This window comes from Myotis yumanensis, unplaced genomic scaffold (assembly GCF_028538775.1).
Source record: "Myotis yumanensis isolate MYYU_CA2020_CCGP unplaced genomic scaffold, mMyoYum1.0.hap1 SCAF_3, whole genome shotgun sequence".
Lineage (NCBI taxonomy): Eukaryota > Metazoa > Chordata > Mammalia > Chiroptera > Vespertilionidae > Myotis > Myotis yumanensis.
Genome location: NW_027223754.1, coordinates 152,112,541 through 152,223,562, shown reverse-complemented (window position 1 = coordinate 152,223,562; position 111,022 = coordinate 152,112,541). Strand labels below are relative to the sequence as shown.

Genomic DNA, 111,022 nt, shown 5'->3' with positions numbered 1-111,022 from the left:
GAGTCTGGGTTTTACCATGTTTAATCCCCAAGACAGAAAACACTAATTGAGGACCCTTATATTGAATCGGTTTTGATTTTCTTTGCAACTCAGCTCTTCGATTTGGAGCTGGATTCCAAGTCAGCTCGCTCTCTCTCTCTCTCTCTCTTTTAATTCTCAACCCGAGGATATTTTCCCAGTGATTTTAGAGAGTGTGGAAGAGATTGGGAAAGACAGAAAGAAAAAAATCGATGTGAGAAAAACACATAGATTGGTTGCCACCTGCACGTGGGGGAGAGCCTGCAACGGAAGTGCATGCCCTTGACCAGAATGGACTCTGAAACCCTTCCCTCCCTAGGCCAAGGCTCTATCCCCTGAGCCAAACCGGCTAGGGATCCAAGTCAGCTCTCTTAATTCCAAGCCTGGTTATATATTACTCCTCCGCCGTTAATAGTGGTTTCAAACCAACCAACAATTGAGTGTATCCTGGCAGTCTAATGTGTCTTGATGAGTTTTCAAATATTTACCCTAATATTTATTGGTGAATTTTCTGTTTAATTTTCACCCGTGGATATGTTGATTGATTGTAGAGAGAGGGTGGGAGAGAGAGAGAAACATCCATGTGAGAGAGAAACATAAATCCATTGCCTCTTGTTAGTGCCCAGGTCCTACAACCTAGGCATGTGCCCTGACCAGGAATGAAGCCAGGACCTCTTCCCGACCTTATGTGGGATGTTGCTCCAATCAACGGAGCCACACTGGCCAGGGCATCTTGGTGAATGTTTGAAAGCCCTCTTAGAAGATGTTGGAGGATGTGTACATTGAATAAAAACAAAACCTGTGAAACATGACCATCCAACCACATTAAGTAATCTGTAGAAAGTTCCATAAAACCAGAGCTCCGAAAATGTCTGTGGTGGCTCTAGACCTGCTCTACCATGCCCCTCTGCTGAAATATAGGAAAAAACAGAAACTTTCCTGACAAGGTGAGTGGCCGAGCCTTATTCCCAACTCAGAACAATAGGCTGTACCTCCTGGCTCCTAACAACGTGCATACTAGTATTCTCTAAGCTGGATCATCCAACACAAAAAGTCTTTTAAGCCTTGTGAAAGCACTGTACCATAAGGTAAAAATAATTGTGAAAGTACTTCAAAATGTCATATATACAACTACAGGTGTTAGGCAAAAGAAGTATTGTGCCAGTTTTCTGTTAGGTCGGAGAGAAGTCCAGGAGCCATGCATGCACAAGGCAGATGGTGACGCAGATACTAGACCAGGGGTCCTCAAACTACGGGCTCGCGGGCCACATGCAAATACAAATATTGTATTTGTTCCCGTTTTGTTTTTTTACTTCAAAATAAGATATGTGCAGTGTGCATAGGAATTTGTTCATAGTTTTTTTTAAACTATAGTCCGGCCCTCCAACGGTCTGAGGGACAGTGAACTGGCCCCCTGTTTAAAAAGTTTGAGGACCCCTGTACTAGACCCTCCCTGGAATTCCTAACAGGTCAGCGCACCAGACAGATGGTGACACAGATACTGGCCCCTTCCTGGAACCTGTGTCAGACCTGCCCTCGGCGGGAACTCCCACAGCTCATGTCCCCCCCACCCACCCCTACCCCCCCACTGAACAGCTATATTAAAACAGTGCCTCCGCTCCCTGTTGGTGCGACTTCACTGGCCCCGCCTTTGGAACCCGTGGATCTCGCGCTGGGATGCAGATTAAAGCTTCTCCTTTCCTCCTTTCTGACTTGCTTGGCTCTCTGACTTTGTCTCCTGCGCCGCGGACCTTACATTCTCTACTGGTGGCACCTTCTGAATCGGCACCAAAAAGAGGACCCCATGTAGAACAAAGTTGAGTTGAGGGCACGGAGATTAAGTTTAGGGTGGCTGAGGCAGCTGGAAGTTGGGCGGCAAAGTTAGAAAGAGGAGGAAGCTTTGTAGATGAAAAGCTCCATAAATCTGCACAGATATCCTTTTGAGACTTCGTTGAACACTAAGGTGTGTTTTATTGGATAAAGGCACCAGAAGGTAAGACCATGAATAACTAAGGAGATGTAATAATTCTTAAAGGAGGTGGAGATGTTTGAGAACCAGCCAGAAGGGAAAGTCTTCCTTAATCACAAGGGACATTCAGTTGAGAACCCAGAAAGGTTATACCTTAGTAGTCGAGCTAAACTATCACAAATGAAAAGTACTGTACACCTATGATAACAAAAGTTCAATACAAGTCTCAAAAATATCAAGCTGACCTGCAAGAAACATAACTTGCCTGTCAAAACAACGTCTCCACTCTTTAAGGGAAGACGAGAAAATCTAAATACTAAACAACATAAAATTGACAATAGAAGTTCCTGCATCCAATAGAAAAATACGCAGGCCGCCACACAGGAAAATACGACCAGTAACCAGGAGAAAAATCAGTAATAAATGACAGAGATGAGGGAATTAAATCAAGGTGATAAAACACCTACTATAACTATGTGTCATAATATAGTTTAAACCATCGGTCACCAACCTATGGTCCGTGAGGTCCAAAAGGTTGGCGACCATTGGCTTAAGCAGATCTAGACTGCCTGGGCATCCTGCAGAACATCCTATCCATCCATCACATTGATGACATCTGCTGATTGGGCAGGATGAACAAGAGGCATGCTGGAATCTTATGATACATGTGCTCCGGAGCTTGGGAGATAGACCTTATGAAAATTCAGGGACTTGGCACTTCAGTAAAGGATTTTAGGGGCCCAGGGATGTGCCAGGACATGGCCTCCAGAGTAAAAACAAACTGGTACATGTTGCATCTCTTATTACAGAGAAGAAGCAGTGTTTGGTAGACTTCTTTTGTCTTTTGTATGTAACCCATCCTACCTAGGAATTCCGCCCCAGCCCATAATAGACTAGTTCCCCCTTTACTGCAGTTTTACTTTCTGCCGTTCCAGTTACCCACTGTCAACCATGGTCAGGAAATATTAAATGGAGAATTCCAGAAATAGACAATTCGTAAGTTTTAAATTGTGCGCCATTCTGAGTAGCTCGATGAAATCTTGCACCAGTTCCTCTCTCCCCCACACGAGTGGGCATCCCTTTGTCCAGCACACCCACCAGTTCGTCACTTGGTAGCCGTCTAGGTCCGTGGTCGGCAAACTGCGGCTCACGAGCCACATGTGGCTCTTTGGCCCCTTGAGTGTGGCTCTCCCTAAGCCTTAGGAGCGCCCTAATTAAGTTAATAACAATGTACCTACCTATATAGTTTAAGTTTAAAAAATTTGGCTCTCAAAAGAAATTTCAATCGTTGTACTGTTGATATTTGGCTCTGTTGACTAATGAGTTTGCCGACCACTGACCTAGACCAGTGGTCTAGGAAGCGCCACACTGAAGGGGCCAAAGAGCCGCATGTGGCTCGCGAGCCAAAGTTTGCCGACCACGGGTCTAGGTGATCAGGTTTAGGTTTCGCAGTGCTTGTGTTCAAGTAACCCTTATTTTACTTAATAATGACTCTAAAGCACAAGAGTAGTGATGCTGGCAATTTGGACATGCCAAAGAGAAACCGTAAAGTGCCTCCTTTAAGTGAAAAGATATGTATCTATAAGAAAAAAACATAGTATATATAGGGCTCAGTATTATCCTCAGTGTCAGACATCCACTGGGGGTCTTGGAACATGTCTCCCACCCCCTTATAAGGGGGGACTATTGTACAGAGTGTCAGCTTTGAGTGGTGCCTGGAGGTGAAAAGTGCTCAGTAGCAGGCAGGGCTGGCTACATAATCTGCAGGGCCCTTTGTGAAGATCTTTGTATGACATATTTATACTCAGCAGAAATCACTCACCATGGAAGTGGCACTAAACAACGAATTAGACAAAATAGCTTAGTCAGTTGTTAGCCAGCCTTTGTCAGTGGCTACCTAAGTGCTGGCATAAAGGCACCTCACTTCCTCTCAAAAAATGTCACTGAGTACAGGTGAGAGGTCAGAATTTTGGTTCCCAGCTGGTATACATTCAGTAATCACAACTTAAATTTTTTTTTTCATTTATTGATTTTATAGAGAGAGAGAGAGAGAGAGGAAGGGAAAAAGAAACATTGATTTGTTTTTCCACTTATTTATGCACTCATTGGTTGCTTGTATGTTCCCTAACCAGAGTTCAAACCCGCAACCTTGGTGTATCAGGACGATGCTCTAACCAGTTCAGCCACCAGGCCAGGGTCAAGCAATCACAACATTTTATTATTGCAAAGGAAAGGCTGTTCTGTTATTTTGAAATCTAGTGTGATATTTAAATATGAATTAAGCATCAGTCAGATTAGGTCTCCAAAGTTCCTCTAAGCACTCAAATGTTATGACTTAAATATCATTCAACATTAATAGTTCTTACTTATTGACCATCTATTATGTATTACTATGCATTTCCTAAGGTCTGTCTAAAGCTTGATAGCTTTTACAAATACTAAAATCCTGTTTTTCCTTCTTGTTCCAACTTTTTGAATGGAAAAAATAGGAGTCTTGTTCATGTATAGCTATTAAACTAAAAATAGGTTTCATTGTATTCCAAGCATGTACAAAATTGTAATCAGCAGACTTAAAGAGCAAAAGTGAGTTTCCATGTGGAGAAGCTGAAACACAGCAATGACCTTTTGCATTTCTCATGTGACTCCGGAATGAGTAATCCCTGAAGGATTAAAGTAAAAGGTTAACTGCCAGATTTTACAAATCAGCCATTCCAAGAATAATCAAAGCTTTCATTATAGCAATTTAGTCTTTGTGAGTGTCTGCACATGCTGAAAAAAAATTATCAAATTACCAAAAATGTTGAATCTTGTTAAGGTAGTTTCAAATAATAGGTGTCAGAAGGTTATTGACAAGACCCTGATACAGGCTTGGAAATCATTTAAATGTTCACCCTCATTTAGCTTGTACACTAGATTTATATAGATTGCACTTGATAGACTATATTAAATTGTACTTGACTTTGAGATAGTTGCTTCTTAGCTCCTTGTAAATATAATGCAATGTCGGACCTTATATTTGGTATAAAATAAGTAGTATAATTATTTAAATATTAAAACTAAAGTTTCAAACAAATTGAAACACTAATTATTGTCAGTAGCATAACTAACCATAGTAAATTTAATTTTAGCTATTTTCTTTAGTCATGATCAGTTCAAAATCATAATTGTTAGACCAATAGTTCTCTCTCTCTTTGTTTAAAATATAATTTTATTGATTTCAGAGAGGAAGGGAGAAGAAGAGAGAGATAGAAACATCAATGATGAGAGAGAATCATTGACTGGCTGCATCCTGCACTCCCTCTACTGGGGATTGAGCTCACAACCCAGGCATGTGCCCTGACCAGGAATCAAACCATGACTTCCTGGTTCATAGGTTGATGCTCAACCGTTGAGCAACTCTGGGTGGGCCAATGGTTCTCTCTTAGATCCTTCCAGGCACCACGCAGTAGTAATGTAATGTACAAAAATGGGCTTCTCTTTGCTACCTCCAGGATTCTATTTAATGGAACTCACTTTTCTTAAGAAGGTTGGTTGGTCTTATCTCTAGTTTTCATTTAATTAATTCAGTTAATTAATTCAACAAATATTTATTGAGTACCTATAATGTGATAGGGACTGTTCTAGGTGGTGGGCAAACATCAGTGAACAAAACAGACAAAAATTCCTGCCTTCAGGAGTATACTTTACTAGTGTGAAAGTCCATCTAGTTGTGGTAAGTCCTCCTAGACTTGAACCACCTGCTTGGTTGAAGTTCAGTTTCTGTTTGGGTGTCCTCTGTTGCTGGCTTTTTATCTATGGCACTTAAAACACCTGTCTGGTGAAAAATTACTCTTGAAAAATGAGAAGTTCACTTTCTAAGGGAATAGCTTAGAAAGAGCCACCTGCTAGAATTCCAGCTATATGTATATACCAAAATTATGAGCCCCTATCTTGCAAATTTCTGTTTTGCTGGACCATAATTATCCAGGACTATCTACAGTTAAACTGGCCAACTTGGGGCTCTTTTTAAATCTGCACAGTCAATTAGAAAAAAAACTACAAAACTAAGCAATGACCCAAACTCAGCCCCCAATGAAAGCACCTAAGCTACCAGCTGAAGCAATTGGAGATGTAAAAGATAACATTATGGAAGCATAGCATTTAGCTGTTTGACAAAATAGAAAGAAATGGTTAGAACAAGGCTGTAAATTTGACTCTCAAAGAAACTTATGGGTAGGTCCAAATGAACGACCACTCCTCCCTAATTGCATACAACATCACAGATTACAATATGTACATGACTTAACTCACTGCAATGCTGAGAAAATGATTTTGTGAGGAAAACAATACTATTGGAAGCCATTTCCATAGATAGCTTTCTAGGCAGACCAAATATACCAAATCTTCCCAAAGGGCAGCCCTGGAGAGCCCATTCATACCTCTAGGGGGCATTTTCCCTTGCCTTTAGGACCCTTTGAGGCCTGGCAAATGCACTGTATTCAGTTGCCCCCTTCTCAAGGATACAAATACATGTTAGTAATGATTTATATATTTTCTCTTTGCGTGGAAACATTCTCATGCTGCAAAGCCACAGCCTCAGCAGTAAATGAATTACTCCTAGAAATTATCTTCCCCACTTAGGGAATCCCCTCAGAGCTCCACAGTGACCAGGGAACTCATTTCACAGGACAAATTATTCAATCTGTCTGTAAGATCTGGCCGACTTCACATATCTGTTGTGCTTATCATCCCAAGTTCTCTGATCTTGTAGAACAGACTAAAGAGTAATCAAAACTTAATTGGCAAAACTCATAGGGTCCTTTAATCTGCCTCGGTCTAAGGCTCTCCCCTTGGTATTGCTCAACCTAGGATCTGCTCCCTTTGGCAAGCATAGTTTGTCTCCTTTTGAAATTATTACTTGGAGACCTATGAGATTAGATCAAGGAATGTATGAGTCTGCACTGCTGAAGAAGACCTGTTGTTTATTGTAAAGAATGTATAAGGGCCCTTACGACTCACACTGCTAGAGCAATCTTTCCATGGCTTGCTCCCGGGAGGCAAAGATCTACAATCCACAATCTCCAACCTGGAAATTGTATCGACAGTGGGGCCTTGACTTACGAGTTTAATTCGTTCCATGACGGAGCTTGTAACTCAAATTACTCGTATGTCAAATCTTAAAGTGAACGAGTGAGACACGTGATGCTGGGCTGATGTTGTGGCGGCGTTCACTGTGACGTTTGCTGCGCCAACTAGCGGTGGGGTATCTGAAGCTGGCTCGTAACCCGAATTTTAGCTCGCAACTCAAAGCAAAAATCGGCTGAGAGAGATGGCTCGTATCTCGAAAAACTCGTTAGTTGGGACACTCGTAAGTCAAGGCCCCACTATATTGGAAATACCATCTCTATAAAGATGACTTTCAGCCCCGATGGAAAGGGCCATATGAGATATTATTAACTAACCCATGTGCTGCTAAACTTAGAGGTATTGACTCACAGATTCATGTTTCTCATTTAAAAAATACCCATACCTGAGTGGTCATCTCAGCCTACTGAAGATCTTAAGCTGAAAATCTCTGAACAACCCAAGACGACCACTAGAATTTTCATTCTGGATGGGAGCAGATGGTACCTAATGCAAGGGCTCTCCCAAGACCTCGGACCAGGCCAGTCAATCATACATGATTCCACACAGCAACCCTTGCGCTTGTTCTTCCCTTTGAGCACCTTTGTTTCATTTACTGATCATATTGCTACCACAACTGTGTTTTTTTCCCTGAACAAAACTCTTTTTGTTTGGTAATCCTCACCTGAGGATATTTTTTTTCATTGATTTTTAGAGAGTGAAAGAGAGGGAGGGAATAGGGAGAGAAATATCAGTGTAAGAGAGACACATCAATTGGTTGCCTCCCACACTCACTCCCACCAGTGCTGCGTATGGAACCTGCAACCCAGTTATGTGCCTTTGACCAGGAATCCAAACTGAGACCTTTCAGTCCAAGGGTCGACGCTCTAACTATTGAGCTACACTGGCCAGGGTTTGCCGGAACAAAACTCTTAAGAAAACATTCTTCCTTTTCCTAGCTCGTTAGTCTGATTTCATTGTGAACACACTCAGATTCTTATGTCTGCTTACTACAATGACTACCCTATTCGCCATTCAACACCCTTTTGCTCCCACTATCCAGTGATTACCCAACAGTACTAATTTAACTGACTGTTGGATATGCAACTGAGCTAACCATACTCATGATGAACCAGAATTAGTGGCTTGGTCCTTGAACCTTGAAAGCTTACAAAACCTAATTGGACATAACTCCAGATTTAAAGTTCTTCTTTATTCTCAAACCTCAGAAAATATTGATGGAACAAATGACCTTCCTGTGTCCAAATCCATTCATAAGCTCCCCCAACCCAGAAAGAAATACCCATAAATACAGTCTGGACTCTTACCAATAACTTGCCTATCTGTTTTGAAAATATAAACAGTTCAGGCATACTTTCAGGTTTTGTCCCTTTAAAAATGTATGACTACACTCTTGTATGATGCAAACGACCATGAGTTCACAACTCAGTGGGCCTTAAGTGACTACAATATTACTTCTTATGTTACCTCTCTAATGTTGGGAAATTCAAGGAATAATGCCACTCAGTCCTGCAAATGTCCTGCTCCCATATATTACTAGGGGTCTAGATAAAAAATCTGGTATTTGATGTAAAATGGATAAAAATCTATCTCTTAGGGAATTCCAGCCTGCAAACTTGAAACAAACTCTTTTAATCCTAACCCAAATATATAGAAACCTCAGGTGCTCTTTTAATCATTCTCACGATAAGTTGAATGACTTCTGTGTTGACAACTATTGTGATCATCCAGCATATGAAGGCTACGAAGTCCCTCCTTCATAAGTAGGACATACTACTTCCCTCAAAGTCTGTGTTGAACGACCTAATTACACAATTTCACTTGAAGGTACTGGCTGTTTCTTCTTGTGTGGGATGCAAATATATCACCTTGTCAACCTCATGGTGAGGCAGATATGGTATTGTGATATCAGCACCCAATACTGTCACCAGAAAGATTCTCCCTTCCTCTGCCATTTCCACAATCTATAAACTTTGACCAAAACAGATCAAATGGAATTGGTATTTTGGGCATGGTCTTTTCGGTCCTCTTTCCACCTGATACCCCATAATAAATGAAGCTTTGGGTAGGCCTTCACTAGAGCTTCCTTTCAGGCATGGAGTATCTGAATTAGAAGACTATCAGAAATCTTACTATTTTTGTAGCACAAACATTGAATGTTACTACAACTTGAAGGACAAGTAATAATTGACAGTCTGGCTGGAAGTGTACTTCACAACTGTAGGGCTCTAGATGGGATAGGTGTCCAGCAAGGCGATACTTATGCCCTTTAGGAAGAATGTTTTCTATGTTAACAAATTAGATAAAGTGGTACAATAGTTTGAGGTTCTAAAACAAAATGTTAAGGTCCTTGAACAGACAGAACAGTACCCTATAAGTTAAGAATGGATAGACTTATTTAGCTGGCTGCCTAGAGGAATAGGGTTTCAGTCTACATTACAGGACTTAATCATATTGGTTTTTATGATTATACTGTTCACTGCCTTAATTAGGTGTCTGACCAGGTGCATCAAACAACACCTAACAGCCACTACCACAATAATGGTAGCCCAATGCCTAGAGGTGTTAAAATGAATAAATTCGACTGAGACCACCTCTACAAAGGAGCTTTTGATTATAGGAATGTGACATAGCCCTACTTCTGACAAACCTCCTTGTTGCTCAGAGGTGGCCATAAACTCTCTTACTGGACACTCAGGAGACTACTCTCTCTTCTACATGGAAAATGACATATCAGGAATGAATATTCCTGGAGACGAGGGATCGATGTTGTTCTTCCAATGACATACCAATGATACTTCCCAATGGTTGATCATCAATGCTTTCTCAGGAAAGATCTCAATCCAAAGAGGTAAACATGAAAGAAAAACAGCAAAATGGAGTTGATGTTGTCAAGAGAGCACTGTAAAATAGAGCTGGGCAGTCTCTGGGAAGCTGAGCTAACTCACTTCCTTCCATGTGCAACTGAACTTTTGAACTGGGCTAAACCAAAGGGCTACATCCTGATACGGTTTCTGGAACTGGTTCTGCATCACGAAACTCTCTATTAAATAATAAAATTTCCCCCTAGAAATGGTCATAAGCAATCAATCATGGATAGCATAGTGTAAATTGGCTTGCCAGCCCCAATCACAGCTCCTTCAAAGCAATTTATGTAATCCTTTTGAAAGCCTCCCCTTTTCAGTCTTTATAAACTCTACCTCTTTCTTTCCCCCTCAGAACACATTGGGTTCCTACTTAAATCTGTGACTTCTAGATTTGCAATTCCTAAGGCCTCCAAATAAATCTTTTGTTTGCCTTTCAGTTCTTGGTAAAATTGATTGACACTGGCAGAAAAAGATAACAAAATAAATCAGTAGGTGATATGGTATATTGGGAAGTGGTAAGTATAATGGGAGGAAAAAAGAGAACAAAGAGGAGGAAGAAGGGAATTCTGAGAGGGAGGAGAGGGAGCTGTGATTTCACACAGAGTGGTTAGGAAAATCCAGTGAGAAGGCATTTAAGCAGAGATCTAACTCAAGTGAGAGAAGAGTCATATGGCTATTTGGGGGGAAATCATTCCAACAAGTGCAAAGACCTTAACTTTGCTTCCTTATTAGTTTTTTGTTTGTTTGTTTGTTTTTTTATAGTAAAGGTGGAGATTTATTGAAGAACAAGTACAGACTCCCACGTGGGGAGAGAAAGAATCCCACAGAACTGACTCCCATGTAGGGAGGGGGAAGAGTCCCCTCCTTATGAGTTCTTACTTTGCCCATTTCCTCTCCTCAGGTAATTTGGTAATGATGGGGAATGGTAAATAACTTTGAAGTTCTGATTAATTGAAAAATGTTGACCTGCTGTTTTTTTCCTGGCCTTTGTTACCATCTCCTTTAGCTCATGATGAGTTTCTTTACCCATAGGTCCTGAGAGAGAAACCCTGGATGAGAACAGTGTTGAAGACTAGCAATTATCACATCTCTAACTGGGTTGAGATAGAGAGAAAGGGCTGGGAAATCAACTAAGAAAAGAAATCCAATTTCAGTGTTTCCCTTGATAAAAGTCCTTCTTTTTACAAAGTTCGGCATATGAAGGAAGGCTCTCAGGACTCTATTCAATGCCAGAGACAATAGAAAAAAAGAAAAAAAAACACTCAAAAAACAAAACAAAATCTCTCTATATAAAAGGCTAATATGCTATGTCCGACCCTCCAGGTAATGACGTCACATAGCAATGCCCGGCTTCTTCTCTCTAGCAACAACTAGCCTCCTTGCAGTTTCTTTAGCCCAGGAACACTACTTGCTTTATAGCCAGGTGGAAACACTTTACACTGTAATCAATTGTCTGTGAAGTGTTTTCCCGTGCCTCATCTCATTTGATCCTCACAGAAGTCATGGAGTAGGTAGATAGGAGACTCGGTAGAATCCTATTTTCTCTTCATTAGCCAGAAAAACAAAGATTTAGAAAGCTTAGAAACTTGACCCGACTGAAAAGAAGAAATTGTGGACCTTGACAATGACTTCAGGTTTTCTCACTGCATAGAAGAGCGGTTCTCAACCTATGGGTCATGACCCTTTGAGGGTCGAATGACCCTATCATAGGGGTCACCTAAGACCATTGGAAAACACATATAATTACATATTGTTTTTGTGATTAATCACTATGCTTTAATTATGTTCAATTTGTAACAATGAAAATACATCCTGCATATCAGATATTTACATTATGATTCATAACAGTAGCAAAATTACAGTTATGAAGTAGCAACGAAAATAATTTTATGGTTGAGGGTCACTACAACATGAGGAACTGTTTTAAAGGGTCGGGGCATTAGGAAGGTTGAGAACCACTGGTATAGAATATAGTCAAACACTGCTGCAGTTAAATATTTTACCCTTTGTTCTCCCTGCATGATCGACAATAATAATCTGCTTTGTATTGATATTTACTACTGTGTTGCTGACAATTACCTGAGAGAGAAGTTGGGGTGTTTCACTGGGCTGGGAAAAGTTTAGCTAAATCAGAAAGCAGGTGTAATTAAGCAAGTTTATTCTATATCTATAAAAGGCTAAGTTGACTCCCGCATGCTCAATACATAAAAACTCTCACTGGCGCCAATTGCACACATGCATTTCCTTCTGTCATTGTCGATCGTGAATTTAGTCGACATTTCTATTATAGAGAAAGGGCGAATAGTGATAATAAAATATTTCTTCTAATTAATTTCCTTTCAATGTGCATGAATTCGTGCACCAGGCCACTAGTTATAAATAAATAATCCCATTCTATTTCATACATTTTAAAATTAAATAGATAACATAGTAGTTGATACAATTTAACATAAAGTAATATTTCTAGTATAATTTTTAAAAATATATTTTAAAAGATTTCAGTGAGGAAGGGAGATGGAGAGAGGTAGAAACATCAATGATGAGAGAGAACCATTGATTGGCTGCCTTCTGCATGCCCTGCACTGGGGATTGAGCCTGCAACTTAGGCATATGCCCTGTGACCTTGATCCCTCATAGGTGGTTTATAGGTGGATGCTCAACCACTGAGCCATGACAGCCAGGTTCTAGTATAATTTTAAATTATGGATACCTAAGGGAAAAGTTATAAAATTTCTACTTTCCTTCTATTAACTCCAATTTCAAAAAGGGTCCTATTGTTCTCACTCTATGTTTACATGTATTGTGGTGGTAGTGCCAAGGGACCTGTAGGACAAAGCTCTACTATGAAAGTGCCTTGAAAAGTAAAAAGTGTGTTGATCAAACATCAAGCATTACCACTATTCACTAGGTGCACTGTTGCTTCTTTTAGAAACATGGCAACAATTTAATAGCATTAGGAGATGGACATATATTCATCCATAAAGAAATATGTGTTCATCCATAATGAAAGCCAGACTTTGGCTTTAAGAAAAGTTCACTTTATTCTTTGTGAATGGGCAGTTATTTAGACGCTCCATGCCTCAGTTCACTCATCTGAAAAGTGAGGATAAAATAGTACTTACCTTTGTAGCTATGCATAATGTTTATTTTGATGATGATTATTTCACAATATATACAAATATTGAATTTCTAGAGACTCCGTGCACGAAATTGTGCACTGGTAGGGTCCTTAGTGGCTGCTGGCTGGGTACTCCCTCCCTTCCCCCAGTTGCCTGCTGCTGCCACCAGCTGGGGCCTCCCTCCCTTCCCCCAGCCAGCCCTGCCCCCTGGTCGAACTCCCAGACAAACTCCTGGTGGAGAGGACAATTTGCATACTATGCTTTTATTCTACAGGAGGAGGAGGATTGTTATACACTTGAAACTAATATAATGTTATGTGGTCAGTTGTACTCAAATAGTACTTACCTGCTTTATGGTATTAAAGTGAGATAGTGCCTGGGACTCCATTTAAAAACAAAACAAAACAGTGCCTGGCACAAATAAAGCACTCAAAGAAGCTGAAAATTATTAACTAGAGGCCCAGTCCATGGATTCGTGCACTGGTGGGGTCCCTCAGCCTGGCCTGCGGGGATCGGGCCGAAACTGGCTCTCCAACATCCCCCGAGGGGGCCCAGATTGCAAGAGGGCACAGGCCAGGTTGAGGGACTCTACTGGTGCATCTGTGCACCAGGCCTCTAGTATGCATATAAGACCATTGGTTAATTTCTTCCCATCCGCCCCCTTCCCTCTGAGATTCATCATTCTGTTCCATGTTTCCATGCCTGTGGTTTCCCCTCCTGCATTGAGAGTCTGCCCCCAGGTGGTCAGTGTGCGTCATAGTTACTGGATGGTCGGCCAGTCGCTTAGGCTTTTATATACTACTAGAGGCCCGGTGCACAACAATTTGTGCACTTGGGGAAGGGGGGGGGGTCCCTCAGGCCGGCCTGTGCCCTCTCGTAGTCTGGGACCCCACAGGGGAAGTCCGGCTTGTTTTGTTCCGCCTCCCTCAGCCCGGGCCCAGGTTGATCATTCCCGCCTCCCTCAGCCGCCCGGCCCAGGTTGTTCGTTCCCGCCTCCCTCAGCCGCCCGGCTGGCTTGTTTTGCTCCCACCTCCGCCACCCAGCTTGTTTTCGGCCGCCTGGCTTGCTCCCAGCAGATATATGCAAATTAATCACCATCTTGGCTGACAGTTAATTTGCATATACTCACTGATTAGCCAATGAAAAGGGTAGGGGTCGTATGCTAATTACCATGTTTCTCTTTTATTAGTGTAGATACTAGAGGCCCGGTGCACAAAAATTTGTGCACTTGGGGGGGGGGGGGTCCCTCAGCCTGGCCTGTGCCCTATCACAGTCTGGGACCTCTTGGGGGATGACCACCTGCTGGCTTAGGCCTGCTCCCTAGGGAATTGGGCCTAAGCTGGCAGTCAGACATCACTCTGGCAGCCCGGGAGCCCTTGGGGGATGTCCACTTGCCAGCAGGGAGCAGGCCTAAGCTGCAGTCAGACATCCTTAGCGCTGCTGAGGAGGTGGGAGAGGCTCCTACCACCACCACTGTACTGGCAGCCATCAGCCTGGCTTGTGGCTGAGCAGAGCTCCCCCATGTGGGAGTGCACTGACCACCAGGTGGCAGCTCCTGCATTGAGCGTCTGCCCAATGGTGGTCAGTGTGTGTCATAGTGACCAGTCATTCCCAGTCGTTCTGCTGTTAGGGTCAGTTTGCATATTACCCTTTTATTATATAGGATAGAGACCTGGTGCACGGGTGGGGGCCAGCTGGTTTGCCCTGAAGGGTGTCCTGGGTCAGGGTGGGGGTCCCGCTTGGGTGCCTGGCCAGCCTGGGTGAGGGGCTGATGGCTGTTTGCAGGCTGGTCACACCCCCTTCAGGGTGGGGGTCCCCACTGGGGTGCCTGGCCAGTCTGGGTGAGGGGCTGAGGGCCGTTTTCAGGCTGGCCAATCTCCCCAGCGATGGAAGCTCCCAGCCTCTTCTTTTTTTCTTTTTTTTTTATTCTGGGATTTAATTGAAACTTCTATAATTGAAACTTTGTTGTCTTCAGTGGAGCTCAGAGCCGACTGGGAAGCTTGGCTTCCTCCATCACTGGAGAAACTAAGCCTCCTGCTTGCTTCAGCTCCATGGCTGCTGGCCACCATCTTGGTTGGGTTAATTTGCATATAGTTGCTCTGATTGGCTGGTGGATGTGGCTTAAGGCGTAGCAAAAGTACAGTCAATTTGCATGTTTGTCTTTTATTAGATTAGATAGATTTGTGAAAATATCTACAGTGGAAGGGTACCTCAGCGTTCTATTGAGGCCTACCATAAACATACATCTCTCAGGATATCATGTAAACGTTTGTTTACTGTCAAAATCAGCGACATCAATTTATTATTAGTGTGGTTATCTCTTGGGCATTAAATCCTCATTCTGTTAGGTCTGGTGCCAGGGAATTAGTTGTCCTTAACCCAGTACTTTATCGCTGGAGGAAGGAGTTCACAGCGCTATTAAATCTGAAGTATATGTCAGCGCTTCAGGAAGGTTATCAGAATCTAGCTAAGAACACCTTGAAAGGCACCCAAGTCTGGCGGGAAGGTGAGAAGGGCTGGGCACTGTGCCCCGGGATGTGGAGAAGGGAGCTCCCCGCCTCTGCCTACTGGTTGGCGTTGAGAACGCTGCCGGCATTATTTCCAATTGGATGTAGGAGTTGCTCCCCGTTGGAGTTAAGTCACGTGCTTGAAGGTGAAGGTGGCAGCGCCAGAGCGCCCTGCCCCCGCGGGCCGGAGCCGGGCCTCACCTGCTGCAGGTGTCCCCAGGTAGCCCAACGGCGTGGCCGCCGGCTCTCCTCCCGCTCCGAGCCCAGGGCCGGCGACTCGGATGCCAGCCCGGAGAGGGGAGGGAAGCAGTGGGGGGAGGTTAGCCGCCTTGGGGATCCGGAGCTCGCCGGCTTGGCGCCCGGCCGAGGGCACCCCGCGGGCGAGAGGCCGCGCCTCCTCCCGGAACTGGCAGGCGGCCGGCGGGGAGCGGCGGGAGCGGCGGGAGCCGGGCGCCGCGCACCACGCCGCGGGCTATGGAGGTCCTTCCCACGGGCGGGGGCCCGACCCGGCGCCCGGAGCCTGAGGCCAGGCCGGAGGACGTCGTGGAGGAAGCGGTTCCTGCCGGGCCCCCGGCTCCACCCCTGCGGGGCGCGCCCGCCGCGGGGCTGCCGCCGGACCCCCAGGATCCCTGGGAGGGCGAGGAGGACGCGGAGCCCGGCGAGCGGCGGGGCGGGCGGACCAGCCGCACGGCGTCCCTGGTGAGCGGGCTGCTCACCGAGCTGTACAGCTGCACCGAGGAGGAGGAGGCGGCCGGCGGGGGCCGCGGGCCCGGGGGCCTCCAGCGGCGCCGGGACAGCCTCGACAGCTCCACCGAGGCCTCGGGCTCCGACGTGGTCCTGGGCGGGCGCGGCGACTCCCGGGAGCTGCAGGAGCTGCGGGAGCGGCCGAGCCAGCAGCACCAGCGCCTGTACCTGCGGCAGAAAGGTGAGGGGACGGGGGGCTGCCGGAGGGGGTTCCTGCCGAGGGGCGGGCCTGCCGGAGGGGGAGCGGCCGCAGCCCCCAGCCCTGCGCGCCCGCCTGTGCGCACCCGGACTGAGCCGTCTAGCGCACAGATGTTAAGTTCGGGGTGTCTCCATTGATGGGTCGCTGGCGTCCACAGTGTCACGGAACACGACTAGACGTATTTCTTATCGCCTCCCCGACCCGCATCCCCTTCGAGCCGTGGAGTGGAGCCTCCGTTGTTGGCGTGGCAGCAGCGGTCTCCACCCCGCCCCATGTGTTTGTGGAGGCTCCAAGGGGAGGGGCAGTCCAGGGTCTAATGTCGCCAGAACAGCTGTTAGGACAGGTTTGGAGTTTCTGATAAGTACACGTGAAGTGACTTAGGGCGCTGGGGGCAGTGAGGCATCTGGGGGCTTTTTTAATTTTTTAATTTTTTATTTTAAATTAGCGGTTCTCAACCTGTAGGTCGCGACCCCTTTGGGGGTCGAATGACCCTTTCAGAGGGGTCGCCTAAGACCATCGGAAAACACATATTGTTTTTGTGATTAATCACTATGCTTTAACAGTAGCAAAATTACAGTTATGAAGTAGCAACGAAAATAATTTTATGGTTGGGGGTCACCACAACATGAGGAACTGTATTAAAGGGTCGCGGCATTAGGAAGGTTGAGAACCACTGGTTTAAATAATGCGCCTCCCTGGCCACACTACTGGGATAGTGTTTAACTAGCGAGGCAGAATAATTCCATAATTCGGTTTCTAAGCAGAACGTGTGAATTCCATTTCTGCCGGAACGTCTGGTTTCAAGAAGCTCACTAGGTGGACTTTTCATTAGTGGAGGGCCCTAGGGTGTTGGCATTAGCACTTGGAGAATGTTGACATTATCAGTTGGAGAGGCCATCTGAAAATGGCCTTGGTTTTCAGGGGGAGAGGAGAATTTGTTGTTTCTTTTGTTATCAGACTCTGATGCTATGTCCTAATTGAGATCCCCCCTCAACCGCTAATAAGTAGTTTGCCCTTCAGGCACTAACACAATTATTACAGTTGTCTTTTTTTAAATAGGTATGTCATGACTTCAATTTACAAAATGAAGTGAGGTGTGGAAAACATGCTAAACCACAACAGTTCTTGAATTCATGTCCTTGTGCTAAACTACCAGGAGAGAGGGGAAAGAGAGGATGCCTACGATAATAACATCCTGTCTCCTCTAATTGAAAAATCAGACTAGCTGTTGCTAGAAAACAAAAGAAAAGAAAAAAAAAAAAACTAACCAGAAAAGGAATAAATCTGTCTGCTTTCTCAAATCTATGTAAACAGCTTTCAGCTTCCTCTTTTGGCTTCCCAGTGAAGATTTTTTCCCAGCTGATTGTTACAAACGACTTCCACCTTCCTCCCCCTGCCTGGGACTTGGCTGGAGTTGTGCCATTACATTTGATACAATTATTTGGCTGTTCACCCAGCGAGTGTCTGTTTATGCCTAGAGTTCCGCAGGGCAATCGTTCTTTTAGAATCCAACAAAATCAATTTTGAAGAATTATGATTTGGCTTTTCATTACCGAGCAGATTTGGAGGATTAGTAATTTCCTTTTGGAGGAGGAAATATGGCAAGCTAATTTTTAAAGAAGTAACAGTACAGCTTTGCAAGTGGATTTCAAACAAGTGACCACTGTAGTAATCATTCTTTTTTCTTAAAATTTAAATTCTTTATTGTTTAAAGTATTACATAAGTCTCCTTTTTCCCTCATTGACCACTCCCTGGCCGCCCCCACCCCCCAGCACATGCCCTCACCCCTCAACCCCCTGTCTGTGTCCATTGGTTATGCTCATATGCATGCATGCAAGTCCTTTGGTTGATTTCTTACCCCCTCACCCCCTGCCTTCCCTCATAGGCTGGACAGTCTGTTCAATGCTTCTATGACTCTGGTTCTATTTTTGTTCATCAGTTTATGTTGTTCATTATATTCCACAAATGAGTGAGATCATGTGATATTTATCTTTCTCTGACTGGTTTATTTCACTTAGCACGGTGGTTCTCAACCTGTGGGTCGCGACCCCTTTGAGGGTCAAATGACCCTTTCACAGGGGTCGCCTAAGACCATCGAAAAACACATATTGAATATATAATTGCATATTGTTTTTGTGATTAATTACTATGCTTTAATTATGTTCAATTTGTAACAATGAAAATACATCCTGCATATCAGATATTTACATTACGATTCATAACAGTAGCAAAATTACAGTTATGAAGTAGCAACGAAAATAATTTTATGGTTGGGGGTCACCACAACATGAGGAACTGTATTAAAGGGTCGAGGTATTAGGAAGGTTGAGAACCACTGACTTAGCATAATGCTCTCCAGTTCCATCCATGCTGTTGCAAATGTTAAGAGTTCTTCTCTTTTACAGCAGCGTAGTATTCCATTGTGTAGATGTACCACAGTTTTCTATAGTAATCATTCTTAAGATATATAAGAGTCGCTTTGCCCAGGTCTCAGGCTTAGTGCATGGTTAGTTGCTTGTTAATCTTTTCTTGCAGTCACCCCTGTTAGGATGAACAAGATATCATATTCTAGCCCTGACCGGTTTGGCTCAGTGGATAGAGCGTTGGCCTGAGGACTCAAGGGTCTCAGGTTCAATTCCGGTCAAGGGCATGTACCTTGGTTGCGGGCACATACCCAGTAGGGAGTGTGCAGGAGGCAGCTGGTCGATGTTTCTCTCTCATCGATGTTTCTAACTCTCTATCCCTCTCCCTTCCTCTCTGTAAAAAATCAATAAAATATATATTAAAAAAAGATACCATATTCTAATAGCCATGCCCCTTCCACCTTTATCAATAAACATCATTAGAGTACTAAGAAAAAAATAATCAGGTGATGGAAACAGCTATCTGCTTAATTTTACAGCTTATTAGGTTACCTGGTTTGTTTTTTTTTCAGGGTAAAAAAAAAAAATCAACATAGTACCTAGTAGGAGTCTCATATAATGCAGATAAACTGTGTATTAACTCTCCCTTTTTTTCTGTTAGAGATTTTGCTGTAGCATCGATGTAGCACCTATTTTTACATATTTTGCATGTGTGGGTCCTTTATTTTTTGAGGCACCAAAATGGTTTCTCAGGAAATCTACACTCTTCTCAGTGTTTTCATTAAGGGATGAACTTTGGAGTCAAATGCTTAAGCTGATATCCTGCTACTGTTCCTTACTAACAGTGGGACCTCAGGCAAGCTATTTAACCTCTCTGTCTCATTTCTCTCACTTATAAGTAGGGATAATAATAATACCTACTTCACAGGACTGTACTGAGAATTATATAAGTTAATGTGTATAGCGTGCTCAATAAGTGTTAGATATAATAATAATATTTATTATATACATTGGGATTCCTTAGAAAGAAAATTGTCCATTGTTTGTCACTTGATGATCTCATTTTTCCTATTTATTTAAAACTGTGGTAGGAGCTGTAGCTGATGCCGTGGGGCATACAAAGTTGTAAAGAAGACTTTATTCCTGTCTTTGGGATGCTTGTATACCAGCAAATCATGCTGTAGGTTTCCAAACTGAACTCAGAAGATTTTCCCATATTGGACAACACCTATAATTCAGAGACCCACAGAGCTGTAGGTACCTTAAGAGTCGCTGAAAAATGACTGTTTTGTGGGAAGAAAGTATAATTTAAATGCAAGATGATAGTCCTACCCCCTAGAACAGTGGTTCTCAACCTTCTGGCCCTTTAAATACAGTTCCTTATGTTGTGACCCCCAGCCATAAAATTTTCTTTTCTACTTCATAACTGTAATGTTGCTACTGTTATGAATCGTAAGGTAAATATCTGATATGCAGGATGGTCTTAGGCGACCCCTGTGAAAGGGTCCTTCGACCCCAAAGGGGTCGCGACCCACAGGTTGAGAACCGCTGCCCTAGAAGGAAAAATTTTAAACATTCAAAGAAAGGCTACCTGCTCTCTCTGAAGGAATCTAAGAATGAAGAGCCTCTGATCTCCTCTGGTAGCTGGTTCTCATAGTTGACCATTCTTAGAAGCTTCATTTAACCTAAGTGAGCTCTGATTTCCCATGACATGCCACCGTGTTTGAACTCAGGGTGAGAGAAATAACTGGTCTGTGTTCTCTTCTTCATAGACATTCCTTCTTCTTATTTTAGTGCTATTTACGTTAATGTTTATAGAGAGTATTCACATTTGTTTCTCAGAATAATCTAGTTTTCTAAGCATAATTTGAGTCTTTGAGCACGACCTTGCCTAAGATCACACAGATAGTTGGTTGGTCCAAAGGAAGTTCTTGTTCACTCAAGGTCAATTAGCATTTTCCAAATGACGTGGTCAGCTATGACAGAGGTTAAAGCAACGCCCTGCACTTCTCTTATACTGACTCAAAAAGTTCACTTCCTCTGACCTCCGAAGTACTTTTCTTACTTTTGTTCTCTTCTGATCCTGCCTAGTTTCTCCAAATCATTTTCAACTTGAGTAGATCCAACCCCCACACAGGACCTCTGCTGAGGGCCTAGCCAGTGCCAAGCTGAGCAGAAGGCTTTCCTGCCTGGCTGTTCACACTGTAATGACTGACGGTAATGTCAGGAGTGGCAAACAACACTCCCAAATTGTAATGGTCACTCACATAAAGACTGTTGACATCTCTGATTCCCAAGTCTTTTTTTCACTTGCAGAAAACTGCTGTTGAGAATATTAGCTTTATGAATATAGAATTATTTTTAATTTATTCATTTAAAGGAAATTTACTTTCTGCACATTTGAAAAATTACTGAGTTTCGAAGATGAGATATTGTACCTAATATTCAAGCTATTGGAAAACTGTATATTTAAAACGAAAACAGTATTTTCACATATATCTGCATTAGAAAATGTGGTAGTAGTATTTACTTTTGACTGATTATTTACAAACAAAGGTGAATACTTTAAAAAATACTTATCAGGCCCTAACTGGTTTGGCTCAGTGGGATAGAGCAGACTGAAGGGTCATGGGTTCAATTCTGGGCAAGGGCAGGCGCCTCAGTTGCAGGCTTGATCCCAGGTCGTGGTTGGGGCCCGTGCGGGGGGTAAACAATCAATGTCTCTCTCTCACATTGATGTTTCTCTCTCTCTGTCTCTCCCCAAACTCCCTCCCTCCCACTCTCTTTAAAAATCAATGGAAAAATATCCTTCAGTGAGGACTAACAACAACAACAAAATATTTATCAAGTCTATCTTTGATGCAACAGACTCGAAAAGATTATTTTCTTGCAGCTTGGTCTCTAAGTACATTGATGATACCAAATATAGCCAGTTTTCAAGCTATGAAAGGCAAATTTGCAACCAGAGCTAAATATGGTAAAAGTTAAGAGTCTTGCTTATATATTACAGGTGGATAAAATTTATTTTACGGTATTTGTCTCATTGACAGGGCAAGAAATGGATGAGTGACTTATTTGATCAGAATATCTTAACTGAATACTGAGTGAGAACCCAGAATTACCTGCATGGATGTTCTAGATTCTAGATAATTATCTTACGATTAGTATCATGTCGGCATTTTCATTCCTCTCAGGGTGTTTATTGTTCTATTTTAAATCTTCTTTTCTAATAGACACTAATGAACTGAAGACGATTCTCCGAGAGCTTAAGTACAGAATTGGCATTCAGTCGGCGAAGTTACTGCGGCAGCTGAAGCAGAAAGATCGGCTTCTGCATAAAGTCCAGAAGAACTGCGATATTGTGACGGCGTGCTTGCAGGCCGTGTCACAGAAGAGAAGTAAGTGCTGGAGTGGGGTTAGCCCTTTTGCCACATGCGACTGGAATGGTAGTGAGCTGAGTCAATAGTCGTTGTGTTTTTGAATCTGTTGAAAAGTTTTAAATGGAAATTTATCCCCTCGGAACTAAGAACTACCAACAACTCGTACAGCTTCCTGGTTTTTTTCAGTTAAAATGTATTTTGCATGTCTGAGGTTACAAACTTAGTTTTTTTTTTCAAACTTAGTTTTCTTATTCTCTATTTGCAGCAGCACTTCACTGTGACATTGGTTATTTTTACATGATGCTACACAATGACAAAAATCTTTATTCTAAAAACAGTACCCAATAGATACAACCTAAAAGGCATATCTTTGTTTTCGTATTCTCTTTGTGCTTAATAAGTGAATTAAAAACTGATTTAAAAGGAAACTCCTGTAACAGGACCTTACAACTTGCTCTGAGTCCTGAAAAGGACAAAATATTTTAACAAACCCATCTAGTAGGTAAGCTGGTTATAACTAAGAGATGCATGGTTTGTTAATTGAGTTAAAAAATGTTAAATTGCTAATGCATGTCAAATACCAGATAAAAGCTTGTGAATTAATTTTGTAATTCTCCATGCAGTCATTTTATGTTTTATTCTGCTAACATTTCCCTATTTTTGTTTTGTATTCTTTATTAACATGCAGCATGGCAGAACAGTATGTTCAGGTATGGTAAATATAGGCACCAACAAAGTGTTTTGCTAAAACACCTGTGGCAACTTTATAGGTGCATGTGAAAGTTGCCTCTTCCTGTTCCTTTACTCTGTCACATTTTACATGTAAAGTGACACTTCCTAGAGTCACTTTAATTTTAATTCCAAACTAAGATGTGTTTCTTTCCATAAAACAATTTTCAGGGCGTGGTTAGTTTTAGATTACATTAATGGTTACATTCTATTCTTATGTTTATTATTAAAAGACAGTTCTAAGTTTTCTTCCTCCTTTTTTATTATATCACTGTTTGTTATCCCTAAATTATTCTTCTTGCTGTTTACTAAAGAAGGTTTCAACCTAATGTGTATTAATACAATGCTGCTTGATTATCGTAATGACATAATGGTCCATATGAGAAACAGGAATGTAGTTGAGTAGACTTTTTTTTAAAGGTATATATATTTTAATTGATTTCAGAGAGAGGAAGGGCGAGGGAGAGAGAGAGATAGATACATCAATGATGAGAGAGAATCATCGGCTTGGCTGCCTCCTGCACAACCCCTACTGGGGGTGGAGCCCACAACCCAGGCATGTGCCCTGCCTGGGAATTGAAGCGTGACCTCCTGGTTCGTGGGTCAGTGCTCAACCACTGAGCCACATGGGCTGGGTGTTGAGTAGACTGTTTTTGAATAGAGTTTTCTCCAAAGCCAGGCACTTGTCTGAAATAGCTAGCGAAGGAGGACGGTATAGATATATAGATGTGTTTATATCTATGTCTATCTATAAAACATTGGCATGCATTATCGGTATCTGCTATTTTTCCATGGATTCTGATTGATTCACAAATAACAGTAAATATGTTATTATTTTCCTCTTTTATTTTAAGATGAAAGTTTTGATTCTGATATTTCTCTTTTCACAATTGTGTTTTCACCTACCCCTTATTGTTGCTTGTATCAGAAGTTAAAAGCACTAAGTGGTAAGTGCTCTTTGTGGTAAGCAGAGTGTGGATGTGTGGGAAAGCATCGGGGAGATGGAGCCAGTGTCAGGAGACCGAGAGGAATGTCAGGCTGGCACAGGACCGTGGGCTGATGATTACCAGGGACTGAGTCATTTAGGATTTGAAGCTACTTGCCTGATGAAAGGACCAGCATTTATGTCTTGTAGAAAAATGTGTCCATAAGCATCAGTTTAACTTGTAAATTGGGGAATGCACTCTTCTCATGTACTTTAGGGTTTGTCTCTTTAATTCTAGACATGGTTTTGCATTTCAGACAATATAGGGTTAATGGCTCTTTTCCTTGGGAGTTCAAGTCTCACCTTGGTAATAAGACTCTGTTAAATCGAACAGAATAGTTTTTGTTGACTTAAGGAATAACGGTGCATCAAAATGATCATTTTCATCATATGATACTGTTTTATGATGTAGATAGACGGTGTTAGAAATTTGATTAGGCGGTTCTTTTAAGTCCCTTTTAGATCTCCAGAGGTTAGATGTTTTGTGAGTAAATGTCTGCTTCTAGTAGTTGCACTTTTTGCCTCTTTCCTCAAGGTCCAATAATAACAATTAGAGTTCTGAAGAATTGAGATTTAACTGTCACACTGAGCTTTCATTTTAGTAGTGATTGGCAATGATGCATTCAAATACCGCATACATGTTGACTCATTTACATTTAACATGCAAAAATCCAGATGACCTTTTTCTCCCCACATGGATTCAGTGCTTATAGTTCTTTCCATGAGTGACTTTCCTCCTTCCATAACTTGCTGAGGAATAAAACTATTTTAATGTTTATTAAAATGGGTTATTTCCTGTTGATAAATTAAAGGGGTATAGTAATTTTGAAATAAGAATCATAAGTAAGTGTGGATTATGAACCAAAATGACTAGGTCATTTTTATTTCTAACACAGATGATATAACTATGTAGACTTTATAGTTTCCTACACTAAGCCTTATGGTAGAAAACATTTATTTTAAAACAGGTGGGAATAAGAAAAGCAGGATCAAAACTTGCCTCATAGAAGAGCAGAATGTTTATCCATTCATCTAAGGATAATCATGGTATAACCAGTTTAATATTAATAATAAAATCAATGCCCTAGCTGGTTTGGCTCAGTAAATAGAGCGTCGGCCTGTGGACTGAAAGGTCCTCGGTTCTGTTCCGGTCAGGGGCACATGCCCGAGTTGCGGGCTCAGCCCCCAGTAGGGAGCATGCAGGATGCAGCCAATCAATGATTCTCTCTCACCATTGATATTTCTATCTCTCTCTCCCTCTCTCTTCCTCTCTGAAATCAATAAAAATATTTAAAAAAATAAAGTTAATAAGAATGGCAGCAGCTGTAACCATTCATTATATACCTGCTTTCTGCCAAAATGTTGGTTTTGTCTCTCATAGCAATTCAAATAAAGTATGTATCTTTAGGCACATTGTGTTAGGAAACTGAGAATCAGAAAGTTTAATTTGCTAAAGTCTCATAGATAAGTGGTTGAGATGGAATTTGAAGATAGCTATCTCAAAAGTCCACTCTTTCTACCATAAATTGTGACAAGAGGGTTCTATTTCTTAGCCATTAATTGATACATCTGTAATATTATTAGAATACTAGAGGCCTGGTGCACGGATTCATGCACCAGTAGGGTCCCTCGGCCTGGCCTGTGGGATCGGGCTGAAACTGGCTCTCTGACATCCCCGGAGGGGTCTCGGATTGTGAGAGGGCACAGGCCAGGCCGAGGGACCCCACCAGTGCATGTTCGAGGCCGGGGAGGGATGTGGGAGGTTGGCCAACCAGGGAGGGATCTCGGGAGGGCTCCAGGGCATGTCTGGTCCCGTCTCACTCAGTCCGGATCAGCCGGACCCCAGCAGCAAGCTAACCTACCAGTTAGTGTCTGCCCCCTGGTGGTCAGTGCATGCCATAGCAAGTGGTTGAGCGGCCTTAGCATATCATTAGCATATTATGCTTTGATTGGTTGAACGGATGACCAGACAACTGGACACTTAGCATATTAGGCTTGTATTATTTAGGACTAGAGGCCCAAGCATGAAATTCATGCAAGAGTAGGCCTTCCTTCCCCCGGCTGCCAGCACTGGCTTCCTTCTGGCACCTGAGACCCGGGCTTCCCTCCAGCCGCCGGCACATGGGACCCAGGCTTCCCTCGCAGCCCAGGCTTTGTCTGGAAGGACGTCCAGTCTAATTAGCATATTACACTTTTATTATTATAGATGGCTGGAACAATAAGAAATTTGTAACATGCATAGGACATAATACAATTTTCAGGTTTATGTATTCTGAATATGAGTCTTTGTCAGATATATGTGCTGCAAATACCTTTTCCATTGATTTTTTTTTTTTTAGAGAGAGTGGTAGAGAGAGGTAAAGACAGAGAGAAATATCAATGTGAGAGAAACACATCGATTGGTAGCCTCCTGCATCCCCTGACCAGGGCCCAGGCTGGGGATGAGCCTGCAACCAAGGTACATGCCCTTGACCAGAATTGAACCTGGGACCCTTTGGTCTGCAGGCCGATGCTCTATCCATTGGCCAAACTGGCTAGGACTCTGCTGTTGCTTTCTCAAATTTCTTAATAATTTTTGAACAAGGGGTCCACAAATTATGTAACCAGTTTTGCCTTTATGGCTGGTACTTTTTCTATCCTGTTTAAGAAATCTTTCAATAGCAAACTCATGAAGAATTTCTCCCACATTATTTCCTAGAAGCTTTATTATTTTGTTTTCATATCTAGATCTAGATCCACCTGGAATTGATTCATTATGCTGTGTAACATGAAATAGGAGTCCTATTTCATTTTGTCCACATGGATATCTAATTGACTCAGCCCTGTTTATTGAAGAGACCATCCTTTTATCATTGCTCTGGGGAGCCATCTACACTAATAAAAGACAAAGATGCTAATTGACCATAACTTCGCTATGCCCAACCCACGCCCACCAGCCAATCAGAGCGACTATATGCAAATTAACCCAACCAAGATGGTGGCCGGCAGCCACGGAGCTGGAGCAAGCAGGAGGCTTGGTTGCCCTGGCAATGGGCAAACATATACGCCTGACCAGGATCAAACTCCAGACTTCCCGCCTGCTCTGGCTGGCTGTGGCCTCCGCAAAAGGCAACAAAGTTTCAATTATAGAAGCTAAATAAATCCCAGATACCTGCTTCCAGCCAGCCTCCACTGGGATCTTGGGTGGCTGAGGGCTGTGGCCAGCCTGCAAACAGCCATCAGCCCCTCACCCAGGCTGGCCAGGCACCCCAGCGGGGACCCCTACCCTGAAGGGGCTGTGGCCAGCCCCTCGCCCAAGCCACACCCACCGGCCAATCAGATCGACTATATGCAAATTAACCCAACCAAGATGGCGGCCGGAAGCCACCGAGCTGGAGCAAGCAGGAGGCTTGGTTGCCCTGGCGATGGAGGAAGCCAAGCTTCCCCCTGCCCTGGCTGGCTGTGGCCAGCCTGCAAACAGCCATCAGCCCCTCACCCAGGCTGGCCAGGCACCCAAGCGGGACCCCCACCCTGATCTGGGACACCCTTCAGGGCAAACCAGCCGGCCCCACCCATGCACCAGGCCTCTATCCTATATAATAAAAGGGTAATATGCAAATTGACCCTAACAGCAGAGCGAATGGGAATTACTGGTCACTATGACACACACTGACCACCAGGGGGCAGACGCTCAATGCAGGAGATGCCCCTGGTGGTCAGTGTGCTCCCACAGGGGGAGCTCTGCTCAGCCACAAGCCAGGTTGACGGCTGCCAGCATAGTGGTGGTGGCGGGAGCCTCTCCCACCTCCTCAGCAGCGCTAAGGATGTCCGACTGCAGCTTAGGCCTGCTCCCTGCTGGCAAGTGGACATCCCACGAGGGCTCCTGGGCTGCCAGAGGGATTTCTGACTGCCAGCTTAGGCCCAATCCCCAGGGGGAAAGGGCCTAAGCCAGCAGGTGGTCATTCCCCGAGGGGTCCCTGACTGCAAGAGGGCACAGGCTGGGCTGAGGGACCCTCCCGAGTGCACAAATTTTTGTGCACTGGGCCTCTAGTCTATATATATAAAAGCCTAAGCAACCGTTATGACCTGTTGACTGAACATCTGGTCAACCGGTCGCTGTCACGCACACTGACCACCAGGGGGCAGACGCTCAATGCAGGAGCTGCCCCCTGGTGGTCAGTGTGCTCCCACAGCCAAACTCACGCGGTCCCTCCCCCCGGCCAGCCAGCCCCAACCGGCCCCAATCATCAGCCAGGCTGAGAGACCCCACCTGTGCACGAATTCATGCATCGGGCTTCTACTTGTATAAAATCAGGTGTCCAGTGCATCTGAGTCTCTTTTTGCGCTCTTATTCTGTCTTGCCTTATTTGTTTATCCTGGGCCAATACAACACTGTCTTGCTTACTGCACTTTCTGTTAACTCCTATTATCTGATAGTATAGGGTCTTACCTCTTGTTCTTCAAGATTCTTTTGGTTATGATTGGCTCATTGGAGGGTGAATTGACATCTTTACAATGTGGAGTCTTCCAATTTATAAATATGGTGTTTTAAAATTTATTTGAATGTTTTACAGTTTTCTATGTAGAGGTCTTTCGTATAGGTTTTACTAGATTTATTCTTAAGTAGCTCAGATTTCTTGATGCTCTTTTAAATTGGTATCTTTTTAAAAATTAATGTTCTTTTTGTTTCTAGTACATTTAAATATGGTTGTTTTTACACATTGACCTTATATCTAGTAATCCTACTTTTTCTCTTTTTTTATTCTAATTATCCGTAAATTAGTTTGTTTCTAAGTATATAATCTTTAGCATCTGTGAGTACTGTTAGTTTTATGGATTTACAGATTAATTTTAATTGACTTCAGAGAGGAAGGAAAGGAGAAAGAACAAGCGAGAGATAGAGATAGTGATGAGAGAGAGAGAGAGAGAGAGAGAGAGAGAGAGAGAGAAACATATACGCCTGACCAGGATCAAACTCCAAACCTAGGTATGTGCTCTGACCAGGAACCAACCCTTGACTTTCCGGTGCACGGGATGGCGCTCTAACTAACTGAGCCACACAGACCAGGGCTGGATTTCTTTATCATTCTTTAATGTCTTTTTCTCAGTCTGGGCACTGGCTAGGATCTCTAGAATAATGTTGAATAGGAGTAGAGACAATGAGATGAAAATTTTTGTTTATGTTCAACCTAAGAGGGAAAGTTTTCTTTTCATGTTTCACCATTAAATACAATGCTTCCTAAAAGTTTTCTGTAGGAATCCTGTAATAAATTAAGGAGTTTTGCCCTGGCCTGTGTGGTTCAGGGGTTGAGCATAGACCTAGGAACCAGGAGGTTCGATTCCTGGTCAGGGCACATGCAGGCTCAATCCCCAGTGTGGGGCATGCAGGTGGCAGCCAATCAATGATTCTTTCTCATCATTGATGTTTCTATCTCTCTCTCCCTCTCCCTTCCTCTCTGAAATCAATAAAAATATATTTAAAAAAAAAATTAAGGAATCTCCTTGTCCAATTTGCTAAGATGATGAATTTTTATCATATACTTTATTGCTGTAGTGAGATAATATGATGAATTTTTTATATTTTGTTGAATGTTAAAACCTCTCTGCATTCTTGGAAAATCCTAAACAACATATATATTTATATAATCTGGATTTGGTTGCTAATATTTTGTTTATGATTTTTATGGCTATGTTATGAGTGAGATTAACCTATAATTTTCCTTTCTTGTAATGCTCTTTTCAGGGCTTGGGAGCCTCATAAAGAAGTTACAAAGTGTGCCCTCCTTTCCCATTCTTTGGAAGACATTGTGCTAGACTGGGTTATTATTTCCTTCATGTTTGCTAGAATTCACTAGCGAAACATTTGGTCTGATGTTTTCTTTGTAGGAAGGGCTGAAATTATGGATTCAACTTTAAACAAAAATAATGATAGGATCATTTGTATTTTCTATTTCTTCTTGTATTAGTTTTGGGAAATTATATAGAATTTGCCCATGTCACATAATTTTTCACGTTTATGGGCATAATATTCTTGGGATCCTTTAGTGTTTTAAGATACTAAAACAATTTCACTGATTTAAACAGGAATTCACTTACTACTTAAAATATTTTTATCATTGAGTGTATCCTCATAAAGAATATTCTAATACATGCATATCTATTTTAAAAGTAATTGAACAAAGATCTATGTATGTGGATATCTACTTATCAAGATTGAATAATAGATATTACTGCCATGTTAGAAGTCCCCGTGTGTGCCTTCCTGGTTGAAATCTCCTCTCTCTCACATTTATGTTAATTACTAGAGGCCCGGTGCACGAAATTTGTGCATGGGTACATTCTCTAGGCCTGGCCGGCGATCGAAGTGCGAGTGTCTGGTGTGGAAGGGCAGGTCCCAGCTGACCTCTGAGCCCTGGACAGCACCTGGGCCCCAAGGCCCCCACGCGCCCCCGTCCGCCTGAGTCACAGCACCCGAGTCCCCACGCAGAGATGCGGTGAGCGCAGCCAGACACCATGGGCCGGGGCACCGTGTGGGCCACTGGGCCACCCAGCGGCGCTGCATGGAAGCTGGGTGGGCAGCATGCTCTCTCCCTACTGGCCTTGCAAACCAGCTCCTGTGCAAACCCACAGGGAACCCGACTGGCCCCTGCGGTCCCAGTGGCTGTGGCCCGGCTCACCGGGAAAAGGCCATGTGGGTGTGGGGCGGGCTCCTCACGGGTGCCTGGCACCTGAGCCCGGGGGTTGGGCTGGGGGGTAGGAGGGCGCTTCCCTCGTGTGCTAGCCCTGGCATCCCGATGGAGTGTAGCAGGGGGGAGTGAGAGCGAGCTCGGTGGACACCCGCATTCTCACCGCATCTCCGTCCCTGTCAGCCCCGTCCCAGGTAGCTGCTGAGAGGTCGTAGAGGGTCGCTGATGCCTGGCATGTTCCATGCCCCTGCCCTGGTGGTCAGCACATGTCATAGCAAGCGATTGACCTCCTGGTCTCCTGGTCGAACTCCCATTGGGGGGACAATTTGCATATTAGGCTTTTATTTATAGGATTCCCCTGCTCTTCTCTATCGTTCTTCCATCTCCTGTGTGTATTCCTAAGCAACATAAAATTTGGAAAAACTGAGTAGCAAGCCCAAGCCTAGTTTGTAGGGGAAGGATAATGTTACCTCTGTTTAATAAAAGCTCTCAAAAGATAAACAGTCTCGGGTCACACAGTCTGAGGTTGGGTTCCCCCGAGACTGCACAGAGACCCCCTTCTGGGAGAGCCAGGGGCAAGGTTATAAATGAATCCTGTGGCATCTGCCAGGGCTAGTTGCTGAATGAGCAGCTAGGCTGGGGGAGTGGCCTGCTTTTTATTTTTGATTCAAAGCTCACCATGACCTTGCTGTTGCTCTCAAAAGTAGGTCAGAGCCGAACACTTCTGTGGACATGGAGGGGTAGGGAGAGCAGGCACTTCATCAGCATGCCATGAGATGAACACAGATGAGAGCCCTGGGCATTGTGTCCTCATGTGAGAAAGATGGTGCAATAGCAGGAAGCACCTCAGGGTGACTGTTCTCAGTACAAGTGTCGCTTGAGCCACTCTGCTCCGTCTGGGCTGGCCGTGCTGTGTCTGGGATCTCCCTTCCCTCTCCTGGAGGCTGTCTTTGTCACTCTCCTCTGTTGGATCTCTTGCTTCCTGTCTTCTCGCATTTTCTTCTTTCTTGATTATTGTTTTTATATTGTTGCCCATCACAAGTTTTTAGGGCTTGTGTAGGAATGAAAATGTCTTTATTAGGTCCTCACTTTGATTGACAATAACTGTGCTATTGACTTCTTGCTTCCACTCTTACTTGGGAGAAGTCAGAAGCCATTCTGATTCGTCATCCTTTGTCCTGAACTGTTTGTTTTTCCTCTTTGAAAGCTTATGGAATCTCTTTTCTTGGTGTCCTAAAATTCACGATCACCTTGCTTGGTATGGGTGTGTTTTCACCCATTGTGCTGGGGCCTAAACAGGCTCTTTTAATCAGACAACTTATGTCCTTCAGTTCTGCAAAATGTACGTGAATTATTTCTTAGATACTCTCCTTCCTCTCCCTGCCCCCATTGCTGTGATTCTTTTGTTTGGCTGTCAGAACTTGTGGACTAGTTCAGTAATATTATTGTTTCTTATTTTCTACCCCCTCTTTTCCTCTTCTCTTTACTTTTTCAGAGATTATCTCAACTTTATTTTTCAATCCTGTTATTAAGACCATTTGGCGGATTGTTATTTGGATTTTTGTTAATCCTCATCCGAGGATATTTTTTCCATTGATTTTTAGAGAGAATGGAAGGGAGGGGAAGAGAAAGAGAGAGAAACATCGATGTGAGAGAGACATATCGATTGGTTGCCTCCAGCACATGTCCCCCCAGGGCCAGGGATCGAATCTGCAAGAATGAAGTACGTGCCCTTGACTGGAATCAAACCCTGGCTAACGCTCTAACCACTGAGAAAAACTGGCCAGGGCTGGATGTTTTTCTTTATACAGTTGTATCCTCTTCTTGTTTCAAAGATGCAATATATATTTTTTTGCGCTAAGGATAATTAATGATAGAGACTAAGACAAACAGAACAAAACAATTTAGAGGAAATAGATTACACAGGGAGGGAAGAAACTTTCAAAACTGCTCTTATTCTTGTCTGGTATTTCTTCTGGGACTGGTCTGATTCCTCAGGGAAGGGTCTTCTCACCTGCTTGAATGGTGAAGGTCTGCGGTAAGACCTGGGGTCTCAGAATACGGTATGCATATGGTCACTGAATCCTTCTGTTTTAGGTAAGCTTTTTTTTCAGCAACTCTCTGTTTCAACCCTCTTCAAAAATGAAACCTTCAGCCCTGGCTGGGTAGCTCATTTGGTTGGAGCATCGTCCCGATATACCAAGGTTGCGAGTTCGCTCTCCAGTCAGGACACATACAAGAAGCAACCAATGAATGCATAAATAAGTGGAACAACAAATTGTTGTTCCACTTTCTCTCTCTCTCTCTCTCTCTCTCTCTCTCTCTCTCTCTCTCTCTCTGTCTCTCATCAATAAATTAAAAATGAAACCTTCAAACTTTTTCAGGGATGGGAGAGGAGTATATAATTGCTCAGCCTCATGAAGTTGAGGAGGGGACCGAGGGAGCCAACTGCTTTCAACAGTTATCTCTGAGTCTCCTTATTAAGCCTCTTCAAGCCTCGCTGCCTGTTCTGAGTCTTTTGTGGACTGTGTGGTATAATAGAGGTTGGGTTTTAGCTTTCCCATGCCAATTGGGATTTAGCTTTCTAGGGTCTGCTAAGTCAGTTTCTACTTGTCCGTAGGTTTTTCAGCTTCAAAATTCTGTTGCTGGTGTCTCTGCTTCTTCCTTTTTTCCCCCTGGTCGTTGTGGGTGATGATAAACAAAAACATCTTCCCTGTATTTTTTGTGGTTTTGGCGGGGAACCAAAATTAGATGCATTTTTTTTTTCATTTTTCCTTTTACCTCAGATGTGCATGTTCCTTTTACATAAATTCATTTGTTTTGATAGATATTTGCATTTTCCAGCTTTATTGAGATACTTGATATATAAAGTAGTTAGCATTTAGATTAAGGTAGATTTGCCTTAAAATTGGATTTTGGTGAATTTGTGAATTTTGGGCACAAATTTGTTATTGTTGATAAACAGATTTAGGTATGTTTTTCATATATAGCAGCTTGGTGTGCCCTGAAGTAACTTAGTAAGAATATGACTAGATAAAAGAAACTGAATTATAATTGCTTACAATACATTTTAGTAACAGTTTCCTCTCATACTCTCAAAATTCTTAAGTGTCTTGTCACTGGGTCATTTTTCCATTTTGTCATAATTTGCTTATTCTTATATGTACTGTAAGTTTGTGTAATATTTGAAAGTACAGTAATAGTTTTTGAACCTCCAACTTCTGAGAAATTGGTGTGGCTTTGAAATAAACAGATGTTTCTTTGTGATTGCAAAGAAAACTATTTTTTAGGGGGGAAATCTGAATCTCAAAGTCATAATAGTTTAGAGCTAGAAGAGAACTTACACCTGATTTCTGTTTTCTCCGAACCTATGCCTGAGCAGAGTGACACGTGGAAGAGTAAATAGTGCGGCTGAAACTCACTCAGCCGGTTGGTGACTCAGACAAGGCTCCCCTGGTTGGTAGGTGCTCATGCTATCAGTTGTGACAAAAGAAAATTCAATCTATAGCCAGTAGGGGGAGCTCTTTTCCTCTTTTATGCTTTCCCAAGAACTGTATTTTTATGTTCTCTGTGTTGTCAGAGCTTGAATCCTGGTTCATCCACTTTCTAGATGTGCCATTTCGTGCAAGTTCCTTAACACCTCTGAGCTTCAGTTTTCTCGTCAGTAAAAAGGGGACGATGATGATGATAGTAACCGCTTCATAGGGTCACTGTGAGAACGGAGTGAGTTGAAGTGTATAAAATGCTTAGAACCGTGTCTGGCTCTATTATTTACTGTTATTGCCATTATCCCTGCAGCGGGGAGGTTAGAGGCTGCCTTTCCCACCAGCATGTGCATCCTTGCCTGTTTAAGGCAACTGTGAAGGTTGCTGGGGCTCCTCACAGTAAAAGAAATCAGTGGGATGGGGTTATTTGAGGAGGAGATAGTGAATAATCATAAGTAGGGATTTTATAATTAGCTCTTTGGGAAAGGATGGCTCACTTTTCTTCAATAACATACAAGGAGATTGCTGCTCCTTTCTGTGTTTCTTTTGAGATGATAATATGTAAACATGTTTTTCAGACACTTGTTATATATTATAGTAGGCAACTGCCTATATGTGCACAGGGCAATAGGAGCAAAGGTAAGAACTAGCCAAATCCTCCTTGAAGCACCTGGAGGCATTTAAAAGAAGAACTAGGGTTAGAAGAATGATTGAAATGTGCCATGGGGATGAGGGTAGGAGGGCTGGAGAGACCTTCCAGGCCGAAATAATGGTGCAGAGGCTGTGAGAGGGTCGGGTGTGTCAGGTACTTGTCTAGCATTGTTGGATATAACTTTGGAGGCCTGAGGGAAGTGGAAGAAGTTGAGGCTGGAGTTTATGTTGTGTCTTGTAGCACCATTACTGAGCACAAGAGTGGCACAATTGGATTTGCATGTTTCACTGGTCATTTTGGCAGCAGGCTGGAGGGTGAGTGGATGTGAGGAGTATCGGGAAGAGGCTGATGCAGTAAATCAGTAGAATCGATGGGCCCTGGGCCAAGGAGCTCTGGAAGTGGAGAGAAGGCAAAGAGGTATTTATGAGGGAGATTGGATTGTACTGGGAGGGAGGTGTGGGAAGAGGAGGAATCTGAGAGCTGAGGGCTTGGAGAAGGTGTGGGAGGGACTAGTAAGTGCTTGCAGCTGAACTCCTTGCTCAGGGGACCCACACAGGCCTGCTATGGAAGAAAGAGCCATTGGAGTAGGAGCGCCACGAAGGAGAGCAGCACCCAGGAAGCTGCTGGAAGAGAGGAGAGTTTCAGAGGTGCAGATTTTTCATCTATAGAGCAATAAGGGCCAGAACTATATAATTATAGATGCACATGTGCGTGCATCTATAATTACCATAGAGAAGTCAAATAGGAAAAGAATTGTAAAGGGCATTGGATTTTTGCCATTTTAAAACGACGTGAGGGGAATTTCTGTTTAGTCAAGTGATGGAGACAGAAGCCACATAACACTCGGTTTCCATAGCAAGGGCATGCTATTCTTTCCCAAGGTGTTTGGCGGTGAGATGGGATGAGGACTAGGCTTGTTCTGCCTTCCTTGTATAGAGACTTTTCGACCCCCACCCCACCTTTGGTTAGAACCGATGAACCTTTTCTCCCTCTGAACCCCACCATTTCCTATCCTGACTCTATAAGAGCACACATAATACTTTATTAGATTTGCCTCCTTTTTTATTGTAATTTTTCTCTTTATACCATTAGACGTAGATCTTCTGGGGGGGATGGACTAAGTCATCCATCTTTTTATTTTTAGTATCTATTACAGTAGACACTGGCATCATAGTCAGGCTCATGGAATGTTGGATGGATGGATGGATAGCTGGCTGGCTGGATAAACTGAGGTTGGCTCAAAGTTACTGTGTGTGCGCACATGTGAAGCAGGTGACTTGGCGATGAGAGCAAGAGAGAGGCTAGACCAGGCTCGGCGCTTGGGATCAACAGTACGTGTTTGGAATTAGCACTTCGGTAAATGGGAAAGGGACTGATGAGGAAGGAGCAGCCTCAGGATTGCTGAGATTGCAACTTTGTGGACAGGGAATGTGCATTGATTTTGTGAAGTTACAATATCGTAGACTTTTGGAGCTAGAGGGAACCTCAGAATGAATCCAGTGTAACCCGCCTATTGAACACAGGACTCTGGGTATGTGCACTGCCTTCCTAGCTAGATTGAGAGCCATGTGAGAGTCTGGCCATTGGTAATGTTAATTCATTGATAATGTTAATACACTCTTACCTCTACACGAGGTTGGAGTGAGTAGAGAAAATTAGGTTGCATCATTCTAGTTTGAAAGTCTGAAAAATTATTCGAAAATTTATGTATCAGGCAGCAGGAGCATAGCAAAGGCAGATGATTCAGCTGTGTTGTCTTTATAGAGTATCTCTTTAACAGCACTGTAAAATTTACCTATCCAATCCCAGATATGCATCTGACTCTGTCTCCCTCCCCACATTGCAGGAGGTTTTTTCCTACTTGCTCCTCAGCATTTTTGTCATCGTTTTTACTTTCAGTGGATTATATGCCTTTGAGCAATAATGTAATGTCACTTTTTTTTTCTGGTGAGTGCATGAACAAGTAGGTGTTTGTAATGAACTCTGTATAGAAATATATTTTGATATCTTATGTTGGAAAGTAATAGTTTCTAATGGATGCACATCATAGCCCATTGCCTAGCGTTTTAGACAGATCTCTTTTAGTTCCGTCCAATATTGCCTTTTATTTTATTTTATTTATTATTAAATCTTTATTGTTCAGATTATTACATTTGTTTCTCTTTTTTCCCCCCATAACTCCCCTCCACCCAGTTCACACCCCATCCTCCGCCCTCACTCCCCACCCACTGTCCTCATTCATAGGTGCGCGATTTTTGTCCAGTCTCTTCTCGCACCCCCCACACCCATTTCCCCGCCAAGAATAGTCAGTCCATTCCCTTTCTATGCCCCTGATTCTATTATAATCACCAGTTCATTCTGTTCATCAGATTATTTATTCACTTGATTTTTAGATTCACTAGTTGATAGATGTGTATTTGTTGTTCGTAATTTGTATCTTTACCTTTTTCTTCTTCTTTCTCTTCTTAAAGGATACCTTTCAGCATTTCATATAATACTGGCCTGGTGGTGATGAACTCCTTTAGCTTTTTCTTATCTGTGAAGCTCTTTATCTGACCTTCAATTCTGAATGATAGCTTTGCTGGATAAAGTAATCTTGGTTGTAGGTTCTTGCTATTCATCACTTTGAATATTTCTTGCCACTCCCTTCTGGCCTGCAAAGTTTCTGTTGAGAAATCAGCTGACAGTCATATGGGTACTCCCTTGTAGGTAACTGACTTTCTTTCTTTTGCTGCTTTTAAGATTCTCTCTTTGTCTTTTGCTCTTGGCATTTTAATTCTGATGTGTCTTGGTGTGGTCCTCTTTGGATTCCTTTTGTTTGGGGTTCTCTGCGCTTCTTGGACCTGTAAGTCCATTTCTTTCACCAGGTAGGGGAAGTTTTCTGTCATTATTTCTTCAAATAGGTTTTCAATATCTTGCTCTCTCTCTTCTTCTGGCACCCCTATAATTCGGATGTTGGTGGGCTTGAAGCTGTCCCAGAGGCTCCTTACACTATCTTCGTATTTTTGGATTCTTTTTTCTTTTTGCTTTTCCTGTTGGGTGTTTTTTGCTTCTTCGTATTTCAAATCTTTGACTTGATTCTTGTGATCCTCTGGTCTGCTGTTGGGAGTCTGTGAAATATTCTTTATCTCAGTCAGTGTATGCTTAATTTCTAGTTGGTCCTTTGTCACAACATCGAGGGTCTCACTAGATTTCTTGAGGATCTCACTACATTTATCGGCTGTCTCACCAGTCTTTTCGAGGGTCTTACTAAATTTATCGGCGGCTTCTAGACAGTTCTTGAGAGACCTTAAAAGTGTGGTTTTGAACTCTATATCCAGCAGTTTGCTTTCCTCCATTTCTGTCATTTGTGTCCTGTTTCTTTGTCTCCGCATTTTTTATGCTTCCTTGTGTTGGTAAAGTGGTTTTCTGTGCTAAGTGTCCTCTAGGGTCCAGTGGTTCAGCCTCCCCAATTACCTGAGGAGGACACTCTTGGTGCTCCCCCTTGTGGTCTGTGCACAGTCTTGTTGTAGTTAAGCCTTGATTGTTGTAAGTAACACTGGGAGGGATTGACCTCCAGGCCAACTGGCTGTGAGAATCAGCTGTGTTTGCAGTGGGAGAACTTCTGTCCTGGAGCTCTAGGGAGGTGCTAATCTAGCCTCTGCCTGAGGCTATCCAGCAAACGCATCCTTGCAAGGCTTGGGCGGGGCGGGTCCCAGGGGATCAACAGGGTGGGCGGAGCGAGCAGTTATGGCTGCTCTCAGTCCTGCCTTCAGAGGCCCCACTTCTCAGTGTCCCAGCAATTGCTGCAAGTACCTCCGAAGGAAAGCTGCCCTCGAGTTCCAACCGATGCCAGACAGTCCCGCTTCTCCCGTATGAGTCTAGGTCCCCAGAGACTTGCCCGGAACTGGAGCTCAGAGCCTGAGACTCCCTCCCTTTTGAAAAAGACAACCGCGCCCTCAGCCGCCAGCCCGCTCCGCGTGTGCCTGTGTACCTTAGTATTTTACTTCCACACCGCACCTCCTCTGAGTCTCGGTATGCTTTTCTCTTTCCTTCTAGTTGTAGAATTTCCACTCAGTCAGCCTTCCTGTGATTCTGGGTGATATCCGTTTCGTCTTTTAGTTGTATTTTTGAAGTGGTTGTGCGAGGCAGCAAACTCCAGTGTTTACCTATGCCGCCATCTTGGTTTCCCAATATTGCCTTTTAAACACCATTTGCAAAAAGGTGTGTTCCAGGACATGGTCACTAAGGCAACATCAAAGTTTGCCATTTGGCCTGCAATCTCCCCTGGAAGGGTTCACATGCACTAAAAGTGCTGCAGCTGCACACATTGGTTGTTTGCATGTCTGGGTCCTCCAGCCGAAGGTGGAAGACAGAAAGGGTCTCCTTTTCACATTTAGTGCTACTACCCAGGGGGCCAGCAGAGGACAAGCTTGCTGCTTCCTCTGATCTGGGATTGGACTCTGCTTCCTGGCTCTGATATTCAGCAGTTTTCTGATTTGTTAGATGACATAGTTTCTAGAATCAGTTATGTAATACTAGAGACCCGGTGCACGAAATTCGTGCACTGGGGAGGATGGATCCCTCAGCCCAGCCTGCACCCCCTCCAATCTGGGACCCCTCGGGGGGTGTCTGACTGCCAGTTTAGGCCTTATCCCGTCCCTCTCACAATCCGGGACTGCTGGCTTCTAACCACTTACCTGCCTGCCAGCCCGATCAACCCCTAACCGCTCCCCTGCCAGCCTGATTGACACCTAACTGCTCCCCTGCCAGTCCAGTCACCCCCAACTGCCCTCCCCTGCTGGCCTGGTCGCCCCCAACTGCCCTCCCCTGCAGGCCTGGTTGCTCCCATCTTGTGACATCGTGGGGATGGCTATCTTGTGACAATGTGGGGGCGGCCATCTTGTGATGATGTGGGGTGTGGCCATCTTGTGATGATGTGAGGACGTGAGGGTCAATTTGCATATTATCTCTTTATTATATAGGACAGTGATGACAAACCTTTTGAGCTCAGTGCATCAGCATTTTGAAAGACCCTAACTTAACTCTGGTGCCGTGTCACATATAGAAGTTTTTTGATATTTGCAACCATAGGAAAACAAAGACTTGTATTTTTGATATTTATTTTATATACTTAAATGCCATTTAACAAAGAAAAATCAACCAAAAAAATGAGTTCGCATGTCACCTCTGACACGCGTGTCATAGGTTCACCATCACTGATATAGGATATTTAAAAATGGATGGAAAAGGGCCACAAAGTAATTTCTTGTTTTCTCCACACATATTGCCTCTTTGGGGACAGGTCTCTTTTAGCCCACAATGCTGGCCTTCTCTTTGAGCTTTTTTTTTGCCCTAATTTTCCTAAAATCACCCACGAAGGTAAAGTGACCCAACCTTCAACCCTTGTAATGTGGGGAGGTTTGTAGTCCTCAGGTGTTGGATGATGGGTTGTTTTGTTTTTTTTGTTTTTTTGAGATATAATTAACATATAATATTATATTAGTTTCAGGTGATGTGTGTATATATTGCAAAATGATTACCACAATAAGTTTAATTAATATCCATCAGCACACAATTCCAGATGATTCTTTGTAGAACATGAAAGAGGCTTTCATGTTTTGATTCCCTCATGAAGGCCCACAGTGCTGCAGCACTCCTACAAAAGACACGAGCTTTTATTTATTTATTTATTTATTTATTTAATATTTTATTGATTTTTTACAGAGAGGAAGGGAGAGAGAGAGCTAGAAATATCGATGAGAGAGAAACATCGATTCAGCTGCCTCCTGCACGCCCCCAACTGGGGATGTGCCCACAACCAAGGTACATGCCCTTAACCGGAATCGAACCTGGGACCCTTCAGTCCCCAGGCCAACGCTCTATCCACTGAGCCAAATCGGCTTCGGTGACACGGGCTTTTATGGAGCTAAACTGTCTGTACGCATCCATAGTAATAGGTTTCTGTTGTTGTTCTTGGAAAGCTGTGATAATAACAATCCTCCCTTTTAGAGGAGGAGCTACGTTTGGGAGTAGTGTTGGGCTGTGAGTTCAGGGGTCTTGGATCCTGCTTTAATACTCCTGGTTTTCCTGCAGGTCATCCTTTGCCTTTGTTTACCTGTTTGTGAGCACAGCATTCTTTCTAAGGACATACTGGTGACACTTCTTCAGGGCATCTCATTAAGAAAATGCGTTTCCTTTTTCAAAGTTTTGGTCACATCAGAAAACATGATGCCTGGGGAATGACCACTTCTCTCTGCCATCCCAGCCTGCCCATATTTTTATTTAGTTGCAGTTTTACCCTTTTCTATGAGTGAAAGTTGAACAATGACTAGGTGTCTCTACTACAGTAACAGTCAGCCTCACCTGTGGGGGGTGGTTTGCAGTGTAAAATCTGTGCCACCTGGGTGTACCTCTTCAGTATCCAGTGGTATCCGCGTCTTCTCCATGGATGGCTGGGACCAGGCTTTCTGAAACTTCCGCATTAAGTTCATTCTCCTGGCACTTGAATTTCAGTCTTTGTTTTCCTTGAAACCATATCCAGAGTATGTGTCAGTGCTGTGAATACAGTTAGGGAATGTGAGCCTCACAGTGATTAAATGACCTGAGTTTTTCCAGTAAATCAACCCAATTCTCCACTCAATTTATAGCACGATGAAATTTGAGATCCTTGGGGATCATCTAGTCCAGTGCACTCATTTTACATATGAGGAAATTGAAGGCCCAGAAGGGTTAAGTAGACGTTTACAGGTGCCGCACACATTAGGGTGGCTGCTAGAACACAACAAAACACAAAACAAATTAACAAGTGTTGGCCAGAATGTGAAAAGAAAAAAACACACCTGAAACCCTCTCCCACTGTTGGTGGGAGAGTAAAATGGTGCTGCTGCTAAGGAAATGTTATAACAGTTCCTCAAAAATAAAAAAAAAGGATTACCATATGACCTAGCAATTCTTTTTCTGGGTCTATACCCCAAAGGATTGAAAGCAAGGTCTTGAAGAGATATTGATACCCCCACATTCATGGCAGCATTATTCACAATAGCCATGGGTGGAAGCAACCCAACTGTCCCTCACAGATGAATGGATCGGCAAGATGTAGTCTTACACATACAGTAGAATATTATTCAGTCTTAAAAAGGAAGGACGTTCTGACACATGCTACAACGTGGATGAACCTAGAAGACATTATGCTAAATGTAACAATCCAGTCACAAAAAGACAAGTGTAGTACAATTTCACATATATGATGTACTTAGAGTAGTCACACTCAGAGACAAGGATGGGGGGAGGGAGAGGAATAGGGAGTTATTCTTTATTGGGTGGAGAGTTTTTGTTTGGGAAGATGAAGAGTGTCCTGGAGATGGTTGCACAACAGTTTGAATACTTCACACTACTGAACTGTACACTTGAAAATTTTTAATATGGTACATTTTAAGTGTACTTTACCACACACACACATGCACACACACACAACACGCTTATGGCCTCATGGGCAGTTGGCATTGCATTCCCTCTCAACTCCCTATTCTGTTTTTTTTTTTTCATAATATCTTTTTAAAAAATATATTTTATTGATTTTTTTACAGAGAGGAAGGGAGAGAGATAGAGAGTCAGAAACATTGGTGAAAGAGAAACATCGATCACCTGCCTCCTGCACACCTCCCACTGGGGATGTGCCCGCAACCAAGGTACATGCCCTCAACCAGAATTGAACCTGGGACCTTTCAGTCTGCAGGCCGATGCTCTATCCACTGAGCCAAACCGGTCTTGGCCCCTATTCTGTTTTTGTCCTAATATGCCATTCATAGCATCCTTTCAGAAAAAAGTGATCACGGATCAAAAGCTAAAAATCTTCCTTCCCCAACTGGTTTATCACCATCCAGAAAAATGATGTTCATTGTTGCTGCTCAGATGCTGTTTAACTCTCACCTTCCTCTCTTCTTCACATTGCTCCTCCCCCGCTGTGCTCTGGGCAGGAGCAGTTACAGGCAGTGCTTAAAACGTGCCACATTCTCTCTTGCCATGGCTGGGCCCTCTTGCCTGGGCTTCTTTTCTCCTCTACCTTTAAATGGTAGCTTCTGTGTTAGGACATGGCGGGGGCATGATCTGTTCTGGAAAGCACTTTTGACCACATAGTCTGAATTAGGTGCTTACGCTTTTCAGGGTCATCCTGGCAACATGGAACTGTCATAACTCTTTTTCCTGGTCTGCATCTCATGCTGGACTGTTCTCGGACAGTCTTGATATTCGCAGTGTCTAGCACACTACTCTCACAGAGTAAATGGTCGAAAATGTCTGCTGACAGATGAACTATATCTTGGAAAATACTGCTATAAGAGACATTCAAAACTGACACCAGCCAGGCTGGCATGGCTCAGTGGTTGAGCATTAGCCATTGAACCAGGAGGTCACGGTTCAATTTCCAGTCAAGGCACATGTCTTGGTTGCAGGCTCGATCCCCAGTGTGCAGCATGCAGGAGGCAACCAATCAATGATTCTCTCTCATCATTGATGTTTCTATCTCTCGCTCCATCTCCCTTTCTCTCTGAAATCAATAAAAACATTGAAAAACTATTCCTCTTTAAAACAAATAAACAACTGACACCAATTGCTGATCTGCAAAACCTGCCTTTTTTTTTTTTTAAAGGTATCTCTTATTTTTTATTGGAGTAAAATACACATTACATAAACTTTGCCATTGTAACCATTTTTAAGTACAATTCAGTGGTATTAAGTACATTCATGGTGTGCAGTCATCACTCCCATTCATCTTTAGAGTTCTTTCCATTTTGTAAAACTGAAACCCATTAAACAATAGCTCCCCATTCTTCTCTCCCCCCAGCTCCTGGCAACCACCATTTAGTAATTGTCCTTGTGTGACTGGCTTATTTTGCTTGACAGAATGTCTTCAAGGTTCATCCATGTTGTCAGAATGGTCAGAATGTTCTTCCTTTTTAAGGCTGAATAGTATTCCACTGTGTGTATAGGCCACATTTTGTTTATCCATTTGTCCCTCAGTGGACACTTGGGTTGCTTCCCCGCTTGGCTATTGTGAACAATGCTGCTGTGAACATGGGGTGGCCCTGACTTTTCAGACAAGGCACGCCTGCCCCTATGCCTTCCATACAGCACCACATAAGATTACACCTTTAGTACCGGATTCTTTACAGCCTCTACCCTGAACCATTTCTCTCCATCTAGCTGCTTTTCGTCCTGTTCCAGTCTCCCCAGCTTTGGTCTTGCGACTTGTTTTCCTCACCCAAACCTGCTCCAAAGGCTTCCCTCTGCATGGGGATGCATGCCTACCCGTGTTTGGTGTTCGTGGTTTCGGATCAGTGATGCTACAGGTCCAGTCTGAAGATGTGCTTCTATACCTCATGGTGTTTGGGAGTTCTTGATAGACCGTCTTCCCTTCCCTTCCCTTCCCTTCCCTTCCCTTCCCTTCCCTTTCCTTTTACCATCTGCTCCCCCCCGCCCCCCCGTCTTTATCTCCCATGTTTCCAGCTATTCCCATCAGAGAAAGGAGGATTCAGTGGCCGCAGCCCTCCCAGGCTCTGTCCATCATGAAGCCTCTCCTTATCCTTGCCCTGCCCCCCCATGATGGCAAGGCCTTGGAGAAATGAAAAGGGACCTCCTGTACTAGAGATGACCAACAGCACACTATAACGCCCACTCCCAACAGCCCTTGTTAGCGCTCTGGGCGGGGAGACGGGGCAGAGCAGTTTCTTTCACTTCTGTTCCGACTGGGGCCGTCCGGGTTCTCAGTTACCACATGCTTTTTTTCTCCTCATTCCTTCACTTCACTCTAAACCTGTTCCTTCTCTGTCATTCCCCAAAGTGCCACTGGCAGGAGGCCGACTGTGAGTGACACACTTCACCGCAGGTTTTGGGGTTGCCTGGAGGGAAGTTGCGGCCTGGAGGGAAATGAGATGGCCGACTGAACTGAGTCTCAGACAGTATCGGTCTTTGGACTTTCAAAGTGTTCTTTGGAAATTCTTCCCCTTGGAATTTCTCCGGACAGTCTTTTCCTTTAGGCTGCAGTGATCTGTTTTAGAGCTCAGCTGTCCTTACTGTGAGGAAGCCAGGAGGCTTAGGAGCGAGGAGGGTAACCTGCATCATTGCCCTGCCCCAGCTTTTCCCTCATGGAAGAGTCAGGTATAGGTATAGTTGCTGCCTGTAGCATCCCTTCCCTGTAGTTCCAACTCACGTGGAGGAGGTCAGGCCGGAGTGTGGAAGCATTTGAAACATCTCTTTGACTAAAGTTCATTGCCGATCAGATCGTGCACCACATTTTGTGATGCAAGTGTCTGACTCCCTGCATCAGAGCTTCAGCATCTCTAAGCAGTTAATGAAATTTTTCTACTGTGTGTGATTTTGTGCAAATTTTCAAACACGTTTTTAAAAGTCTGGGCATTTTGGTTTGAATCATCTCAGATGCTCTCCTCACTCTGAGAGAGTGATTACGGCAGCTGCTCCCTGCCCAAGAGAGTACACGACAATGGCACAAAAATTACTCAAAACTGATTATCCCTCGAGTTTGTGTCATTTAACATTTTCTGTCTACGGAGAGAGTTTTGGTTTGTTGCTTTCTCAGCTAATTAACAAGCTTCCTGTTTCCCGTTTCACATTTGGCAAATTATGTTTAGAGACAAATCGTATCTGTAGTTTCTTGGGGAACTTCAAGGTGGCTCAGATATTTCCTGGGTGCGTTATAGGGAGGGCTGATGGGGAAAGACGGGCGCCGCGAGGTCTCCCTGGGGGCCCCAGTGAGTTCCTGCGTGCCCCGCCACGGATCATAGAAGGTGACAGCTGGTCTTCCGTAGTCCTCACCTAAGAACTTCACTCGTTTGCTGTGGCATCATGGGATTTTTTTTGTTAATTGGCTGTGTTAAGCTGACCTTGTTGAAGATACTTCTTTGTGATCTCTCCCCGTATCTTATTTGTGTTAATAGGTAAATAATATAAGGGCAGAAATATATGTAATTTGAAGAAATTGTGGACATTTCATTTACTTGGTAACATAAATGGGGCTGTGAGCAAGTCAACATTCAGAGCTTCCAAAATGTTTTTTTGTTTTGTTTTGTTTATCCTCATCCGAGGATATTTTTTCCATTGATTTTGAGAGAGAGAAAAAGTGAGAAACACTGATGTGAGAGAGACACATTGGTTGCCTCCTGAACTAGCCCCAACCGGGACCAGGGATCAAACCTGCAACTCAGGTACGTGCCCTTGACTGGGAATCAAATCTTGACCCTTCGGAGCGTGGGCTGACGCTCTAACCACTGACCCACACTGGCCAGGGCCCAAAATGTTTTTGAACCTGTTCAGATAAAAAATATCTGGTTATATTTTTTTCGACTTAATGGATAGTGTGGCTTTAGAGTGAGACAGTTCTGGGTTCAAATCCCAACTCCACTGCTTATTCGTTGTAAGAAATTGGGAAAGTTGCTTAACCTCTTGTTTTGTTTGTTTGAGCATTCATTCATTCATTTGCTTGTTCCTTGTTTCCTTCCTTCGTGAATAAAAACATCAGAGAAGTACAAGGAAAAATACAACAAATTGCCATAGTCCCACCACTGAGAATTAACTATATTTGACTGTATTTTTTCTTAGTCATTTTTCCCTATCCCTCGTTAAAAATTACCCCAATAATATATGTGTACACTTTCCTTTTACTCCCCATTGCTTGGAAAACAATATTTACCTTGTTCAATTAAAATGAGATAAAAAAATTAAAGCACCTGGCCAGTGCCTCGTCCACACTAGGCGATTGGTGTGTGGTCATTGTTGTTATTAGTTATTGCTCCCCTTCTCCTATGCTTGCTTCTTTCGTTGCACATCTCCATTAGAAAATATAGTCCTGGCAAATTGACGAACATATGCAAACGTTTTCTTTTGATGCATTATTTCTCCTTCTAGGAAGTATTTGCAACCCCCAACTTGAGGAATTGTCACTACATGGAGGAATGTAGAATGCACCATAAAACTTATTTATAGAGCAAATAATGAAAATGTATTGAAAAAGCAGAACTTACTAATACAAATGATAGGCTACATTTGGGAAACTCTTTAAAATAAAGTGATTGAACCCAATTATAAAATATTTCACACATTACTTAAAAAGCTATAATAGTGGGGGGGGCAGAAAGCTGGAGAAAAAAATTGCTTACTTAAACTCTGCTGCGGAAGATTGATTTATATCATGCTTGTGGTGACCTCGCTGAGCAAGCTTCTGTCAGGTAATTAATGCTGGGGTTTTATTAATTTATGAAGAGCAGGGAAGGACTAGTTTGTCCTTATTGAAGCAAATTCTCTCTAAGTGACATGTTAAAAAAATCTAGGTGATGAAAAATGTGAGCAACTTGTCAATTTAAATGAATGTTCTCTTTATGGGCTTCTTAGATTGTCTTTGCACTAAATCTCTATGCCAAAATGAGTGGTAGAATAATTAAAGAGCATGGAAGTTAGAGTGAGCAGGTAGCATAGTTTGTAATCTATGACAGTGTTAATCATGTCTTCCCTTTTTAAAAATACTCTAAGTGCCTTTAATACTATAAAGGATATAATAGGTAATACTTACACAGGCATACCTCAGGGATATTACAGGTTGGGTTCCAGACCACCACAATAAGTGAGTTGTAACCTTTTTGCTGGTAGAGGGTCTTGCATTCAATTTGCAAAAAACATCTGTGAAGCTCAGTAAAGTGAGGTATGTCTGCGTAGAGGGTATGTCCAGGCAGTGTGATGAGTTTGTTACCTGGTATCATTTGATCCTTATGATAACCCTCTGAAGTAGGCTATTTGCTGGTCCCATTATGAATGAGGAAACTGAGACAATGAACTTACCCGAGTTTACATAGCTAACCGGGAGGAGCCAGGTTTTAAATCTTGCAGCTGGTTCTAGGGCCTGTGATTTTCAATTACTATACTTTGCTGACTGCTATTATATCTAGAATTTCAAGAGCACCTCTTACCTGATAAGTAGAGCAAATATGTGATCTTGGAGCCTTGTATATTTTGGAAACTTGACAGGGAAACTAAAAATAGTGTTTGTGGATTTTTTTTTTGGTACACGGCACAAATGCCAGTCAAAATAGCTGTTCATAAACACATCTACTCCCTTCTCTTGTGGTTGGATAAAAAGCCCTTCTTTAGTGAGTGGGAAGGCATGCCTCTCTTCTTGACAGGCTGAGGTTATGATGTTCTTTATTTTATTAACTATAGGCCCGGTGCATGAATTCATACACCAGTGGGGTCCCTTGGCCTGGCCTGCAGGATCGGGCCGAAACCGGCTCTCCAACATCCCACGAGGGGTCCCGGATTGCGAAAGGGTGCAGGTCAGGTCGAGGGACACAACCAGTGCACGATTGGGGCCGGGGAGGGACGTGGGAGGTTGGCCAGTGGGGGGAGGGACTGCGGGAGGGCTCCAGGGCATGTCCGGCCTGTCTTGCTCAGTCTCGATCCACTGGATCCCAGCAGCAAGCTAACCTACTGGTCAGAGCGTCTGCCCCCGGTGGTCAGTGCACATCATAGCAAGTGGTTGAGTGGCCTTAACATATCATTAGCATATTATGCTTTGATTGGTTGAATGGATGACCGGACACTTAGCATATTAGGCTTTTATTATATAGGACTAGAGGCCCGGTGCACAAAATTTGTGCACTCGGGGGTGGGTCCCTCAGCCTGGCCTGTGCCCTCTCACAGTCCAGGAGCCCCGAGATTGATCACCCCAAAGAGGGAGGCCCCACCCACCTGCCGCGGTGCCACTGCTGGGTAGCCTGGGCCTCCCTCTTTGGGGCGATCGATTGCAGGGCTCCACGATTGATCCCCCTAAAGAGGTAGGCCTTGCCCACCCAGCCGGGGCTCCGTGATGGATCGTGCCTGGCAGAGAGAGGCCCTGCCCACCCACCGCAGCCCATCAGTAGGTGGCCTGGGCCTCCCTCTTTGGGGTGATCGTGGAGCCCCATGATTGACTGATCACCCCGCCATCCGGTGGCCTGGGCCTCCCTCTGCAGGGCGATCATGGGGTGATGGCTGGGCCTCGACCTGCCTTGGCACTTGGCTGGCCTGGTGCCAGCGGGTGTCATAGGCATGGTCTTCTGGATGGTTATTCTGCTGTTCGCCCGTTCGGTCGATTTGCATATTATGCTTTTATTATTATAGATTTTTTAAAAAAATATATTTTATTGATCTTTTACAGAGAGGAAGGGAGAGGGATAAAGAGTTAGAAACATCGATGAGAGAGAAACATCGATCAGCTGCCTCCTGTATACCTCCTACTGGAGATGTGCCTGCAACCAAGGTACTTGCCCTTGACCGGAATCGAACCTGAGACCTTTCAGTCTGCAGGCCGACGCTCTATCCACTGAGCCAAACCGGTTACGGCATTATAGATATTTTTATTTCAGAGAAAAAGAGAGAGGGAGAAAGATAGAAACATCAGTGATGAGAGAATTGTTGATTGGATGCCTCCTGCATGCCCCCTACTGGGGATTGAGCCCGCAACCTGGGCATGTGCCCTTGACCAGAATCAAACCTGGAACGCTTTAGTCCACAGGCTGACGTACTATTCACTGAGCCAAACCGGCTAGGGCTGATGTTCTTTATTTTTAATATTCATGTGCTGAGTGTCCAATATGTGTGGAGCTCCATGTTAGCTGCAGGCAGGGGAGGAGAGAGATACAACAATGAATAAGCCTCAGTCCTTGTGTCAATGATCTATTGAGAGGAAAAGCTCAGTCTGTAAATAATTCAAAGGCATGGATGAATCAGGTGGGGGAGTGGGCGAAGTCTGGCATGTGGAGGACAGGTGTGAAGGCAGATGCCATTTTGAAATGTCAAGTCAGCAGGATCCCAATCTGCTATTCCTTGTGTGTCAGACATGCCATTGAAAACCACATTTACTAGTGCCTACTGTATATCGGGCCCTGTGCTAGAAAATTGTTTTGAATTTTCCTAAAATATGCTGTGGGACTTATTTTTTTTGTTTGTTTGTTTATCCTCATCTGATACTTTTTCATTGATATTTAGAGAGAGTGGAAGGGAGGGGGAGAAAGAGAGAAAGAAACAGCGATGTGAGAGAGACACATCGATTGGTTGCTTCCCACTTGTGTTGCGACCCCAGGGCTAGGGAGCGAGCCTGCCCTTGAGCTGAATTGAACATGGGACCTTCAGTCAGTGGGCGGACACTCTATCCACTGAGCCAAACTGCTGAGGGCGGGTACTTAGTTTTTAAGTATTAGTAAGGTTTAAAGTTTAGAGAAACCAGAGGTTTCTCCCTAGTAGCTGCCATAGCTGATTGATACTGGCATTAGGCCAGACCGACGTACTGCCGGTGACATTCTGGTGAACCGGGACTAAACACAGTGGTAATTAAAGGTGCCAGCGTTGCTATATATGGACATGGAAATACTAGGCCACATTCATATTGCTTCTAGAAGAGAAGGAACACATAGAAAGTGTATTTATTAAGAACTGTCTTCTTCCTTAGGCGTTTTTCTCTATTACCAAAACTTTAGGTTGACTTTCAAAAACTAGAACACATACATGATTATTCCCAAGGATACACTGGTGGACTCCTGTATGTCTGTGTAGGTCAGCCGTGGGCAAACTACGGCCCGCGGGCCAGATCCGACCCGTTTGAAATGAATAAACTAAAAAAAAAAGACCATACCCTTTTATGTAATGATGTTTACTTTGAATTTATATTAGTTCACACAAACACTCCATCCATGCTTTTGTTCCGGTGCTCCGGTCCAGTTTCAGAACCCATTGTGGCCCTCGAGTCAAAAAGTTTGCCCACCCCTGGTGTAGGTAAAAATAAAAATGAATGTAAGTCACCAGATATGCTACCCTTTAGACTAACATACCATAAAATTTCTCTTTTCCCAAGTCTGTCACAGGTATAATTCAGAAGACATGCATTTTCCTTTTAATATAGTTCCTACCATGATTTGAAATTCCTGTCTATTACCTGTCTTGGAGTCTTATACATTGGGAATGATGATGGAAAGATAATGTCAGGTTCTTAATAAATACATAAAAATTCATTTTTTTCAGAATATTCTTTAAAAAAAGTTTTTAAATGTATTTATTGATTTTAGAGAGAGAGGGAGGGAGGGAGAGAGAGAGAAACATCAATTTATTGTTCCACTTATTTATGCATTTGTTGGTTGACTCCTGTATGTACCCTAATCAGGGATTGAACCCACAACCTTGGTGTATCGGAACAACACTCCAACCGACTGAGTTACCTGGACAGGGCTATTCTTTTGAAGTCAACGAAGTATAATGATACATTAAAAAATTCTTAAGAATTAAGGATTTTTTTTTTTTGGCTTAAGCTTCATTTTATCTGAAAATATAACAATCCAAACTATTTTCTCCAAGCATTGAAGTTGGCCAACATTTATATTGGATTGAGGAATTCTTGTATAGTAATAGACTCTGAGTATCAGTTAAGTTGATCTCAGAGGATCAGTGTTGGAAGCTATTGTACTGGTATTGGTAGTTAACCCTCACCTCATCTCAAATGTCCTTTCTTAGCGCTCCCGACTGCGGGGCTTGCAGGTTTCACCTGAGAAGTCCAAGAGACAGGACCTTGAAGGTCTCCTAAGGCTGCATATTTAACTGCATTCTTAAATGTTGCTGTATCCGCCTCTCTCTAACTGCAATTCACCAGTTCGGATTTAGCCCTTTGGAGTAAACATGAAGCTAGTCTCAATATTCCTTCCAGTGACTGCGGGCACCAGGGTAAGAGAATAAAAGAGGAGTGTGTGGTGAGGACCTCAGGGGGCTGTTCTGGCCAGTGGGTCAGGCCCTGGGTCCTCAGGAGGGCAGACTTCTGGGTAAACTGCTAACAGGGCCATCTTAACCTTCATCTTGGACAGTAACAACAAACACTGAGACAAGGCGGACACCCAATATAAATGCGTTGAGTGCCTGTTTTGTAGCAGTACTGTGCTAGATGTTAATTCTAAAGATGAGGGATCTGAAACCCAGAAATTAAGTAGCTTGCCCAAGCACATACAGTGATAAATATGGGCATTAGAATTCTAGCCCTGGTGTGCCTGCCTCTAACCCACCACATTGCCTGCTGGAGGGCCTCATTAGGTGCAGTGACTGTACTGTCACACACTCCCTCAGTAGCCCACACATTCTGTCTTCTCTTTTGAATGAACCCAGCTGGGAGATGTCAGGCTCCCAGGCCAATATTAATGTTGATTCTAATCGCTTTCCTCTTCCTGATGCTTTTCTCTTCTCCACATCAAAATTAAGCATATTCCCTTATCAAAGGCATTACCCTTCTTCTCCAGGAACGTAGATTTCTAAGCTAAACTAATCTGCATCAACTTATAAGAAACATCTCCTTTCATATTCCTTGAGTGGGTCAAAGGAATCTTAGAATGGCTGGGCGCAAAAGGTGGGGAAATCTAAGCTAACTAGTTAATCATGACCGGGTTAAACAATGCTTTCATCTTCCAAAGTTAAGGGTCTTCCAGTTACACTCATCCTGATGTGGACGTACGTAATTGTGAATATCATAATTCAAAGCACACAGATGAGCTTTGTCCTTGGCCTCCTTTCAGGTGAAATTTAATAGTTCAGTGAAATAAAGCTCTGGGAAAGCATTGGAATATACGATACTTGGGAGGAGGCAGAGAGAATGGTATCCCTACAAGTATTCGCATAGGATGAAAGTGAACCTTTCACACTGCCTTCCACTACCCATTTGTCTCTCCCTCGGTAAAATGTAAGCTTCTTAAGGGCAGAGAATGTATTGAATTCATACTCTCTTTGGCTATACAATGCCTTTTCTGCAGCAGTTGATGAATACATGTTTATGAATGAAATCAATCAATAAAAGAAATACAAAGATGTCTTTATATGGTCAACATGAACCTACCTCAAGTGATATTGAATCAATTTCAGTTACTTTGAGGCAAGAAAATACTTTACAGTATTTTACAAGCCAAGAAGACTAATAGGATGATTTCTACAATCTTGGGTTATCTATGAGTTTCTGGTTACGAGGACCTTTAATTGGATATTTTCAACTAAAGTACATTTAAGTACATTTCTGGTATGTACTCTAAAATGGGACTTCCACTCCAGCTGTGAATTAAATAACTATATAAGTTTTTAACTTACACATATTTCTGGTCTGTAAATAAAACTAGTTATTCTTAAAATACTTCACCCCAAATATTTGAGTGTGTTTGGGGGGAGTGTTAGGGGTGACTTTGCATTTGGAAATATCCGATGAAAGGGGATGGTCTGAGAAAGCATAAACAGGGACCCTCAGGAGGTAGAGATGGTGCTGAGTAGGATTTGGTGTGGGAATTTCAAAGCCTCTCTGTGCCATGCTTGACAGAATCCTTTCTCCGAAATGAACAAAATACAAAAGGCACACCTGATTGTCTTCAAGGATGCCCGTGTTTAAAAAGAGAAATCGGTTTTTATGACTAAGAAGAGAACATCATGCAATAAGAAAATAAGATGTCTCGTATAAAATGCGACGTGTCAGATCACTGTACGGTTTTTTCCTTCCCCCTCCATTTCTTTCTGCTGCCCTGACTCTGAGTCTCTCTCATGAGAGACTTTTCTAATGCTTGTCACCATGAGCTCATAGTGTGTGGGCTCCATCATGGAGGAGGAGCAGAAAGAGCCGCTTATTAAGTAAGGCCCCGTGTTTAGGTCTGAGGAGCGTGTTAACGTCGTACAGTGCCGGCCAGTCACTGTCGTGCTCAGTAGTGGCTCACAGACCTTCAAGAGCAGAGAGGAGAACAGTGGCTTTTATGTCACCAGACCCCCACTCTTTCTGTTAGCAGGAGTGCAAGGATGTACCCATTCTGCCAGCGGGCGACAGCACCAGACCTGATACCTGGTTAGATGCTCTGACCCTCGGAGGCTCTGTGCAGGTGAGCCGCTCCCTAGGAGCCAGAGCTGTGGCTGCAGGGATGGGTTCCAGGCCCCTTTCCCGGCAGCTGGCTCCCTGTGCCTTTTCTCTCTCCTCACAGCAGGCTTCCTGGGGGCCTTTTCTCTTGGTAATTGTATCTACTAGCTCTGCTCAGTCCCTGAAGATAGGCACGTAGGCCCTTTTTATTTTAAGACTTTACTGTTATACAAAAATAGCAGCATTAGGAAATCACGGAAGTCCCAGACCTGATTCCCTTGGAAGCCCCTGGGACACAGCTTTCATTTCTTATGTGGGGCTTCCTTTTTCTTCTGGTTTCTTCTCCCTTTTCCCATTAAAGGGATGGTTTGCTTTTAAGAAAGCCTCGCTCCCAGCACGTAGGCCTGGAGATCCCTGCTCCCTTGTTCCTGGGAGCTCCTGTCTCCGGGGATGTTCCCTGGGAATATTCAGGGCATTTTCTCAAAACACTCATTTTCTTTAGCAATCCGAATCATTCACACCCCATGTGAAGTTTTCACTGAGCCTTCTTTTCCCCAAATTCAGCTTAAAACGTAATTGTTTGGGGCCAGACCAAGGAACCGTTTTGCCCAAATGCGAACTCACTGATACTATTTGATGAGTAACAATCACTTGATCAGTAAAGAGTGATGGTAAGGTGGATTGGGTGGCCATCTCACCCGCTGTGGTCCTCAAGCAGCGTCCATGCCGGCCTTGTTTCCTCTGCAGGCCGACGGCCGGTGACATCTTTTGCTATTTGAAAAACAATATTCCAGACATGATTAAGAAACCATGACTCACACAATAACTATAATAGCAGGCTTGTGCCACGGCTGCTTTTAGAGTATTGTATTTTAGTGCCCATTTAATTATGTTTGCTATAAATGTTGGCAGTCTTGGTTTTCCTCTCTAATGTAAACAAAATAATATTATGGAATTCCCCGGCTAGTTATTGCTATAATAATAGAAACTCTTTAAAACTTTATTTTCTAGTTTCAACTTCTGTGTAAGTTTAGAATGGGACATTTTTAAGGAAGCTTTATTTATTTTTTAAAAAGAAAAACGAGTCAGTTTTTGCTTATAATAAATCTAAGAGAGGTGAAATAGAATTTTCATCTTGAAAGTAAACAAGCTTGTGACTACTAGTAAAAAGTGGAACTGAAGAAGGATTTGGGAGAGAGACCCTGCTGTCAGTCATGACATGTCTGAGTGGGCTAGCAGGCTAGGTCCAGGACTTTGGCTTTGGCCATCCCGGAATTCAATTTCCTCAGCTCACTGAGAGTTGAGTGAACTCAGGGGTATTGACTACTGTTAATTGGTGAGTATGTTTCCCTCCTCTGTGGCAAAGTTTCTATGGGAAGTGAAATGACAATCAAAAGTCTGCACGATGAGCATGAAGTCAGAGCCAAAGGGACCAGATGGTCTGAGTGGCATGTCAGCCAGCCTTGGGAGCCGGATGTCCGTGTCTGCTCCCCAGAGGCAGTGTTGGAGAGCAGAGGGCCTGGCTCCTCCTCTTGGCGGGCAAGGCTGTCTTTCCTGCTGGCCCAGTGCAGGCAGCTGGGCGTGAATAGCCTCTCTTGTTAAAATAGAACACAAACCCTCTGAGGTTTGAGCAGATGAGAACTCGGGAAGACGAGACTGTGCATGCAGTTACCAGCTTGTTTTCCAGAATTCCACCTCTCCTTCCAGTTTTCTGTCTTTGATTCTGGGTGTTCATCACCCTCTTCACCCCAGGGGCCTGTTGTGCCTTGTAAAAAATTGGCCAAAGCCAAGCACCAGACCTCTTTCTATTATTGAGATGGACCAGAAGAATGAATGGACATCTTATTAAAATGAGGAGAAAGCTAACGGGAAACAAACATGTACCAAACCTATAAAATCATCAGGCTGGCCGGCCAGTATGCTCAGTGGTTGAGAGCATCGACCTATGAACTAGGAGGTCACGGTTTGATTCCAGGTCAGGGCACATGCCCGGGTGGTGGGCTCAATCCTCAATAGGGGGCATGCAGTAGGTAGCTGATAAATTATTCTCTCTCATCATTGATGTTTCTATCTCTCTCCCTCTCTCTTCCTCTCTGAAATCAATAAAAATATATTTAAAAAAATAATCATGCTGATGAAGGATAGATTCCTCCATGTGAACGTGGTGTGGAACCTATACCAGTTAGTCACGACCAAGTTAAACGATGACTTCATCTTCTGAAATGATGAGGCAGAGCGCTGCCTTTTTCAAATCATCTTTACCTCGGGCAGGCAGAACTGCATCGTTTACACATCCCTTACCCACCTGATTTATTTCTGCAGATGACTAATCTCATTTTAACAGATTCTTATATATGAAATGTATATTTCATGCTTAGGGTTGTACCATTTCTGACATTGTCCTTAAATTCTGGGGTGACTTCACAAAACCCAGAATGTACTGATTACAAAATAAGTGTGCCAGTGTTATTAGAATGACTTCTTTATTTATTAATTTTTTTTAGCTCTTTCAGAGTATCATTAGGAATACATTTAAAAAATATTCAACACTTTCAATCAATAACAGCCATTGGTTTTGATGCTCAAATTGTTCCATCCTTGGCCAACAGAAGCCTATGCATGTGGCTTCTGTGTCCTTTTGAGATGACCCCATTAGTTTTGGAGCACTTGCTTCCTTTCTGAGCTCATCAAGATGTTTCAGGCTCATCTTGCACTTTCTCTGGCCCAGATCTGGGATCAGTCACACCTCCAAAGAGCCCTTGGTTCTTTTTGGTGGGGAATTATTTTTAAAGACCACAACCTGGGTGCTGTGGGTGTTCATAGCTGCTGGGTTGTCCTTACTTTTAAACCTATCCGTGGATACATAGGTATTTTTTAAAAGATTTAAGAAAAACTTTTTTTTTGGTATGCTTGTATTTTCTGTTACACTGAAAACATCTTGGTTCCTTTTGACATTACCATAATTATTTATTTGCTTTGTCTATGGTATATATAAGAATAAAAAAAATAGCCCTAACCTGTTTGGCTCAGTGAATAGAGCGTTGGCCTGCAGACTGAAAGGTCCCAGGTTTGATTCCGGTCAAGGGCATGTACCTTGGTTGCGGGCACATCCCCAGTAGGAGGTGTGCAGGAGGCAGCTGATCGATGTTTCTCTCTCATCGATGTTTCTAACTCTCTCCTCTCTCTTCCTCTCTGTAAAAAATAAATAAAATAAAAAAGAATTAAAAAATAACTCCAATATTACCAATGACAAGAATACTACTGAATGAAATGTAAGACTTTGTTGCAGTTCTATTTTTTTTGGAATCACCATTCATGTTCCGTCGTAACATTGTATTCTAAAGCAACTTATTTTTTCTGTGTTCTTATGTCATGAAAGAAATATCCCATTGAGTTCATTCATTTCCAATTTTTAGGGGTTTCTTTTATTTATTTTATTAATATAACTTGAGTCAAAGCTATGTTATGTAAGGCACATCTGGAGAAGGTTCAGTTTTCCATTCTTGTCTCTTAAGACCACACTGTTCTCTCCCACATAAATGGTCTTTTAAAAAATTTTTATTTTTCAAATAAGTTTACATTCAAAATTATTTTGTATTAGTTTCAGGTATACAGCATAGTGGTTAATCATATTCTATACAAAGTGATCCCTTGATATTTCAAGTATCCACCTTGCACCAAATATAATTATTACAATATTATTGACTTCCCTATGCTGTATTTTATATCCCCATGAATATTTTGTAACTACCAATTTGTAGTTTTTAATCCATTCATGCTCTGGCAACCATCAGACTGTTCTCTGTATTTATGAGTCTGTTTCTATTTTGTTCATTTATTTTGCTCTTTAGATTATAAACACAAGTAAAATCATATGGTATTTGTCTTGCTCTCACTAATTCATTTAGCATGATACCATCTAGGTCCATTTCATGCTCTCACAAATATTAAGATTTCATTTCTTTTTATGGCTGAGTGATATTCCATTGCATGTATGTGGCACAGCTTTTTCATCCACTCGTCTATGGATGGGCACTTGGGTTACTTCCATATCTTGGCTATTGTAAATAACATTGCAGTGAATACAGAGGTATAGATAGTCTTTCAAATTAGTGTTTTGGGTTTCTCTGGATATATACCAAGAAGTGGAATTGCTGGGTCATAAGGCAGTTCCATTTTTTATTTATTTTTTTTAATTTTTATTTTATTATTTTTTTAAAAATATATTTTATTGATTTTCTACAGAGAGGAAGGGAGAGAGATAGAGAGTTAGAAACATCAATGAGAGAGAAACATCGATCAGCTGCCTCCTGCACATCTCCTACTGGGGATGTGCCCACAACCCAGGTACATGCCCCTGACCGGAATCCAACCTGGGACCCTTCAGTCCACAGGACGACACTCTATCCACTGAGCCAAACCGGTTTTGGCCCATTTTTTATTTTTTAAGGAACCTTCATTCTGTTTTCCATAGTGGCTGCATTCCCAATCTGCATTCCCACCAACAGTGCACCAGGGTTCCCTTTTCTCCACATCCTCTCCACACTTGTTTGTTGGTTTATTGATGATAGCCATTCTGACAGGCGGGAGGAGATCTCATTGTGGCTTTAATTTTCATTTCTCTGATGATTAGTGACTTGGAGCATCTTTTCATATGTCTATTGGCCATCTGTACGTCCTCTTTGGAGAGTGTCTATTCAAGTGCTGCAGCCATTTTTAACTTGCATTATTTGTGGGGTGTTTTTTTTTGGTGTTGAGTTGTATGAGTGCTTTATAAATTTTGGATATTAACCCTTTATTAGATATATCCCACATAAATATTCTTTAAATTAGTTTTTGGTTTATCCACCTAGTGTTCCTTTTTTTGATGTTAGCAAATACAAATGTATTTGTATTTCCCCCCCACATCCTTTCCTTCCTCATTCTTCATTTTTTTTAATATATATTTTTTATTGATTTCAGAGAGGAAGGGAGAGGGAGAGATAGAAACATCAATGATGAGAGGGAATCATTGATTGGCTGCCTCCTGCACGCCCCCTACTGGGGATCAAGCCCGCAACCAGGGTATGTGCCCCTGACCAGAATCGAACAGGACCCTTCGATCTGCAGGCTGATGCTCTATCCAGTGAGCCAAACCGGCCAGGGCTTCATTCATTTTTTATGACTAACATTCCACTGGTGAGTGCCGTAATTTAAGAATGCTTTTAAAAAACACACAGTGATGATACTTAGTTCTGAACTACTGAATCGGATCTCTAGCTGGAGATGAGGAAGCACTTTAAAAAAACAAAACAAAACTGCTTTTAAGTGGGAACACTTCTTTTTATCTTGAAACCCATACTTCCAAGATAAAGAACCAGCTCTGTGGTTGAGCATTATTGATGTTTCATCGCTCCCTTCCTCCCAGAAATCAATACAAATATATAGTTTTTAAAAGATAAAGACCATTTATTATTACCATTTTTTTTTAAGTGTGCTCGCTGTGCCTCTCTAAGCTGCCAGCAAAGAGTTCAAAACAATTTGGGATGAAGCTCGGGCTTCGCCATGTGGCAGCCTCTGGATGACCTCCCTTCCGACGCTGCTCGGGTGGAGGGGGCACTTGCATCTCACTGGTGTTCTGCACCGGGGATTCGCTCCCTTTGGTGCCCACTCCACCCCCTCCCAGACTTTGCGAGAAGCTCGGAAATCTCTGTTGCTGCTTCTGGTTCCTGAGCGCAGTTGCTCACCCGCCCGCTCGGGGTTTCCGGGCTCCGCAGCTCGGCAGCTCCCGGGCCCTAGAGCCTCCCCTTCCGCACACAGTGAGGCCCGCATTGGGGGCGGGAGCGCCGCCTTCTCTCCTGCGCGCTCCGCCCTCCTCCCCGCCCCAAGCCCTCTCCAGCCTCAGCCGTGCGGCTCCGGCTCCGCACTGCAGATGCCTGCTGGCCGCCTGGCGCTCGTAGGCTCCGGCGGTGCCCCGCAGGTCCCCTCCAGCCCCGAGCACTGGCGGCACTCACGCGATTCCCGAGGGGCCCTCGACTGAGCAGACTCGGAGCCTCCCGAGCAGCCTCAGAGCTGGTGGCGGGGCAGGCGGGTACCTAGGTGGACTGTGGCTGCACCGGAGCCCGGGGCGCTCCTGGATGCGGCAGGACAAACTGCCCGGCTCCCTGAGGCGCGGAGGGAGATGCCTGAAGCGGCAGGGCGGCGGCGGCGGCGGCGGCGGCGTGGGCACCATCCTGAGCAATGTGCTCAAGAAGCGCAGCTGCATCTCCCGGACCGCGCCCCGGCTGCTCTGCACGCTGGAGCCGGGTGAGGACCCTGGGCTGCAGAGGGGGCACCGGACACCAGCGCGGCGTCCCGGGAGCTGGTGCTGCTCACGCCTCTGCCTCAGCCGGGCTCTGCCTAGGCCGGGGAGCGCCCGCGGGCCGCCGAGCGGGGGGTACCGGGTGCGGGGTGCGGCGGCTTGGCGCAGGCGGGGCTGGGTCAACCTGGGAGGGCAGATCGCAGAGCAAGCAGGGCCTGGGCGGAGGCAGCGGCCTCCCAAGGCGCGGAGGACCCGCAGCTTCGCTCGCAGCCCGAGGGCCCCCACTCCCGCGGCCTGTGCGTGGTCTGGTCCTGCCTGTGCCCCGAGCTGGGCAAGTGCTGGAGCCTGCCCGGGCTGCCTGAGGCCGCGCTACCAATTGTGCGCCAGGCTCATTTGAAAGAGGTGAAGAAAAGCACCGGTTTGATACTTCGGGTCTGAGGGGAAGGGAGTGGATTCGAAGGGAAAATCGGCGGGGGGTGGGGGTGGGCGGTAAGGGGAGGAATTTGCTGAGGGTCCCCCGGCGTGAGTGTGGAGTCAGCTCGCCTGGAGCCTCTGGTGTGTGTGTCCGGGTTCGGGGCGGGCAGGAAACACTTCTGCAGCCTGGAGATCCTTTCTTACAGGTGAAGTCTGGGAGCGCACCTGACTGTGCCAGGCTGGGCCCTTTTTGCTGTCAGCCTGTGTTTACACATCCTTACTTCTCCAGGCTGCATAACTGGGCGCCTGCTCCACCCTCCGGCATCCCTCCCCGGGGCATGAGCCCGGCCCAGGCGCGGGAGCCTGGGCTCAGAGCTTTCTGGCAAGGGTGGCCGCAGAGGGAGCCAGCTGCGCTCGCCCGGCGCTTGGCGCTCTTCCGCCCCTTGAGGGGCACCAGCTGGGTTCCAGGCGGGTTCGACCTCCGCCAGCCCCTGCTTCCCAGCGCCTTCGGAGACCTGCTAGCCTGAGGCTGCAGGGGCGAATCTGCCGAGGCACTGAGCCCCCAAAGGCTGGAAAGCGTGGCTGCCTTTCCGAACCTCGTGGTTCCTTTGTTTTTCTCCCCAAGGAAGTGTCTAGTTACAGAGACTGTAGTGTTTATTCACCGTCTTACTTTACCCTTAAAACAAAATCTCCTTCCCACATTAGAAGTGTTTTGTATTTCTGAACCCGGAACAGCTGTGATGATCAGATGAAACATAAACCTCCCCCCCTCCCGCCTCCCCGCATTCATTCAGTTAGACGAGTCGATGAAAATGACCTGATTTCAGCTTTTGCCGACAGGCAGCAAATGATCAATTCTAGTTCAAGCCTGTGACTCATTTCTGACCAGGAGAAAATAGTTGTGGTTTTGACTGACTAACGCAGCTGGGTTTCAGCACCGCCAGGCACTCGGCAGGACTCTCGGCAGGTGCTCCGAACAAGTCCGGGGAGCATATTGGGGACGACATCCAGGGAATCCGGGCTTTTAGGTCGATAGAAATCATTCCGTGCGGACCGAACTTCCTGGTCTTTGTTACACCAAAGCAAACGTCATGATTAGACCTCCTCCATTCAGCACCCAGAGCCTGGACAGCAACCTCACCGCCGGGTGTGTTCCAGCCTTAAATCCTGCGCTGGAGCCGCAGGCACTCTTGTGGCCATTGCATCATTGCTTGGCACTGAGGCCTGGGCTTCATTTAAAGCAGCTCACAGAGAGGGAGAATCTGTGGGGGTGCTGGGTATATATTGGGGGAAGAAAATGTTATCTACCTAGACAGAGTATGGTTTTGAACCCGAAGCTTTGAAAAGAACTATCTTGGGCTTCTCTACCACAGCTTGACTTTAGAAATGTGAGGCCACTCTCATGTATTCACAGCCTTCTTCCAGGACTCCACGAAGGGCATCTGCATGCTCTCCTGGGCTTGGGCACGTCAGGCACATCTCTTTCCAGCTTCTTGACTCCATATATACTAGTATGTGTTTAAAAAGACTAGTCTACTTTATTATTATAATTTTGCAAATTCTGAAGATTGTTCCTACCTGCGTACCGGCCCTACGTAGTTGTGGAGAGGTTTTCAGTACGCCTAATCTGCTATCAACATCTTAGAAGCAAACATTTCATCATAAATGACAATCATTTAAAACTGAATGCTGTGGCTAATGTTTGGTATATCTTGATCCTTGAACTTTCAAGTCATGTCTTTTAAAAAGTGACTTAAAATGTAGTTTCATTGATTTTGAAATTGTAGGAAAAGAAAATATAGCATTTTTAGATTTGATTATACTATTTTTTTAAAACACAACTTAAGTAGGAATAAAAATTGTCATTTAATTTTACCTCAATAATGACAGCACATATGCTTCTAACATGGAATTCTGAATTAAAAGAAGCCCGATATACATATCAGACATATAGTCTTTATGTATTCTCCTATTTATGTACTTCAATTCCATAGATTTGGGATTTGGAACAGAGAAGTTCCAAAATAAAGTTAAAACTTTGGAACTTTATCTAAAGTTGTAGGTAACTTAGCATTAGAGTTCAGTTATATTTTTAGCTTATAGTCTATAACTAAACATACAAACTTTTTTTTCTCCAATAGCTAAGTTTATTAAGACAGAATTTAAAAACAGGAAATCTCCAATAGGACTACTAAGGATTCCATAAGTGGGAGGGCAGTGACATTATTTTTATAACTTTTGATATTCCACTGACATTCCCCTAATAGACATAATCCACTCAAATGCGCTGGAAAACAAATTCTGTAAGTAGAGAATTCTTTTCCTAAGTTTTATAAACATTAATGATATAGTGCTAGATGATTTACAGTTAATCATCACAACTATCTATTGAGATAGGTATTATTTATCCTAATTTTTAAAGATAAAGAATTGAGACTGCCCTAGCCGGTTTGGCTCAGTGGATAGAGCATTGGCCTGTGGACCAAAGGGTCCCAGGTTCGATTCTGGTCAAGGGCACATATCTTGGTTGCAGGCTCCTCCCCAGCCTGGGCCCTGATTGGAGCGTGTGCAGGAAGCAACCAATTGATGTGTTTCTCTCACATCGATGTTTCTCTCTGTCTTTCCCTCTCTCTTCCACTCTCTAAAAATCAATGGAAAAATATCCTTGGGTGAGGATTAAAAAAAGGAAAAAAGAAATGAGACTGAGGCAGGTTAAATTATTTATTTGACTCTAGAAACCAAAGTTGAATGGAGGTCTAACTCCAAGCCTGTGATTTTTAAAAAAAAATGTATTTGTTTTTTGGTTTGGCACTACTCCAGACAGCTGTGGAAACCACCATCTTAAGAGGAAAGCTCCATTCTATTGCCATAGGTTATTTTTTTCTATAGTAACAACCAATATTCTTTTTCTTTAACAAAATTGACTAAAAATTAGTAAAAGTTTAAAAAACTTCATGATGGTTCAGTTAATTTTTACTTCTATTTTTGATGTAACCTATTTTCTCCCAAAATAACAGTTATGTGTTTTTCTTTTAGGAGTTGACACAAAGTTGAAGTTCACTCTTGAGCCGTCTTTAGGTCAAAATGGATTCCAGCAGGTACCTTTATGTTTGGTTTTGATAATACTCTTCTTTTGGGGTATCTACAGGGTATCTACATTCTCAAAATGGGAAAACTTTGACAAGCATACGAAGACAAATCATTTTTAAAAATACAGATGACGCTTGGGTTTATACTTACCATGAAAATTTTTGTACTTTCTGTGAATGGTGCAAGTGTGAAAAAAATTTACAAAACCAAACATCTGTTATTCTGAATCCATAATACATGTTTTGGTTTCTGAACCACTGCTTCTCAATTATTTTTCGTGGATTGCAAATGGATCACAGGTGTGTTAAGGGTGCCAAGGTGGGGCTTGGGGCAGTCATAGTCCTCACACCAGTCATATCTGGCTGAAAGAAGCTGTCTGTTACCCCAGTGTACTGTGCAAAGTTTATGCTCTACAGAGGTCAAGATGAAAAAAAAGATTGAAAAGTGCTTACCCAGGTCAGTAGTAACATTTTGTCAATATTTCTTCTTTGTTCCTAGTGGTATGATGCTCTCAAGGCAGTTGCCAGACTATCAACAGGAATACCAAAAGAATGGAGGAGAAAGGTAAGGAGGATTTGTAGGGCTGAAATACAAAAGGGCCATCACTCTGTCCCTCTTTAAATCTCCGGAATGTAAAAAATGACATTCTAAATTTAGTAATTTGAAACATGCCCCCTCTCATTATTCATTCATTCAATATTTATTGATTATCTGTTCTGCACCAGGTACTGTCCTAGGTACTGGGGATAGAGCAGTGGAAAGAAAAACCAGACCAAAATGTTTGTACTTATGGAGCTTACAGTGAATAAAATATAAAGTATATCAGATGGTGATAAGTGCCATGGATAAGAATAAAGCAGAAAAATAAGTGAAACTGTGGGAAATGGTGGTAAGGAGGTGGAATTTTAAACAGCAAAGTGTCATTTAAATGGGGCCTTGCAGGAGATGAGCAGTGGGCCATGCAGCTACCCTGGGGAAAGAGTATGCCAGAAAACACTCAGGTGGGAGCATTTCAGGAATATACAAGCAAAAACAAGAGGACGGGGTGGCTGAAGTACGGTGAAAATGGGGAAAGCAATAGGAGAGAGGCTCATAGAGGTAGTGTGATGGGGTTAGGAGGATGGCAGGTCACGTAAGACCTTATAGGCCAGAGTAGGACTTTGCTCGGTGTGAGATGGGAAGCATTGGGTAGTTTTGAGCAGGGGAATTACATGATACAACTTATATTTTAAATGGACCACTTTGGCTACTAACTGGAGAATATGAGAGACAAGGACAGAAGTGGGAGACTAGTAGAGGCTTATCATAATTTGGGCAAGAGATGGAGAAGGGGTCTGATTCTAGATATATTTTCAAGGCTGAGTTGACATGAATTCCTATTAGATTGAATATGAGGTAATAGGCTGTCAACGATGAATTCACGATTTTGACCCGAGCTACTGGAAGGGGAGAGTTACTGTTTACTCAGATGGGAGGAGCAGATGTGTGTGTTCATATGTGTGCATGTGTAGCTGAGGTGGTGATGGGTTAGATGATCGGCTTTGTATCTATTAAGGTTAAGATGCCTATTAGATATCTATGTTAAAGGTGTCAAGTGGGCATTTGGACATATGATTCTGATGCTTAGGAGACAAGTCTGAGTGGAGATATTAAGCAGTGATATTCTTGCTAACTATGTTCAGATACCAAAACTTGAAATGTTCTCTTACTATATCAGTTTATAGACCTAGTCTAATTCTGCTAGAATTTGAATATAAGGGGTTCCTCAAAATATACATTAAAAATGACCTTAAGAAATACATCTTTTAGCCCTAGCCGGTTTGGCTCAGTGGATAAAGCGTCGGCCTGCGGACTGAAGGGTCCCAGGTTCGATTCCGGTCAGGGGCATGTACCTTGGTTGCGGGCACATACCCAGTGGGGAGTGTGCAGGAGGCAGCTGATTGATGTTTCTTTCTCGTCGATGTTTCTGACTCTCTGTCCCTCTCCCTTCCTCTCTGTAAAAAAATCAATAAAATATATTAAAAAAAAAGAAATACGTCTTTCAGAAACAGCTTTTCAGGATAATGTTTAAAAATATCCATTGACTCTAAAAACAGTTAAAAGTTATTCATTATGGGAGCTCATCTGTGGTATGTGTGTGTGTGAGTGTGTGTGTGTGTGTGTGTGTAGAGAGAGAAAGAGAGAGAAAGAGAGAGAAAGAGAGAGAGAGAAAGAGAAAGAGAAGAGATAGATAGATGATTTAAAAGCAGAGACCATGTCATGGTGAGAAAAGGCCCATTCTCCATGAATGATCAGGTGGCTATTGCTCAAGCATAGACAGCAATTCAGAGCCAAGTATAACAAGCTTGTAACAATATAGTTAATTCAATGAACTGAAGTAAAACTTGAAAAAAATTTATTTTAACAGTATTCCTAATGTTAGGACCATTGCTTGGTACATAGTGGAACTCAACAAATATTAATTGAAATTTCAAACACATGAAAGGTCCTAATTGATGCAATTCAGTACAATACACATCTCAGGGAGGCTCTTTTGGATTTCTGCACGTGGGCTGTTTCTGGGCTAGGAACAGTTCCCATCTTCTTGTTGGATGCAATCACTAGTCCTCGTAAAGGTGAAATTATGTATTTGACTTTAGCATCCTTCTTCATTCATATTTTAGGTTTGGTTGACCTTGGCAGATCACTATTTGCACAGCATAGCCATTGACTGGGACAAAACCTTGCGCTTCACTTTCAATGAAAGGAGTAATCCGGATGATGACTCAATGGGAATTCAGATAGTCAAGGTAATGCCCCTGAGCGTGGCCTGTTGTCCTAACTTAGAAGGAAGATTCCAAGAGCCAGACTTTTCCTGGATAGAGCATCAAGCCTTATGGTCTGAAAGTCTGTATATTTTCTGTTTCTTCTTTAGTTAATAGCTTTTTAATGAAGAACTTTGACTATATACATTGTCTTCAAAAGTTTGTGTGTTGCCAGTAAGAATAAAATGTTTCCATTCATATTCAGCTTATTTGTTCACATAACAGATGAATTCATTTTTTTTTTTTTTTAGCATTGGTCAGTGCTGTTAACTGGATTTTCACATAAAAGTAACTGAGAAATTTAAAGTTAAGGATAGTCCTGTTATAATAATTGGGTTCTTATTAGGGTCTTTGATAATTTCTTAACTGACAATTCATGAATATAATTAGATTGACTGGTGGGTCAGTCTAATTATACTAGCTGGTCAAGGGTCCAGGCCAGCCCTGGAGGCAGCGGCGGTTTGCCTACCTGGATCATTACAGTTGGTTAGAACCTGGTGCCAAAAGCCAACGCTGCTGATTCGATTTGATCTCATTATTATTCTCTTACATAAGCCTGTAGCACGTGGATTTTAACTTTATATGAATACATCACAGTGTGACACTAAGCTGAGGTTTTAAAAGGAAACTTGTTTCATCTAAATTTTGGTCACCACAAGATGGCTAATGTTTTGGCAGATTTGAAAATTTTTTTTTTTTCCTGAGGAAGTATTAACTAAAAGGAGCTACTTTCTGATCTAATTTGGTCTGTTTCAGACAAATCCTAAAAATATATTATAGAATTTTATATGGTATGCTTGAAAAGCTTTTACATTTTGACATTTCAGTTGTTTATTTGGAATTTTAGAATGTGTTTCTCACAGATGAAGTATTGTATATTTTAAATATTTTCTTTCTGTTTAAATTGCAAATTAAGGCAATGCACATTTTATAATGATCACGTTATTAAGAAGATCTTTTATTTTATTTTTGAAGTGAATACTATGTCACTAAAATGACTTCAGCTCCTGAAAATTATAGTCTCTGCCTGGTAATAAAATTATGGATATTGCCCTGATCAAATGTTAAATTTTTGTCTGTTTTACACAAATTTATAAAACAATGTGGACAGAAAATTTTTCTGTTTTAGACAGAATGATTTTTCTGTCCCTCTACAATACAGGTCGCATTTTTTGCTATTTTGGTTTTGCTCCTTAATACCATTTGGAGTTTTGATAGCTAAATAAACCTTATGTCCTTTTCTGTAAGAAGTAATGTTGGCATGTATCATACATATGTTGAAATGACTTGTTTTATCTGAGATATATTATTAAATAAACTGTCAACTTATATGAAATTTTGTTAATTCTAAGTCCCTCTTTGTGTTAATTCTGGAAACACTTTAAGTAGAAAATTTGCCTGACTGCAATTCCTGTTGAAAATGTCTAAGCATATTAGAAAACATTAGGAAAAAAAGAAAAGGAATTTCTTTTGACCCATGTTGCATATACAGTTTTAAAAAACTACAGTTCATGTTGATAATCTACTTAATGCTGAGGCAAAGAAATAACTACCGTTTTTGTTTTTATTTTTTGGTTTTGAGAGAGAGTATAGTAAGTCACTTTAAAAAATTACTGTTTTCCTCTTATTTTAGGATCTTCACCGCACGGGCTGCAGTTCTTACTGTGGCCAGGAGGCTGAGCAAGACAGGGTTGTGTTGAAGCGGGTCCTGTTGGCCTATGCCCGCTGGAACAAGAATGTGGGGTACTGCCAAGGCTTTAACATCCTGGCTGCACTAATTCTGGAAGTGGTGGAAGGCAATGAAGGGGATGCTCTGAAAGTGAGTATCAGGCTCTGAAGAAGTCAACTGAAATTCTTCAGAGAGTTAAATACTGGAACTATAATTTCTCTTCCCTGATGCCCACTTCCTTCCGAGGTGTTTGTCATGCCTTCGTAATTACCCATGATACCGTTTCCCCCAGGTTAAAGCCAGGTCAAGTGACAGACTCATGTAGCTACCAGATGTGAAGAGGATGATTAGGTGTTCAGATTCACTTAGGAGACATCTATTTTTAAAGCAAGTTAGTTATTAATTATATTAATACTTATTGTTGCATAACAAAGGAGCTGCTTAAAACAGCAAACTTGGTATTACCTCACTGTTTCTTTGAGTTAGGAATCTGGGCGTGGCTTAACTGGCTCAGAGTCACATGATTGTGGCATTCAAACTGTTGGCTGGGGTGTGGTCTCATCTGAAGGCCTGACTAGGCAGGAGCATGCACTTCCAAGTTCATTTAGGTCGTTGTTGGAAAGCTGTAATTCCTCACAGGTCTTGGACTGAGGGCCTCAGTTCCTTGCTAGCTATTGGTCAGAGCCCTTTTTTAGTTCCGCTTTGTGGGGCTCACCATTGTGCAACATTCTGGTTGGTATCCCTCAGTGAGCAAGAGAGTGAAAGAGAGTGAGCAACACAGAAGAGATTAGGTTACAGATTTGAAGCCAATATATCAGAAGTCACATTTCATCATTTTCCCCACATTCTGTTCATTAGGAGCCAGGCACTAGGTCCAGCCCATACTCCAGGGAAAGGGCTTATAGAAGAGTGTGACTCTCAGGAGATGGGGAATCCCTAGGGTCATGGTAGAAACCGCCTACTCCACCAGTTATCCTAAATTCTGGTTGGATCTTATTAGATTGCTTTATTCTTGCATATCTGGGATGAGGTATGGAGGAGGTAGGCTGAGAGTGAATGTTTATGATGGAAGCAGATTGCTTGGAGAAAGGTTATAGAAGTGAATTATCTTTTAATCTTTGATGCCCAGGGCCTTTATTAGTAAAAAAAAAATAAATAAATTCTGAAGACACTTTGAGATGGGACACTAGCAGTTTAAGCATGTAGGTCTGAATGTGATTCAGTGAATCACCAGAAATAAGTCTTCAGGAGGAAGGAAGCATTTTACACTTGGAAGATGACCACTGCCTTACTTGCTTGGGGCTATATGGGGTTGCTTCTTATTTGAATCCTCAGACTGCTGTTGATTGCAATGCTTTGTGATGGTTACTTCGCCTTTGTATTCAAGAGCACCTCCCCCCACTCCCATTCTTTGTTTGACTGTGGCAAACACCGCTGTGATATTCTCAACCAGGGACTAATTCTGATATGGAAAGATAAGCAGATTTCCTCCTGGTTTTATACACATCATGGAATTAATGATAAAGCCAGCCTGACACGATCTCATTCTGTGTTCACCCTCTCACTTTTTCCATTCATGTATTTAAGGAAACAGCTTTGAAGCTACTTGTTCATCAAATAGGCAGGGGTGGACGGGGGAGGCAGTGACAAATCGAATACATGACTTTAAAACATTTTTTTTAAGAAGCAATTTTGTTTAAATAGTCCATCAGCTTTAGTTATTTTTTCCCCCAGCTTTTGCTTGTATGACTATAAAATGGGAACTGCTCTATTAAAAAGCTGAAATAAACAATTCAGGTTGGGGGTGGGGTGGGAAGGTTTGGGGAAGGGTTATAATGCCAATCAAATTATGAAAGGACTCAGTGATGGTACTTGAGAAAGTAAAAAGTCACATAAAAAGATGGATTAAATAAAGCTCAGAAACTGAATATTTAAGAAAATTAACTTTGTGGGATGAAATGACATTATCATCATTTAGGAATCTGGTTAGGCATTTAATGTGCAGAGGAAGGTTGGGTTTATGAAGAAATACTTCTGATGCAAAGGAAAATATTGGGTGTTGGTGTTTTTCCAACAGCTATTTTGGCCTCTGCGAGTTGCAATTAGTAGGGAAATATATATAATTTATTAAATGGAGGCAAACCATTTTCCTTGCTCTTTTGCACCTAGTGAGGTGTCTGTTAAGGTTTTGGGGCCATTTTTTAATCCAGTTTTTTTTTTGGTTTGTTTTTAAAGCTTGTTTTCTTATTATTGAGTTCGTTGTGTATTTTGGACCACAGTCCTTTATCAGATGGATCTCTTGAAAGTATTTTCTCCCAGACTGTGGCTTGTCTTCTAATTCACTTTCACAGAGCAGAAGTTTTAAATTTTAATGTAGTCTAGCTTATTAGTATTTCTGCATAGATTATGCCTTTGGTGTTGTGTTATATCTAAAAAGTCATTCCCATACCCAAGGTCATCTAGGCTATGCTATCTTCTAGGGATTTTATAGGATTGCATTTTACATTTAGGTCTATGATCTCTTTTGAGACAGTTTTTGTGAAGGGTGTAAGGTTTGTGTCTAGATTCAGTTTGTTTTGCATTTGGATGTCCTGTTGTCCCAGCACCATTTGTTGAAGAGACTATCTCTGCTTCCTCCCTTCCTTCCTTCCTTCCTTCCTTCTTTCCTTCCTTCCTTCCTTCCTTCCTCCCTTCCATCTCTCCCTCTCCCCCTCCCCCTTCTTCTTCTTCTTGATGCAATGTTTGGTCCTTGAAATACAGTAGTGGGTGGAGTGACAATGCTGACATAAGACATCAGACTTTGAGATGCTATGGGATAGAGAATTTCATTGTGTCACAGAATTATTATGAGAATTGGTAATTTTTTTGTTGTTTTCTTGTTTTGTGTAATCTTGAGGCTCATAATTTCTTCATAAAAACTTAAATATTTTTCTCAGTCTTATATAACTTATCCTAGATGAAAAGTGACCCTGTACGCCCCCTCCCTTACCATGGTGTGCGAAGTCTGACGGGGCACTGTACTCTGCAGGAAACTCACTCCTCCCTCACCTGGCCTGGGCACGCTGGGACCACCTCCCTCCACACGGATTGAATATACTCTTTTTATTGCTAAGTTCCTATTTTCAGAGTGATGGTACATTTACCTGGTAAATTCTGTCCCTATACGTATAGGACGGCTATAGCAGCTCCCTGGGCCTTCCCAATCCTGGAATAAAGATCTGGGGGGAGGGGCAGGTATTCTTGAGAATATGTCTCTACCCTTATTGACTTAGTTAAAACTATGACCTTAAAAGTAGAAATTATAAGCCAGGGATGAGGGGAAAATGGGCCACTGGCAGGTCTGGGAGATAATTTTGGGGGGAAATTAGGTTTTGCAAAATGATGAAAATCAAAATGTGAGATAGCTACTTTCCACCAACATATAGGGCCAGCCATGATTTTTGTTCTCAATTTTGGTTTTCTTGTGCTCTGGGGAATGAGCAGGTCTTCTAGCAGGGAGGGCATATGAAGAGCATGTGTGCTGACAGGGAAGGGATCAGAGATTAGAACATGTGTGTTTTGCTGGGCCGTTCTAGTGGTTCTTGACTTCTTAGAAAAGGTAACGCAAATAAAAAAAATCAGAATGAAAGTAGTAATTTGAGGAACTTATGTATGAGACACCCTTATGGAAGGAATCCAGATTTTAAAAGTCTCATTTGTTCAAACAAAACCTTGAACAAATGTGGACAAAGAACCCAAATCAGTTATTCTGATAACCCAGGTTGATGGTAGGTGAATCCTGAGATGGGCTTCAGGGGGGTGTTTTGTGATGGGCCAGTCTTGGTTTTTGTTGGAAGGTTGGAAAGCTGCTGACTTCAAGGAGCCAGTGTTGGGATTCCTGCTGGCTGCTGCGGAAGCACGTGCTCCACCTTGTACTTCTCAGAGCGAGGCTGAGGGTTGTCTGATCACAGCCACCCATGGGTAGCCTCAGGTCTAGCAGCCCATGTAGAAACTGTAGACCGTAGCAGTCTGCGGGTCTGAGCTGCCTTGAGAACTTACTTAGATAATGATGAATGGCTTAGATAATGATGAATTATCCAGATAATTATGGCACATGCTCTTCACCCAGGGTATAGTTGAGCCTCGAAGATCCAGAACATTTGGTACTGACACATTTAAACGACAGTGTGCTTTGGCTAACTGCATTTGATCCATTCGAATATGTTTTTTTATCTTTTTTCTTCAGATTATGATTTACCTTATTGACAAGGTGCTTCCCGAGAGCTATTTTGTCAATAATCTCCGGGCATTGTCTGTGGATATGGCTGTCTTCAGAGACCTCCTGAGACTGAAGCTCCCTGAATTATCTGAGCACCTGGACACTCTTCAGAGAACTGCAAACAAGGAGAGTGGAGGTAGTGATGATTCAATGCTATTGTACCTTCGAAATTTTTTACTTTTCTGACTCCACCATACATAGGAGCCTACACCTTGAATGGAAATACATCTTTTCAGGTATTTCTGTTGGTGAGAGTTTGATACAATGAAATAGATTTTTAGAGAACAGGAACAAAACAAAACAAACAAAAAACCAACAGAGGGCCACATACTGAACCTTTGAATGGTCATAGTTAGGAAGTTGGTCAGGAACCTCATCTGTCACCAGTACCAGACATTCTTGTCTTTTAGATGAAGAATGGGGTACATGTCTCGCCACCTAGTTCAACTTCTCTAAGCTGGCACCAAATCTATAGGCATCTTTAAAGATGAGCTGCAGGTACCATTTAGCACACGCTGTGATTTTTTCCTGAAGCACTGAGGTTATGGAAGAGTGGACTACGTATTTTCATAAAGTTGTAGGAGAGAATTTGAGTTGAAATGTTTAATGTTACTTTTATTGATTCATGCTAAGGGTATGCAGATTCACTTGAGATGAATGGGCCAGTTCTTGCTGGAGAAGGAGCTGCAGGTAGAACTTGAACCCTGAAGGAAGGCACTGGGCTGAGTAAGGTGGCGATGGAGACCGCTCTGTTACAGCTCTGAGAGTCACCACCGTCCAGCAGGCATCAGCCAGCTTTCCGGATGACCTAAGCTAGCGCTGTAGTTAGGCCCCTGCTTGCACTCCCTGGCTGTGCTCAGGAGACCAGAAAGAAGAGTCAGAAGTGTATTGTGTTTCCTGTAAATGGTTGCCAGTTACTGGCCACACATTTAAACCTAAATGATTTTGAAGACCTAATCTGTCCTCAATTAAAATACACTGGAAATTTTAGTGACTCCTGTGTGTCTCTAAGCATTTCCTTCTAAATCATTTGAATAATCTTCACATTTAATTTGGCTGTGCAGTATAATTATGCACCTGTGTGGATTTCATAAGACTCCCGGGTCGAACAGCCTTAACCTGTCCCATAGTCAGACACGCTGTACTGGGGTCCATGTTTTCCCCCTAGTGCTCTGCATTGGCCTGCAAGGGGTGACCTCAGATTCTAGTCTCTGGGAAGAGATGCTCCCTTTGTTCCTAGGTAAGAAGGAAGAAAATGAGGGCAGGAGAGCAGATCTCTTTTTGCTTATACTTGGGTAAATGCATATTCTGACTGTAATTAGGAGGGAGAAGCAGTCCACATATCTAAATTTTACTTCATTAAAATGCATACTTATGCCATCACAGGAAATGAGAGGGAGCTCTGTGTTTTTTAGTGAATTTAGAAACTTCAAAGTGGGCCGGATCTCAGATATTTAAAACTGTGTAGTTCAACATATTTTAAAATTTCATGTTATTTAATCTCTAGATATTTGGGGCAGGGGGGAGGTTTCCAGCTATCTTTCTCTAACTTTCTCTAATTAATTTGTAGTTTAATTCCATTGTGGTCTGAGAACTATGAATACTTTAAGAAGTAGACAAGCAATTCCTAATGAGCAATTTTACTTTTCTGAGCAGCATTTGAATAAAAGTGGGCTTTAGGATATTTTGGAAGTCGGCGTTTGCTTTCGAGGGACTAAAATCCTTTTTTTAAATCTCATTTTTGGTGAGGAAGACATTCTCCTTAATTTTCAGCATCCCATAATAGGCAGAACCAAATTAAGTGTTAGGTTAAGATTTCTGAAGTACCTTAAAGAATTTGTGAAGTTCATATTATTGAGATTTTTATTAAATCTATGTGTCCTTCTAGAAAAAGGAAGGAAAAAAGAGGAAAGAACCATAATTTAGCCCCATAAACAAATCAGTCAGGAAAAGTAACATAGTTGGGTGGACTTGGGAGACTGGGAGAGGGTGCCTTTATATTTTGCAAACTGTCAATTCTGAAGAAATGGAGTGTTTGTTTTATTTCAGGTGGATACGAGCCCCCGCTCACGAATGTCTTCACCATGCAGTGGTTTCTGACTCTCTTCGCCACGTGCCTCCCTAACCACACCGTTTTAAAGATTTGGGATTCTGTCTTTTTTGAAGGTTCGGAAATCATCCTAAGGGTGTCGCTGGCTATCTGGGCAAAGTTGGGAGAGTAAGTGACTTCCCCCTTCTCTTCTGTTCTGTGGTGTTGGGGGCTTTGAGCAGCTTTTGTGCTCTAACATGTAAAGCGTCAATAATTAATTGTGAGGAAAAGAGGAAGTTGTGAACTTTGTGCAGTGGCTTTAGCCTTCTGGGATCTCAGCTGACACATTCTTTTTCTTTTTTTTTCCCTTTTAATCTTTATTGTTGAAAGTATTACATAGGTCCTCCTTTTTCCCCATTAACCTCTTCCCGCCCACTCCCGTCCTTCTCCACCCCAGGCCATCACCACCCCATTGCCTGTGTCCCTGGATTATGCATAAATGCATACAAATTCTTTGGTTGATGGCTTCCCACTCACCCTCCCCTGCTGACACATTCTTGGTTGTTGGGGACAGATGGCATCTACTTTAGGAAGGGGGCAGGCTTGTTCAGGCCTGGAATTCTCCTCCTCCTCCTAGTGTGTTTGTCCAGCTGGTTTGCTCTTTGTCAGCATCTCTCCGGACACTCGTTTTGAAGAGGGAGACTTAGGTGCATGAGGAACTATGAGGTCTGGAAAGAAGTAGGTGGATTTGTTGGTTAATACCACAATTTAGATTATGTTGAATCTTTATTACTTATTGTGTCCAGCCTTTTAGGGCTGTGATGAAATTAAATGAGATAATAAATATAAGGTGTCTAGCAAGGTGCTTGGTACATAGTCAGTAGAACATAGGGAACTTCTTTCCTTTCATCAGGAATTAACACTGTGTGTGGGAATCTATTACTACCAAACATATCACTAAAGAGATTTTTACTAACATTCTTTACTAGCATCTGGGCTGAAAAAACTAGGGTGTTTTCACCCCTTTTGATTATATTATGACTATTATATTAAAATTCTGCCTTTTTGGTAATGGAAGAAATACAGGGGTGGGCAAAAGTAGGTTTACAGTTGTGAATACATGAAACAGTTTATTTTTGTATTATTATTAATTAATTATTGTATTATTTTCCATATGAACAACAGTAAACCTATTTTTGCCAATCCCCATATTAGAATGAAATAGTTAGAGTTAACTTAAGATACAGAGGTAGTTTTTTTTTTCTGTCAGAAGTTTGGTATGTTTTTTTAAATCATCATCTGAGGATATTTTTCCATTGATTTTTAGAAAGAGTAGAAGAGAGGGAAAGAGAGAGAGAAACATCAATGTGAGAGAAACACACCTATTGGTTGTCTCCTGCATGTGACGAGCCTGCAACTGTGGTACATGCCCTTGACCGGAATGGAACCCAGGACCCCTCAGGCCCCAGGCCATCTATTCATTATGTGTAGGATTAGAATTTAGTCATATTGTCACTCCAGGGATGTCACATTGTTGAAAAGGTAATGGCTACACTTTTAAATCCAATATTCATTGAGTGCTTGCAATGGACAGGCATTGCTCTGAGCACTCTACATGTAAAGCTAACTCCTTTGGTACTCACCATCATCCTATGAGTTAGGTCCTGTTATTATCCCCATCTTACAGATGTGGGAACTGAGGCACAGAGAAGTTAATTGCCCAAGGTCACCCAGTTAGAAGTGGAAGGGCTGGTTTTTGAACCCAGCTCCCTTGGCTCTGGAGTCTGTGATTTTTAACAATGTGAATATACTGATAATATATGGCTCCTATTTATGCAGTTCAGAGGACATATGAATCAGACTGGTAGAATTTTAAATGTTTCAGAGCCCTTGTTCATTATAATTCTACATGTTTTGAGTGTGCGACTTGTTAAGCAGAAGGAAAGGCAACCAGCATTCATCAAGTGCCTATAGTGCCATCGTTATGTTAGACCATGTAAACACATGATCTCATTCATCCTGCCCGTAGCCCTGTGAAGTCCGTGGGACTTAAACCTGGATCTTTCTGACTCCAGTGCCTGTGCTGTTCCCCACAAACTGTCCGTTGGAAAAATCCTAAACAGCAGATAGGTAGTCTCCAGCTATGTGCGCCTGAGTAACGTATGTGCCTCGTGTATGGTTATCCATGGGACCTCTCCCCTTGCTTCTGCAACTTGAATGCCTCCCTCTCACTCACACCAAGGGTACTTTTAGAATATGCAAGCTGTAGAGCATCAGCTCACCTTCCCTGGCATCTCTTTCCCGTGTCCTTTCTCCTCTGACCCTGCTGCTCTGGCTCATTCCCTCATGCCTGGCCTGTCCTGGTGTGTCTTCCCTGGTTTCCCCATCACACCCACACTTGCCATGCCACCTCCAGGCTGACCTTGCCAAGGGCATGTCTGTTCCCACACTCCCTGTTCAGAGCCTTCCAGTGATCGTTGCCTGAAGGGGCTCAGCTGGCAGGTGAAGCCTTCGGTGTTTTTTGTTTGCAGCTCTCCTGCTGCAGCTCCCTGGCTGCATTCTGGCCCTGGGGAGCCACTTGCAGATTCTTGGGTAGGGCCTGCAGCTGTCTCCTGCCTCCATGCCAAAAACATGCTTTTTCTTCTGTCAACCTGGAGAATATTTTTCAAAATTCATCTTCAGCATTATTTCTCTTCCTCATCCCCCAGGGTAAACGTAACCACTTTTTTTTATTGATGCCCACATGCTGCTTTGTATTTTTGTAATAACACCTCAACAGTTCATCCCATTTATTTATTTACCTGATTGTGGCAGTGAGATTTGAACAGCACTCCAGAGCCTGAAGTTTTCCCAGCATCTTATTTTTTGGGGGATGGCTGTATGAAAATCCCCCATCATCAGTGTACATCATCCTGTATCTTGTGGTTGGTGGCCAATAGAGTCATCCTCCTACACAGAGGATGTCATGGTAGATAAAACAGAGGCACCGTGCTCTTTGTTTCGGACCACTCCTTTTTTTTCCCTCGAGAAGAAGGATTAACATGTACCCTGCCTCACAGGTTGCCAGGTAACAGCTTCTTTATATGTAGAAACAAATGTAAGAAGCAGGGTGCGATCTCCAGCTAGCAGCAGTGCCCTGAGAAGAACTGAAAAAATTCTGCCTGTGAAAGCATCCTGTGGACTGATGACATATACAGATAAAGTTCTAGTATGTCTCATCTTTTATTTCTACTGTGGTTTGGTTTTCAGTCTATCAGTGATACCACGGTTTGTAGATTAACAGCAACAGATTTCCTCCTGGGGACAATTGTTCTTCAGATCTAATTTCATGGTTATGATTTCTCATCAGTGGTGGGTATTCTGATGTGTAAAATGTGTCACATGGAAGCAGTAAAAGTGCCACCGGTAGGGCTGGGAGGCTGGGGAGCCGTGTAGGAAAGATGGGAACTCATCCCGTAATAAGTACCTCCGAGTTGCCGTGGGTATTTTTTATCTTTTCTCTGTGTATGGCAGGCTCTATAGGGAGTGTGTCCCAGTGTTTTGAGTTTTGTTGATTGCTGATGTGATTGATTTGATGGCCAGAGGTCACATATCCTGTGGGACCTGGAGCACATGCCTGATAGGCAGCATGGGTGTCCGACAAAATTCCTTGTCCTGTCCTTCTGCTTCTAGGCAGATAGAAAACTGTGAAACGGCAGATGAATTCTACAGCACCATGGGGCGCCTCACCCAGGAGATGCTAGAGCATGATCTTCTAGAAAGCCATGAACTCATGCAGGTGAGTGGGCAGCTCGGCCCCGCCGTGGCTCGGGGACTCGGGCACCGTGGGAACAAGCAATCCAGAGCAGTGGTCTTGGGAAAAGTACTTGGCCAGCCTTCAGATTTAATTTTTCAATTGACCAAGAGTCTATATATAATTTGATAAGAATCTTAACCACGTCACAAGAGGAAAAAAGAAATGAATAATAGATATTTATTGTGGCTTTCATTCAAACTTGTTGCTTAAAAATCACGAGGTGCAATACAAAAATAAATTTAAAAAAACTGAAGAATAAAACCCGAAATCATCAGATGCTTATTCTCAATCTGATTCTTAGCTTTTTAAGGGGAGACTTGTGGGGGTGAAGTAATTATTTGAGGGGAGGCATTACTGAGGGTAGAAGGGAGATTGTTGTAATCAGCACTTTGGTTTGTTTTGCCCACATTTTCAACTGATGTTATATGTGGATCATAAATTTCAACATGAAAGACTTGAAGGGTTTTGTTATTTTGTGGCATGTTGCTCTATCTCAGTATCATATTTACCAAGTCACTCAGACAGAAAAGAGTGAGTGTAGGAAAGAGCAGGTTTGTTAACACTCTCTCTTCCATTAGGTTCTATAACATAACTTGATCTCCATTCTCCGATGCTTCTGACCACTTTCCTCCTGGTTCTTCCTCTTGCCCACTGACCAACTGTAGGTCTTTCCAAGGTTGTCCTCAGGCCGTGGTTACTTCCCCCCTCTCCTCTTTTTCTTGTTTTCAGCGTTTACTTTTATGTTGGGTTCCATGCCTGAGGTCAATTTTGGGGCCCAGTCAACAGGTTAGAAAACAAACACTCAAGCCCTGATTTAGGACATAAGATGCATGGAGCTTCTATTCCTTTGTTCCTATCCTGGCACTGCAGCTTCTTTTTGGAATTCCTAATGTTTCGCAGACAGTTACTGATTTGTTGAGAATATTGCCCACTTAATATAACTTCCCTGAACATTGATATTTTTTAGTTCAGCTTTTCTTTGCATTATCATCTCTTTTCTTCCTTGCTGTCTGTCTCAGAGGAGGAAGTGTTCTGATACTGACATCTTTGCTTGATTTCAACTCTTCTCACATTGCCATTGCTTCCTCACTCTCTTTCTCTCTCGGAGGGAAGTACCTTTTATTGTGCTTCCCTCTGTGTGCCTGGTCCATGCCTGACATTTTCTTTTACATAATTTTTTTAAAAATATTTTTTATTGATTTCAGAGAGGTAGGGAGAGAGAGAGCAAGAGAGAGAGAGATAGAAAGAAACATCAATGAGGAGAGAGAATCATCGATCGGTTGCCTTCTGCATGCCCCACACTGGGGTCGAGCCCACAACCCAGGCATGTGCCCTGACCGGGAATTGAACCGTACCTCCTGGTTCATAGGTAAACACTCAGTCACTGAGCCATGCCGGCTGGGCCACATCATTTTCTTTTAAGACATTCTTAGATGATGTCCCTCCTCCCAGATTCCCTCTGCTCTAATACAATCAGCATTTTGCTGCCAGAGTAATAGTCTAAACTTACTGCTTTGGCCATTTCACTGTTATTCATAAAACCTTCAGTGCTTCCTTGTTATTAACTATCCTATATAATAAAAGGGTAATATGCAAATTGACCCTAACAGCAGAACAACTGGGAATGACTGGTCACTATGACACACACTGACCACCAGGAGGCAGACGATCAATGCAGGAGCTGCCCCCTGGTGGTCAGTGCACTCCCACAGGGGGAGCTCTGCTCAGCCACAAGCCAGGCTGATGGCTGCCAGCACAGTGGTAGTAGCGGGAGCCTCTCCTGCCTCCTCAGCAGTGCTAAGGGTGTCCAACTGCAGCTTAGGCCTGCTCCCCGCTGGCAAGTGGACATCCCCCGAGGGCTCCCGGGCTGCCAGAGGGATTTCTGACTGCCAGCTTAGGCCCAATCCCCCGGGGAGCGGGCCTAAGCCAGCAGGTAGACATCCCCTGAGGGATCCCAGACTGCGAGCGGGCACAGGCCGGGCTGAGGGACCCCCCTGAGTGCACAAATTTTTGTGCACCGGGCCTCTAGTAGGAAATAAAATGCTTCAGCCTTGTTTCTGAGGTTCTACGTTAACCTCTGCAAAGATTTATTGAACATCTTCCTTGGCTCTGACCAGTGTGGCTCAGTTGGTTGGAGCATTGTCCCATACACCAAAAGGTCTCAGGTTGGATTCCCAGGGAGGGGGCATACTCAGGTTATGCGTTCAATCCGCATTGGGGTGTGTGCAGGAGGCAACTGATGTATCTTTCTCATATGGATGTTTCTCTGTTTCCCTCTCTCTTCCTCTCTCTCTAAAACCAGTAAAAATTTATCCTTAGGTGAGGATTAAAAAAAAACAACTTCCTTGAATACTAATAGCAGTTGGTCAGGCTGTGTGTGTGTATGTGTATGTGTGTGCATGCGTGTGCCTGTGCACATGGGTGCACACACATGCAAGTGTGTATATGTGTGTATGTATTGGAGGCAGTGGTGCAGAGCAGAGAGGCTGTTCCTGGTGGAGGGGGGCAGGGTGAGTGGAAACTCTATTGTGTGTGAAGGAAACTACACGGAGTGTGGTATTCAGGGAAGGGTTATAGAAGACCTCAACCCGTGTTGAGGAGCTTGGCCTTGATCTTTTAGGTCGGTGGTTGTGAAATGGAGTCCTTGAGCTTGCTGGAGTTCTAGGACTTCTGTGGAGCCTTCAGAAAGGGAAGAACAACTGTGGAGCTGAAAGGTTTTAAGGAGAGGAGGGGAAGGGTCTGAGTTATTTCTTAGGTCAACTACATGGGTGGCTCTGTGAAGGGTGGACTTGACCGGGTCATGTTTGATAACACGAGGCCTGTGAGGAGCAGCAAAGGGTAGAAACAAAAATGGAATAGAGACAATACTTAGAAGGTGAAGTTGATAGGACTTGGCCACAGAAACGATATGGTCTGATGAAGAAAGAAATGGAGGGGACAAGGGCAATCACACATTTGTGGCTTAGAAAGAGGAGGGCAGGAAGATGAGTTAGCTCTCAGAGAGGCTGCATGGAGGTGCACTTTGGCTGTCCCGTTACTCACCTGTCCAAAGGTATTCCCCACCCCTTCCCAACCAGAACCTATCACACTGGTCATAGCTCTGTTAGTCCATGCTCGTGCCAGTTGAGGGCTTGTGCTGCCCTCTCACACTATCTGTGAAAATACTAAACACCCATCTGGATCCTATCCAGTCTCCTTCCTCCCCACCCCCACACAGCCTCGTACCTCAGCCCTCATTAATTATGCCTCCTCCGTAGTCTTTCAGTATTTAACATTTCCGACAATTGATTAATTGCTATTACAGATTATTTGATATTGTTTGGTATGTGTTCATCTTATTTCTCTAATGAGGTAGCAAGCTCCTTAATGCTAGGGGCCTCAGATTGCTCTGTATCTCCATGACATCTATCGAGTTCTGAGAATACACCTGGTTGCTTGATGAATACACAGAATCACAGAACATTAGAACTCGAGGCAGTGGTTTTCAAAGTGGACTGTGTATAAGAAACATCTCAACGGTGCATTAAAACTCAGGTGTTTGCTCCATGGGTGGTTCTGAGGCAGATGGCTTAAAAAAATACTTAGAGAAACTCTGGCTTTAGAGAAGCTTAAAGATTAACCTAATTCTGCCACTTTACAGAGAAGAAGCTAAGACTTGGAGAGCCAGCATCTGCCAGTTTCTTAGGTTGTCTAGTGGCAGGACTGGAACTCAAGGCCCCAACCCCTGAGCATCCTACATGCTTATACCTTATTTAAAAAATGTCTTTCTAAAACTGAAATCCTCCTGAGAAGAATAAGGCAGCATTTTATTTTACTTAAAGCCCAAACATTGCCAGATGAATGAGATATGTTGAGATCTACACCTGTCATCTTCGTCCTCTAGGAATTCCCAACCTGAGGGATTAGGAAAGAGGACCCTTCATTACCTCTTAAAGGGAATCCTAGAGGGGAAAATGCGGGCTGGGGCTTGATAGATTAGTTCCCCTTTTAGTAGCATTATTTTTTTTCCTGCCAAAGAAAACATCTGGGCGATGATAAACTGAGCTTAATTTTATACAACTTATGTTTTCATGTTTCTTGTAAAAACATGTCAATAATGAAAAAGAAATAAGAATTTCTTTTCAGCAGTGCCTAAATATAAATGTCTATGGGAGTGTGTGTTGGTAGTTGGTTTTCCTTGGCATCGTAGAGTATTAAGGAGAGAAATGCTGACTATCATTTCAAGCCACTCTTTTTCTGTGTTCACTCGTGAAAAACAGTTAGTTCAATGGCTGGGATCCAATTATGATGTACCTTCCGTCTGTTCACAAACCTGAGATGGCTCCGGGTGAAACGTGGACCATGTGTGAGGTCAGAGAAGAGACGAAAGGGTTCTCCCTGCTTGGTCTTCTCCATTTCTTCCAGCTCTAAGTGCCAGACACAAAGTACTGTTTTTCTCCCCTATAAATCACATCACTTTTTCTTTTATTAGCAATGGCTATTTAAAAAAATTGAGAGTGTTAGAAGAAGAGATTGGGAGCCCTAGCTGGTTTGGCTCAGTGGATAGAGCATCGACCTGAGGACCAAAGGGTCCCAGGTTCAATTCTAGTCAAGGGCGCATACCTTGGTTGCCGGCTTCTCCCCTGCCCGGGCCCTGGTCAGGGCTAGTGCAGGAGGCAACCAATCCATGTGTTTCTATCACATTGATGTTTCTCTCTGTCTTTCTCTCTCTCTTCCACTCTCCCTAAAAATCAATGGAAAAATATCCTGGGGTGAAGATTAACAAAAGAGAGAGGGGGGCAGAGAGAGATTGGGGGAATGCCAATGACAAAGCATAGATGGATTTCAGAATGACTTTTGACAGAGTCTCTCATGAATTCTTTGAGGGCAATGTAAAGAAAAGTGAGTCAGATGTCACTATTAGAAGGGTTCGTAGGTGCTTGGAAAAACAGAAGCCAAAGTTCTTGTGGATAATTTACTGTTTCCTGCGGCAGTTCTCATGTGCCACAGGCGGGATCTGCCGTGGGATTGTTGGCTGTTTTCCATCAGTGAAGGGGTGGAAATGACAAGAATGCGGATGCTTGTTCAATAGAAAGATGATGTTGATGAATTAGTGCTGTCAGAAATGGAAACCTTCTGCCGTGCAAAACAGTGCGTGCTGGGCGGTTCGGCAGCGCCTTTGTGGCCACCTGTGGAGCTCCTGAGAGGGAGGCAGCTCCTGCCTGGGAGGGAGGTGGAACTAAATTATGTTTGTTTCTCCTGACCCTCGGATTCTATGAGTCTACCTTATATGGGCTCTGAGGCGATGAGTAAAATTTCTTTCTTGGAGTTGGTTGTAAATCCGTGACTTACAACGTTAGGAACCCGGAGCTACTCAGGTACCCTGAGCACTGTGGGGTTGTGCCAGGGAAGCTTATGTTCGTGAGATCAACATGCCCCCACATACATGAGACCTTCAAAGGATTGAGTGCATGTGTGCGAAGAAGGACTATACACTGTTTTTCAGGCACGCTGGTTTCGTCTTTGAAGGATTAACTAAAAGCAGATGATTGAGAAAGGAAGAGCAAAAATAGAAAATGAAAGCTCAGTGGAGCCAGTTTTCTTTTGGTCGAATGTCTTTGATTGAGCGGTCTTGGAAGGAGCTGGCTCAGAACCCAGGCCATCTACCCCGAGGCAGGACAGGACGAAGTAGGGGCAAAATGTATTGTCCATTCCTTTTTTAAAAAAATATATATTTATATTGATTTAAGAGAGGAAGAGAGAGGGAGAGAGAGATAGAAACATCAATGATGAGAGAGAAAATCATTGATTGGCTGCCTCCTGCACGCCCCACCCTGGGGATTGAGCCCACAACCTGGGCGTGTGCTCTGACCGGGAATCAAACCATGACCTCCTGGTTCATAGGTTGATCCTCAACCACTGAGCCACACCAGCTGGGCTCCATTCCTTTCTTATAAACTTCCTTCATGAGGCTGGATAAAGAATTCTGATAACTTTTTCTAAAACTGGCAACAATAAAACACAGTGAACCTTCAGCTAATTTACCCCACTAATTGTCTTCAGTGAGGCATTTTACCTCATTGGGAAGAAGATTTGAAATTTATAGCATTAATGAGTTCATCTTTTAAGCTTGAATCGAAACGGCATGGGTTTCTTAAATACCTGAACCAAGTTTCTAAATTGTTAAGGAAGAAAGGTCCCGTGAGTGAGGGGCAGGCTGACTCTTGGTGCAGCGGTAGGACCACACTTGGTGTGTGGTGGTCAGAGGCTGGTGCTGCTTGACTGAGGCCCCCATGGAGGTGCCCTGCCCTGGACCTTAAAGTTGGGGTGCTGAGGAGAGGATGTCTCTTCTCTCCATTTCCCTCAAAGGGTATATGGAGCTAAGACAGGTCCTAGAGCAGCCGTGGGCAAACTACGGCCCGTTTGAAATGAATAAAACTAAAAAAAAAAAAAGACCGTACCCTTTTATGTAATGATGTTTACTTTGAATTTATATTAGTTCACACAAACACTCCATCCATGCTTTTGTTCCGGCCCTCCGGTCCAGTTTAAGAACCCATTGTGGCCCTCGGGTCAAAAAGTTTGCCCACCCCTGTCCTAGAGCAAGGAAGAAAGGATTCTGTGTTGGCAATAAGGCAGCTTCTTGAGGGATGAGCTGTTGGCAACCTTGGTGGGAGCAAAGAATGTGAGAGTTCACTGTGACCATGTTATGAATGAAATGATATGAAGTATTTCTGGCATACAGAAACGTATTAAAAATAGTATTACAAAACACACACCCATCACCCAACTTAAGAAATAAGCAAGAGCAACACATTTGGACACCCTCATATGCTTCTCTCTGATTTCCCCTCCCCTCCTCACCCCACTTCTCCCCTTTCCTTTTCAAGGTAATCACAATCCAAACTTTCACACCCTTCATTTTTCAGAGGAGGAAAATGAGGCCCAGAGAGGTTGGGAACTGGCCAATCTGAGACTAATGGGAACCACAAGGTACCTCCTGCTTCTCTCCATGGGGAGCAGCTCACTGTTAGTAAATTTGTACGGCGTCTCAGCCTTGTGGGTATAATCAAATGTGTAGTATATAGAATGGCTCAGAGATGACTTTTTGGTCCCTATGATCTGTGTAGCTTTGGACAATAGGCAACGGAGAATAGAGGGGAAGGGATTTTAGCCAATACTTGTGTAGAATCTTCGGGTGGTACAGTAAGAGGTAAGTGGATACCTTATGTCTGTTTGGGACGGTCTGATGGACAGACTGTTTAGAATCAAATGGCGGGGCTGTCCCAGTGGTGGCTCTGAGCTACAAAGTAAGACAGCAGCACAGTCAGGCCCCTTTCAGAGCCCTCCTTTCCTGCCCGTGCAGATAGTGCACGTCTCCGCTAAGCCTTCAGAACAATCTCCTGCTGAAATGAAAAATACCACTTTAAAATTTCCCCAGAAAATATCAGGATGTTTAAAAAGCTTCCTGGGAGAAAGCTAGTGTGATTAAGAGACATTTTCTGCCCTAGCCAGTTTAGCTCAGTGGATAGAGCGTTGGCTCGAGGACTGAAGGGTCCCAGGTTCGATTCCGGTCAACGGCACGTACCTTGGTTGCAGGCTTCTGGTCCTGGTTGGGGGCATGTGGGAAGCAACCAATCAATGTGTCTTTCTCATATCGGTGTTTCCACTCTCTCTACAAATCAATGGAAAAAATATCCTCGGGTGAGGATTAAAAAAGAAAAAAGAAAAAGATACATTTTCTGGTGAATAAGAACCTTAAGGATTGAATAAATAATATAATTAAAATTTTGGAGCAATTAAATTTTGATAAAATTAGGAAAGCAAATAAGATGATTTCCCTCCTGCTAATAGAATGGCATATAATTTTGAAATTCTGGAGGAAGTGCAGGTGTTTTTCTCATTTTTATTTTTAGATTTTTTAACAGTCTGGGCTTTTACACTGTCAGTTAAAAAAAAAACACCCGAAACCAGCAATTTTCACTTAGACTTTATTCACAGATATTTGAAAAGGTGTGTTTGGAGAAAGCACTCAGTCCATCACAAGATTGTCCACTTATTTTTATCCAGGCTGGCATAATGTCTATAAAAATCATCAAACAGAGCTTAAAAAACAAGTACTAGATATGAAACACATCGATGGGTTCTTTATTAAAGAAGTAAGGGAGCTGCCCTGGTTGGGTAGTTCAGTTGGTTGGAGCATCGTCCTGTGCACCGAAAGGTTGCAGGTTCGATCCTCCATCAGGGCACATACCTAGGTTGTAGATTCAGTCCTCGGTCAGGGTGTGTACGGGAGGCAACCAATCATGTCTCTCTCTCTCTCTCTCTCTCTCTCTCTCTCTTTCCCCCACCCCCTTCCTCTCTCTCTAAAACCATAAACATACTCTCAAGTGAGCGTAAAAAGGTAAGGGAGCTGCGGCTTGCTGAATTCACCCACCCCCGAACCGAGCAGAAGGAAGTCAGACTCCCCCATGGGCTCACCCTTGCTCACCAGTTGGAATGCCTGGTTGCAGTCAGGTTGATTTGGAAACTCACTGTTGTGTTTATCGGTGTTCTTTTGTCTTTCTCTGAAGCGGATATTGAAGTAGGATCTTTCCACTCTCTCTGTAAGAGGCAGTTTTTACCTTTTCACACTCAAATCATAATGTCTTTCCAGGGTTGATAGAGTTACTTGAGGGCTCCGTTTCAGGCATGGCATTTTTGCTTCTGGTTTTCAGACTGTTTACTCCATGGCTCCATTCCCTTTCCCACAACTGGCAGAGCTGAGGGAAAAGTACACGTACAACATTACACCGTTCCCAGCTACAGTGAAATCCGCCTCCGTGTCTGGGTAAGGTCTCTTTTTTCCCTTCTTGTTTTCGTTGAAAGAAGACTAGATACTTTAACTAGTTATTGTAACTTAATCGTTGTTAAGCCCTAGAAATATATTCAAAGTAGTTTGGTTCTTAAAATCTGGATGTTTTTTAAGGTTTTGATTTAAATTCAAGAGAGTGATTTTTAAAACTGTTCTTTCCAAGGAAGACTAGAATATAAACTGAAAGGGACCTGTAGCAACCTCACAACTTATTTAAAAATATCAAATATTAAAAAAAATCTCAGTAATTAAAATAGTGTAGAACTGATGCATGAAAAAACAGATGCGCTTATTTAAAATGCTGTAAAGACCAGACATTGACAAATACACAGGAATACAGTATATGAAAACTTGGCATATCAAACAGTAGTGAAAAGAGGTATTATTTAGTAAATGGTGCTGGGCCAATGAGACCTACTCTGGAAGGAAATAAAGTTTTTCTTTACATCATATAGCAGGATACATTTCATATAGATGAGAGACTTAAATGGGAAAAAATGAAGTAATAACATTAGCAGAAGAAAATGGGGAAAAATGTCTTTAGTTCTTTGGAATTGGGAAGGCCTTAATAACAGCCTCAAAATAAAAAATAAAAAAACAATAAAGGAAAAAGAAAACACTAAGTATTTACAAATAATATTCTATATGACTAAAACCAAAACAGAACAAAATAGAACCCTCATAAGCAGACACAAAAATATTCATGGAAAAGTATTTGTAATTGATATCTCTCATAAAGTTCCTAGAAATTAATATGGAATGACCACCCAACTGAAAAATGATGGAAGGATGGGACTAGGTAGTTTACATAGAAGGCAGCATCAAGAGAAATGTAGCAAATAAATAGATTGAGAGTCTGTTACTTTGCCTATCAGATTAACAAGAATTCAAAAGGTTGATGTGCACACTCTTGATAAGGCCATGGGGACACAGGCACATTGCAGGTGAGAGGTTGCTTACTACAGGCCGTTGGGAAGTACTGTCCAAAATTTGTAATGGATTTTGACCCAGCAATTCTACCTCTATGAATTATCCCACAAATATATTTATACACATGCAAAACACAGGATGTATAAAGGTTACTTATTGCAGCATTGTTCATAATGGCATAATATTGAAACCACTCAAGTGTGCTTCATTAGTGCCGGGTTCCCTAACGTGCACTACATGCATACAATACAGTGCAGTTGTAAAAAACGATGAGGAAGCTCTTTGTAAGAATATGGAGAGGTTTCTTAAGTGAATAAAAGCAAGGTGCAGAAGAGTGCATATAGTATGCTAATACTTATGTAAAAAGAGAGAAAAATAAGACTATCCTATATAATAAAAGCCCAGCAACAGAAATGGTGGAACGACCAGAATGACCAGAGACCAGAAGGACAAGGCCCCCTGCCCTGGCTGGCCCCACACCCCAGGGAGTGGTTAGGGGCGATGAGGCAGGCAGGCAGAGGCGGTTAGGGGCAATCAGGCAGGCAGGCGAATGGTTAGGGGTGATTAGGCAGGCAGGTGAGCAGTTAAGGGTGATCAAGCAGGCAGGGAGAGGGGTTAGGGGCAATCAGGCAAGCAGGCGAGCAGTTAGGAGCCAGCAGTCCCGGATTGCCAGGGGGATGTCCGACTGCCAGTTTAGGCATGACCCGTAGGGATCCCTGTGGGATCGGCCTAAACCGGCAGTCAGACATCCCCGAAAGGTCCTGGATTGCAAGAGGGTGCAGGTCGGGCTAAGGGACACCTCTCCCCTCCCCCACCCCTTGCATGAATTTTGTGCACTGGGCCTCTAGTATAGTCATATCTGCTTATCCATGCATAAAGAAACTAAAGGATCACATTCTCCTGTTTTATTGTTCCTGTTTGTTGGTCTTACTTAAATAAATAAGAAGCTAGTCACTGCATCACCTGTAGGAATTAGGTGGAACAGCTGGGCAGAAGTTGGATCGGGATGAGAGACTTTTTATATATATACACACTAGAGGCCCGGTGCACAAAAATTTGTGCACTGGGGAGGGGATTCCCTCAGCCCAGCTTGCCCCCTATCACATACTGGGAGCCCTAGGGGATGTCCTACTACCTGCTCCCCTTGGGGAGCGGGCCTAAGCCGCAGTCTGGCCTCCCTTTGTGGAAAGCAACCGGGCTGATCAGGGGAAGGCACCAGCCCCATCACCCCGCTGCTGCAGCCACTGCCAGTCACCGCAGCCACCAAGGTGTTTTCATCAACACGGACTCCAGTCCCTGTACTATGAAAAAATGACAACTTTCTTTAGGCATTTTCAAGAAGTGTCTTTCATAGGATATGACATTTCTTTCTTTCTTTATCCTCACCTGGGGATATGTTTCCATTGATTTTTAGAGAATGTGGAAGAGAAAGGGAAAGACAGAGAGAAACATCAAAGTGAGAGGAACACTTTGATTGGTTGCCTCCTGCATGAGCCCTGACCTGGGCCAGAGCCAGGGAGGAACCTGCAACCTAGGTACATGCCCTTGGTCAGAATTGAACCCAGAATCTGCGTTGGGCAGGCCGAGGCATTATCCACTGAGCTGAACCGGCTAGGACAGGATATGACATTTCTTAACCCTCCAGCAGCAGACCTTCATTTTTTTCTCCAGGAGTGTGGTAAAAAAAACCCTAGATCACTTTTTGGACTCTTATTACCCAAGTTATTAAGAATATTACCAGTGGCATCCAGGGAGCTTAACCAATCAGCAGTCAGAAAAGGTGCTTCCTCTGTAGTTCACACCAATTGCTGGTTTGGCCCCTGCCCAGGCCTAATGCCTCTGGCGAGTCATTAGCCCAGGGCCAGGGCACCCTCAGCTCCAAACCACCGTGGCCATCAAGGATTGCTGGCTGGCTGCGCCCCGGTTCCGGCCGCTACCACCATCAAGGATCACTGGCTGGCTCCTCCCCAGCCCAGGCCTAAAGCCTCTGGCCCAGGCATTAGGCCTGGGCCGGGGCACCCCCAGGTCCCCGCCACCGCAGCCATCAGTGATCTCTGGCTGGCTCCTCCCTGACCCAGGCCTAAAACCTCAGGCCGAGGTTTTAGGCCTGGGCCGGGCACCCCCAGCTCCCCGCCGCTGCCATCAACAATTGCTGGCTGGCTCCACCCTGGTTCCCCGCCTCCGCCGCCATCAACAATCGCTGGCTGGCTCCTCCCCGGCCCAAGCCTAAAGCCTCTGACCGAGGTTTTAGGCCTCGCCGCTGCCGCCACCGCTGCCGCAGAAGATAGCTGGCTGGCTCCTCCCCGGCCCAAGGCTTTAGGCCTGGGCCAGGGCACCCCCAGCTCACCGCCGCCGCTGCCGCCTCCACCGTGGAAGATCGCTGGCTGGCTCCTCCCCGGCCCAAGCCTAAAGCCTCTGGCCGAGGCTTTAGGCCTGAGCTGGGGCACCCCCAGCTCCCGCCGCAGCCGATCGCTGGCTGGCTCCTCCCTGACCCAGGCCTAAAGCCTCAGGCCGAGGTTTTAGGCCTGGGCCGGGGCACCCCCAGCTCCCTCCTCAGCTGATCGCTGGCTGGCTCCGCCCTGGTTCCCCACCTCCGCCGCCATCAACAATCGCTGGCTGGCTCCTCCTCGACCTAAGCCTAAAGCCTCTAGCCAAGGCTTTAGGCCTGGGCCAGGGCACCCCCAGCTCCCCTCCGCCGCCATCTATGATCGCTGGCTGGCTCCACCCCAGTTCCCCCGCCATCGCCGCCATCAACCATCTCTGGCTCAAGGATTGCTGGCTGGCTCCTCCCTTACCCAGGCCTAAAGCCTCAGTCTGTGGCTTGGAGCCGACATATGCAAATTAGCTGCCATCTTGGCTGACAGTTAATTTGCATATACTCACTGATTAGCCAATGAAAAGGGTAGCGGTCGTACGCTAATTACCATGTTTCTCTTTTATTAGTGTAGATTATATATGTCATTTAAACCATGTGACTGAATTATTTTTATTAAAAATTACACTATTTTCTTTGAATATTTTTTTTCTGTTATGTTTTCCAAGACGACATGGTAAGATCAGAGACAGTGATGAAGAGAATGACCCAGATGATGAAGATGCTATTGCTAATGCCGTGGGGTGTCTTGGGCCTTTCAGTGGGCTCCTGGCACCTGAACTACAGAAGTACCAAAAACAAATTAAAGGTAAAAAAGGTGGCTCTCTATTTAGATTATCACAATGTGTTGGTTCACTATAGCAGGGGTACGGTTATTGTATCCTATAAATGCCTATTTATTTTCTGAACTGGTTACCCTTATTGAAGGTCTTTATTAAAAGTATCTTCTCTGGACCAGCTGTCGTGGCTCAGTGGTTGAGTGTTGACCTATGAACCAGGAGGTCTAGTTCAATTCCCGGTCAGGGCATATGCCCAGTTTTGCTGGTTCAATCCCCAGTGTGGGGTGTGCAGGAAGAAGCCTATCAATGTTCTCTCTCCCTCCCTGAAGGGACCTCCCTGAAGTTAGAAAATAATTTATATACATATATATATATATTTGAAAAAGTATCTTCTTTGTTACTTTCTCATTTAGTAGGATTTCTCTGTGTTATGGGTTGCATGCATAATATATATTTCTTCTTTTTTAATGGTGACTTTGCACCGTACTCATCCGATTCAACTTTGTATGCTCAGTTCCTTAGCATAGAGCCTGGAATGTAATAGATGCTTGCTACCTTGTGTTTGAGTTTAATTGAATTCATTCTAGACTGGCTTCTCTTTTATAGAGAAGTACCTTCTGAATCTAAAACATTGTGGTGGCCTCTCCTTGAATTTGAGAGATAAGAAACTCATTATCTCATAAGGCCTTCTTTTGAGTTCCTCCACTGAGCCCATGGTTTCTAGTTGCAGAGAGATAATCTCTGCCTACCAGTTCTATTAATAGTTCATTTCTTTGGAAACAAAACAGAATGAGTCCACTCCCTCTCTGACTGGACGGCTCGTCGGTTTTTTGAGGACAGCCATCATGTCCCCAACAGTTTTCTCTATGGCTCAAGTTCAGAATTTCTTTTTTTTTCTTTTTATTTTATTTTATTAAATCTTTATTGTTCAGATTATTACATTTGTTCCTCTTTTTTCCCCCCGGAACTCCCTTCCTTCCAGTTCCCACCCCACCCTCCACCCTCACTCCCCACCCACTGTCCTCATCCATAGGTGCACGATTTTTGTCCAGTCTCTTCCCGCATCTCCCACACCCTTTCCCCCCCCAAGAATAGTCAGTCCATTCCCTTTCTATGTCCCTGATTCTATTATAATCAACAGTTCATTCTGTACATCAGATTATTTATTCACTTGATTCTTAGATTCACTTGTTGATAGATGCATATTTGTTGTTCATAATTTGTATCTTTACCTTTTTCTTCTTCTTCCTCTTCTTAAAGGATACCTTTCAGCATTTCATATAATACTGGTTTGGTGGTGATGAACTCCTTTAGCTTTTTCTTATCTGTGAAGCTCTTTATCTGACCTTCAATTCTGAATGATAGCTTTGCTGGATAAAGTAATCTTGGTTGTAGGTTCTTGGTCTTCATCACTTTGAATATTTCTTGCCACTCCCTTCTGGACTGCAAAGTTTCTGTTGAGAAATCAGCTGACAGTCGTATGGGTATTCCCTTATAGGTAATTGAGTCTCTTTCTCTTGCTGCTTTTAAGATTCTCTCTTTGTCTTTTGCTCTTGGCATTTTAATGATGATGTGTCTTGGTGTGGTCCTCTTTGGATTCCTTTTGTTTGGGGATCTCTGCACTTCCTGGAGTTGTAAGTCCATTTCTTTCACCAGGAAGGGGAAGTTTTCTGTCATTATTTCTTCAAATAGGTTTTCAATATCTTGCTCTCTCTCATCTTCTGGCACCCCTATAATTCTGATGTTGGTATGCTTGAAGCTGTCCCAGAGGCTCCTTACACTATCTTCGTATTTTCGGATTCTTTTTCATTTTGCTTTTCCTGTTGGGTGTTTTTTGCTTCTTCGCATTTCAAATCTTCGATTTGATTCTTGCGCTCCTCTGGTCTGCTGTTGGGAGTCTGTATAATATTCTTTATTTCAGTCCGTGTATGCTTAATTTCTAGTTGGTTCTTTATCACAACATTGAGGATCTCATTAGATTTCTTGTAGATCTCAATTAGTTTATCGGCGGCTTCTAGACAGTTCTTGAGGGACCTTAAAAGTGTGGTTCTGAACTCAATATCCTCCATTGACAATTTTGTCCTGTTTCTTTGTCTCCGCATTTTTTATGCTTTCTTGGTGCACCCCCTAGTGATCTTTGTGCTCAGTCTTGTTGTAGTTAAGCCTTGATTGTTGTAGTTAATACTAGAGGGATTTGACCTCCAGGCCAACTGGCTGTGAGAATCAGCTGTGTCTGCAGTGGGAAAACTTCTGTCCTCTGGGGAGGTGCTAATCTAGCCTTTGCCTGAGGCTATCTGGCAAATGGCTCTGTGCGGGGCTTGGGCGGGGCGGGGCGGGGTGGGGCGGGTCGCACGGGATCAACAGGGTGGGTGGAGGGAGCAGTTATGGCTGCTCTCAGTCCCGTTCCCAAAGGCTCTGCCTCTCAGAGTCCCAGCATCCACTGCAAACCTCGGAGAGAAAGCTGCCCTTGTGTTCCGACCGATGCCAGACAGTCCCGCTTCTCCCTTTTGAGTCTGGGTCCCTAGAGACTCGCCCAGAACTGGAGCTCAGAGTCTGAGACTCCCTCCCGATTGAAAACGACAACTGCGCCCTCAGCCACCAGCCCGTTCCGCGCGTACCTCCGCACCTTTGTATTTTCTGCACTGCGCCTCCTCTGAGTCTCGGCACGCTGTTCTCTTTCCTTCTAGTTGAAGAATTTCCCCTCAGCCAGCCTTCCTGTGGTTCTGGGTGACGTCCGTTCTGTCTTTTAGTTATATTTTTGAAGTGGTTGTGCGAGGCAGCAAACTCCGGTGTTTACCTATGCCGCCATCTTGGTTTCTCCTCCAGAATTTCTTTAAGCATTTCTCATAAGATATGATTTTCAGAACTTTTAATAGTATTTATTTTTTGTATTTTCCTCCTCTTCATCATCATCTCATCATTGCTGTCTTTTCTTCGCCATCTTCATCTTCTTCATCTTTTTCATAGTACTAGTTTTGAGTATTTTTCCTAAGCCTTGGCTTGTTTTGAGTTTTGACCTGTTTCATGGTTTGGGTTCATACTTTTTGTGTGTGTAATGTCTTTGCTATGCATTTTCCTCTCATCTTTTTAAAAGGCTTTTAATAATGTGAACCCAACAAGATCCCCATTGATTTCGTAATGCCTTCCACCCTCCCTCTTGTTGCCTGGATATCAGCTTTTGGCTTCTAGCCATGGGATCAATGTGGATTTTAATTCTAACATTTTTGAATCTGCATTTCTGAAGTCTGGGTCTGTGTCTCCTCCCCCTGCCCTCCCGTACACCCCTTCCCCCCCATTTTTCTTTCTGTGCAGGTCTGTGCCCAGGATGACCTGATCACGTTCTCCTGTTTTATTGTTCCTGTTTGTTGGTCTTACTTAAGTTCAGGTGTGCAGGTCCCCTTTTAATTTCCTTTTCCTCACACAAGTGTCTTCAGGGAAAAAAGGAAGCAAACTTGCCAGACGTGTAGCCCTCTAACACTTTCAGTGGCTGTTGGGATAGTCGGGATCCCTACTGAGGGTTCTCTCTCAGCTGGTCCCCGGCCAGCTTTGCATATGGTGCTGAGGAGCCGGGTCTGCCCGCCTCGGCCGTGCAGTCTGGAAGCGTGCTTTCCCACAGCGCTTGTTTCTCTCTCTTGGATGTAATCTCAGTTTTATTTAAGGGACAACCCTGCTGGGTGGAGGTGTCCCAAGAACTATAACACACATAGTGTATGCTCAGGAAATGGTTGTTAAACAATTAAAAACATGCATTTCTAGTGGTAGAGTGATTCGAAGTCTTGATAATTTTATAGAATCTATTTTTAATTTAAAAACTCACTTAAAAAAATCCTTACCCACAGATATGTTTTATTGATTTGAGAGAGAGGGGAAAAGGGAGAGAGAAAAACATCGATGTGAGAGAGAAGCATCGATTAGTGGCCTCTCACAAGTGCCCCAAACAGGGATCAAACTCACAGCCTGGGTATGTGTCCTGTTCAGGAGTCGAACCCACAACCTTTCAGTATATGGGATGATGCTCCAACCAACTGAGCCACACCAGCCAGGACTAAAATCTCACTTTTAATGGCTGATTAAACACTACAAACTATCAATCCCTTATAAATTCTCACTCATTTATGTGGACTTCTGTACAATGACTTGACATCTGGAATTATATTTTTCTAAGGGCATTTTCGAAAATAACAGTGATTTTTATCTTGAAAACTTGATCTTATGTCTGTATAATAAACAAAGTGGTAATAAAATAAAACTATGACTCCACACAGATCATTTCAGACCCACAATTAGGCTAATAAGAAAATGCAGAAGTATTTTCAGGACTGCTTAAAACAAGCTCTAGACAAATCCTAGTGTACATTATTTTTGTGGTTTAGAATTTTCTGGAGGTTGTGATACCACTCTGGGTTACAGTGGAATCAATTGCCCGTTCGTCCCGTCCTCCTCCACTGACACCTCTCCTTGTCTCTGCCGCCGCGAGTACAGAGCCCCACGAAGAGCAGAGCCTGAGATCCAATAACATTGCGGAGCTGAGTCCAGGAGCCATCAATTCCTGTCGAAGTGAATACCACGCCGCTTTCAACAGCATGATGATGGAGCGCATGACCACGGACATCAACGCGCTAAAGCGGCAGTATTCTCGGATTAAAAGGAAGCAGCAGCAGCAGGTTCACCAGGTGTATATCAGAGCAGGTAATGGGATTCTTCGAATCACTTTCACCTCTGTGTCAGCCTGGGAGAGGAAGAGCACATATTCCTGCACTCTCACTGTATGTAGCGCAGCATCCAGAAACTCAGCTGGCACGAGTGATAGCACGTTTAGCATCTCATTTTTTAAAATTTTATTTTATCAGGCTCTACAGAAGACAAAGACCATGGGTTCTCCTTAGGTCCCAAGGACCGGGCAGTTGATGGTACTGAACACATCTTCACTGTGTGTGCTTCTGGAGAGGGGTTTACAAACGATCACAATGTTGCAAAGCTGAGCAATCCTTGGACTTGAGACATTTTGGAGCCGTTGCCTCTGAGATTCCAGGCATTGGAACACCGAACTTGGCGATCTGTTCCCGAATAAATCTAGCTATCCGTTGGTCACTTAGGAGGTGACATAAAGGGCATGTAATCTGAGAAAAAGGAAAAGGCTGTCCCTACGCCTTGCCCATGGCTGACTGTGTCCTGACTCTGCAGAGAACACAGGTGTAATGCAGTTGGAAATGCTCTTTCCCAAGGATTGTCAGGCTTCTGTTCCTTTTCTGTTTAATTCCCCAAATCCCAGGGAACAATAATCTGCTTTGTTGTTTAACATATGCTGATTTTGGAATTGGTTTGCTTTGTTCTTGGTGAAATTTGAATTAAAATGATTCCTCTCCATGATTTGACATGTTTTTAAGAGGCTTGTGAGCATGTGACTGATCTTGCCCAAAAACTGAATTTACCTTCTACTTCTCAGGAAGGGTAGGTGACTTCTTGAAGATTCGTACTTTATCCTGAATCATAAATCAATCACAGAAGAAATGAACAGCTGCAGCTCTGCAGTTTTCAAAGCATCCTCATGGTGTCTTTAAGGAGAGTCTATGAGGAAGGCGAGGAACAGATATTCTCATATACTTTTAGAAGATGAGGAAGTGGTGATTCATGAGGATTTAGCAATCGTCAGAGATTGTATAGTGATCGTGCGTGGTCCGGACAGGGCTGGAATCCATTTGTTCTAATTCTTTGTATAGTCCTTTTGCAATACTGCATACTAGTAAATCATTGGGCGATATAGTGAACCGTCCCCATTGTGTGCTGACACAGCCCAGCGTCTCCTTCTCTAGTCAGGGGTCAGCAAACGATGGTCTGCAGGCCAAACCCTGCTTGCCGCCTGTTTGTGTAAATAAAGTTTTACTGGAATACAGGCATGACCATTGTTTGCATACTGTCTATGACTGCTTTTACACTGCCATGACTAAAATATTTATAATCTGGCCCTTTACAGTACAAGTTTGCCAACCCTTACTCTGGATCATGGTTTATTTGGCTTATTTTAGGGAGAGATTGTTCTAGAGCAGCGGTTCTCAACCTGTGGGTCACGACCCCTTTGGGGGTCGAATGAGCCTTTCACAGGGGTTGCCTAAGACCATCGAAAAACACATATTGAATATATAATTACATATTGTTTTTGTGATTAATCACTATGCTTTAATTATGTTCAATTTGTAACAATGAAAATACATCCTGCATATCAGATATTTACGTTACGATTCATAACAGTAGCAAAATTACAGTTATGAAGGAGCAACGAAAATAATTTTATGGTTGGGGGTCACCACAACATGAGGCACTGTATTAAAGGGTCGCAGCATTAGGAAGGTTGAGAACCACTGTTCTAGAGCATTGCTCCTCAAACTCTCCTGTGCATAGGGACCACCTGAGGATCTGTTAAAAGGAAGAGAGTGTTTCGGTAGGTTTGGGTGGGGCTCAGGTTATGCATTTTCAACAAGCTTTTGGTGCCAGTGCTGCTGGGTGGGGCTCACACATGGAGTGGAAGGTTTTAGAGGAGGTGGTGAAGGACAGGATTAGCAGCACCGGTGGAGATTGAACTTGAGCTAGAAACCAAAGACCATAGCTTCTGAGACTTAAAGGAAGGAGGGAAGGAAGTTGGTTGGGGTACCAGCCTCCTAGGTTACAGAGGGCAAGAAGTTGAGGTCTTTTAGACCTGATAGCTTCTGTTTTCATGGAGAATTGGGGGAAAAGTTGTTTTTCTGGGAGTAAATTGGGGCCTGGGTGGGAGCTTAGAGAATAAGGAAGACTTGGATAGGTTATTGAAAGGAGTGGGAAAGTGAAAGAAAAAGATTGGTCAGCAGCACTGAGGACCTAACAAGAGAGAGTGTGGATTGTGGATCTGAGGTCAGGTTTTGCAAGCATGTGGCAAAGGGAAAGGGATGCCTGGGATGTGTGGTTACTGGGGAGGCAGCGGTCCAGGTAATGAGCTGTACAGCTCTCAGAGTAGGGGTGTCCGTGGGCCAAAGATAGACAAGAAGTTAAGAGAGGATTGAGGAGTCAAGGAACCGAAGTGTCTGTCACCAGGTAGAGTTACAGTGGCAGCCTGAGAGCTGGAAGAGAACCCAAGAGAAGACTATTAGAGTTGAGTGTGTTCCATGTCAGGTCGATGTAGGTGACAAGGTTTAGGATGGAACATTTTCTGGATAGAAGACCTCTGAGGTTGCGTCTCAGACAAAAGCTCCCCCCACCCCCAAATCATTAGGCCTCTACTTAGTCATGAGGGATCGGTCTCTGTTCCTTTCTGCGATCTCCGCCCCTTCTCTCCTCTTTAAAGAGGAGGAAATAACGCCCCCCCCCCCCCCTTGGAATTCAGTTTCTGGGCCTGCAGTCACATGACTCCCAGCGCCTGGGAAGAGCGTGGGAAGGGCTGGGGAGGGTCTCTGCACACCCGGTTCCTTGAGGGCACGTCTCACGCCCCCTTCCGATGTTTCTTTCAGACAAAGGGCCAGTGACCAGCCTCCTCCCGTCTCAGGTGAACAACTCCCCAGTTATAAACCACCTGCTCTTAGGAAAGAAGATGAAAGTGTCCAACCGAGCCGCCAGGAACGCTGTCATTCACATCCCGGGCCATGCGGGAGGCAAAGCATCCCCCGTCCCCTACGAAGACCTCAGGTCGAAGCTCAACTCTCCGTGGCGAACTCACATCCGAGTCCACAAAAAGACCATGCCGAGGGCCAGGAGCCAGCCGGGCTGCGGGGACACCGTGGGGCTCATCGAAGAGCAGGGCGAGGGCTGCAGGGCCGCGTGCCTGGGGCCCGCGGAGGCGGAGGCGTGCCCTTCCCCTGGAGGCGGCAGCGCGCAAGGCAGCGCAGGGCGCACCATCGAGGGCCAGTCTCCGGAGCCGGCCTTCGGAGATGCCGACGTGTCGCTGGTCCAGGTGAAGTTAGAAGCCTTGGAACTGAGCCAAAGGGATGCCGCTGCCGACCCTGAGCCCAGGTGGCCCCCGCCCCGCCAGCGGCACCTCCCGGAGCTGCCCGAGGCGCCTGGGGAGGACAGAGCCACCGGCAGACCTCCCCACGGGAGCCGCCCCAAGACTCCCATCTTCAGCCCCTTTCCCAGCGTCAAGCCGCTGCGCAAGTCAGCGGCCGCCAGGAACCTGGGGCTGTACGGCCCCACGGAGCGGACCCCGACCGTGCACTTTCCTCACATGAGCCGGGGCTTCAGCAAAGCCGCCGGTGGAAACAGTAGCACGAAGAAGCGGTGACTCCCAGAAACTTCGCCCTGAGATTCGCCTTTTCGTGGTGGAGCAGGGGTTCCAGCCACATGGCTCCGGAGGAATTGCAGCTGCCCCGGGAAAGCGTATGGATGGGCTCAGAGGAGGGCCGCATCTGTAAACACAAGGATTGGCGGTTTCACGGTGGGAGCTAGATTAGGGGTGTTTGTCCACCCACTGATAACCGGGACCATGGATTCTTGGTGGCGAAATAAATATTGTGGTTTTAAAATGTGAAGTCTTCCCGATTTTTAATTGTCAGCTGTTTCGGAAAGACTGTGAACCTAGAGACTCTTAGTCCCTCTTCCTTCTTCCTGTTCTGCGGGCCTTCAGGGTCCTTTGGGTGTTATTAATGCCCACGCATGCTCCACTAGCTTGCTAGGACAGGAACTGTAAAAAGAAAGGAAGTTTCTTAGTTGCAAAAAACTTCCCGATTCCCCTCTTCATGCCCTATTGGGGGGCATGTTTGTATCTGTGAGTTTTCCTTCAGTCGTTTCTTTCAGCCAGTCTCAAATTGCTTTTGATTCTTATGTTAAATTGCAGGAGAAAACTCCAGATAGCCTTTCCCTCCCTTTCTATTTCTAGCTGCAAAATGAAGGAAACTGTTATCTGTTGAAATTTAGGTCGATCACTAACTTGAAGATCTTATGCAGAGAACACAAATGGATAGGCACTCAGCAACTGCTCGGAACAGCTTGCTAATTCCCCTAAGCTTTCCCCAAGGCTCATGTGCTCCTCTTAGGGAGCGTTGTGGTCCTCGGTGGTGGGATGACATGATGGGCTGTATGGGCAGCTTGCCCCACGTCCTCCGCTCGGCAGCTCACTTACCTACCAGCTCTCCACGGCAGATGCAGCGCGGCTCTGCTCAAAAGCCAGAACGTAGCACCTGCAACTCTGCTACTTGAATTTTATGCTTCTTTTGATTGGAACTTTGAATATTTTGTTACTTGGACACTGCCTTTCTCTGGAGAAGGCCCAGTGCTTTCCAGCTCTCTCTCACCCACTCCTCCCCCGTCATGGCAGGTCAGAGGTAGACCTGCTAATGCCACTATGCAGATGGGAACTCAGCCACAGAGGTGGAGTAGCCCCTCGGATACTCCAGGTAAATACTGCCCCTCTTCAGCGTAACTTAGCCACATTTCCTCCAGTGCAGGAGGCGGGTTTCATGCTCTTTGTACGCAGATGCACTGGCCACAAAGGTTCTACAAACCACGACTGGGAAGCCATATATTGCACTCCCTTCCTGACTCCAAGGGCCTTCCTCCAGGTCTTTACCATTCTGCGTGGTTTCACAAAACAGCTCGACCCTTTTCACCCGAACAGATAGTACATTTTAGTTTTTTTAAAAAAATACTTTATTGATTTTTTACAGAGAGGAAGGGAGAGGGATAGAGAGTTAGAAACATCGATGCGAGAGAAACATCGATCAGCTGCCTCCTGCACACCCCCTACTGGGAATGTGCCCGCAACCATGGTACCTGCCCTTGACCGGAATCGAACCTGGGAGCCCTTAGTCCACAGGCCAACGCTCTATCCACTGAGCCAAACCGGTCAGGGCAGATAGTACATTTTAAAACATGCTACATGCAGCTGTCATTTGGCTAAACCGAAGGCTCACTCCTCAGTCCCCTTCTCTCAGCATCACGAGAAGAATAGACTCAGCATCTTATCCTCCTCTCTGGAAGACCATGGCCGTGCTTGCAGGCATAGTGCTGATGCAACCACTAGTAATCTGGGCTAGTTGGGTTGCTAATTCTGAAACCAAAGCTATAGTTTTAGACAAGGCTTTTACTAGGAGAGGTACACATTTTTTATAAAAAAATGGAAAATGTGGTTGTGTGGGTTTCTTCGAACAGGAAACACAAGAATGACATAAAGAGAAAAAGCCATTTTATCCCCTTTGCAGTATTTTGACCCTCAGATGAACGCAAGATGGAAAACATGACTGATAAGATACTGCAATTTTGCTTGAATCCTGTGCCGCCTGAAGTTAGCAGGTAGCTTCTTAAAAAGCAGCCAAGCCCACAGCCTGTGTCTTGGGGAGGGGGGAGGTGGAGAGTGGGGCTGACTTTGCAACCCATCGGGAACGGAGACGCACTGTTTCCCAAAGTGAAGCAAATGACACGATTTTCTTCCACCTGCTAAACTTTTCAGAAAAGAATGATTCCACCTCGGATTCTTTTCTCCTCCCCCGCCCCCAATGAGTCAGAGCCACCTTGTTCCCTCGAGGGATGTCTGACAGCACAGAATTGTTCTTCCCTCTGTGAGTCAGCTCCCAGCAACCTGCGTGGGGGCCCAGGAAGGCAGTGATGGTGTGGAGGCCCCTGGCTGCGGCCCTGAGCATCTCGCTTTGCTGTGGCCCAGCTGTCTCTGTTCCCAGCACACGCCTGTTTCCCAGGGCTGGTCTGAGAAGGGATGGATGAGAGAGCACATTGTGTGGGATGAGTATTTGTTGAATGAATAAATAACTGAAAGCATAATAGTCTTTTGAGATAAAAAAAAATGACCTTGTCGGGATTTAAAACCAACAGATTTCCGTGGAAGCTTTCTCTGTTCGATACTGTGCATGCATTGTACCGTGTACTCACTTTTATGAACTGGTGAACTTCTAAGCCTTGCCTACTTTAGATATAAAGAATCTGCAGTAGCCTCAACCGCACAGCATGGGCAAAGACCTCCATGGACTTGTTCTCTTCCCGAGGTATTGGACACTCTGCAAGCACCAGAAGCACTCACCAGGCAGTGGCTCCTTTGTCCTCAGAGATGCCTGCACCCTTCGGCACGTGCACCGGGAGCCGCTCCTCCTGGCCCTCCACACCTGTCCTCCCAGATGATCCAAACAAACCTGGTTTGTAATGTCGACCTATGGGCAATAACGGTTTGGAATATTCTATTCCTTTTTGGTCTCTCTCGCTGTTCTAAAGACTGTCGATTACAAAGATATGTGCATAAAGATGTTCCTTGTTGTAGCTGGGGTGCTGTTTTCTGTCTGCGAGTGCACAGAACACTGCTGTGAGGTCCCCCACGTTGGTCACGTGAACCAGGGGAACAGCCCAATAAGCTCCATCCCCCCAGTCTAATCTGTGGGCTGCATGGTGGCCGTGGCCTGCTGAGACCCTGGCAGAATGGAGGGTGTAAGGGTTCGCGGCACAGGAGACAAAGTCAGAGAGTTAAAGAGTCAGGCAAATCAAAGGTGGTACTTTAATCTGCACTCCCGGGCGAGCTACACAGGCCCCAAAGAGCAGGGCCAGTGAAGTCTCGCCGAGAGGGAGTAGAGGCGTTTTTTTATACAGCTGTCCAGTGAGGGCGGGGGGCATGAGCTGTGGGAGTTCCCGAGGGGCAGGCCCGTCACGGGTTCCAGGAAGGAGTCTCTGTCGCCATCTGTCTGGCACGCTGACCTGTTAGGAATTCCAGAAGGGCCCAGTATCTGCGCCACCATCTGCCTTGTGCATGCATGGGCTCCTGGGCTTCCCTTCGACCTAACAGAGGGTTCCGCAATATGCGTAAGCAAAGAGATCACTGGAGAGTGTGTGTGCATATATAAAATTAACCTTTAGATTTTCCTTTGTAGAACAAGAATGCAACTTAGCTTTCTGGTCTGTGGGTTCTGGATGGATAGAAGCTGTGATGGAGCACACAGTGGCTGTCCTTCCCTCCCCCGCCCCGCCCCCCACCCCCCGGGAGGCAGCGTTGTAAATATATGTGCTTCCTAGTTGGAAAGTGACACCTGCTCTAAGAGAATTAGGGAAACAGCACAAGGAATCATCCCTGTTCTAGTGTGGGTCTTTCCTGTGTGTGTGTGTGTGTGTGTGTGTACACACACCGGCATCTATTAAAGGTATAGTGAGCACACTAGTTTAGGCAGTCCTTCCAGGAATGGCTCTTATGCAGCATCATTTTCAGTGACTAGTATTCTATCCTGTGTCCGTGCCAGAATCCACAGAACCAGCCCCTGTTGTCACACAGGTCCTCTGTGGAGACAACCTACAGCAGCCTAACACTACATCCCATTTTCTTGGGCTTGCTCATAGACGTAGGGTTGCAGGGTCAGAGAGTGTGCGTCTTTTAAGACTTAGACACACTGCCACATTGCCATCCTTACAGATGGGACTTACACAAGCACTGAGCGAGCATGTTTGCTTCTCTGTGCCTCTGGGAGGAGAGCACGTTTCTTTCTTTTGTTCTAGACCTGCAGTATTGATAGAAGCAGTGATAATAGGCATTCCTATCTCACTCCGGACTCTTAAAGGAACCATTCACTAAGATGTTCGCTGAGATTTCTGGTAGGTATCTTATCAGGTTAAGGAAATGAACTTTTTATTCTTTGCTCGCTAAGATTTTTATTTTTTATAATTCAACAAATTTGTTTTGTTTTTGTTTTTACTTTAAACTTTTTTAAAAATTTATTTTAGGGAAGAAGGGAGAGGGGGAGAGAAATAGAAACATCAGTGATGAGAGAGAATCACTGATCGGCTGCCTCCTGCACGCCCCCCACTGAGGATTGAGCCTGCAACCTGGGCATGTGCCCCAACTGGAAATCAAACCTTGACTTCCTGGTTCATAGGTTGACGCTTAACCACTGAGCCATGCCGGCTGGGTCGGCTTCCTTCCCGCCCCACGTGCATAGCGTGTACCACTGACATAGGACCTGAGAGGGAATCACAGGGAGCCGGGTAGAGAGCACAGAGCCCGAGTCAGGGACCACTATGGTGCCTCGGCTCTGCGTGCAGGTCTTTCGGGGAAAGATACTCCAAGCAGAGGGAACAGTCAGTACGAAGTTACTGGGACCCATATGTATAGATAGAGACATCGGTGTAGGTACGGAAATGGGACTAGGGTAGTCTAGGTCAGTGGTCGGCAAACTGCGGCCCCTTGAGTGTGGCTCTTCCACAAAATACCACATGCGGGCGTGCACATATAGTGCGATTGAAACTTCGTGGCCACTCTGAAGGGGCCAAAGAGCTGCATGTGGCTCTCGAGCCGCAGTTTGCCGACCACGGGTCTAGGTTAGTGGTTGGCAAACTGCGGCTCAGCAAACCATGGCTCGCGAGCCACATGCGGCTCTTTGGCCCCTTGAGTGTGGCTCTTCCACAAAATACCGGCTCTTCCACAAAATACCGACTTCTGCGCATGGGCCATGAAGTTCCAATCGCACTGTACGTGTGCGCCTGCACGTGGTATTTTGTGGAAGAGCCACACACAAGGGGCCAAAGAGCTGCATGTGGCTCATGAGCTGCGGTTTGCTGATCACGGGTCTAGGTAAAATAGAGAGAGAGAGAGAGAGGGCTAGAGATTAGCATGAGCTTCACTTAAGAGGGGAAATTTTCACTCAGCATCCTGTTTATATTAATAAAAGTAAGTTCCTATGTTATGATTGTCACAGCCAGCAACCTACACGTCATACTGCGTGCGTTTTCACAGCACTCCTGTGCTAAGCGAATCATTGCTAGGTGCTCATTTCCAATAAGTGAGCCTTTCCTCCTGAGTCCCTCCCACTGCAGCCTCTTGATCTAGGTTTTGGTTCCAGCCACTTCGGGTTTGGACAGACACAGTAACTTCTCAGGCTTCTAGAACTTGTGGGGTGGAGGGAGATAGCCTGTGTGGTCGATGTCCATGGCAAGAACATAGCTCTGCACCCAATGCAGTCTGTCCCAGGCAGCCAATCTGGCCTCGTTTTGAAAACTCTCAGAGACCATCTGTGGAACCTCTCAGACAGGAATTGGACCGTCGCTTGAGTTTGCCTCGTGCATGGGTGTGAGTGTCATGGAGGGACATAGTGACTGTGAGGTCATTGACAGATTACACTTAAGTAGCTTAAATGGTCACTAAAGTAAAGAATAAACAAGTTTGAGAGACTCTCAATCTGCAACAACATTTGTATAAAAGCTTTCCAGGAAACAACTACCATCCAACCTTTAATAATCTATATATGTATATATTAAAAGCCCAGCAACCATTATGGTGGAATGACCAGAATGACTGGTTGCTATGACGCCCACTGACCATCAGGGGGCAGACGCTCAATGCAGGAGCTTCCCCCTGGTGGTCAGTGCTCTCCCACAGTGGGAGTGCTGCTCAGCCAAAAGCCAGGCTCACAGCTGGCAAGCGCAGTGGTGGTGACGGGAGCCTCTCCTGCCTCCGCGGCAGTGCTAAGGAGTGGCAAGCCAAGCAGTAAGGAACGAGCAGGCAGGCGGTTAGGAGCGAGGCGTTCCAGATTGCGAGAGGGCACAGGCCAGGCTGAGGGACCCCCCCAACACCCAAATGCATGATTTTGTGCATCGAGCCTCTAGTATAAAAATAACAAATAATGATTACATCACGCACAACCCTTGGATTTTCAGATTTTAAAAAGACAATTTCAGAAAAGGAATTCTATCAAGTGAAGCTTTTATCTCCCTTGAATTGGCTCTCTTCCAAAACAAATAAAAAAGGAAAACAAGCCCTAATCTGTTTGGCTCAGTGGATAGAGCATCGGCCTGCGGACTCAAGGGTCCCAGGTTCGATTCCTGTCGAGGGCATGTACCTTGGTTGCGGGCACATCCCCAGTAGGGGGAGTGCAAGAGGCAGCTGATTGATGTTTCTCTCTCATCGATGTTTCTAACTCTCTATCCCTCCCCCTTCCTCTCTGTAAGAAATCAATAAAATATATTTAAAAAAAAAAAGAAAACAAGAAAAACAATAAGAAAATACAATTGTCTACTATCGACCCAGAGAAATGGGTGGACTCCAGGAACGATGGTGGTCACAACTGAGCTCCAGCCGATGCAGCAGAGAAGGAGGGTCTGGCCTGTGTGGCCCAGACCTGAGTTTCTGCCCCAGAGGGTCTGTGTAGGCTTGGGATGCAGGGTTTTCCTGCCTCCTTTCACCAGCAGCTGTATTTTATGTCCAGTTCCATTGGCCTGTGGTCTGTGGACATCCTCCCAGATGCTGACAGTGAGCTGACTGCCACACTGATTTTGATACCAGAAGATCTGGCTAGCGCTGTGGGCCGAGCTGCCACCTTGAAATGGGGACCCCTGTGGATGCCTGGGGGTCCTTTCATGAGACCATGAGGTCAAAACTATTTTGATAAAAGCGTTAATTTGCCATTTCCACCCTCCTGATGCACAAGGCATTTCTCAGAAGCTGCCTGATGTGCGGTAGCAGAACAGGTGAATACATAGCAGACGAGAGAAACCAGCCGTCTTCGTCACTGCCAGGCCTGGAAGAGGTTTGCGAAGGTGGAAGACAGTGCCACTCTCTTACCAGATATCTTTGTTTTGGAGAGTGGAGTTGTTTTTCATAAAATGTTATTTCTTTTAATGGACTCATTGTCATTTAGAAAAAAATTCAAATATTTTTGATTTATAAAACAGTAACTATCAAAAGATATCAAAAGATATCGGCTAAGGCTCATTAGGGTCCTTATGATTTTTAAAAATTTATGTAAAGGGGTCCTAAGACCCAAAGGTTTGAGAACGGCGGGTCTATAGGATAATGAAAGAAGATAAACACAAGGTAATAATAGTTATTTACTGAGTGGTTCCTGTTTGCCAGGCACTGTGCTAAGGGCCTTACATGGACCTCGTCTAGTTCTCATAACCACCCTAGTTGTGGTACTAGTGTTCCTTCTTATGTGACAGGTGAGGAACCAGGCTTCGAAGGATGCGTAACTTTCTCAAGGTCATAGACTTGAAAGTGGCAGAGTGTGGAATTGAACTCAGGGAGTGTGGCTCCAGCCCTTACACCCTAACCTGCTTGGTGGTGGCCCTTCTAGAAGCCTGTGCCTCCACCTGCTTTTGTGTGGCCCACCACCCCCAGTTAAAAATCTGAGGACGAATGAGGCAGAACTGGGAGGCAACTGGAAACTTACTACGGACACTTAGAAGACACTCAACTCTCCTCGCCGAGTCAGGGTTGGCCCGAACCAGCTGCTGGACTCCCATGGTGTGGTGGACACCGTCTGGCCACTAGATCCCCCAATACTGAAACGCACGCCGGGTCTTTCCCCTTTTAAGGTAGTCTTGGAACACAAGAGCCATGATTATTAAAAAGTGGGACAACTATGAGAAAAAAGCACCATAAATATTAGTGGAGGAAAGCTTGTTTCACAGATGTCTTAAGGTTCTCACCCATTTAAATAAACAAAAACGGGGCATTGTGAATGATGTAATGATTTGACTTATGCAACATGCCCTAGCAATAGCTCAGCAGATCCGCATTCGGGAAAGAAACCCTGACTGTGCATCAACGGTTATATAAAGGCACAGTTCAGATGTACGTGCATGATTCATTTTAATGATTCACTGTTTTACTGATTTTTCTATTTCCCATCAACTTCCCATCAGGTATGGGTAGGTAAGAGGTACAAAGGGATGGGAAAAGGGTTGGGTTTAAATTGTTTTTTCTCATTGAACCTGAGCATGGGTGTGATCAACTAATGTAACCACTAGGTGTCACTGTTGCTTCATGCAAACCTCACCAGCTGCCTGGGTTCTAGCGATACGCTAGGACTTTTACTCTAAGTGTTCAGGGTGTTTGTGTGGGGACAGGAGCAGGAAGACTCCCATTGTTGCCTCCCCCCCCCCCCCCACCCCCCCAATACTCCTATCTTATACATTCTTCAAAGTATACAGATTTCCCAAGGGAACGGATTTCCCAGCCAAAGATCATTATTTCTTGAAGGGCTTCAACAACAGTTTCTTTGAGAAGCAGTAGAGTGTAAAGCAGAGTAATGGAAAGCAAATGCTAGGCTGCTTTAGGGCAGAGGCACTGCTCCTGGCGGTGCACAGGGTAAAGTTGCAGCCTGTAGCCCAGCAGCGTCCCCCTTTGAAGACTAGGACGCACAGTAGGGCTCACGCTGGGGAGGAGTAGGAGTAGGCAGACTGAGTTCTAGGCGATCCACGGAGATGCCTCGGTGAGAAGAGCCCTCAGGGTCACTCATTTCTTGGTGCTGGTTCCTTTGTCGGGCACCCCTTTTGTTGTGGGGCAGCTCTGTTAAAAAGCACATGTTAAGCTAAAACCCAGCTCCCCTCAACCTCCCTTAATCATCTACACTAATAAAAGAGAAACATGCAAATTGGTGTCACTCAGCTACGCTCACCAGCCAATTGAATGTGTATGCAAATTAACCCAACAAAGATGGAGGTTAATTTGCAAACATAGGCACCCAGCGGCCTGGGTCCCTGGAACATCATCAGCACCCAGGTCACTCCGAGGTAGGCCCCGTGTGGGCCCTGCATAGGAAGGGCCTGAGCCAGGGGGCTCCTGGGCAGGGCTGGAGCCGGCCATCGGAGCTGGGGGGGGGGGGGGGGGCCCTGCCCAAGCCTAAAGCCTCAGTCAGAGGCATCAGGCCTGGGCAGGGGATGGAGCCAGCGATCGGAGGAAAATGGGGGTCCCCTGCCCAGGCCTGACGCCTTGGCCAGAGGTGTCAGGCCTGGTTGCGGGGCCGATATGGCGATTGGAGGGTGATGGGGGTCGATGCCTCTGGCCAAGGTGTCAGGCCTGTGTGGGGGGCCGAGCTGGGGATCGGTGTGAACTACAGAGGAAGCACCTTTTCTGACTGCTCATTGGCTAAGCTCCCTGTATGCCACTGGTAATATTCTTAGTAACTTGGGTAATAAAAATCCAAAAAGGTGATCTAGGGTTTTTCCACCAAACTCCTGAAGAAAAAAACGAAGGTCTGCTGCTGGAGGGCTAAGAAATGTCATATCCTGCCCTAGCCGGTTCGGCTCAGTGGATAATGCCTCGGCCTGCCCAACGCAGGGTCTGGGTTCAATTCTGACCAAGGGCATGTACCTAGGTTGCAGGCTCCTCCCTGGCTGAGGCCCAGGTCAGGGCTCATGCAGGAGGCAACCAATCAAAGTGTTCCTCTCACTTTGATGTTTCTCTCTGTCTTCCCCTTTCTCTTCCACATTCTCTAAAAATCAATGGAAACGTATCCTCAGGTGAGGATAAAAAAATAAATAAATGTCATATCCTATGAAAGACACATCTTGAAAATGCATAAAGAAAGTTGTCATTTTTTCATGGTGAAGGGACTGGAGTCCGTGTTGATGAAAACACCTTGGTGGCTGCGGTGACTGGCAGTGGCTGCAGCAGTGGGGTGATGGGGCTGGTGCCTTCCCCTGATCAGCCCAGTTGCCTCCCACAAAGGGAGGCCAGACTGCGGCGTAGGCCCGCTTGCCAAGGGGAGCAGGGAGCGGGCCTAAGCTGTCAGTAGGACATCCCCTGATGGCTCCCAGTATGTGAGAGGGGGCAGGCTGGGCTGAGGGACCACCCCCAGTACACGAATTTCGTGCACCGGGCCCCTAGTCCTATATAATAAAAGGGTAATATGCAAATTGACCCCAATGGCTGAACAACCAGAATGACCACTCGACCGGTCACTATGGCGAAAGGGGAACTGGGGATAAATGGCGGGGGACGAGGGTAAGGCTAGGCCAAGGTTCCCCCCACCCCAGTCACCCAACTCACAGAGGGTGGCTCACAGCGGAGGCGGGGACGGCAAGTGGGTGGGAATGGTCCATCTCTCGGCCCCTCCCCCCTGGCCTGCAGGCTCCAATCACCCATGGCATACCAGTTTCCATTAGTGGGAAGAAGATACAATAGAACAGCCTGGAAATGGCAAATCTTTTTCCTTATTGATTCTTTATTGCCGGGCTCTAGAGAAATAATGGCCAGGAGCCTGATGAGCTGGTCAGTAAGGCCAGGCTGCAGGGGCTTGGAGGTCCACTGATTCCCACAGGCCAGGCTGAGGGACCCTAGTATTTAATAACCAATCTAGTGTTTATTCCAACAATAGGTCAATTAATTCACTTCAGGAGCTTAGCCCAGTGCTTAGAGTGCTTGGAACCTTTGACGTGGCTATTTTTGCAGTGCTGCAGGTGAGCATTGGCCTGACCGTGTGGCATTCACGGGTTACATACAGATGTGTGATTATGTTCAAGGAGCTCGCAGAATAATGTGTATGCAGGAAATCAGGAGGAGATGCGATGGAAGCATATGCTGCCATACACATGTGAAGCGCTGCAGATGGTGTCTGAGCTCGGTTACTATTTGGAGGAAATACAACCTTGAAGGCCTTTTTCAGTCCAATCCCTATGGGCTTTTATTGAGAAGGGTGACCAGAAGCAAAGACCCAGCAGCCTCAGCTTCATGGGGAGCAGCTGCTTCTAAGAAACCATCTGTGTGGACTAGAAATACAGCAGGAAAAGACATTGCCCTGAGTTTTGGTTCTGGTAAGATACTGGCCAGCTATCCAGCCCGCTGTCCATGTCGATCTGGTGCAGCACAAAGTAGTGCGCAAAGTGGCAGGCTGCCGGGGAGGAGCCCGAGCCTGGGCTGGGCGCTGTGCTCCTGCTCATCCCGGCCCCACTGCGCCTGCGGCCTTGCTCTGGCATGCAGGGGGAGTGTCCGTGGGAGAGGCTTGCATGGCATTTTCACCGCCAACTGTAAGACCAGTGTCTGGCTCCGGTCTGTCAGCTGAGCAGCGCTCCCGCTGTGGGAGTGCACTGACCACCAGGGGGCAGTTCCTGCATTGAGCATCTGCCCCCTGGTGGTCAGTGTGCATCATAGCTACTGGCCAGTCATCAGGTCGCTTAGGCTTTTATATATATATAGATTGTGTCCTGGGTTTTGCTATGATGAAGTTTAGAGTCAGGAGTAGCTCTTTTTCTCCACCTTGGTCCTTCACTATTCATTTAGGTAAATGACAAAATTAATAATTAGATCATTAATTCTTGCATTAGTCACATGTGTTGATTTTGTATTTCTACATACATATGCCCTATTTGTATAATGCCTGAGCTTTTAGGTTACTTAGATGGTGATAGCGAGAGGAAAACCAA

General features: G+C 44.3%; 1 protein-coding gene across 3 annotated transcripts; it reads left to right on the top strand.

Annotated features, from left to right (window-relative positions):
- Positions 1-16,078: 16,078 nt before the first annotated feature.
- TBC1D30 (TBC1 domain family member 30) lies at positions 16,079-102,137 on the top strand. 3 transcript variants are annotated; one of them, XM_070409797.1, is made up of 13 exons: positions 16,079-16,529; positions 22,145-22,309; positions 63,415-63,476; positions 63,967-64,032; positions 66,132-66,257; positions 67,906-68,091; positions 72,167-72,335; positions 74,249-74,417; positions 77,901-78,006; positions 86,721-86,833; positions 90,830-90,969; positions 95,423-95,629; positions 98,419-102,137. In XM_070409797.1, the coding sequence occupies exons 1-13, from the start codon at positions 16,079-16,081 to the stop codon at positions 99,183-99,185; spliced, it is 2,727 nt and encodes a 908-aa protein (XP_070265898.1). In that variant the 3' UTR covers positions 99,186-102,137. The 3 variants fall into 3 exon arrangements, with proteins under 3 accessions (XP_070265898.1, XP_070265899.1, XP_070265900.1); XM_070409798.1 differs by lacking the exons at positions 16,079-16,529; positions 22,145-22,309 and adding exons at positions 59,786-59,969; positions 95,791-95,850; XM_070409799.1 differs by lacking the exons at positions 16,079-16,529; positions 22,145-22,309 and adding an exon at positions 59,786-59,969.
- The last annotated feature ends 8,885 nt before the right edge of the window (positions 102,138-111,022 follow it).

What these genes read in the sequence shown, in the direction of transcription:
- TBC1D30 (XM_070409797.1), top strand. Translation starts at nt 16,079, where the DNA reads ATGGAGGTCCTTCCCACGGGCGGGGGCCCGACCCGGCGCCCGGAGCCT. An exon ending in AAAGCCATGAACTCATGCAG is followed by an intron (nt 78,007 to 86,720) that starts GTGAGTGGGCAG and finishes TCTGGTTTTCAG; the next exon opens with ACTGTTTACTCCATGGCTCC. An exon ending in AAATCCGCCTCCGTGTCTGG is followed by an intron (nt 86,834 to 90,829) that starts GTAAGGTCTCTT and finishes ATGTTTTCCAAG; the next exon opens with ACGACATGGTAAGATCAGAG.